General features: G+C 40.9%; 3 protein-coding genes and 1 long non-coding RNA gene across 5 annotated transcripts; 1 reads left to right on the forward strand and 3 right to left on the reverse strand.

The window, feature by feature from the left end:
• Window positions 1-4867: 4867 nt before the first annotated feature.
• On the reverse strand, window positions 4868-9120 carry LOC146700234 (uncharacterized). Its single transcript, XM_085471452.1, has 2 exons — window positions 7522-9120; window positions 4868-5314 (listed from the first exon to the last, which is right to left on the reverse strand). The coding sequence occupies exons 1-2, from the start codon at window positions 9118-9120 to the stop codon at window positions 4868-4870; spliced, it is 2046 nt and encodes a 681-aa protein (XP_085327578.1).
• A 3456-nt stretch (window positions 9121-12576) lies between these two features.
• Window positions 12577-14227, forward strand: LOC146700235 (uncharacterized). Its single transcript, XR_014922528.1, has 2 exons — window positions 12577-13556; window positions 13637-14227. It is a non-coding gene; the product is annotated as an uncharacterized LOC146700235 (long non-coding RNA).
• Window positions 14228-15805: 1578 nt separating this feature from the next.
• On the reverse strand, window positions 15806-25789 carry trim47 (tripartite motif containing 47). 2 transcript variants are annotated; one of them, XM_085470374.1, is made up of 8 exons: window positions 25534-25789; window positions 24950-25161; window positions 21642-21687; window positions 21348-21443; window positions 19179-19403; window positions 18220-18242; window positions 18020-18141; window positions 15806-17565 (listed from the first exon to the last, which is right to left on the reverse strand). In XM_085470374.1, exons 1-8 carry the CDS (start codon window positions 25714-25716, stop codon window positions 17036-17038), a joined length of 1437 nt encoding a protein of 478 aa, XP_085326500.1. In that variant the 5' UTR covers window positions 25717-25789; the 3' UTR covers window positions 15806-17035. The 2 variants fall into 2 exon arrangements, with proteins under 2 accessions (XP_085326500.1, XP_085326501.1); XM_085470375.1 differs by lacking the exon at window positions 25534-25789 and adding an exon at window positions 25248-25302.
• A 2051-nt stretch (window positions 25790-27840) lies between these two features.
• frem2a (FRAS1 related extracellular matrix 2a) lies at window positions 27841-107219 on the reverse strand. Its single transcript, XM_085470373.1, has 24 exons — window positions 102091-107219; window positions 99299-99388; window positions 79037-79183; window positions 57047-57277; window positions 51176-51301; window positions 48867-49118; window positions 43497-43646; window positions 43173-43382; window positions 42477-42674; window positions 41933-42097; window positions 40292-40474; window positions 39131-39261; window positions 38538-38696; window positions 37431-37734; window positions 35837-35968; window positions 35128-35459; window positions 32664-32856; window positions 32410-32535; window positions 32191-32315; window positions 31934-32068; window positions 31634-31760; window positions 31104-31291; window positions 30857-31003; window positions 27841-30464 (listed from the first exon to the last, which is right to left on the reverse strand). The coding sequence occupies exons 1-24, from the start codon at window positions 107072-107074 to the stop codon at window positions 29916-29918; spliced, it is 9384 nt and encodes a 3127-aa protein (XP_085326499.1). The 5' UTR covers window positions 107075-107219; the 3' UTR covers window positions 27841-29915.
• Window positions 107220-116234: the final 9015 nt, after the last annotated feature.

Raw genomic sequence — 116234 nt, forward strand, 5'->3', positions numbered from 1 at the left:
CATCGTGACAGTCTGGTTGCATATTCAAAAATTCATTAAAAATCATTATTAAAAGTTGATGCCAAGCTTTCAACACAATCCTCTTCTCGGACACCTACTTTACCTCTGGGCCAGTTTTTACCCAGATTTACTGTAATATTACTCAGAAATCACAGTAAACTCATATTCAGTGCAATACAGTCAATGCACTACAATTATGTTTATTTCAAAAATTCATTAAAAGTCATCCTGAATAGTTGAGGTCCAACTTTCAACACATCCCTCCTCTGGGACACCTACTGTACCTGTGTGCCAATTTTCATCCAGATTTACTGTAGAATTCCTCAGAAATTAAAGGGTACTTGTATTCAATGCAATACAGTCAATACAATAGAATTATGTCAATTTTCAGAAATTCATTAAAAATCATCCTGAGTAGTTGATGTCCAACTTTCAACACATCCCCCCTCTGGGACACCTACTGTACCTGTGTGCCAAGTTTCATCCAGATTTACTGTAGAATTCCTCAGAAATTAATGGAAACATTTATTCAATCTAATACAGCCAATACACTACAATTGTGTCAATTTTCAAAAATTCATTAAAAATCATCCTGAGTAGTTGATGTACAACTTTCAACACATCCCTCCTCTAGGACACCTACTGTACCTGTGTGCCAAGTTTCATCCAGATTTACTGTAGAATTCCTCAGAAATTAAAGGGTACTTGTATCCAATGCAGTCAGCCAATACAATTTAATTATGTCAATTTTCAAAAATTCATGAAAAATCATCCTGAGTAGTTGATGTCCAACTTTCAACACATCCCCCCTCTGGGACACCTACTGTACCTGTGTGCCAAGTTTCATCCAGATTTACTGTAGAATTCCTCAGAAATTAATGGAAACATTTATTCAATCTAATACAGTCAGTACAATAGAATTATGTCAATTTTCAAAAATTCATTAAAAATCATCCTGAGTAGTTGATGTCCAACTTTCAACACATCCCTCCTCTAGGACACCTACTGTACCTGTGTGCCAAGTTTCATCCAGATTTACTGTAGAATTCCTCAGAAATTAATGGAAATATTTATTCAATCTAATACAGCCAATGCACTACAAATGTGTCAATTTTCAAAAATTCATTAAAAATCATCCTGAGTAGTTGATGTCCAACTTTCAACAGATTCCTTCTCTGGGACACCTACTGTACCTGTGTGCCAGGTTTCATCCAGATTTACTGTAGAATTCCTCAGAAATTAATGGAAACATTTATTCAATCTAATACAGCCAATGCACTACAAATGTGTCAATTTTCAAAAATTCATTAAAAATCATCCTGAGTAGTTGATGTCCAACTTTCAACACATCCCTTCTCTGGGACACCTACTGTACCTGTGTGCCAAGTTTCATCCAGATTTACTGTAGAATTCCTCAGAAATTAAAGGAAACTTATATTCAATTCAATACAGTCAATACAATAGAATTATGTCAATTTTCAAAAATTCATTAAAAATCATCCTGAGTAGTTGATGTCCAACTTTCAACACATCCCTTCTCTAGGACACCTACTGTACCTGTGTGCCAGGTTTCATCCAGATTTACTGTAGAATTCCTCAGAAATTAATGGAAACATTTATTCAATCTAATACAGCCAATGCACTACAATTGTGTCAATTTTCAAAAATTCATTAAAAATCATCCTGAGTAGTTGATGTCCAACTTTCAACACATCCCTCCTCTGGGACACCTACTGTACCTGTGTGCCAAGTTTCATCCAGATTTACTGTAGAATTCCTCAGAAATTAAAGGAAACTTATATTCAATTCAATACAGTCAATACAATAGAATTATGTCAATTTTCAAAAATTCCTTAAAAATCATCCTGAGTAGTTGATGTCCAACTTTCAACACATCCCTCCTCTGGGACACCTACTGTACCTGTGTGCCAGGTTTCATCCAGATTCACTGTAAAATTCCTCAGAAATTAAAGGACATTTATATGCAATTCAATACAGCCAATACACTACAATTATGGAAATTTCAAAAATTCATTAAAAATCATCCATAATAGTTGAGGTCCAACTTTCAACACTTTCTTACTCTGGGCGTCCTACTGTACCTGTGGGCCAAGTTACATCTCAATTCACTGTAATCTTTATCAAAAATTGAAAGAACAATTATATGTCAATGCTGGATGTGTGTCCTTTCAAAGTGACACTAAATAACAGAACTCAGGCACATCAGGGAATAATCCAAAAGGCGGATTTATTAAACAAAAACAACATACAAAATATCTCTAACCCATACTACATAAGCTAAAAAGAAACAAAGGGACACTTAGAAGCACAAGGAAACAATACTGAAAGGGCAAGAGACACAGTCCAAACATAATCCACAACTAAAATGCCAAAAGAACAAGTCATCCCACATAGCAGACGGGTCTTGCCTGGATCTGGTGTCAAGCCGGCACTGCTGGCTGACTTCTGGCATGGTAAGATGGCACTGTTTATGTGATGGCATGCCACATTTGGCCTGATTGGGTGAATGTGACATGTTGTATAGAGCACTTTGAGTAATATGGGTGAGTAAAAAAGTGCTGTATAAGAATCAGTCCATTCACTGTCTGAACAGAGTTTCGTCATGTTACTTTTGCACTATTATGTTCCAGCACATGTTGTTATTACATGGCTTACATGGCTAAGGTACACATTAGGCTGACATCTGGGGCCAGAGCTGAAACTGTTCTGGGCCAGCACAGGGCCAGCAGTGTGTCTGCAACTGGCCTTGTGCTGGCTCATCAGAATCAGAATCAGAATCAGAATCAGAATGGGGTTTATTGCCAAATGTTGAGCAGGTTTACAACATTAGGAAATTGCTGCGGTGCTTCAGTGCAAACATGGTGTCATAAATAACACTTAAATAGACATGGAAAAAATAAAAGTAGGGATAAGAATTAAAAGTGCTACGTGGAAAGATATGTGCATGCGATATACATGAGATATATACATGAGAGTAAGAATTAAGAGTGCTACGTTGAAAGATATATACATGAGTGCAGGTGGTGATCAGTGCCAAACATGGAATGATACAGTGAACACAGCGTAGGGTCATGTGTTAGTGGCGGGTACAGTCATATGGTTATTGTTCATGTGTCCAACAGCAGAGGGGGAGAAACTGTTCTTATGGCGAGAGGTTCTGGTGCGAATGGACCGGAGCCTCCTGCCTGAGGGGAGCAGGTCAAACAGACTGTGTCCAGGGTGAGAAGGGTCAGCTGAGATCCGAGCTGCACGCCGCAATGTCCTGGAGGTGTACAGGTCCTGCAAAGATGGGAGTCTGCAGCCAATCACCTTCTCAGCAGAGCGCACAACACGCTGCAGTCTCTGTTTGTCCCTGATAGTGGCTCCAGCGTACCACACGGTGATGGAGGAGGTGAGGATGGACTCAATGATTGCAGTGTAGAACTGCATCATCGTCCGTGTTGGCAGGTTGAATTTCTTCAGCTGCCTCAGGAAGTACATCCTCTGCTGGGCTTTCTTGATGACGGAGGTGATGGTGGGCTCCCACTTCAGGTCCTGGGTGATGGTGGTACCCAGGAAGCGGAATGAGTCCACAGAGGTGATGGGGGTGTCAGTCAGGATGATGGGGGGGAGTGGGGGCTGTGTGCTTCCTGAAGTCCACAATAATCTCCACTGTCTTCTGGGCATTCAGCACCAGGTTGTTGTGGCTGCACCAGGACACCAGACGTTCAACCTCCCTCCTGTAGGCAGACTCGTCACCGTCCGAGATGAGTCCAATAACGGTGGTGTCATCTGCAAACTTGATTAGCTTGACAGACTGGTGGGTGGAGGTGCAGCAGTTGGTGTACAGGGAGAAGAGCAGAGGAGAGAGAACACAGCCCTGAGGGGAGCCGGTGCTGATGGTCCGGGAGTCCGAGACATTCTTTCCCAGCCTCACATGCTGCTTCCTGTCCGTCAGGAAGTCAGTGATCCACCGGCAGATGGGATCAGGCACATTCATCTGGGAAAGCTTGTCTCGGAGATGGTCTGGAAGGATGGTGTTGAAGGCAGAGCTGAAGTCCACAAACAGGATCCTGGCGTAGGTTCCTGGGGAGTCCAGATGCTGCAGGATGAAGTGTAGGGCCATGTTGATGGCGTCGTCTACAGACCTGTTGGCTCGATATGCAAACTGCAGGGGGTCCAGGAGGGGGGCCGTGAGGGTCCTGAGGTGGGAGAGAACTAGGCGCTCAAAGGACTTCATGACCACAGATGTCAGAGCCACGGGTCTGTAGTCATTTAGTCCAGTGATCCTAGGTTTCTTGGGGACAGGGATTATGGTGGAGGACTTGAAGCAGGCAGGCACATGACATGCCTGCAGTGAGGAGTTGAAAATGCCAGAAAACACTGGGGCTCATGTGTGGGCCACCTCTGGTAAACCAGATCTGGGCCACCATAGGGCCGTCATTCTTTGCGGTACGCAGGCCATGTGTAAGCACATTGTGTGGGACAGATCCAGGCCATACCAATTTTGCTATGTGGGAGGAATTATGTAAAAATAGAAACATCATAAAAATGAAAATGAACATAAAGTAAAATGTACTGAAAAGAACATCAGTATGGCCATCATTATTTGCTTGGAAAGTCTAAAGTTCTATGGCTTTGAACAGCCAGAGAACGCAATGCCCAGCTTAGAATGACTAAAAGTAACTTCTTTTAACATTCTGTCATTCTGCTTCTATATCAAAAATCCACTAAAAATAGTCATTTGAAAAAAAATATTCGCCACTTTTCATCAGTTTGGGTTCCTCTGTTTATAGCAATTTTTAGAAAAGAACCCAATACCTTTGTCACTATACAGTTGTACAGTGAGATACAGAGCATCTCCTACTCATTGCAAACATGCTGGGAGGGTGGCTCTATCCGCCTTAGTGCAGCTGCTGTACCATACTGTGATGCAGTAAGTTAGTAGGCTCTCAATGGGCGAGTGGTGGAAGGGTGAGCTGTAGTCCACAAAGAGCATTCTGGCGTAGCTCTGCCGCTGTTCTAGGTGACTCAGCACCGAGTGGAGGGTGATGGCATCTTCTGTGAATCTGTTTGCACGGTATGCAAACTGGTGGGTGTCGAATTCTGGGGGGAGGTAATCCTTGGTGTGCTGAAGGACTAGTCTCTCAAAGCATTTCATGATTACCGGTGTGAGGGCCACAGGGCAATAATAGTTCAGGCTGGTGATGGGAGACTTCTTTGGTACTGGGATGATTGTGGCTGATTTTAGACAGGATGGGATGGCTGCTTCATCCAGTGAGAGGTTGAAGATTCTGGTGGATATGAGGGTGAGCTGGTGGGCACATGGTCTTAGCACTTTACCACGTATTCCGTCTGGACGCCTTCCTGGGGTTCACTGCTAGGAACACTCATCTGACATCGTGCTCCGTTACAGTGAATGGAGCGGTGCAGGAACCAGGTGAGGATGAGGATGGGAGCAGGGCTGAGGCAGATGAATGCTGCTGTTGTGGTGTTTCAAAGCGGGCAAAGAAGCTGTTTATGTCCTCTGCTAGCTGCACACTCAGGTTTTCTGTTTTCACAGTTCTGCCTCTGTGGTTTATGATGTCTATTATTCCATGCCATGTGTTGTTGCTGGACAGGTGGGACCCCTTTTCAGGTCAGCTCGAGCAGACCTGTACAGAGCTCTGTCAACAGACCTACAGGGAGTGCAGAATTATTAGGCAAGTTGTATTTTTGAGGAATAATTTTATTATTGAACAACAACCATGTTCTCAATGAACCCAAAAAACTCATTAATATCAAAGCTGAATGTTTTTGGAAGTAGTTTTTAGTTTGTTTTTAGTTTTAGTTATTTTAGGGGGATATCTGTGTGTGCAGGTGACTATTACTGTGCATAATTATTAGGCAACTTAACAAAAAACAAATATATACCCATTTCAATTATTTATTTTTACCAGTGAAACCAATATAACATATCCACATTCACAAATATACATCTCAGAATCAGAATCAGAATCAGAATCGTGTTTATTGGCCAAGTATATGTGCAGACACATACAGGGAATTTGGTTCTGGTAGATGGTGGCTCTCAAGCACAGCAATGTAAATCACACACACACACACACACACACACACACACACACACACACACACACACACACACACACACACACACACACACACAAGTGTCTATATATACACATTACACATACATACACAAAGCTATGTAAACCAACTATAAATAACGAATCTAAACTTATATACATAAAATACAGAAATGAATGAGGTGGAATGAATACTACAAAATGTACATAAGGTGCAGTTGCAGTCTGGCAGTGGGAGCAGTGTGACAGGTCAACTGTTAAGAAGGGAGATGGCGAGGGGAAAGAAACTGTTCCTGTGTCGGGTGGTCCTGGTCTGCAGGCTTCTGTACCGTCTGCCAGAGGGCAGCAGATCAAAAAGTCTGTGTGCAGGGTGTGAGGGGTCTGCGATGATTTTCCCTGCCCGTTTCCTGGTTCTTGAGAGGTACAGATCCTGGATGGAGGGCAGGGGGGCGCTGATGATCCTTTCTGCTGCCCGTACAGTCCGCTGCAGTCTGCTCCTGTCCTGTTTAGTGGCTGCTCCATACCAGACTGTGATGGAGGAGCACAGGACAGACTCAATGACCGCAGTGTAGAACTGGATCAGCAGCTCCTGTGGAAGACTGTACTTCCCCAGTTGTCTCAGGAAGTACATCCTCTGCTGGGTCTTTTTGAGGATGGAGTTGATGTTGGTCTCCCACTTCAGGTCCTGGGAGATGGTTGTACCCAGGAACTTGAAGATCTTCACAGTCGACACAGGGCTGTCTGATATGGTGAGGGGGAGCAGAGTTGAGGGATGTCTCCTGAAGTCCACTGTCATCTCTACAGTCTTAAGAGTGTTCAGCTCCAGATTGTGCTGACTGCACCAGAGTACCAGCCGCTCAACTTCCTGCCGGTATGCAGACTCATCACCATCTTGAATGAGGCCAATGACAGTGGTGTCATCTGCAAACTTTAGGAGTTTGACAGCAGAGTTATTGGAGGTGCAGTCGTTAGTGTAGAGGGAGAACAGTAGTGGTGAGAGGACACATCCTTGAGGGGCACCAATACTGAGGGACCGGGTTTCAGAGGTGATCTCCCCCAGCCTCACTTGTTGCTTTCTGTCTGTCAGGAAGCTGGTGATCCACTGACAGGTAGCTGGTGACACGCTGAGCTGGGAGAGTTTGGAGGAAAGAAGTTCAGGCACAATGGTGTTAAAAGCCGAACTAAAGTCCACAAACAGGACCCTGGCATAAGTTCCCGGGCGGTCAAGGTGTTGCAGGATGTAATGCAGCCCCATGTTCACTGCATCATCCACTGACCTGTTTGCCCGGTAGGCAAACTGCAGAGGGTCCAGCTGGTGGCCTGTAATGTCTTTCAGATGGGCTAACACCAGTCGTTCGAAGGATTTCATGACCACAGACGTCAAGGCGACAGGTCTGTAGTCATCCAGTCCTGTGATGGTGGGTTTCTTGGGAACAGGGATGATGGTGGAGCGTTTGAAGCAGGAGGGAACTTCACACAGCTCCAGGGATCTGTTGAAGATGCGAGTAAAGATGGGAGCCAGCTGTTCAGCACAGCTTTTGAGGCAGGAGGGTGAGACGCCATCTGGTCCGGGGGCTGTCCTGGGCTTCTGTTTCTGGAATAGTCGGCTCACATCCTGAGTGTGTATTCTTAGTTTCAGGGAGGAGGAAAGGGGGGTGAGAGGTGTGGTGGAGGTCGTTGAGTCTGGGATGGAGAGGGTGGTGGTGGTCGTTGAGTCTGGATTGGGGAGGGTGGGGGTGGTCGTTGAGTCTTGATTGGGGAGGGGCAGGGTGAAGGGGGGAGAGGTGGAAGGTGTGTTGGGGGTCAATGTCTGAAGCAATGTCCCTGGGAAGGGGAGGGTGGGGCGTGGGAGTCTGTCCGTCTCAAACCTGCAGTAGAAAGTGTTTAACTCGTTGGCCAGGTCTTTGTTTGCTTCAATAGTGGGTGGGGGGCGTCTGTAGCTGGTGATTTCCTGCAGGCCCCTCCACACTGACGCAGGGTCGTTGGCTGAGAGCCGTTCTTCCAGCTTCTGGGAGTAGATCCTTTTAGCTGCTTTGATCTCCTTGGTCAGTGTGTTCCTGGCTTGCTTGTACAGGACCCTGTCACCACTTCTGTAGGCGTCCTCCTTGGCCTTGCGAAGATGTTGGAGTTTAGGAGTGAACCATGGTTTATTGTTGTTGTATGTGCAAAAGGTCTTTGTTGGCACACACACGTCTTCACAGAAACTGATGTATGATGTCACAGTGTCCGTGAGCTCATCTAGGTTCTCAGATGCAGCTTCAAAAACAGTCCAATCAGTGCAGTCGAAACAGTCCTGCAGTTCCTGCTTTGCTGTGTTAGTCCACTTCTTCACAGTTTTGACTACAGGCTTGGCACGTTTGAGTTTTTGCCTATAAACTGGAATAAGATGGACCATGCAGTGATCAGAATGTCCCAAAGCTGCCCGGGGCACAGAGCGATAGGCATCTTTTAGAGTGGTGTAGCAGTGATCCAGTATGATGTTGTCCCTGGTGGGGCAGACTATATGCTGTCTGTATTTAGGGAGTTCGTGGTTTAGGTTTGCTCTGTTAAAATCCCCAAGAATAATTGTAAAGGAATCCGGGAATTTCCTCTCCAGGGTAGTAATCTGGTCAGCCAGCTCGCACAGTGCGTTGTTCGCGTTGGCCTGTGGAGGGATGTAAACTCCGACCAGCATGAAGGAAGAAAACTCCCGCGGTGAATAAAAAGGTTTACAGTTGATGAGAAAACTTTCCAAGTGTGGGCTGCAGTGTTTCTGTAACACTGTGACATCAGTACACCAACCTTCATTAATGTAGAAGCAGACTCCACCACCCTTTGTTTTCCCTGAGAGCTCTGTTTCGCGGTCCGCCCGGTGAAGTTGGAAGCCTGGCAGATTTAAGACAGCGTCTGGGACTCGCTCACTGAGCCAGGTTTCAGTGAAGCAGAGGGCAGCAGAGCGTGCAAAGTCCTTGTTAGTCCGGTTTAAGAGCAGTAATTCGTCGACTTTGTTTGGAAGAGAGCGGAGATTCGCGAGGTGAATGGAGGGGAGTGCCATGCGGAATCCTCGCCGACATTCAAAAAAAAAACAACAACAAATCAGCGACCAATATAGCCACCTTTCTTTGCAAGGACACTCAAAAGCCTGCCATCCATGGATTCTGTCAGTGTTTTGATCTGTTCACCATCAACATTGCGAGCAGCAGCAACCACAGCCTCCCAGACACTGTTCAGAGAGGTGTACTGTTTTCCCTCCTTGTAAATCTCACATTTGATGATGGACCACAGGTTCTCAATGGGGTTCAGATCAGGTGAACAAGGTGGCCATGTCATTAGTTTTTCTTCTTTTATACCCTTTCTTGCCAGCCACGCTGTGGAGTACTTGGACGCGTGTGATGGAGCATTGTCCTGCATGAAAATCATGTTTTTCTTGAAGGATGCAGACTTCTTCCTGTACCACTGCTTGAAGAAGGTGTCTTCCAGAAACTGGCAGTAGGACTGGGAGTTGAGCTTGACTCCATCCTCAACCCGAAAAGGCCCCACAAGCTCATCTTTAATGATACCAGCCCAAACCAGTACTCCACCTCCACCTTGCTGGCGTCTGAGTCAGACTGGAGCTATCTGCCCTTTACCAATCCAGCCACGGGCCCATCCATCTGGCCCATCAAGACTCACTCTCATTTCATCAGTCCATAAAACCTTAGAAAAACCAGTCTTGAGATATTTCTTGGCCCAGTCTTGACGTTTCAGCTTGTGTGTCTTGTTCAGTGGTGGTCGTCTTTCAGCCTTTCTTGCACTGAACATAAGTTCCCTGCAATTTCTGAAGAATATTACAGTAAATCTGGCTGAAACTTGGCCCAGACGTACAGCAGGTTTCCCGGAGGAGGGATGTGTTGAAAGTTGGACCTCAACTACTCAGGATGATTTTTAATGAATTTCTGAAATTTCCATAATTGTAGTGTATTGGCTGTATTGAATTGCATATAAATGTCCATTAATTTCTGAGTAATTTTACAGTGAATCTGGCTGAAACTTGGCACACAGGTACAGTAGGTGTCCCAGAGGGGGGATGTGTTGAAAGTTGGACATCAACTACTCAGGATGATTTTTAATGAATTTTTGAAAATTGACACAATTGTAGTGTATTGGCTGTATTAGATTGAATAAATGTTTCCATTAATTTCTGAGGAAATCTACAGTAAATCTGGATGAAACTTGGCACACAGGTACAGTAGGTGTCCTAGAGGAGGGATGTGTTGAAAGTTGGACATCAACTACTCAGGATGATTTTTAATGAATTTTTGAAAATTGACACAATTGTAGTGCATTGGCTGTATTGCATTGAATACAAGTACCCTTTAATTTCTGAGGAATTCTACAGTAAATCTGGGTGAAACCTGGCACACAGGTACAGTAGGTGTCCCAGAGGGGGGATGTGTTGAAAGTTGGACCTCAACTACTCAGGATGATTTTTAATGAATTTCTGACATTTCCATAATTGTATTGACTGTATCGGGCAGCTACATTGTAATTTGTGCGCGCGCGGGTATAGTCTTTCAATCGGCACATAAAGCGAAAAGGCGCTACCGTAAAGACTGGTGTAAAAGCGCAAGGAAATTTATGCGGCGGATAGGAGGCGGCTGGCTTGACCGCGGCTCACAAATGACGGCTCACTTTACCGCGGTTCATTTCCAAACAAGTTCAAGTGTGTATCATTCTGTAATGAAAGATACGCAACAGGAAAACATTCAAGACAAGTTTTCAGAAAACAAAGCCTACCACATTTGGACACCTGGGCCCTATTTCAGGAAGCCGGTTTAGAAAACTCAGAGTGAAAAACGATACTCAGGGTTGAGTAACCCCGAACTGTCCAACTCGGAATATTCGGTTTCAGAAAGGCTGATAACAATTAGTTCAGTCAACGCGGAGTTGCTTTAACCCCAAGTTAAACGCGCACACGAGGATACATAAAGCCCTGATTAGTGGAGCACAGATTAAGCGAGTCACCATGGAGACGGAGGGAAAGAAGGCGCGGTCAATGTATTTTACAGCGCTTGAGGCCGAAATTCTGATGGCAGCATATGCCGATAACATGCAAATTCCGCGGAAAAAAAGTAACACAGCCACAGCTGCAAAAGAAGGGAGCATGCATGGCAAAACATAGCCGACAGAGTCAATGCCTGAGTGTTAATTTAAACATTGATCTAGGGATTTCCACCCATTTAACACGTTATTTTATTACATTTTATTTTATTTTTTATTTCATACATTTTATTTTGTGATGTGATGTGAGCGCAGGTGCAACCCAACAGGCCCCAAACGTTCCTGGCAGCAAGTAAAAATGAAATATAAAAATATAGTCCAAACAGGTAAGGTGTAATTGTATTATGAGCCATAGTGCTTGGTCTGTTTGTAAACCAAATGCAGTTAGAGGCTACATTAATTTCCCCTCTGTAAGCACTTATTGAAATTATCTGAGCACATTACAAGTACATATTTGCTTACTCTGTGTGCTCAAATGTGACCCGTTATAGCCACTAGAAAAAAAAGCGGAGGCCCGAAAAACAGGTGGAGGTCGTCCACCACCACCACTCACAGAGGCTGAGCAGTTGGCTTCCACATTTGTGATAATGTTGGCAGCATCACATATGATCTTCACAGTGCAGAGAACACAAATTAGCATCCATTACTATAATGAAATAATTTGTTAGTTTGAAATGCTACAGGGAACTATGTACCTGCACATTAATGCTGTGGAAAGACTTCCTGTTCACATAGTCTCCTTCATTTACTGAAGGAGCAATGATTGGAATGTGAGTGCCATCTATACAGCCAATCACGCCTGGGAACCGTGAGAATAAATGTAAAATTTAAGTAGTAGTTCAAATATCACCACATCATGAATTAAGTTTTGTTCATCCTGATACCTGCAATTTTGTGGAATCCCTCTTTGATAAATCTTGTGGGTCTATGACCGGGGAACACCACAAACGAGTACAGGAGACGTTTCAGTGCAACTGTAACATTCCTGACTGCCCGACAGACGGTAGCCTTGGAAACGTGCTCAGCGTCACCAATATTATACAGAAAGCTCCCGTTTGCAAAAAACCGAAGTGCAATACAAATAATATGTACAGAACTGAGAGAATGTCCGCGATGTGTCACATGAGCAATATTAGGCCTGAGGATGTTATTCAAATAAATTATAGATTGTGCTGAAAAACGGTAACGTTCACACAGGAAATCATCAGGAAATGATAAAATGTCCGAACGCGCTCTAATCACTCTCTCCCGGCGGAGAGCTCTGCGGAGAATTTGGGCTTCAACATCTACTGGCTCTTCAAGGAAGGAGCACGCCATGTCTGACACTTCCTACAGTCAGGTTTCCGACAAAGAGGCGGAGAAAGTCAGGGTTAGTTGAAGTAAACCTGCTAGGGGGCAGGTTAGCTTCACGGAGTGTGTCGTATAGTAACTCACTCAGGATTAATCTAAACTCGCTTTGTGAAACCGAAAACTCTGGGTTTTCGGTTTCACAAAGCGAGTTCAGATGAAGCCTCAGTGAGTCACTATGACGACACACGCCGTGAAGCTAACCTGCCCCCTAGCAGGTTTACTACAACTAACCCTGACTGTCTCCGCCCCTTTGTCGGAAACCTGACAGTAGGAAGTGTCAGACATGGCGTGCCCCGTCCTTGAAGAGCCAGTAGATCGTGAAGCCCAAATTCTCCGCAGAGCTCTCCGCCGGGAGAGAGTGATCAGAGCGCGTTTGGACATTTTATCATTTCCTGATGATTTTCTGTGCGAACGTTACCGTTTCACAGCACAATCTATAAGTTATTTGGATAACATCCTCAGGCCATATATTACGCATGTGACACATCGCGGACATTCTCTCAGTTCTGTACATATTATTTGTATTGCACTTCGTTTTTTGCAAACGGGAGCTTTCTGCATAATATTGGTGACGCTGAGCACGTTTCCAAGGCTACCGTCTGTCGGGCAGTCAGGAATGTTACAGTTGCACTGAAACGTCTCCTGTACTCGTCTGTGGTGTTCCCCGGTCATAGACCCACAAGATTTATCAAAGAGGGATGCCACAAAATTGCAGGTAGCAGGATGACCAAAACTTAATTCATGATGTGGTGATACTTGAACTACTACTTCAATTTTACATTTATTTCCAGGGTTCCCAGGCGTGATTGGCTGTATAGATGGTACTCACATTCCAATCATTGCTCCTTCAGTAAATGGAGGAGACTATGTGAACAGGAAGTCTTTCCACAGCATTAATGTACAGGTACATAGTTTGAAATGCTACAGGGAACTAACAAATTATTTCATTATAGTAATGGATGCTAATTTGTGTTCTCTGCACTGTGAAGATCATATGTGATGCTGCCAACATTATCACAAATGTGGAAGCCAAGTGGCCAGGCTCTGTCCATGACTCACAAATATTCCGTGAATGTACACTGAGCACAAAATTTGGACATGGTGAGTTGAGAATACTTTAAAATATATAAAGACCAATTGCTTCAGGGACATTTGAACTGAAGTGTATCCTTCTGTCTTAGGAGAGTTCACTGGCTACTTGCTTGGTGATAGGGGGTATCCATGTTTACCCTATTTGCTTACCCCTTACCCTGACCCTGACCCGGGCCCACAGCAGCGATATAATCTGGCTAATTGCAGGACAAGAGCCAGAATTGAAATGACTATCGGAATGCTTAAGGCCCGGTTCCAGTGCCTGCAAAGACTCAGGGTCACCCCAGAAAGGGCATGTGACATTATTGTGGCATGTGTGATTCTTCACAACATTGCCACAATTAGAGGAGAACACTGTCCTTCTGAACCAAACATCAGCAGTGATCCAAACCATGAACATCCTGACCCTCCCACGGACATACAAGATGGAAGCGCAGTCAGAGACACCATATGTCACAATCATTTCTTTTGACCCATCACCTCAACATGTTGAAAGACGAATAAACAGATTTTTTGTTCAACTGGCTTTATTGGTCACCTGTATTTCCTGTACACAAAGTATTAAAAGATGTAAACCTCATAAAGTGTCTCTGTTGCTTCCTCCTCTGTAACAGCTGTCAATGTTTCTCCATTATTTTCCTGTAGTAAAGAAATAAACAACATTGCTGTTCTACTGTGAACTCATATAATCTGTGGCGTATTACTCACAACTGCATGTTGGTCTGGCTCAACAGGAGGCTGCACCAGATGCAGTACACCACCACCATCAACTGATAGAATATGAGGTTTATACAGGACACTTATAACTTACAAGGGACCAAATGGCAATTAACAAACATACCAATCACCTTACACTTCATTGTCATTATGCTCTCAAAGACAACCAAGACTGAGGGAAGGCAAAATCAGTAGGAAAATAACTTCACTACAAAATAATCCATTATGGTAAAGAGTTTATCAAATGAATGAGTAGCACTGCAAAGGTGACTGTGAAGAAAGGATGTATGCACATCATGTATTATTTTGAATTTACCCCCTATGTAGGCACTTGTGTCTTGCGGGGTTATTGACTCAGAGGATGTCCCCGCAGAGATGCCTTCGGCCACAGGGCGCCCACTGTTTTGGCTGAGGGCCAACTGCTCAGCCTCTGTGAGTGGTGGTGGTGGTGGAGGACCCCCACCTGTTTTTTGGGCCTCCGCTTTTTTTCTGTTGGCTATAACGGGGTCACATTTGAGCATACAGAGTAAGCAAATATGTACTTGTAATGTGCTCAGATAATTTCAATAAGTGCTTACAGAAAGAATATTAATGTAGCCTCTAACTGCAATTGATTTACATCGGACAAACAGACCAAGCACTATGGCTCATACTACAATTACACCTTACCTGTTTGGACTATATTTTTATATTTCATTTTTACTTGCTGCCAGGCACGTTTGGGGCCTGTTGGGTTGCACCTGCGCTCACATCACATCACAACATAAAATGTATACAATAACAAATAAAATAACATATGATAAAATAACGTGTTAAATGGGTGGTAATCCCTAGATCAATGTTTATATTAACACTCACGCATTGACTCTGTCGGCTATGTTTTGCCATGCATGCTCCCTTTCTTTTGCAGCTGAGGCTGTGTTACTTTTTTTCCGCAAAATTTGCATGTTATCGGCATATGCTGCCATCAGAATTTCGGCCTCAAGCGCTGTAAAATACATTGACCGCGCCTTCTTTCCCTCCGTCTCCATGGTGACTCGCTTACTCTGTGCTCCGCTTATCAGGGCTTTATGTATCCTCGTCCGCGCGCTTCACTTGGGGTTAAAGCAACTCCGCATTGATTGAACTACTTGTTATCAGCCTTTCTGAAACCGAATATTCCGAGTTGGACAGTTCGGGGTTACTCAACCCTGAGTATCGTTTTTCACTCTGAGTTTTCTAAACCGGCCTCCTGAAATAGGGCCCTGGAACTAAAATATAACCCAAATATCCCAAAGTACTCTAGAGTTCAACGTAAGGCCATCTCTGTCTGACAGCTAAAGCATGGCAAAAACTGAGGCATGTAACAAGACAACGATCCCAAGTGCAGCAGGAAATACTAAATTGCAGAGACTTGTCGTGTTTTTGATCTTTAGTAACCTTATAGCAAAGATAAAGTTCAGTTTAAAGGAAATTGTGGAAGAAGTTGCAATACTATTCTAATTTTACTGCATTGTCTAAATACAAAGTGTTTTAAATGGATGACAGACTTACAAGTCAAATACACTTTGCATCTTTTAATCCTAATGTGAGAAACACCAATCACATTAATAGAACCCCCCCCAAGGGGAAAAAAAAAAAATAATAAAAAATCCAACAATACATTTCAGCAATAAAAAGTATGTATTGAATAAGATACACCATCTGAGACAACATTTACCAGCAAATACTCAAAGTTAAAGAGTAGAGTTTCAGTCCCAACATGTGATGGCAGACCTCCGTTTTAAATGAGGCCGTTTAAGATTACAAAAAAAAAAAAAAAAAAAAAAAAAAAAAACCCCACACACAAAAAAAACTACCAAAAAACACATTTAAAAAAGGTTAAATGGGGACAAAAAGACTTAAAATACAATGGTGATGATTTGAAAACAAAATTCTGTTTATGGGGAAAAAAAAAAAAAAAAAAAAAAAAAAAAAAGAGTGCAACAACTAATGCTTGCTGAGCTGCAGTTAGAATACTGCGGTAGTTTTTCCTTCTATCCAGATCAATACCAACACTGGCTGAAACTGATTTGCTTTCAACACTGCGGGGGGGGGGGGGGGGGGGGGGAAGGAAAAAAATGCAGCATCAAAAATAAGCTGCAAGAAAGATGCAACGCCGCAATATACAGAGGGAAAAGTCCAAAAATGCCAAGCGTGCAACTTTAAGTTTTTATCATCTTATATAAAATTAAGTGTTTAAAAGGTTTGTGATAAAATGATTTGTACTGATGGATGTTGCCACTTCCATTCATTCCTGGAAGTCTAATTGTAAAATCAGTACAATATGGACAAAATTGAGTGTTCAGTCTCATATTGATGAGGGAATGTAGCATGATAACAACAGACAGTCAAACTATACCAGACAATGCTTCACCACTGACCCTTCTAAGAGTGAGCTTTTATAGTAGTAGAAGTATGGCATAGTTGTTGCTAACAAGAGCAACAAGAGCATCCGAGGCATCTGCAACCCAGCAGACACAGTGATGAATAGCAAAGCACTTCTCCAAACCCCCAGCCAAAGGAGGTGGTATGAGCCTACAGTGTGTGTCCAAGTTGAAAACTACCAAATTTGTGTACACCTGGTACTTTTTATTCAATGTAAAATGTACTTTCTAAAAACCAGTAAGACAACTCAAAAGCATACATGACTTCAAGGGTCAACATCAGCCTATCACTCCAGCCTGATCTATGAGATAAAGCCTTGCCAACAGGCAGAAATGAACACGCAGGCGTTAAACTTGTTTAAACTCTCAGTAATAGTGGCATATTTGCAGTCTGCTGCCTGGGTCATTTTTCCCTGGGCTGAAGAAAGGGTAGACAGGCTCCTCAAAGCAGGTGTCAAACATGTACAGCCTCTTCATTGTTACAGCATCATAGAAGCTAAGACGCCCGTTGTCATAGTCCAGGTACACACCCACGCGAGGAGAATTCCAGTAGTCGGCAACTGGAATGCGTCCGTCCTCCCCATTGGCGTACAGCCGGTCCTGCAGGCACAGGCTCCAGTATCCTGCGGAGGGTGTGAGGCTGACGAAGCCCTTCCTGTTGCTGCACTCTGTGGTCACTCCCAGGTACCACACACCTTTGTCCCTCACATCCACCTCCCAGTAGTGCTGGCCACTAGCATACTGGGCTGTGGAGAGGACGCCACAGAACCGATTGAAGCGGGCAGGCAGGTCTGGCTCCTGGCTGCGGACACGGCCCTCCTCCACTTTGGTGTCAAAGTCCGAGATAAGCAGGTTCGGGTGAGCGGTGTCTGGGTCCAAGGTGAGGTTCTGGGGCACTATGGAGACGCCATGACAGATTAAATCACATTAGTCTTAAGCTGACCTGATACTACATTTTTAAAAGAGCAGACTTGGTAGACAAACTGCCTGCTGAAATTGATATTTTTTTATATTGTCATTTGTGCTTAGAAATATAATCATTTGTATGCTGATAAAAATCATATCCTTATTAGGACTGATAAAAGTCTGTGTGCAGAAAAAAAAAAAAGGTAGATTAGTTGACTATCAAAAAGAATCATTAATTGCAGCCCTATTAGACAGTAACCCGTTTCAAAAAGAAAGCATGCAGAAAAGTTAACCTGCATTACTGCAGTTTCTTTAGAGACTTTAATATATTCACCATCCAGCAAGCTTTAGGCTGAAAATGCCCAACCTCATGCCTAAAAATCTGTCTTACAGTTCAAATATAGCATCTCTTAAGCACTAACAGTACATGATTCTTCAACTTACTGGTGTGCAGCACGTGCATCATCTTTTTCCACATGATGAGCTGAAAGGGCCCTGAGAAGTCTGTAAATTCTGTCGGACAGTTAACCGGCTCCAAAGAGGTGAAAGGCTTGCACTGTACAACTCTGCAGAAGAAACATGGAAATTAACATGCTGGGTTTTTGTAAAGCATTTTTGTAATAAATGAACAAAAAGCTACTTACTCATTAAATGTCTCAGCAAGGCTCTGTTGCAGGGGGGGGGGAAGAAAAGAAAGAATATACTTAATTTGTGGTTTAATGTATAATTCAAACCCTAACAAACAAGTTTCATAACATTTCTGTTGCTTTGAGCAGCCCCATGTGCCCATATGCCATTTTAAGGACGCTTTGATCCTTAATCCTTAGTGCACAGTGGTAAACTGTCATCAGGGTGTCTGCAGTTTATCACAAATTAATATTTAAAGTCCTTTTATAAGAATATGAAATCAGACCAGTTTCATGACCGTTTGGCTTTGCATGATGAATGGCCACGCAGTATGCTCACATCCCCAGCAACTCTGCTTTTAATGGTAATTTGGAGAAGCTTGTCAAAATAAAGAATGTTGGATGATGGCGGCTATTTGCTGGTGGGGTTTTACTTCACGTTTGACTTCCCATGTGATATTTAAATACAACAATTTGGGCTCCTGAGTATCTACAGTAAACAGTATTTAAGGCTACTCTGGTTGACTAGGGGCGTGTTCCTAGGTCTAATTTTATAACTACAACTCTGTGCACCAAATTTTCCCATCGCATTGTTAACCTAAAGACAATGGCTGTGCTTTTATTTCAGCTTTAAAATGTATGATTATCACCCAGTTATAAACAAGCATTTTCACTTTTGCGTACAGTTTAAAAAAAATTAAAATAAAAGGGGGCACATGTTTGTCATAGGCAGCATGATTGCATTAACACAAAAAGGTAAAGGCAATAGTGCAGCTTTTAACAGAAGAAGCCTGATAAAAAGGAATGTTACAGGCCTGCCAAAGCTGTATTTAAGACAGTCTCATTCTTAAGAATACTGCTTTATCCTTTTTGAAGCAAAAGGGTTTGGGATGGGGAACTCAGCAATAACGTTATCCAACTCTTATGTCATAGCCATGGTCTGACAATTTACAAGTTAAACTTTGAAGTCAACTGACCTCAAAGTTAGTTTTTCCATTGATCTGGCTGTGGATAGCTGCTATAGCTTTGTCCACAGCTGCTGCTTCCGTTTCCACAGTCTTCAAGTTATCATCTATAACAGCCATGGTGGCCACTTCCTCAGCGTCCAGGCTCTCAAGCAGCGAGTCCCTCTCGTCCAGCAAAAACTGGACCAAGGCACCGACGTCTGCTTCAATCTTTTCCTTGAGTCTCTGCTTTTTCAACTAGAGCAAAAGAAAAGTATAAGATAAATGTGTCGCATTCAGTGTTGGGTAAGTTACAATATTAAGTAATTACTTAAAGTATTTAAAATACTTAATTACTGTGTCGGGAAAGTTACTTAATTACTCAATAAGTAATTAAACTAAATACTTCTGTGAAGATTATGAGTAAAACATGTTATTTTATGACCATAGTCAATGTAGTTGAATTATGTTAACAGTTGTAGGACATGTATTATCCTTTAGTTTAGATGGTGTGCTGTGTATGTAGTCTAGTTCTCATTATACTCCTGAGTTAACAGAACATATTCACATATTAGTTTATTAGATAAATTTGCATCACTCTGTATCCTTGATCTGCTGTGAATGTCTCACACTGTGTTCTTGACATGTTTTATTGCTGAATCATGAAGAGAAAGGAGACTCTGAGTCTAGGGCAGAAGAGATAAACCACATTCTATACCCCCACCTTTGCAGGAAGACAGGGAGGCAAGGTCAGGAGCCAGTCTCGCTAAGAAGTAGAAAAACATGTGAAGATGTAGCTTTTATGACTAGGTGGGGGCTGTCAGAAGCTATAAAAGTCTGTGAAAATCGCCACCATTTTGAGAGACATGTGCCTAACCCTCTGGCCGCATCTCTCCCGTCTGGACGTCTTAATGCTCTGTGTGTTGAATTGTATGGAAATAAATGATTGTTGATTGAGCATTTATACACCGAGTATTGTCCTTCCTTCAGCCCAAAGATTAAAAGAACTGGGAGATTACAACACTTCTTAAAAACCCTATAAACCTTGAGTGGACAAACAATAGAAATTAAACTCTTTAAATAATAACTTTATTTTATTTATTTATTTTATTTTTTTAAAGACTGAGACTACAGTACGCAGCGGTAGCATCTCTTCCACAATGTAGCCTGCAATCATTTTTTAAGCTCACCTTCAGATGCTTTCTGTGCTGCTGAAGTAAAATCTAATTTTGCCTGCTTAGCAGGAGTTGCCGCGGTGTTATCCATGGATGATGAACAAGGATCAGTCAGAAGTGTTCGTCTCTGCTCTCGTGTCAGGCGCTTCAGTAGATCACTCCTGGTATTAACAGCGGCTGATTTTTTATTTTTTTCCCCCTCCCCAGGACATAGCTTACACCTTACTGTAATGTTCTTGTCTGCTTGTTTCAGACGAGTGAAGAGACAGGAATATGTCCATTTCATAAAACAGCCACTCGCTTCAGCCTAGTCCGACATCTTCCGCTTTAGAATACGACTACGCAGCAAACTGGCACGAAATGACGTGCACCTGGACTACAGCGATGTTAAAGCGGCAGAGTTTACTTCTACGTTTAGAAGATAAATTATTGAAATTAAATTATATTCAGCGAGTTTTAATTTTACAATGTAATGCAAGTACATTGTAAGTAACTAATTAAAATACCTAAAAATAAACAGTAATCAGTTACTCTACTTTTTCAGTGGTAAAGTAATTTAATTACAGTAACGCATTATACCCAATGCTGGTCACATTGCAGTTCTAGTGATGCCTACCACAAACAACGACACTGTTGGTTTAAAGTATAAATGACACACGATCTGTGGTTTAAGTCAACTTTTAAATGTGACCATGCATTTCCAAATAATATGGCAGAGTCATTTGTGCAAACAAGCACGTCAGCCTGAGCAAAGCGTTATAAACAGAACTGAGAATCTGCTAGAGTCATCCTGACAAGGCTCTTACCCCCCAACAAAAAACAAAAAACAAAAAAAAAACCAAAATAATATTGACTGACCAGAACTATAATGTTAACATAACTTCAAGACGAATGCTCAAGAAATGCATGTTCAGCAGTCCACTAAAATTTCACCGTGCACAACTGAATGTTTGCATGCAATATGCAAAAAATGGCCACTTGAACACCAAGTTCACAAACAGAGCAAGTAAGAACGGTCATTCCATACCCTCAGTTCACTTTTAGTGAGCTCATCAGCCGTAACAACTTTTACACATTGAGACTTCTGCCAGTTGAGCTCCAATAGCCTCAGTTTCAGTTCCATCTGTAACAAATGTACAGGAAGACATGTAGTCAGGAAAGCAGGGCAACAGTGCAAATATTAGAGATGCAGTAAATAAGAGTCTAGGTTACCAATACATAATAGGAGACTACTTAAAAAAAAAAAAAAAAAAATATATATATATAATAATAATAATAATAATAATAATAATAATAATAATAATAAGAACACTACTGCTACCTTCATGTCAGTCACAACTTCTGGCACTGGTGCCACATCATGGTGTCTGAAACGAAACACTCAGCATGTTACAGAACAATTTGTTTTAATCAAAAATAAATAAACATTGGACTCACTGTGTCATCTAGAACTTCCTTTCAGACAGATGTTTAGATTGTGTTTCTTACAAATCCCAATGGATTAACTTTCCACAATATAATTATCCAACAGAGCAAATGTTATTTTACACAATTCCTCATCTGAGGATAAAAAAGGAACAAATAAACACAAATCATATGATTGTTTTGCACAGTGTGTCGTTTATAAAGAGTTTCTTGTTGTTTGAATTAACTGGGAAACTGCTATGACAGAAAAATAGCAGTTTTAGAACCTCTCATAGTGAATTAGAATGGTTGAAAGTTTTCAGCGAGTCCTTTTTTAGTTATATGAATAATGTTTAAAAAGTGACTCGTAAATACCTAAGACAGGAACTAGCCACAATCAGTTTTAGGTTTCAGTCATCTTTCACTTTAATCAATGAACATTATTCGTGTCACATCAGGTCTCCGACAGATTACAAAAGTGAAGGCTATGACATCAATATGGAGACAAATTTGCCTCAAGAGGGTTGTAAAAGTGTATGATATGATCCACAAGCATAAACTAAGCTTTACAAATGTGTGCAATGTTGTGTGTAACTTATTGACTCATGAGCATGTGCTTCAATAAATAAAATATAAATACTGATCAGTTATACACAGTCAAGTTGAGCTCACAAATCCAATAAGTTTTCGAAAGGTAAAATTTTCTGTGTACAAATTATTCATCCTGAGGGAAATTGAGGGAAATTGGTGTAGGGTCTGGTGTAATTGAGCGTGGGTCTGTGTCAGTGCACATTTGTGTTCAGCCGAGAGAGAGTGTCCCTTCACCCAGTTAGGCAAAAGTCAACAGTCTTTAGTCGATGCGGGTGGCCTTGGGGTGGGGGAGAGAGTCAGTCTTGTTATCCAAGGAGAATTTTGTTATTCAGCTTTTGCCTTGAGCATCCAGCTGGCGCCAGGAGGGCCGCATGAGATGAAGATGGTAGTTGTTTTGTTTAGTGCGAACAAACTGCTTCCAATTTTGAGACCATCCTCTGCATTAAGTATATGCTCCATATTATGAATACAGATATAGTCGAGGTAAAGTGGAATAAATCCTTTGTTAATCTGAGCATTCTCTAATGAAATCAGGCCAACATTGATATTAGCGTAATTAATTATCCTTAACATTTCAGAATGTGGCAGGCTACTCTGTAGGGTCTGTAATTGTAAATCTGTATTTTCTTGTAAAAGGGATTACCAGCTGTTCTGTTTATTTAGAAAAAAAAAACAAAAAACCCATATGCATGCAATGGAAGGCCAGATGTCCCAGTTTTACACTGGGATTTGAACATAGCTTATATTTGTGGATCTTGTGGAGCAGGGAAATTATTTTACTGCTATTGGTAAATAATCATTACTATTGCATTAATAATATAATTTACAGCATTGATATTGTATTCAGAGGTTTAAACAGTGTGTGTGTCTTTCAGAAAGACTAAGTTGCAGGAGTTGACAGGAAGTTGCAGAGAGTTTGCAGAAGTGAAAGCAGAGTAAGTTATTTTGAGGAGCAGGTTAGACGAGGCTATTTGAATTATTAGGTTATTCAAATTGTCTGTTATACTTTTATATTCTTTTAGTAGAAGTTCCACCCACACACACCCCCACACACCCACCCACACAGAGAGAGAGAGAATCATTTATAGGTGGAAGTTTAAACAAAAACCATAGTACACATTTGTAAAGCTTATCATGTGGCTCATATCATGTGCATTTGGTCAGCTAAAGGCGTGTCCACATAAGCACCAATGCACTCATCCTCGAGTTGTTTATAATAACTTTATTAATAAAACTCTTTTAAACAAAGTTCTGAACAGTTATTTGAAGATAAAGATACTTTTTAAGTTGCTTTTTTGCAGACACTTTGTAGTTGACTAGTAGACTTTCCAGGCTCTGGTTGCCTAGGTACCACCACATGCTCATTGACAAGTTAGCTTATTTTGGATAATCAGCATTTCCTCTACTTAAATGTAGTTAAAGAAATTTGTTTCGCCTACAGTATGACCTGAATTGAGCAACCAAACCCAGAAATGCAGGAGAAAATGATTAACAGTTGTGGCAGAGGGAAGTTTTCCCTATAGAGCTCTAAAAGATGGGAAGTCTTTTAGAACCATAACCAACATGCCCCAGTGCATATTTAAATAAAATGTTTAAAGCACTTTTGCATTGGCTTCACTTTTCAGAGGTACATCCTCTATATAATCTATGTGTGAGCCCCACCCACTTTGTCTGCCCTTGCTATAAGTCGCTTAATGCAGCGGTCCCCAACCCCCGGGCCTCGGACCAGTACCGGTCCGTGAGTCGTTTGGTACCGGGCCGCGAGAGTTGAGGCTCAGGTGTGAAATGTATAGTTTTCAGGGTTTTTAATCTGTTTTCAGCGTTAATTTGTTATCCTGTGTCTTTTCACGTGTTTTATGAATAAATTCTCTTTTTCTGTACCGGTACTAGTTTTATTTTGTTGTATTTATCCACGACACCTTAAAGGCCAGTCCATGAAAATATTGTCGGGCATAAACTGGTCCGTGGCACAAAAAAGGTTGGGGACCGCTGGCTTAATGTCTTGCTGAGGTCATTGCACACTGTGTGGCTGCCCCTCCTCAATACTGGTCTCAAACTAAAGTTAATTCACAGATGGACACTCGTACACTAGGCATTCACAATGATGCTTCCAAATTTCATTGCCTTGTACCTGTGATGTGTGCAATGACCATAAAGTTGAATTCTATTCCAAATGAGTCTTGGGTACATTAGTGCCAAAAAACCTCATTCTACAACCCTCCTGGGATCTTACTATGAAATGCAGATATACTGCAGTGCTTCCCAAGCTTGGTGTGGGGTCATAAGCAGCTGCCAGTCATGCTATGGGTCCCAATTTCCAATGATACTGGTTACATTAGTAAATGCTTGAAAGTTATTTAGGCGATACAGGATTGAAAAAACAAAAACAACAAAAACCCCACAAAGCCACAAACTAAAAGTAAAAATGTGAAATTATTCTGCTAATATTAAGGTAATACCATTAAGCATGGCAGACAAAACATAAGATGAAAATGGTGCTTTTTACATGGCCCCCTTATTATTCCTAAAAATCTGGTTCATACTGTCCAGTGTACTAATATCTGTCATTAATAAAATCTTTTCAGGGCACAGAGCTGTGGTGTGATATTTGTAAAGTCAATCATAAAACCCAACCTGTGTGATCTAGATTCCCTGCAGACAACACAGATAGGCCTCTTATCGGTCTGGCAGTAGAGTTTCAGCTCTTCACCATGATGCTCACACTTTTCACCAAATTTCACAGGCTTGGAGGGGGCAGGACAAGCACCCAGGCACTCCAGATCGTCCAGTTTGGCCACCAAGTTCTGCACCAGATAGTTTTTAGTGAAAGTCCTCTTGTTGAACACCTGACGGAATAAAGAAAGAAGCTAAGGACGACTAACCAAGCACAAGGTTGCGTACATCATATCATTTTTGGAGCTAAGCTTTTAACCTGCCAGCTCATGTGTTGACAGGTTGACTATCGTTAGCTAAGGGAAGGAGGAAAAAAAAACCCCAACAACAACAACCAGCTATCCTAGCAACTGCAAAATGCACTGCGTAGGTATCCGTTATTTTAAAAGCAGTAGCCAAACACGCGGTGTTATTTCTCGTAGATATTTATAAAAGAAAAAAAAAAGACATTGGAAGAAACACTGGCACCGCCGTGTTATTGTATTTGCCTTCAGACGAGGTTCAAAAAAGAAAAACAAAAAGGCGTATATAATGTATTAACTTACCGTTCGGCACTGAGGACACTGATACCCATAGTCTCCGCCATTTTCATCCCAGTGCATACAGATGCAAAAGCGGCAGAAATTATGGCCGCATTTCAGAATAACGGGGTCCTTGAAGAAGTCCAAACAAATAGCACATGTCAGTTCCTTCCTCAGGTCATCTCCAGATGCACCAGCAGTCGCCATGTTTACAAACCAACCAGCAGCGGAGAACTGCCACTGCAGGAAGTGAAGGAAGAGGATGGAGGGAGGGAAGTGGGCACATTTGTGCAGTGTCGCTTTCGCTCTCAGCCAATCAGTTTTCACTCTCTCTCTATTCAATTGTATTTCAATTATATACCCTTTATTGGCGCAGCAGTCAAATGAACCATAGTCTTCAATCTAAGAAATCACAAATTGCACTTTTATTTTACTGCTTCCCAGAGGAGCATTTAAAACATTTTTCCCTACAGACATTGTGGAGCCTAACTCATTTCACTGACAGTCATAATTGTGCCATTTTTTCCCTTCTTAATCGTTCCTACTTTGCCTAGGAAGGTGAATTAACAATGTGTGTGCTTACAGGTCAGCTGCTAACTGAGCTACTTTAACTTATTACTCACCAGTCCAAATAAGCTCTTAAGTCTGTGATAGCAAATGGAAAATTACTAGTACAGTGGGGGAAATAGTCCCTAATTTTTGTGGTAGTTTCACTTTAATGGTGAGACAGAATATCAACTAGAAATCTAGAACCAAAACACATTATATAAAAATTGATTTTCATGCCACTGAGTGAAATAAGTATTTGATCCCCAACAACCCAGCCAGAATACTGGCTCCCACCAATTGGTTGTGTGCCCACGTGGCACATAGATTACAGTTAATCAATTAATCAGTCAATTAAATAGAGATAGTACTGATCTCAACTCATTATGTGTATAAATCACCCCTATTCACAGCATAAATATCTTCCAACCTCTCCCCCCATCATGGGTAAGACCAAAGGACTTCGGGACCAGACTGTAGAGCAGCAAAAGACTGGGATAGACCAGAAGACCATCATCAAGAAGCTTGGTGAGATGGTGACTGTTGGTGTGATTCTTTGTAAATGAAAAAAGTATAAAATGGCTATCAGCCGCCCTCAGTCTGGCGATCCAATGCAAGCCCTTGCCTCATGGGGTGAGGATGATTATGAGAAATGTGACGAATCAGCCCAAACTACAAGCGAGCAGCTTAATGATCTCAAGGCAGTTGGGACCACAGCCACCAAGAATACCACTGGTAACATGTTTTCCTGTATAACATGAATAACTGGATTGAAATGTTGAAGCGTCCGCAGGGTCCCCCATTTAAGAAGGCGCATGTACAGGCCCAACTCAAGTTTGTCAGTGAACACCTAAACGATTCAGAGAATTGTTGTGGGAAAGTACTATGGTCAGATTAAACCAAAATCGAGCTCTACTCGATCAGCTTGCAATCAACTTGACACATCATGTTTGATGGAAGAGAACTGCTGAGTGTGACTCAAAGAACACCATCCCCTCAGTCAAGTCCACAGAAGTGGAATCATTATGCTTTGGGGTTGATTTTCTGGTCAAGTTATACGTCGACCGCATTGAGGGACTAGTGACGGGGGAATGTAGTGTAAAATCTTGGACGAGAACCTCCTACTCTCAGCCGGAACACTGAAGATGGGTTAGTGATGGATGTTTTTTTTCAGCAACAAAGAAGTGGCCTAAAGAAGAAGCGCATTAGGGTCTCCAGACCTGGAGCTTCAAGTTGCCAAGTGGCTGCCAAGAAACCTGAAGGATTAAGGGAGTATCAGTAAAGAGGAGTGAGCCAAAATCCCTCCTGAGATATGTGCAAACTTGATGACCAACTACAAGACACATCTTACTGCTGTGCTTGCCAACAATGGTTTTTGCACCAAGCTTTAAGTCATGTTTTGCTTGGAGATAAAATACTTTTTTTGCTCAAAGACATGCAAATAAATTACCAACTTATATGTAATGTGTGTTTTTTTTTAGTTTTAATTGATATTCTATCAACTACTATAAAAACGAGAGAGAGAGTTCATTTCCTTATAAGTAAGCAAAGTTACAAATTCAGCAGGGCATCAAATAATTACTTCCTCCACTATATGTTTTTGTTTCTATGAACATAAACCAGTAAAACAGATGATTTTAACATGACAGAGACAAATTTGGGGAAAGCATTCTCAGTCTCAAAGCAGTGAAGTCAAATCGAGTATCAAAGCCGCTAAAGTTCATATGATCCACCCCACCTCTAAACCTAAATGTACTGATTAAATCAATGAAAATAACAAAAGGCACCGGTAAACAGTATTTATTCTTAAATACATATACATAAAAACCCATTCATAAAAAGACACAAAGTAAATATCAAGTCTGATTGTGCTAAATTTGTCATATTATGGGAATAACTGGCTGTGGGGTATACATTACATTGCATAGCTAGTAGTGGCGTGTGAGGGAGGCGATGCAGAAAAGTGCATTTGATACCAAATATGGTGTTATTTCCAAGTTCATCAGGGTAGAATTAAAAAAGGAAACGAAAAATAGAAAAATACAAACACATACGCAGCTGGCAATCAGATGTATAAATCCTGACATACCTCGAGGATTCACACCTCAGCTGCTTTCCGGCTCATGTCCAGCACATCAACTAACCCTGATGAATAGTAGAAATAATTATACAAGGATGACTAACAACACCATAAGAAGACAAATATTCAGGAACACTTACATCAGCATGTCGTATATTCATAGCAGAGTAAGACATAGTTTTAACAATACATATAAACAAGAACCTTCACCAGTGACATCGACAAAATTATGAGATTATATCAAAAGTCTCAAATGTGATATTTTCCATAGTGACATACTGATCTGTGAGCAGCTATTTTCTTTGCATCATTTGTTTGGGAAAAACAAAATGAGTCAGAACACTGAAATCCCACACAACACTAGTGACAAGTAATATGAACATAATGTGGGAAGAGCAGGGGATTAAGTCATTGGATATGGATACAGTATTTGAATGTTCACAGCACCACACTTATTAGCAGTGTAACACACACGTTGAAAGTGGCTCTTGAGAGCTCTCCAGTCAGCAGTAGTAAATTGTGTTATAACACACAGTCCATTCTTTGTAAAAGAAATAACTCCTGAGATGAGTGTCTCGTTACAAATGTACCTCAATCAGTGTTAAATAAAGAAACAAACAAACAAAAAACCCTCAAAATGACAGAAAGTATTAGAAAAACACAGAGCAACAACACTGTGAGGATAGCAGTGACAGCAGTGAACATTGTGCTATCAGACGCAGCGATGAGCTGAAAACTAAAGTGTCAAAACTGTACTAGTAATATTTAAAAAACTAAAATAAAAAGGAGCAACAGAGATGCCAAATACATGCAGGAAAACACTCTTCGGTATATGGTAAACATGATGAGGAACAGTAGATATGGTGGAGGAATAAAAAAAAAGTTTAGCTGGTGATTAAACATTAAATTATATCAGTAGTTGTTTTCAATTCCTGGAGTTTGATAATAAGAGTTTTGCAAGGTTTAATTCACAGATAAAACACAAGTGGTGCCATCTTGTCTTTATGACTGCCCCAACAAATATCTTAAGACTAAACTGTAGGCTTAAAGGCACAGTTCACCCCAGATTTAACATGAATGTGCTCATACAGCAAAAGTTTTGCAGCCAAACACTTAGTTCACAGAAGTCCAGTATTTACCTTTTGTTTTCTATTATCTCCCACCAGTGGATGGAGTTTCTAACAACCTCAGCTGCACAGCATGTGTACATTAACCTATTTTATCCTCAGCATACTGCAGAAATGATGGGATAGTTTATCATTCATATTTTTTAAGGAAACATCAGAGCGTTCTTTGTGAGATGAAATATTCTTTCCTCTGATGCACATATCGTTAATATCTAGCCTCCTTTCCCGGAGGTACACCCGCGGCGCTAAAGCTCTCGACTTGTCCTGTGTGACGCTTTATCGTAAATGTTCACTGGGTGACTGGGACTGTCCTGAAGGGATGTATTTGCTTCAGGCACTTTAACACCACAAAGCCACTCAGCGAGCACAGCAGTATTACGCTACTTGCAGGACAAGTCTGAGTATTAAATAATTTTTTTTTAAAAATGTTGTTGTTTTGCTGTTGCAGTGATAAGTATATATTCTGTACTGTAGAGCACACCCCCATTTACAGGCACACTTAATACCATACGTGATGACTCTTGAGTTTTGGTGTTATGAAAGCAATTTAATGCCATTTTTTAAATATATTTTTTAAGATATTCCAAAGAAAAACTTATAAAAGCTCCCATATATTTCCTACATGTCCATCTGTCTGTCCGTGCATTCATTGCTCAGACTTCTGAGCTGTTGCGGCAGTCTTGCATCCTCACCACCAACATGGGCTCTGTACTGACAGACCCTTTCACCACTTCCTGCACGCCCTCCCTCCATCCTTCCTTCCCATCCTTCTGTCTGGATCTGAGCACCAGCACGATGGAGACAATAATGAGGACAATTAGCAGGAGGCCGATCAGCGCCCCTACCACAGTTACCAGACCCTCCTCTTCGTCATCTGCATGCAGCTCCCTGGGTTCCAGGCCATCAGCAAAGAGTTCATTTGGCCCCACTGGCCTACGCTTGGTGCGATCCAGAGCTATGTGCATGATGTTAGTACCACGGTTCTTATCCACTCCAATATCTTCAGCGATTTCAGGAACTTTATTGGCAGCTGACCTCCTCCAGCGGTGGCCTTTTGAACTGGATGGGGTCAAGGCCACATCATTGCTTGTGGAAGTCACAGAGTGGTACTCTAAGCTGCGTTTTCCAATCCCTCTGTTAGCATTCTCCTTGGAGCGAACTGTGTAGATGGTGTGAATGTACCATTCACGACCTGCAGCAACCTAAGAAGCAGTAAAAATGATGGATATTTTTAGAATTATAGTCACCTTAATTTGATGCAAAAGACACAAAGACTAAAACCAGACACCTAATAAAATAGAAACTGTAATCCTTAATTGTTCAAACTTAACTAGTGCAATGAAAATCTGGTATCTATAGCCAATTTATAGTCAGTTTTCTACTGGCCCTAATTTAAGTAATTTCTTAAAGATTGAGATTTTTTACATCCCTCCAAGTAAAAGTATCACAAATGCATAATCAGGATTATGTTATTCTCCTCATATCCTGCAAAGTTGCAGGGCCTCACAACTTTGTCATTCAGGTTATTTCTGTAGCTTTTGATTCATACAAAAAATGAACTGTTGGCTTCAGGAAACATTAACATATAGGATACCTGAAACATGGCTGCAGAGTCCAGTCTAAAGCCATCAGACCCTGGTTGCCTGATGAGTGACATGGCCAATGGATCGTCCGCTGCCAATACAGCATTAAAACTGACATCGCCGAATGCCCGTGCCCGAGTCTCCGGCTGAGCCTTGTCCTGGTGGAGTATTTTAGATTGAAAATCAAAAAGGGATGGAAGATTGTTAAATGTTATTTTGCATAATGAAATGTTATCATTAGAAAACAAGAATACTCACAAGAATCTTGAATCTATACAGCAATGAAGGGGAGTCTGCCAGGCATCCAAATTCAAACTTGGTCGGGTTATATTTGGGTACATATCCATCGGCGCCTGTGCAGAGGAACACCTTCTCGATGCTACAGAAGAAAGAATTTCCCAGGTTCTGCACAGGGTCCACCATGACACGGCCGTATACTGTATCACCTGAGGAAAGACAAACGTAAAATCTAAATCGTACCTTTTTTTAAAATTGTATTGTCATTTTTGTCCAAAAAAGAAACCATAGATGCATAATCTGCTGCCACTGCTTTAAGAATTATTCTCAATCAAACCAAACCAAAACTCTAAATTAAATGCTTTTATTAAAATCTCATACGATATTTTCTTTTAATAATATAAAGCAAATCATTTACTTGAAGCAACCCTATGTCTGCATGTAAGGTAAACATTTCCTTTACAAAACTGACAGAAGCAATGTGAAATATTTTAGACTAGTATAGTTCTACTAGTATAATTCTGTAAATCTTGGGACCTAATAGGCCTTACCCTCAGAAAAGGCAACATCACTCTCCTGTCCAAAACCCATGGATCCATCAGAAAGCCATAGGCTTCTTTTGGACAGCAAGAGCATCTGAGTGTTGAGACTGAATTCTACTGCAACTGGATCACTCACCTAAAAATGTATGCACATATTTAGAAAGTGATAGCATCATAAAAGAAGACAGATTGCCAGTTACAGCTGGAGACAGAGAATGGAATAAATAAATGAATACAAATGAATAAATCCTTCCTACAACGAGGAAACATGCCACTCTTGAATCTTAATCTTAGCTGATGCTGACTTACTTGCTGGAATCTGATGTCCAGATCAAAGGTGACGGGTTCTCTGGGACTGCATACAGGTGGAACGGTGTATTCCATATTTTGGGATGTTGTACAGGGAATCAGCTTCACTGTGTAGGTACCAGAGTAGTCTCTCACCTATATGCAGCAGCGGGGAGATATATAAAAACATCAGTCTGCATCTGCCCTTGTAGCTGCTTTGAAACAGACTACATGTCTCAGATTACATCGTGGCATTTAAACGTTTCATGCAGTCTTACTGCAAAATCAGAGGTGAAGGTCCACTGCTGGACTGGTTGGTTGTAGGTGGGCTCACTTCTCACTAAGGTCAGATTAAATGTCAGGCCAGTGTGGTCCACACTCATCACCATGGATGACATTGAGACTGCAGGGTAATTTTGAGAGCAAATTTTATACTTTATACTAAAATAATGGTCCCAGAATACAATTCTGATACGATGACAACATTTCAGTCTCACCAGATCGTTTTATTCTCCCAGAAGAATGAGACCTCACAAACAGACCCCTAAAGTGAGCCTTGGTATGGAAGTTTACCACCAAACGTCCCTGCTCATTGATGCGCATGCTCATAGGATACAAAGCACCTTGAAAAACACACACACATAATATACACATTCTGAATTTTGCAAGAGCTGGTCTTGTTGATGTGGAGAGTATCCTGTGCAAGAACAAAAACACAAGCTATAATATTCTTTCTGTCTTGGTGACATACCGTGTAGCTCTGCCTGTGGGGGGCTGCCGATGCCATCCTTCCAGAGGATGGCCGTGTCATACACAAAGGTGAGGCGCAGCTCGGACTGTAAATCAAAGTGCTGCCAGCCACCAGCAGCCAGAGGGGAGTGGAACACATACGATACATAAAGAGGCACACGCAGGGTCACATAGGACTGCACCAGGTTCAGCACCTGTAAAGATGTTTCAATGAAGAACTGGTCATTTGATTTTTTTAAAATGAAACAAGCTTATTGAATTGAAGGGTGAAAAGACACTACAGAAATCCTCAACATTGATGAAAAGAGGTAAAATCTTTTCAGATTAAAGGGCGATTGTAGGTCGGTAAGCTATAATAAGTGCAGAGAAGATGTAACAGATGAACACACTGTTCTCCTCCACAAGGTGTTTAATGTTTGAACTCTTTCACTCCCACTCAGTGTTTCTACAGAGATGCAGAAAACTCCTGTGTTGTACACCAAGAACCACAGTGGGCATTGGTGTGGGATTGCATTGTTTTTTAAAGGTTTTCCAAACACTTCAAAGCTTATAATTCATGTTGATCATTGATGAAATAAAGATGTGAAGGATGTTTCCAAGTATTTAAAAGTGATTTAATTACATTTGGCTTTTTCTGCTGCTACAAGATACATGCAATGTCCAGTGTTCCCTGGTAACAACAAAACAAAATCACCACTAGGTGTCTCTGTTCACCAATTTTGTTTTAGCAATGTTGTCTGACTTCACAGCTTTTGAACTATTTTATGTTCCTTAAAAAAACACAAAATAGTTCAGTTTGACAGAAGCTGAAACTGTAGTCAATTATCATTGTTTGGCTTGAAGGGAAAATTACTCGATTTGCATAGTCAATAACAGAAGTGGATTCAGAGGGGAGATTAAACGATGCGAGAAACTACGAGAAGCAAAAAATGATTCCGTAACAAAAAAATTTTGTTCTGTCTTTTCTTTTTCTGATCAACTTTTGCTTGTCAGTTGAGGACAGATGATTTAAAATCCAGTCGTATTTCTAAAACAGCATTTACATGCAAAGCACTGAACCAGTGTTGAAAAAGGAAATCAAAAGCTGGCTGATTGAGAAACAAACTCGCTCTGTCCACAATTTCACTACAACGGCTTCCTAAAATTAGCCATTCTTTCCTTACTTTCTTGAAAAATCATTTTCTTGCACTTTTCTTGGGCATTCAAAGTTCCACTTTTTCAAATACACGCACTCCACAAAGAACAAAATAACCTAGCAGTTACACAGAAAAGCAAAGCTGTTATTGAAAAAAAGCAAGAATAAATCACAGCTCATGATTTTTTCACCCAAAACTCAGGCAAAAGTTTGATTTCTGAGTTATTACATTTTTTTTCTGTGCTCTTTGATATGAGCAGCTGCATGGTAGCGCCTGTCTTTTTGTCTTTCCACAGTCCTTGAGGAACCTTACAAATGACATGGACTAGACACTAGTGGAAGGCTTGCATCATGTGCAGCTAATTGATGTTTGCTGCATGCTATGACTAGGGACAAGTACATTCATGTTTCCATCTATAATTCCCTTTCTCTCTCTCTCTATCTCTCTCTCTCCCTCTCCATCGCTGTTTCTCACACACACACACACACACACACACACACACACACACACACACACACACACACACACACACACACACACACACACACACACACACACACACACTTAGCAGTCTGATCAACAGCAAGAAGCTCCCAGATAAAAAGCCAGTGGAACACTAACGAACAGCAGGACATGAGCAAGGGAGCAAGGGTCTGTCTCCACAATAACAGGAAGCAAGAGGATAGTCCTTATAACATCACAACATTTGCAACATCTGCTGCAATGATGCAACAACAGAAAACAGCAACTGGAAGCTTGTTAGCACATAAATGACAGATTGCCACATTGCCAAAATTGAATGTAGTGCTTGACTTGGTAGTGAGTCCAACAGAAAGCCAGTAAAAGTACCAAAAAAAGCTTTAGAAAAGCTTTCAGGTAACTAAGAATTGGGGATATTGGTGTAGATGCCCAGGACTCAGAGATTTCATGCGGATGTAAGCTTTAGTGCTCTGTGTTGAGAATAGTATTGAGTATTTATGAGTGACGGACTGGCAGGTTGGCAATTCTTTGTATAAGTGTGTGTGTTTTATGTGTGTGTGTGTTTACCTTCACACTAAAAGCTGTCAATCAAATGCTTGTGTATAAAACTGGCAAACACACACACACAAACAGCAAATGAGACATAAAATGCAGGCAAACAGCTCTGGTGCCATTGAGTCTGGGTGTCCTCCTCATTCACAAGGCTGCAAATAAACTGAACATACAGGCAAGCACGCATACAGGTGAGCACAAACACTCACAAAGGAGAACAGTCAAACAGATGTACACGCAAAGCCCAGATTGGAATTTATGCATTGTGGAGAAAGGTACACAAGCAAACAGACTCACCTGTCCATCAGTCCCTATGGTGCCTCCACAGTCAGTAAGCAGCTCAGACATGTGGTAGTAGCTGGTGAACTCCCAGAGACAGGCTTCCAGGTTGAGGTTCCTGTAGAAGCGCAGTGTGCTGTTCCCCCGCAGAGAGCTGCTGAACTGATATGGCGCAGGGTCCCCCATGCTCTCAGGGCTGCCCGTCGATGCAGTGATGAAGCCGTGAGCTGTGGTGACCTCGGTGTAGTCAAGCAAGTTAGAGCAGCGGTGGTTTCCGACCCGGGTTCCATCGGGACTGAGAGTCAGTTCAAAGTTCGTGAGGCGGCGAGTTGAGATCACTGGAAGCATTCCTGCCAGACAAGGACATTTTTGATTTTGAGCGTGCCCAACTACCTTTGATATTTGAACTGAGAGAAACGATTATTGAAAAAAAAAAAGTAATGCAGAGGAAAGAAAGAGTATATAGACAGTTAAAACTGATGGGGGGTGAGGGGTGGGCATAAAAAAGGAGAAGTAAAAAGATGAAGCAGAAGGAAACTGATTAAAAATCAAGAAAGGATTGTTAAGTAGCAGGTGTGCTGGAGGGTTTCTACAGGTTCGGTACAACCCGGCGAGATCTATATTCTGGCTGTCACGCTCCTGAGGAGCCCCAGACGTGAATATTACACACACTACATTACACCTCACTTCATCTGTGGTACGAGCTCTGCCTTCAGCTCCTACATACCATCTATGTGAGGCATGGTGACAGTCACTTTGATGAGGTTAGGGTGTTTTGGGTCGTCTGCTCCAGTGTAGCGTAGCTTGGCAGAGAAAGGCTCGGCACCAACAGTGCCCATCTTGCGTGGTTGACACATACCTTTTAATGACAGAAGAGCAGAGAAGAGATATTCTAAACACAGGAATAGACACAAGACAGTTACAAAACATTAGAGAAAGCAAGATATAGTAACTGGCAATGGCTTACAGCTAATTACATGTGATAAATCCTTATGTAGTTATTCTTTTTTTTTTTTTACACATTACAAATGCTATATCCTCTTAAATCCCTTTCTGTTCATAACCTGCCCGAACTACTACTGAGTCATATAGTGATTTCCATATTTCTAAGAATACCCTGTGACCACCCTGAGAGAGTGAGTCTGAACTTGTTCCATTTGGGATGTGTAGGTGGAATGAGTGCGGCATAAGTGATAGCATAGCAACAGCAAAAATTATTATTATTTTCTTTCCCATTTGAGAAACGAGTGAGAGCTCTGACCCATCCTCATTGCACATAGCTTGTAGCTGCATTGGATTATGATTCATTAGGGCTATTGTAACCAATGAAAATGGTCTGTGGGTGTGTGTCTGTGTGTGTGTGTGTGTGTGTGTGTGTGTGTGTGTGTGTGTGTGTGTGTGTGTGTGTGTGTGTGTGTGTCTGTATGCCACTTGATTAATCTTTTAAAATAGGACAAAGTTGCAAATTAAACAATGTGTAAAATTGGTTCAGATCTTACCAGCTACAATAAAATTCCACTACATCAATTACCCAATAAATTATTCTTTAAAACTACAACATATGTAGAGGACACGGACCGTTTTCTCAATTAGGCGCTTTTTGTTTTATAATTAAGTACAGCAATAAGACTTACTTAATTTGATCAAGTACCATTGTGATTACAACCTTTATTTTTTTAGTTTCCTTGCTGGCATTAATATTTTTACTTAAAGATCTGAATACTTGTCAAATAATTTAAATCATAATTCAGAGATAAAAATACTGAACTTCAGGCAGTTTAATCACCTTATATCAGTACCGACCCAAGTCAGCGGATTGCTCAGCTGTGGATCCAGCTTGCAAATCTTATATGGGGATCCCTATTTAGACTGCCACAGCCTGCGTACAGTTGCTGCTTCCCGCTTGCATGCAAGCCGCTTTGCAACCCACCTTTGTCTCCAGCTCATCATTTTCATCTGTGTTGTCAATGATGGTACTTAAAGAACATGTTTTTCTACCCATGTTGAGTACTCAAAGAGTTTTGTTAATAAAAGCCTCATTCAAACATTTATGTGGGTCAATGAGGCAAAGGAGTTTTAATATAGCACTCACATTTGCTCTGATGCATTAATTGGAGTGTGAGTACGAGTGCGGGGATGACTGGGGATTCAGCATCTTGTCCAAGTATTGAATACCAATCCTTTTTTATCAAACGTTGCCCCGACTGAACAAAGCTGTAATGTATAGTAGGTTGTTTTTGCGATTCTTGTAGAATAATTCTCCAAAAAACACCTGGAAACATCAGGCCCAGATAAGATTTAATTCATTTTTCAGTCCTCACCTTCCACCCGGCTGATTGTGACAACGGGGCTGCTGAGCTCTAAGCCCTCATCCCCGTTCGAATTAACAGCTCTAGCAGCACACTGGACCCTGGAGCCTGCTTGGAAGTAGACTGAATCCAATGTGATCATCTTGGAGGATGTAAAGAATGTGTCAAAGTCCACCTCCCTCATGGGACTGGTGACGCCATCAGGGCCAGCTGGGGCACTGATGAGCCAGCGGTAGCGGGTCAAGGTGTTGTTGATGTGCTCGCTGACACAGATAGAGCCCGTCCTGTCATAATCTGAGTATTTTGTATTGCAAGCCTGGAGGATGGATAAGGAATTTAGCAGGAGTGGGTGGGTAAGCAAGGACAGCAGAGAGATGGAGAAAGATACAGTACATGCCAGAGGAAAGAAGGAGACAGATAATACAAACGAGTAAGTGATGGTTGGCAAGGAAATCCAGATGTTTCAGTGGTTTATATTCTCACATTTGTGGTCTTGGAAATATTTTTTTTATATTTAGAAAGCTACAAATATTGGATCGAGGGTTAAACCTCAAATAGATTCTGTAGATTTCCTTTGTAAACCTGTTGACACTGAGCTTCCTGCCACAGCACTCAACACTTCAATTTCGACAAGACTTCTTCATTTTGCCTCTCCAGGGAACCTCCTACGCAGCTGACCACACTGCACGAAAATAAACACACACGTGCACTCTCTCTGTCTCTCTCTCGCACATGCAAACACATACACAGTTCTAGCCACATTCAGCAGTCACCTGAGGAGCAAATGACTTAACACATCACGACAATCCATTTAAGTTTCTCACTGAACACGTTTTCAAGAGTGGCAGAGATTCTCCTGTGTATGAGAGCATGGCGACTGTGGCCTACCAAGCTGTGTAATGTTTATTTTAAGAACAGAATAGCTGATTCCTGGTGGACAGTTTGATCCTGAGGAAAAAAAATGCTACTTTCGTTACTGGAGAAAACGTAATAAATGTAACTGTTTTCTGTTAAGCTGATCTCTCCCAGGTGTTTCTAGAAGGCATGTTGTCGTAGAGTGAGCAAGACTATTCCTCCAGGGCCACTTGTGTCCCTAAATACCATTTAAGCGTGACTCACTGTGACACAGATGAGTGGATAGCCGGCTGGTGGGTGGAGGCTGTCTTGTGTCCTGGCGACATCATCGTAATGGAGCAACGACGCCACATGAGGAAGGGAGGGAAAGGTGACATCAGCCATGCTGTTGATCTCCTCGATGTAAACGATCACTTTAGTCACCTGGTTCAGAAAAAGAGCTTTAAGGAGTACTGATACAGAGGTGTTTCTGAGTAACGAGTTATCAGTGAATGTGTTTAAATTCTTGGACATTTCTCTCTTCAGACTTTGTTTCCCCTTTTATTTCTCTTTCTACTCCTTACTTCTCCTCACTTCTTCTGTCTTTTTTTTTTTAACATAATCTATTATTCATTGCAAAATGTTTTCATTGCCCTCTTGGTTGCAACTACAGTAAAGTGCTGCCGGTGTCTGGGCCAGGACACCCTTGTAAAAAAGATCCCTGATCTCACTGGGACTGACCTGGATAAATATGGGTCAAATCAGAAAAAAAAAAGCTTTTAATCTTTTACGTTTTCATTAAGCTTTAAATTCCTGAGCCGTCAGTTTGGATTTTGTGTGATCGCTCTGTGGCGGTTAAGCACGCGCACACTTCTGACCTGAGTTTCAGCCACCATGTTTTCATCAGGCTTCAGATGGAGCGTAAACGCTTCCCTCATTTCTCGGACTCCGTCAAAAAGCACCTGCACCTCCACCACATTTTGCTTATTCCCCTGCTTGAACTCAAGGACTGGGCACACACAAATATAGAAGAACACAATCATCAGGGAAACAGTTTAAAATGTACATGATATAGCACAAATAGATCGTTATTAGGGAAAGTGTACTGCACCGATCGATATCTTTTCCTGAGATAAAAGTAATCGACTTGCAAGGCCAGATTTCCACCTCTTTTTTGCCAAATTTACATTTTTACAGGAAATAAAAAGGCCTCGCAGATTAGCCCAATGCACATTTTATTGCTTCAGAAGAATATATCACTTAGCTAAAAAGCATTGCAGGTTTCTATTTGCATAGTGCCAAAGGTGGTCCATCTCCTTGCACGGTAAGTAATAGAGCTTTGCATTAGAAATGTGCTGCGGCGAGAAAATATTGTGCAATATGAGAAATTCACGGCTGTATGATTCAAAACTGTGGGGAAATTTTAACGGTGGGTAGGCAGGTATAATTTGAATTGACTGAATGTATTCTATAAATATTTCAAGCCTTGATTAAGCTTAGAAAAGTTCACTTTGGGCTAAAAGCTGAACAGATAGAACAAAAGACCTCATCCTGCTGACATGAAGACTGCTGAAATTTTATTAAAAATTACATAACCTCCCACTGGACTATAGCAGAAATCACCTTTCTCCATTTGAGATAAAATTATAAATTAATGACCCTTGCCCAAATAAAACCCTATGCCCACTTTCATTAATCTAACATTCCTATAGGGACCCTTGTTTCACCTCTCTGGCTGCCGCAAATGCATAATAGAAATCAATCAGGAGGATATGTGTAGGTCATTAAGTGCAAATTTGGTGTATCTCGTGATTACTAATGGTGCTGTAGAGGTTTGTATTTATTAGTGAGTTACTGAACGTTCTGCTTCACATGTTTCAACGCCACTAACGTGCTGAGAAAAGGGAATGAGGAGAGGAAGACGGCTTTTGGTCTTTAATAGCAGTTCAAAAAAAGAACTGTGCACTGCATTGAAGCTCTTTTATGCATCTGGAGCTTTTAATCATATCACACCATAAGAGGATATATGTGGGATTTACCTTGAGATACAGGATAATAGTCTTCTCCTGAGACAGCTGACCCATCTTTAGTGTGAACGCGAACCACCGACACTTTTGATGTGTCACCCACTCGTACCACAGGGATCTTCACAGTGGCTACAGCGCTGGCTTCCTTTGGTTCATTAACACTGAACCTGGTGTCCAGAAAACGGATGATGGGTTCTAAGGTGGACAGAATTAAAATGTAAAGCAAACTCATTGAAATGTATGCAACAACTTTTACAACATCAGTTCCAAGTCGATCAGAAAACTGTGTAAAATGTGAATAAAATACAGAATGCAATAATTTGCAGTAATTCATGCTTTATTCAGAGTAGAACATAAAAAACATATCAGATGTTTCGACTGAGATATTTTACTATTACATGAAAAATATTGGCTTATTTTGAATTTGATGGCAACGTGTCTTCAAAAAGTTGAGACAGTGGTAAAAAAAAAAGGCTGGAAAAGTAAGTAGTGCTAAAAAAGAAACAGCTGGAGGAACATTTTGCAACAGGTCAGAAACACGATACGAGAGTTTCTCCAAAGAACAGGTGGGTAGAGGTTCTTCAATGTGCAATCCCCCCCCCCCCCCCCCAAATAATAGTAGAACAATTTCAGAATATTGTTCATCAACGTAAAATTGTGTAGATGTAAAATATATATTATCATCTACAGTGCATAATATCATGAAAAGATTCAGAGAATCTGGATGCAAGTAGTTTTCAGGCCTCCGAGTGGACGGCATTAAACACAGGCACGATTCTATCATGCAAATCACTGCATGGGCTCAGAAACACTTCCAGAAATCATCGTCTTTAAACACAGTTCATTGTGCCGTCCACAAATGATGGTTAAAGAACATTTAACCAGTTCAAAATGGATTTTAAATAAAAAATGTATTTAAAATGTGGTAAATCATTGAAAGTGGTAAACCTCGTCCTCTGGAAGAGGAGAAATACCATCCAGCTTGTGTCAGCACTCAATTCAAAATCCTGCATCTATTGCACCGGCAGCTTGCACATTTAGAAAGACATCAGTGCTGAAAGTTATATACATTTATTTATAAGTCTTAGAGGAACATAAGCTTCCATCTAGACAATGTCTTTTTCAGGGAATACGTTGCATATGTCTGCAGCTATTACTGTCTAACAGCATTTATAGTAGTATGGGTGTTGACCTGACCTGCCTGGAGTGCCAACCTTTCACCAACTAAAACATTAGGTGTATCATGAAATTAAAAATAGGAAGAGCTGCTGATCAGCTAGAAGCCTATATCAGATAAGAATGGGACAACATTCCTCTCCTTAAAATCCAGCAGCCGGTTTCCTCAGTTCCCAGATGTTTATTAGATGTCTATTAAAAGAAGTTTAAACATTTGATATGCTTTCCATGCTCAGTTGTGAATAAAATAGGGGTTTTGAGATTTGCAAATCACTGTGTTGTGTTTTTACATATATTCTACAATATTCTACAAAAATTTGATTGTAATTACTACATGGTCATCAAGAATGATGATGTATTGGTGTACTTATTTTCTCTGCGAGTTATATTCAAAGCCAGTGCTCTTCATCGGCTTCTATTTTTTAAAGCAGTTAATTTCTGACCTTTTTCAACCTCTGCCTTCTTTCTTCCACTTACTGTCTGCCGTATCCTTGATTTTCACAAGCGTCTCGTTTAGAGCTCCAACTGATGCGCCAAAATGTGAATTGCTCTTCGGGTTTCCTAAAACCAGCCGGAGCTCCTCTCCATCCTCATACAGCGTGTCATCAACCAGAGACAGAACACACGGCTTCTCCACCTCGCCTAAAATGTACAGCAAAACGTGTCACAAGATGTGACATGTCAAAGAAATTGAAATGGAAGAAAAAAGGCTTCTACTCTTCTTTTATCTGTAGAGGATATAAAATCTTATTTATACAATTATTCTTCCCTTTATTCAGTCCCTCAATGGTTTAAGGAAGCTGTTTGCATGCTGAGTATGTTTGAAAAAAAAAAATTAAAGAGAACAAAAACAAGAAAAAAAGGGAACCGTTAAAGCAGTATTGGAGTATGTGGATTTCTTTCTTTTTACATTTCTGCGAAACTTGTTTATTCACCTGAAAAGGTGTCAGCTTTCAGAACGCAGGGAACAAAAGAATTTAAGGAAAGCATGCATGATGTAACAGTGCAGTTACTGAAGAACCTGGTAAGAAACTGATGACAGAGGCATCTGTGTTTGGCCGCTCATCAAAGTCTGAGGCGACCTGCGCAGAGGCCTGACGGGTGTAACAGCGGACAGAAGATTTATGTCTGATGTCACCACTGCGGTACACTGTTGCTGTGATCTGGCCGTCGCTCTCCTCTCCAGTGTACACCGACTCACGAAACTGGACCTTTGGCACTGTAGTCAAACAGGATAGTTCAGTCATTTCATAAGATTGACGCAGAGATAATTTCTCCCTTGCTGGAATTGGAATAAGCCGCAAATGAAAGACCAAATCAAATAACATAGCTGTCACATCAAGCTAACAGTGGTAATGATTGCAGTGGAACTATGAACACACAGTGACAAATTAATTATAACTTTGCGTTTACTAAAGCAGCCAAATTAAAATCTGAAGAAGTTTGACAAACTTTCTAAGGCTTATTTATATATTTCTATACACATATATTAACAAATATCATTATTTTTATTATATTATTATCAGTAATATAAAGAACAGAAAAAACAGGCTGGATAGTGATGCTCTAGCTCAATGCTAATATCATTTTCCTACAGTAATGTGTTCCCAGTGCATTTCCAACACTTTGACCGTGTGAGTTAATCACATTAAACATAAAGTTAAGATGCCTTTATGAATGTATTTATGAAAATTCTCAGCAATATAGAGTGACTCACAGTCAGACACTGAGTCATTTATGAAGACTGTAGCCTTTCCAGGTTCTCCCAGGATGCCATTCACTGGCATGCGTAAGACCAGCTCAAAGCTCTCAATCCCCTCCAGCTCTGGCTGTCCCAGGTCATCCAGGATGATTACCCTGAACGTCTGCGTGCTGACGCCTGGAGCAAAGTCAAGGTTGTGACTGATGCCCACATAGTCAATACCGGCTGTAAATAAAATATACAGACAAACAGAATGCAGGTAAATGACAAATAATGCTATTGGTCAATTCAATTATTCTTATCTGTCAGAAGCAATACTTTAACTGTATGGGAGCTCACCTTCTGCAGAAACGAGCTCTGCCTTGCGAGAGCTGACAGTAACGGCTGCAGATTTGGACAAATCCGTTCCCGTCCTCCACACTTTGATCTCCACGTACCCATCGCTCTCATCCACATGATACTCTACCTCCCCAAAGTAAAACACAGGAACTGGGGAGAAAAGACAATAAATAAATAAATGGCTGTAATTAATGGTTCTTGATTCCAGACTACAGCTTCATAATATCCGTTTAGTTTCAATGATTTCTGTCTTTAACCTCCTAGGACCTGGCGTCCACATATGTGGATATCACATTTTGGGTTATTTAGACTAAAATAAATTATTAAAAAAAAATTGCTCTACATGGGCCTGATATCCACTTACGAGGACATTATACTGCTACTGTTCTATCAAAATTTTAAACAAATATCCTCATATGTGGCTCTTATTGTTCTTAAAAACAAAAATAAGGTAAAGAAAAAATCTGGTAATTCTTTGTTTTTACATTCATTTGGCCCCAATATGCCCAAGTATCAAAGAGAAATTAAAAATGCATGCCGTGGAAGAGTTTGGATCTGAGGAGGTTAAATGTATTAGTTGACTCATTATTTTCTTTAAATATTAACACTCTGAGATATTCAGTATTTGGGGACTTTTAAGGTCAGCACACATTTTTTCTTCATACTTTAACTTGACAGCTGACGTAGCATATATGAGCTAAATCAGCAGTGGTACTAATCTATAGATCTGTATAGATCTCCAGCAGCCACTTGCAGCCTGGCATGATTCATTTGTATAGCCAGTAGCTGGACAGAACGGTCAAAAAGCGGCAGGCCATTAGTCTGAAGCTAAACTGCAGGGGAGTGTGACCTTTCAACATCTATCGGCCTTAAATCCACACATTTCTTTATTTTAATTGTTTCTCCTGACAGAGTAATTAAGTACTTTTAACAAATATGGATGCTGTTAACACTGAAACAAAGCCTGTGTGTGTATGTGTGAGTCTGTTCCCCTGACTGTAAAGTAGTGAGATGGAGAGACAAAGAGAATGCGGCCCCCCAGACTGCTCAAAGGCTTGTTTGAACTAGGATTGTTTCCTGAGGCAGCAAAGTGGAGGCAGTCCAGTGTGTATTTGACAGTTTCATCTCTCACAAGCCGCCCCCCACCCCTTTCCCTCGCACCCGCGTTGAGTCATAAAAAGTGACAGAATAAAAGTTCTTCTGTCTCCATTTTAAACTGGCCTGTTTCTTATATTCCGGCATATAATCCAAAAATAGCACGTGTGTTATTGTGTTTTCGTGTCTCGATCAAATACTTAACAAGCCAGAGATTTTTTTTTTATTCTGAATATTACTCTACTGATATATGAACTTTCATATTTTATTTATATACTTTAACTAGGCCACATAACAAAAGCTAAGTGGAGTACTTAACAAAGGGACCGAGAAAAAAAAAAATCTGCAGTTGCATGTTGACTGCCAGCTTCACATAACAAGTGACAGCTCAGGGTAATAACATCCAGCGAGTATTGCACATCAAGTGCAGCCTGTGCCCTCTCTCGCCCCATCCAAAGACTTCTTTCCTCAATGCATCTGTCTTTCTCATTTACCTTTTCTTCCTACACACTCACTGTTATCTAACAGATGCATCACTGCAAACAGAATGTGTGTATTTGCACAAAGGCAGAGTAAAAGCAAAGTAACAGACTGCGTAGGTAGGAAAAACACATGGATAAAAACGTCTGACCGTAAACACTGATAAACAAGGGGCTTGTAAGAGTGTGGACGTGTAGCTTATCTTTAAACACTAAATGCAAGCAATCTGGCTCCAGTTCCTTCTGTGCTCAGCGAGGACACTTCTGCTAAGATGCTAATAAACATGTCTGTATTCACACATGTCTTGACTGCGCTCCCCTCTGCGTGACACCACAAGAGGGAGGTGAGTGATGACTGATGAATGAGAAATGAATTCTCTCTCCCCTCTGGGACAACGCCTGTGGTTTAGCACTCTGAAGTGTGTGGGGAAGGTGTAAAGCCAAATTATGATAATTACCAGTGTGTGGGTGTCTGTAGCCATTTGTGTGTCACTGCACCTTTAAATGCAGTTTATAGTACATTCTCAGCTGTCCTGTAAAGAATGGGCCCTTTTTTGCAGGAGGCTCGCTAATACAAACTGTCTGTATGCAGTATTTCACTTGGTATGGAGGCTTTTAGGTAATAAACGTCATATCGAATCGTGGAATGATTAAGAAGGTAGGTCATATCTAACTATAATAAACAAACCTTTGTCTTTTTGTTGGCATTTAGCTTTTATCAGCTAGAATAGTGGAACGGGCTTAAAACAGGGTATCGTGACACACAGGGAACAGGCTGGCTCACATTTGAACCCATGCCCGTTCAGCAGCCTTCACCTACTCCTCCAGGTTTTCTACAGTGGCACCTGTGAAATCTGTTGGTTTTTGTTGTTCTTTTTTCTCCTCCTAGACCATCAAAACTTGGACCAAACCCCATCACACACAGACTGCTCGAAGAAATTAAAGGAACACTTATTAATCAGAATATAGCATCAAGTCAATTAAACTTTTGGGATATTGATTAAAACAGTGCTGTAAGCTAAACAGCAGAGGAGGTTAATCAGCTTTAGCAGCTGTACTAGAGGGGCAACAATGAGACAACCCCCAAAACAGGAGTGGTTTTACAGGTGGAAGTCACTGATATTTTTTCCCCCTTCTCATCTATTTTGAATGTTTTTTTTTTCATTAGTTTTGCATTTGGCTGGGTCACTTCTGTTGGCATAAGATGACACCTGGACCCTACAGAGGTTGCACAGGTAGTCCAATTCATCCAGGATGGCACATCAATACGTGCTGTTGCCAGATGGCCATGGAGGAGAGTCCAGTGGATGAACAGTTATTGTGGGATAGCTGGACGGACCAATAGAAGGTTGTTAGCCCAACTGCAGGACCAGTATCTGCTCCTTTGTGCATGTTGGCACATTTCAGTAAACATGCAAACTGAATTTCAGTGGTCATATTTCATATAAAAAAAATTAAGAAATAATGGGTAGTTGAAGACTTATACTGTAGAAAAATAGTATTGCTGATAGCAGCACAAACAAAAACTCTCTAAGTTCTAAGTTCTGTTCTAAGTTCACCTTCTGAAATGCAAAGTAACCCGACTGTTTCACCCCAGTCAGGGCGTACAAAATAGCCAGAGGTATTCTGCAGCTTTGGTGTGACCAACACTCAGGCTGCCCTAATATTGAAATGAAGGCCTGGGTTTCCAAGAGATACTCAGAGCTAATCTACAATTCTACAAACTCAGCTGTGGCCATATGCACCCATCCGAAAAGTCTGCGCGTTCGTCTCTCCTTGGCAGGGTACAAGGAGATGACAACACTCACTTTGTGAGCATCCATGCAGAGCGCAACACTCAGGGCGACAGGTACTGTAGAGTTTAATCTGATAAAGTACTAAATCAAGCAGATATCTCTGGGACTTTTTTTCTCAGATGAAGTGAGAAAACCCTGTGTGTGTGTGTGTGTGTGTGTGTGTGTGTGAGAGAGAGAGAGAGAGAGAGGTATAGTGGATAAATAGATGGAAGGAGAGCAGCCAGGTGAACTTGACTCTAACCTGAGGGAAGGAAAAATGGGGCTAGAGAGAGGACTACCAGTCACACTTAAGTGTTCTTTAAGTGCTTTTCTCACCATTTACCTTACCTTACCTTCACACATAAACATCCATGCAGATGCAAGGAACCATGTGACACAAGTAAACACATGCTGCAAACTCTTGTTTCACTATTTTCCTGGCCAATTGGAGGTTGCACTAAAGAAAATGAGGCTGCAGTTTGACTGCCTGGGTGCAGGTATTAGAACACTGTCAGACAGCGTATTATCCTCTGGGAGGCTAAAAATGACACATAATCTCTCACTGGAGTTGGGCTCTCACAAACACATTTCCATTCCTTTGAACTCAGCACCAAGTCTGAAGTCTTCTGACAATTTAATACCAATCAGACCATGTGTCATGTTTCTTGTTAACTAGCCCCCAGATGCCTCCCTGCACATATGCACAGTCAGTCAATTTGGCACAATTGTTTGTATCCCTAAATGAGTTCTCAGTTGTAAGTCGTCATTGTTTTATTTATCCCAGGCTGCTGTTTGGCAGTAGCATGATGAGGCCTCTGTGATACAAACAGCTCATGACAAAATGAAAGACTAAAAGGAAAGCAAGATTATAAAATGTCTGTAAAATAAGACTTCATTTTTCTACATTTTAATCTTAAACCCAATAAAGAGCCTTGCCACAAATTACAGAAAATGAGTAAGGATGTGTTCTCAGCTTGATTATATATCTTACAAATTTTTTTGATTTGACTTTTTCCTTTGTCCTAAAACGTTGGCTCTTACTCTGCTGCTTTAAATCTGCCAGCCTGTATTTGTCCAGATAGATGACAAATGGGTGTCTGAACAACAAGCGTGTAAGCTGAGAACCACGTTGTGCATAAAGGGAATGAAGACTGTCTTTATGGCCTTTGTTACATCACTGGTATTTGACCCAAATTCATTATAGACATTACAGCCTTATCTCCAAAAGAGATACAAAAATTGTGACTTTTACCGACTTTCACTTTTTAATCGATTTGGTGGCATTTAGCAAAAAAATCCAGAGCACAGACATCATTCTGTCACCGTGAAGTCTCTAAAGTAAATCAATGCAGAATAGTGAGATGGTGGAGAATGCATAAAGATTGCAATAGGTATTTCCCAGCAGGCATGTCAGTCCCCAGATAAATCATCTACACATTTCTCTTGCTTTCGGAATATTTAATCTACTTTGGTCCATGTGATTCTGTAACTGGATGAAAGCAGACAAGGGACGCGTGTGATAATGCAGTCCCACCGGACTTGTGCTCGCTTCTCGACTGTAATTAAAAATTGTCAGAATAGCAGCGTGACAGGAGTTTGATTCCATCTGTCTGCTGTGAGTGCAGGGTCTATTTCAGCACTCTAATCCTGCATGCCTTAACACCCGCTAAGTCTGTGAAACAAGCATAATTAAGAGAAATTCTGTGATATGAGGGCTCTGAAGAAAATTCAAAACAACAGAAATCCATGCACTTGTTTGAAAGAGTGCATATAAGCACGTGTGCTTTAACATTAAAGCCAAGCTGAAATAAATCAAATCTTCTAAATCTCTGGAGTGAGACAAGAACCTTTTGCAAAGTTCGCCACAGCCGCTGTGATTCAGGTTACGGTACATCACATCTGGCAGCAAAATGGTTTGACCACAAATAGATTTTGAAGTTTTCTCTATGAAGCTCTTAGAACTTCTAGAAATGATCACCTGAAAAAGATAAAGTTAGAAAGCTATTATTAGAATGCATTACCATCATCCGTATCTTCCAAGATGTTAACTTTGGTGGTGGGGTAGTGCATTCCCAGACGTCCTCCCACAGGCAGTGACAGAGTAACGTTGAAGCTCTCCTCTCCCTCGTACAGGGAGTCGTCTATGATCACCACGCGGCACAGCTTCTCCCTGTCACCTTTGTTGAAGCGAAGGAGGCTGCTGTGTTCCTCAGGACGGGAGATGTAGTCCGAGTAAGAGAGGACAGTGGTGGGAATGGTTCCTGAGGCCGAACCTTTAGAAAGACCAGCAACAAGAATGGTGAGTACGATGCACAAAAGCATAAAAAGAATAAAATATGATTGAAAAGACCTAATGAAAAGACCATAAATGGTATCCTCTGTACAAAGAAGATGTGTTATTGATACAAATCTTTTAATACAGTGTTCACAAAAAAAATTAAAGGAACAGTTTGAAAACGCAACAGATCTCTGTGGGAAAAAATCATGCTAAATAATAATATGGATATGGACTGGGTAATGTGTAAGAAATGAATGGATTGTCTAACGGAAATGAAATGTATTAACCTACAGAGGATTCAATCAAAGTGAAAAAATGATGCAACAGGCTTTTCCATTTTGCCGAAATTCCATTGCAGCAACTTAAGACACTCCGTAGTTTGTATGGCCCCCACGTTCTTGTATTCTTGACTGACAATGTCGGTGAATGCTCCTAATTAGATGACGCCAGGTGTCCTGGAGGGTCTCATCCCAGATCTGGACCAAGGCATCCTGGACAGTCTGAGGTGCAACATAACAGCATCACAAGGACTTAAAATGATGTCCTAGAGGTGTTTTACTGGATTTATGTCAGCTGAGGGTGGGGGCCACTCACTGCACCAGCGTAGGGTCTAACAATGGTTTCACGGTTTGTTCGTCTCTCCATTGGTGAACGATGTTACAAGCAGCATAATGTTCTCTGCGTCTTCTCCAGAGCCTTTCACATCTGTCACATGTGCTTAGGGTGAACCTGCCCTCATCCATGAAAACCACAGTGGTGGTCCTACCAATTTTGGGGTTCTTTGGCAAATACCAATCACCTTCAAGGTGTCAGGCAGCGAGCACAGGGCCCACTAAAAGATGTCGAGCCTTCAGGCCATCCTCATGAAGTCTATTTCTGATGAGAGACATTCACACCAGTGGCCTGCTGGAGGTCATTAGTGTGACCTAACGGGAACAGGATGGCAGTGCTCTTCCTGTTTGTCCTTGTACAGAGGAGCAGATACTGGTCCTGCTGATGGGTTAAGGACCTTCTACAACCGTGTCCAGCTCTCCTATAGTAACTGCTTGTCTCCTGTAATCTCCTCCATGCTCTTGAGCCTGTGCAAACCTTCTGATAAACCCTCACCCTGGATGAGTTGGACACTGCACCTACTGTTCATGTCATTAACACCAAAGTAGCTGAAACTAATTAACAACTGTCTGTGCTACTTAACTGACCAGATGATATTCTCTGATTAAAAATAGTTCCTTTAATTTTTTTGAGGTGTGTATAAGAACTTGGATTAAGAGCATAAAAATAAATATGAAAATAATGAAATGAAGAAAATATGAATATGTTGTGTATCTCAGTGCTACAAATCTGTATTTGAATTTCATAAGATTCAGATTTTCAGCATAGCTAAACTTTGACTTTTAATTGCAGCAAGTCCATTAGGTCTGTCGGTGTATGGCAAGGAGCACAGAAGTAAATTTCCATCAAGTTCTGGCAAATTTGTTAGAAATCTTTCATTTTTCATTAACCGTGAAAAGCAAAAAAATAGTATGGCTGAATTATTAAAGGGGAAGCGGATGTTGTGGAGCATGTAAGGAATCAAGAATTCTTGCAAAACTTAACAGCTAAGTGTGATCCTGCTGTGCTTAGGCTGCTAACATGTGATTTGTGAAAATGCAAATGGCGTGTAAACAGCTTCTTTTCCAGAGAGCTGACTTGACTTTAAACAGATTTAACGGGTACTGTCAAACTGCATAGGTGAGGAAAAAAGCTGCACCCGACACTCCACCTACACATCAATATAACAAAGACATCGCCTGTCATCCAGACGCATATATCACAAGACTGAAACATGCCTCACTTTTTAGGTTTAAACAATTACATGATCTATTTGTTTTGTAATTTGAAGTAAGGACATCTGAGACTTCATTATACAGGTGAATATAACGAATGTAAATCAGACCCAGCTTTTTATACCGTTAACCAAGTGGTGCGATCACTGTCTGCAAATATGGCAGGATTGCAACGTATACAGGGGGGGAAATGGGTTAGATGAGGTGAAAAAAGGCCAGCCTGTACCCTGCTGTGTGTAGCAGACCACCATGAGCTCCTCGCTGATGTCTCCACTGCGGTGCACTGGGATGAAAAGCTCTCCAACATCTTCCTCTACTGAGCGGATCTGTTCAGGGAAAAATACAGTCGACTCTGTTTGGAAGGGGAAAAGAGAAAACGAGACAGTCAGGGAAAAAAAGAAAAGGGTAATGATATGTATAACAATCTGCAAAAATCCACAGTGCATTAGGCCATCAAGGACTAATACAGGCTTTTGTTCTGGTTCTGCATTAGCGAGCTGCAGCTGACATTTTCCTTTCATTTTTTTTTATTCCATTGAAGTGGTGGTCCTGCAGTGTGCTTATTCATATTCGAGAATAACTCTCCATCGGTCTTTTGGTTTGGTGTAACCAGACGGGCTCTTCAAAGAGACCGCTTTGGAAGTTTTTCTTCTTGTCTCACGTATCGCGGACAATTACACAGGCAAGAATCTGAATTTATACCACAGAGTCAATCAGCTGGGAGTTTCACCCATCTACAGCTCCATACTCAGAGGGGTCAATCATCTCTCTCATATTTTCTTCCCCGCCTTTCTCTCCGTCTCTGACTGGAGTTTGTGATTGAGGGAGAAACTTTGAGCTAGTGAAAGCATCATCTATCAAAGCACAGAACTTACTGGCATTATAGAAACAATAAATTTTGGAGGCTATTTTCCACAGACGCACTGGGACCAATAAAAATGCTAACAGAGTGGCCGAAGCTTCAGCTCGTCCCAGTTCTTCGCGTGCCTTTGTTTCGTGCGCTCTCTGAAAGAATCGATGACTGAATGATGGGAGGTGAAAAACACTGACGAAAACTTCAATTAAAAAGGCGAGGACTGGCGCGTGAAACAGATTTATATCTGACTCAATGCCCGGCGTAAAGAGAGATCAGCAACCTGAGCTGGCTGTTTGGGATGAAGTCATCAACATAAGACAATCTTACACACAGCGGGGGGAGGAGGTCGAACATTTCTTTTATCTTACGATAAGTCGCTAAATTGTTCTCACAGTCTTCTTCCACCTCTCCGACTTTTTTTCATTCTGTTCCTGTCCACAATCTGTCACTCCCCGGGGACTCATACAAGGAGACTGAGGTCCACCGCTTACCTATTCCACACACACGAGTAACGTTACAACCTGATTTTCTTCCCTCTTTCCACACACGTACTGTACACTTAGTCTCCTCCTCGCACTCTTCTATTGCCTCTAAATCCACCTACGGTTTGGAAAAGCACATTTTCAGCCAAGTGGGTCAAGTTCACCTCCTGGAGGAAAACCCACAGTCTTTTTTTAAATCATTCATGGGGATTGGAACATAAACACAGGCTTTTATGCTGGGTGTTAAAACAGCGAATACTTGCACCTGATTTTGCTATTGTTTCACCAAATAAAATAAAAACTGCTTTTGTTTTCTTTTACTCCAGCTTTTCTTTTCTTCCTATGCCTTGAACCTCTCCATTATTGATAATTTCATAAATATTCTATGGATGCTGGGATAATTTACTTGTTGCTGCTGTTTGACTGCGTTGTGATAAATGTGCACTTTACTCTTTACCACCTTGCAATGCTGGTCATGGACAAAATGGAGATGCACATGTATAACAAATGAGCCCCTAAAAACCTGCAGTTAATAGCACAATATAAGCAAAACACAATCCAGCATAAGAAGATGTAGCTCCTTGCTTGAAAGCTCTGTGTTTACGACTAGAGACAAGTGTCCATGATGACACACAAAAACACAAGTGCGTTCTTGTTTGTTTAGCAGAATGACACTGGTGCAAACGCAGTAAAAGTTGTCCTGATGTATTGTGTTCTTAATGAGAACACAAGAACTACACGACCACCTGTAGCAATGTGGCTGCTGCTTAGAGTATGCAGTCCAACAACAGGCGTTTCCCTTCATCTTTAGTCATCATTGCGTATGCATTACATATATAAAGAATAAAATCGTAGCAATCACATGGGCAGACAGCAGGTAAAAAGTAGAAGCACACTCACACATCTCTATAAAGTATGTGTTCTTGCTTAAAACACCAGAGAAAAACTCCAAGCATCGACACAGACAAGTGCAGTTTGTTCGCAAACTCCACTCCTTAATTTTGGAGCACTTTTACTTAACGATCCTCTCTCCTCCTCTAAAGCTGATATTAGCCAAGCTGACATGTTCTCCGGGGAGTGACTCTCTGGGATAACCAGACGACTAGACAAAGCCCGTTTTCATCATTAGAGAAAGAAGCTGGAGTACAGCTAACACCACAGGCATAGCTAAAGCTTCACTAACCCATTAGAGTACAGAGTGGCACATCTCTGCCACATTAGACAGTCCCCCGAGAAGACGGAAAACAAACCAGCCCCTGCCCTCCACACACTTCGTAATTAACCCACTGGGGAGGATAGATTGAGGAGGGAAAATGTGGCATGGGGAGTGATACTGAGAAACAAAGGACAAGAAAACAAATGAGAGAGGGGTGAGAGCAACTGCAGTATGTCACTATAATGGACGCTTCAGCGTTTCCATCTTTGGTGCTCAACTGTAATTACTTGGAAGTTGCACTGAGGAGGGGGGTAATGCATGCAAAAAAATGAAAGTAAAAGCAGAAGAAGAGTAAATCTCGTCTGGATGGAGCAGAGGAGTCAGTTTGTCGCACCACTCAATATTCCATTAACATTTCAATTTGCAGGAAAAGACACAAAGAACTATGAGAGTGAAAATGGCAGATTATAACCTATTTAAGAAAGAAAGCGAAAGACATTGTGTGTGCGTAGATGTGTGTGTGAGTGTGTCAGGGTGTGATTATTCTTCTTTTTTTATGCCTTATTGGATTTTAAGAAGCACAGATTGTGCTCAGTATTTCCATTGGGTATAAAAAACACTACTACCATTAAGAGATGAGTATTATCCTTATAGTTATTTTTCACTGGCTATCATGACAAATATGTATTTCTGCTCCTTTCCTCAGGGCAGACCTGACAAGGCCTTATATTAGAAAATACTTATATTGACAGTTCTTGATTCTGCGTGTCAGGCATATGTATTTTTCAGCCTTCTGTAAAGAAATACTTGAGTGGCAGAGGAGAATTTCTGTGCTATGCTTTATGCATTGCAGAAACCTCAGTGAATATTCAGCCTTATTCTTCGATCTGGGTTAACAAAGGAATTATTTCCACTATGCACAGTGGTTTTAATTGATTTTAATTTGTAATGCTGGGTACATCCTTCTGAATAAAATAACATTTTAGATAACCAGTAATGACAAACAATGTTGTCTCAGTTCTTTCTACTGCAGCTCAATGTATAGAAGTAAATAAATCATTTTCAGCTTTCATGTTGTGTTGTCTGTTGAGAAAACAAAGGACACACATCAGATTAGCAGGAAGAGCAAATTGGATCTAGAATGAAATACTGTCATGACCCTGTGCCTTCTCGGCTGACTCTGTATGGCTACAAGTGTTTTTGTTGTGCTGCATCTCCCTCTCTCCCCTTCCGCGCACTGCGCTCCACCGGGGCGGAGTCATGACGGCTCCAGCCCCTGGCTCGGACACCTGCAAACAATCCTCTCACTCACTTCTTAAGGCGGCTGCTGAGAGTGCTTCCTCGCTGGATTATTGTGTAACACTCGTCAGTGTCATCACCTATCTGAGCCCTTTTCCGAGTTTCTGTCGTGCCACTACTTACCTGCTTTTCCTCTCTGTGCCAGATTTCTCGCCAGCCTGAGGACCGCCGTTCGGTGACCTAAGACCGGAGCCCGAGCTGCCTGGGCTTCAGTAGATTGTGTATATAGCCGTTCCCTTCCCGTGCCTGTGTTCCCCGGAGACCCTCTTCCTGTGCCCCCTCACTTGTATATACCCGCACCTGGTGTCTACGTGTAAATAAAATTGTGAACCTTAGTGACGGTCTGCCTCCGAGTCTCTCCTGAGCCTGACAAATAAAATGACTGTAGATGCATGCCTCTGCCCCTCTTCCTTTTCTGTCCAAACACATATAATAAATACAGGTAACAGATTAAAGGAAAAACTGCAGTAATCTGTAGTAAGGGTGTCCGGTGGCTATGCTGCTGTAGCCATTTTGCCAGACGTCCTTGGTGCCATTTCATGTAGTTTCAACCTTTATAGTAATGTGCAAAATTCTTGCGCTACCCCTTTTCATTAAGAGTGCCGTCTTGACAACCACCCTCACACTGAGCCCATTTCTGATGAGGCTCAGTCAGCAATATATTTTTTCCCTATTTCTTAAAAAGATGACTTTCAGATACTGTAGACCTGCACTAGGCCTGCCACTTGTTGTTTTGTCTTCCACATGTCTAGTTTACTCTGATTTTTTGAAGGACACACTGTACAACATGTCAAGATTTCACGTTTTGGGCTAATAGTTCTTTGGGAATCACCTTGTTGAGGAGAAAACATTTTCTGCCTGTCAAGCTCTGTTATTGTTGGCAGATGGGAACAAATTATGTTTTACGACCGCTTGCCAGTAAAGTGCCTAAGGATATAATTTAAAATAGTTTCTTAATTAATTGCATATCATGTGTAAACATAAAAGTGATTAATCCCACGCGTTGAGTTCATTTTTATGATTCATAAGTTCATGTTAAGTGGCTTAACAAACAAATATAAAAACATACCTGGGAAAATGGTCAGGTAAAAATCTGAGCTCTTTGGAAGCCAAAAAATGAAAGAAAAAATGAAGACACAAGGGGCTACTACTACTGGCTAGATAGTTTAGCACAGTAATATAATTTATCACATGCCTGTATATGTAGGGAAGACTTAACTAAATGAAAGGTATCATGTGCATTATTGTTTGACCAATAAAACAGAACATAAAGTTGCTGATCAGGCTGCAGGGAGGTAAATATGTACATACATTTTCAAACCAGCAGCACAAATCAACACATTTCAAAGGTGGGCACCAAAGTGTCACTAAGTCAGTGCTCAAGCAGTTGTAACGAACTGTCACAAATGTGACAAATGGCAAAAATGATGATGCTGTAGTGAAGGAGGCCTTTGACTTTTAGGATATTAAGCACTTAGTATTGTTAGATTAAAGTATAGATTTTTCAGTTCTGGTCAAAAATGTGTTTTGCAAAGTCAACATGTGATTCTAATTAGTCCCTCATTTAATGCTTTGGCCAAATTTGGCAATATCCTTAATTACAGCTCTTAGAACATTAATAAAAGCTGCAACAATTTACTTTGTAAAACCATATCCTGTTATTTGTTCATGATTTGTTCTCTTCCATTTCACAGTCAGGAGCTAGCTTACCTGAAGTAACTCTGGCCATTATCATGCTTTTCCTGGTAATGTCACTAAGTTCATCTGCCTACTTCTCACACATCCAACACGCTTTTCTCTTTTTTTCTAGTACACTAGAGGCCATGTGCTCTTCTTATGAGATAATCCTCCACCTGCATCATTTGTGAATAGTTAATATTTGGCCTCCTCTGGACATTAGTTCATTAGAATTCATAGGAATTACCTAGGTTGGAAGCATTAAAGGGGCCTTGTTGTAACATCTTGAAACGGTGTGAGCAAGGATAATATATGTGCAATATTACATCATAATTCAGTAGGTGATTCTATAATGTGTCTGCAAATTATCAAGTCACTAAAGCTCTCAGAAAAATCGAGTTATGAGAGCAATAACTGCCTTACTTAAGTAAATGTATTTTACCACTCATCACCGCTGATAATTGTCACATAAAACATGTGTGTGTGTGTGTGTGTGTGTGTGTGTGTGTGTGTGTGTGTGTGTGTGTGTGTGTGTGTGTGTGCGTGAGTGAGTGAGTGTGTGTGTGTGTTTGTGTTTGTGTGTGCGTGTTGAAGGCAGGGTAAAAGGTGCATATGGGAAGGACTGACCATCACTGGGATCCAAGATCTCAACTGTTGCCATGATGGGGAACTCTATCACTCCCATCACCGGCTCCGATAATAAAATTTGAAAGGTTTCTGCCTGCTCGTACTTCCCATCATTCAGTATCCGAACACGCCACGTGGCTCTGGTCTGTCCCGGGTTGAACTGAATTTGCCGCTGGGACCTGCCCTTGAAGTCCTCCTCCTTCTTTGCGCTGCCGTCCTGGGTGCCAATCCCTGAGAGGTGAAGGCGGTGATGGGCATGAAAGAAGGAATAGACAAGAAAAGCAAAAAAGATGAGTTAAAAAAAAAACCAAAGGAGCGGAGACAAAGAAAATGACAATGAAAGGATGACAGGCGGGAGAGAGAAACAGATGACAAACAGATTAGATATTCACACCCTTTAATGTTGTTCAGAGAGGTGAGAAAAAGAGTGCTTTGCTTCTATTTTTTTTCTCCACTGATCACTACAGTGCCTCAATGTGTGAAATGAATTTGTGACTGAAGGATTTAAATAAGCATATTTTAGCTTACTGAGATGGATTAGCTACCATAGTTGTTAGGTACGCATACATGAATGGGTATATGTGTGTGTGTGCGTCACGACCCTTTCCCTTCAAATGCCGCTCACTTCGTCTATCGAACGTCTTTCATGTGAATCCACTTTGCAGCAATCCATCAGACATTCATGCTTGTTGATACATTTCATAAAATGAGGAAAGCTTGCTGGTACCAATGGGGTTACACATTAAACAAAAAGGAATCCAGGTGGCACAGGCCATAAAATAAAGCCTTACATTTGGAAATATGCTGCTCAGATTCCTTCCTCTATATTCATAGAGGAAGGAATCTGAGAACAAGGTGTGCATAGCCAGGCTGATGCATGTGTTTGTACATAAAAGGATTTGTTTTCTTTTTCAGATACCCCCCCCCCCCCTCCCCACCACACACACACACACACACACACACACACACACACACACACACACACACACAAAAAGAGACAAACGTATGCAGATGGGCCTGAATCCATTCAATCATACGCACAACGAGATCGGAGAGGCGAGTATTGTATGCAAAATCTGAGCTGAAAATAAACACACATGCCGGAATGAAAAGTTGCACAGTCACAGTCTTTACCATGCCTGCGAGGACCTTCAGACATTATAATTATTTGCAAAAGCTCTAATATTGCTGTACATGATTTTGGAGTTTCTTCTATATTTTTTTCTCAGTCCACCAAATGCTTCTCTTTGGGCAAAGTGCTTTGGATGATGTTCAACAATAACAAAATCAAGTGAAGCACACTCACGGTCAAACCCTGCCGAACTGTAGCCGGCAACGCATTTAGGGTAACATCTGCTGTTGCTGCGTTTTTGTCAACAGCCCCACAAGTATCACTCGGCCTTTACGTTTCCTGTTTTTTTTCTCTCTTTTTCTGTTTTTTTCTCAACAGGAAAAGCCAAAGATGCTTCTATTGCTCGGTGCAGCTAAACTATCGCAACATAGAAAATCAATTTCTCTGGGGGTGTTGAAAGCCTTTCCGGAAAATCTAAGACATGCCTAGCGGAAGTGCTGTCAGGAGAAGTCTTGGATCCCTTTTTCTTACTTGCAGTGCTATCATCTTAAGCTGGGTGTGTGTCTAAGTGAGAGCTGGCTGGTGCAAACCGGAATCCAAATGTGAATTCAAATATCATTATTGTTACAAAACTACTGCTAAATAACGGCATTGTTGGATAGACTATCAAAGCTGGTTTCATTTGCTATCAAGCTTAATGTCCTGTTCCAGTTTCTTCACTTGAGTTTAAAGTTAAATAAAGCACAAATGCTCGGTTGATTGATTTCCTTAAAGCACAGTGGAAATCCCATCAGCTTTTACAATCTTAAACAAGACATGACGTCTGTCAGCATGGTGACCTTTCCCATAATGAGTGCTAGTAGTCATTAATCTATTATTTTGTGATTACCACTGGCGATAGATCCACCTCGTGATTCTGTCTAGCAATCTGTGTGTGTGTCGTCACGGCAAAATGTGGTCCTGGAGACATCAACTGAAGTGTGAACTACTACAAAGACAGTCTGAGTAGTTTGACAAGTGCTTTTGTCTGACTGTCACTATGGTGAGCAGCTTTACTGAAAACACCAGGCTCAAAATGTAACGTTCAAAATTCAGTCATGAAGCTCCGCAGGTGTCTAGTAGTTGGGATCAAAATCAAGGCCGAGTCTGAAGATGAGTGTGATCTGAGCGCTCGCTGAAGACTCGCAGGGCTGAAACATCAACATGCTAATGACTGTCCGTCCTGGTATTTTGCCACTGCAAGATGGTCACTATTATTCATCATTACGCAGAACTTATGGGTCAGACCATATCTGACATGCTGAAACACAGACTTACACACCCACGCAGAAACACAAAGTGAAAACAATACTCTTGCAGTTGGTAATGAATGCAGCGATGGCAGTCTTTGCATTATTAAAAGCAAGAGTAGGACTGAAATCGGTTTTGCAGGTACTTTTATGTGCTGTTTAATGTTCTGCAACCAAGCAGCTAATTAGCTATCAAGCTTTCAAAATGAAGTTACCCAAGCACTAGTTAATGTTTATAAGGTTGTTGTTCAGAGTCTGTGGGTCTTGTGTTATGCAGCAGGGTGATTATTTTCTCACTTTGACTGTCTCTGCTGCATAGAAAGTTGATAATGGTGTTCTGTCAAGTGAAATCAAAATAATAGTGGGCAGAGTCATTAAAGTAAAAAGAATAAGTTTCTTTCTTGCGTTTGAATGGGATTACAGGGCAATTAATTTAGAGGAAATGGGCAATGATGAAGCAACACATTGAACTAGACCCTAATGTATAAAATTATTGTCCATTAGTACTATTTAAGTAAAAAGAAATGTGCATTTTCCATTTGTAGTTGAGTTGTATTTGTATTTGGGAGCATGGCTCTGTTCTGGGACTTTCTCATCTTTCCATGTGCAGACATGGAAAGCCTGAAGCAGATCAGGGGAGGTCTGAAACAGCACAAAAACAAAGAAAGGGTGAGTTGTAAAGTGTCTTGTTGGGGGACGCAACGGCAGTAGACCAGCTGAAACAACCTAAATAATATGGACAGTGTCAAATGTATAAACTAAATGCAAAGAATAGTATCAGGTGAGCCATCAGCTAATTTGGGACTTAACTTTGTGGTGACAATGTCTCTCAGCAGTAGTATTATGTCAACTGTGGAGCAGGGAAATTATTTTACTGCTATTGTTAAATAATTGTCATCATTACCATTGCATTAATAATAAAATCTGGAGTTTATATTGCATTCAGGGGTTAAACAGTGTCTCTTTCAGAAAGACTGAGTTGCAGGCTGACAGGAAGTTGTATGCAGAAGTGAAAGCAGATAGTTATTTTGAGCCGCAGGCTAAGACGAGGCTTTAACAATGTAACAGATAGCTTTAAGAAGGCCTTAAGCAGCTATGACTATTTTATACACAATGCATATCTGTGCTTATTAAAGAGTTGGAGCTCGGTCAATTAATTGGGGGTCGGAAGCTTTGTTCGGCGCGATGTTCGGACAATCTATTGTGCAAGTGACTTGGAGCCATAGAAGGAATTGCAATACATGCTTACAAAACACTTATATATCAGATCATTTTATATTAAGGTTTTAGTAGAGGTTCTTGATTAAAACATTTATTTAGTAGAAGACATACACATAGTCTCAGTGAGCCTCTGGTCTGGTAAAAGGTCAGAAGTGCGAGAGGTGACATCGAGGCTGAGTGAGGTCGTGACACACACACTTTAAATTAGATTTATTTAGAGGATGTTTGGCTGTAACTGCAAAATTGTCTTGGTAAAAGAGGAACCGTTCCTTGTTGTCTCGGCAAGAAAGAGGAACAAGACAAGAACTGAAAGGTAGACAGGAAGGGCTAGCCATGACAATAGAAGATGATTTTCTGGGTGAAAAGTCATGATGATGTTGATCTGATCTATGTATAAAATGTACCGGTGACGCATGAAGGGGCGTCAGTAAACAAACCCTGATGCTATAAAATATCTGTTCATGCTTTGATTAAGTCGAGGACTACTGGCTGTCTGCGTACAGAGTGTCTTCCCACACGTGTGTTCATTAAAATCATTGTTTGACCAAGACCTTCTGGACCATGGGTGGTGTGTACTCTCCTTCCTCAATTTTGAACCTTAACATTTGGGGGCTTCGTCCGGTGGTTGAGGAGGGAGGATTGGAGGTTTAGATGGAGAAATTTGGTGGTCTCTGAGGTGGTCTGACGGGCAGACATGAATTCCAGTGGTCGAAGTGAGTGGGCATAAGCCGGCTTATCCAAAAGGTAAGGCACTACCTGTTGAATTATTTCCAAAGTGTGCCAAATTGGAAATGATAAAATTTAAGTCTACTCACTGAAGTTACTGGTGGATGTCTGTTTTGATTTTGATGAGAATCTCATGACAGTACTGAGGATTTAAAGCAGTTGGACTGCTGGAAAGGATTTAATGCGGTTGGACCGCGGGAAGCAGTTGGACTGCTGGAAATGATTTTAGTAGGTTAGGGAATTTGGTTATTTTTTGGTTATAAGGTTGGACCTGCTTCAGTCTTACACTTTGTTGGGTGTTTTACTGTTGTTCCAAAGTATTATAAATTACTCAAGAACGCCAGTTGGACTGGTAGGAAGCGCAGAGCCCGGAGGTTACGCTCCCTCCTTGTCGTGGACGCGCGACATTGACCTCTCGGCGAAGAGGGATAGTTCAGTGTGGCTTAACTGTGGGGTACAGGGCAGCCTGGAATTAAACTAGGAGTTAGAGTCTCCTTACCGTTTGGAACGGTACCTGCGCTTTTTTGGGCAGCAAAGGTTGGACCTTGGGTGTTGGACACTTTTAAATTGAGTTAGGGATTTTAGAGATGAGGCCAGAAACTGTTGGACAGATACTGGTTAATTGATTACAAAAAAGTTGGACTTTATCGGTTAGACCGTTAACTGAAATTTGTCAAAATTGGTTAGGCGCTAAAGCTGACAGATCTGACAGTAGTTGTAAATATAAGACGTCTTTGTAATATAAAGAGATCTCTGTGTGAAAGGAGTCTGAGGCAATGCTGGAGCTATTTTTAGACGGTGTGTGTGTGAGTGAAAATGCAAATTAGTAAGCAGTGAACTGTTTAAGCCACAGTTGGTTTTACAAATACTGCTGCAAACATTGTTGAGTGTGTGTTTAAAATGCCATTTATGTTTATTAGAGGACTATAAATAAAGTTTTGAGTTGCCGTAGTGGATGTATAGTAATTGACTGAAGTTGGATGTAGATATATAAATATATTGAGTGCACTGTGTATACTTAAGACTAACACATCACTTTCAGTAGTAACTTTTCTCCAGCATTAGTTGCTGGTGTGTTTTATTTTTTCAATTTCTTGTGTGAATGCGGTGACTAGAAGGTTTTGAATGATGAATAAAGGTGTGAGAGGTATTTCTTTGGTGATGTAAAGTAGGATGTTTTAAAGTTTGAAAGTGTTTTTAATTTAAGAGATGCATGAGTGATGTTATAAGAGTTTAGTTTATTTAAAAGGTGTGTGTGAGAGGATTATGAAATCATTGTGTGAATGATGCTACATTTTAGATCAAAAGTTAGTAGAATTACAGAGGGTTTGTAGATTGTAAATACAAAATAAGTTTGATTAGCCTGGAGGAACAGCAGAGCAGCTGCGTGCTGTGTGTGTGTAACAGGAAATGGTGTGGGTGACAGGAAGTTTGCATGCCCATATAAGGTGACGAGTGAGCACCCAGAGAGAGAAACAGATGAGTTAAACTCTAGGCAGATAAAGCGAATGGAGGTTTTGAGAAAAGAAATGAAAAGGATATTAATTGTATGTTTTAGTGTGTTAACACAGATTACAGATAAATAAAGGTGGACTTCTCTCAACCTGGAATTTTGAGTACGGCGCCAAAACCACTAGAGTAGCATAATTGGGAGAAAACAGGCCAGATTTTGGCTTAAAATTTTACAGCTTGACCTCGCACTTGTCCCCATCCTGAGAAGAAGCTCAAAGGACAGTTAATCTCCTGATGAAGACCGACAGAACATCGTGGACTTGAGAAGAATTAATAGCAGGCAAAAGACAGTGCAACGGAAACCACACTGACGACACCAGCAGCAGCATGTAAGGAACCACGAGGTGGAAACATGTACTGTAAATTACAGGCTGGGCAGTTGAACAGTGGGATAATGAACGGTGGTAAAGCACTGGACATTGATTGTCAGATTTGCCATGCTTGGAGTAATCTTGAAAGAGATGACTGAGAGGATCAACAGAAAAGAAGAAACCACGTGATGAACCATGCACGGTGGACAGCAGGCTGGTAAGAACAGTGTGACATGACTGTTTAAAGGCACTGAATGTGGTATTTTGCCAGGCTGGGACTTGATCCAAAAGGAAAATACTGAAGAGAAACAGAGAAGAAACAGACTGTGTTTGCTGGAATTCAAGACAACGAAAGGACACTGAGAGAAGAGGACAGTGACCGGTGAGAGGTGAAGCCGGACGAGTTCGACTGTGAGAATACAGGGTGTAATTGGACTGAAAGTGAAGCTTGAACTCATGATGGTTTAGAGATGTCCACCGTCACAAACAAAGAGGTAAACAAGAATAGAAAACACACATAGACAAAGTGTTACATGTGAAATTATTTCTGGAAAGGATCAGAAGTGAGATAGTTTTGAATTAAGAAATCAGAGAAAAGATGCATGAATTAAACTTGACTATAACATATAGAGGCAATGAAGAAAGCAGCTTACACTCACTGAACATTAACAAAATACATAGGAAAAGCAATGAAGACCTGCTTACACGTATATACATGACATAAGTTGGGATTTCTGACCAGAGAAAGGGAAACGGGTAGTTTAAGTACATATGATAATAATGAAAATGTCTCAGTTGTGTTTCTATAGGGGCGAAACAGATCTGGATCAATTTTCCACGTGCAGCGGTCGGAAGAGACCTGTAGGTTAACTTGACTGGACATGCTAAGGCAAGTTTCTGGTTGAATTGTTTACAGCGCCATGTCTCCATAAACCTGACAAGTGGGCCCTAACTTCTGGCTGAGGAGCAGGAATAAGGTGGGAACTTAAAATTTGGGTTAGCAAATTTGGGAAAGAAACTGACGGCTTAAGTGGAGAATTGTGCAGGAGTCTGACACACTGCAAAAGCAACATATGCAAATTCACATACACAAACAGAAAATGCATTAACCTTATAAAGACAAGACAAGCTCATGGAGATTAATGCATAGATACAGATTAAACCTGGTTAAGAACACAAACATATGCAATGAAGAACAGCTTGCTATTTTGTATGAATGATACAATGGTGTGAATGTTTAATAAAATACATTTGTGTTTGTAATTGAGGAATAGAAGAAGCCATATGACAAAGGGGGTTATGTTTTATGCTGAATTGAAGTATGTTACAGAGCATAAGGGGGTGATTTTTGTGTGCAAATTGTGTGGTTTTAATGAGACTTTTGGTGTATTGAGGAGGTGAAATTATGTGGTGGCAAGACTTGTGTGTTTAAGGTTGTTGTGGTGATGGGTTGATTCTGTCAGGTAGGTTGTTGTTGTTGTTTTTGTTTTTAATAGAGGGAGTTTTAGGAAACATGGACATGTCTAAAAATTGGGCCCATTATTTTGTGACAGTGCACTTAAAGAAAACCTGTCAGGTGATTTTGTTTTGTTTTTATGAGCTAACAATCAGCTCTATTTTTCATTTCTGTTTTAAGCAGGCCTGCAACAGTGAATAACGGCGCTGAAAATTATCGGGAAGAGCAAATACAAGGGGGGCTTTCCAGATTACAATTGGCTGAGGAGAGCTACCTGTGGGGACTGATCAAGGTCGTAAGTCCCTGTAAAAAGGATTTTATGCGAGTCAATCCAGTCCAAAAGCATAAAGAAATATTTTCCTATGGAAAATAAAAAATGACTGAGCTCATTTTGCTGAGGGTGGAGTATCTGATCGTGCGGGAAGCTCCACTATCAGCAAATACATGGTGTGACTGCATGTGAGTGAATGTGTGACTGAATGTGAGTGAGGATGAATTAATGTGGACAAACAATTTGTTTTTACCAGAGAAAATTTCTGTTTTGTTTTGTTGACTGGGGTTAGATTATGGGATTATAGTATATTGTTGGGAGAATGCCAAATGCTAAAGGGGAAATATTTTTTGATGTAACTCAGTTATCATTAATTGAAGAAACACATGACTGATAACTGTTCTGTTTTAAGTTTATATTATGACATACATTGGATCATGAGTGGGGAAACTGAGCATTTTAAGTTTTGTATAGTATCTTGACACATGAAATGTATCAAGATAAAGGGGGGTTTAGGGTTTAATAATTTAATTGTTTAATAATTTAGGATCATTTTAGGACCTTTTGGGTTTTTGATCATTTGGATATGGTAAAACTGAAACTGTTATTTTTAAGTTAAGGTTAAAGGATTAAAAGTGAACTTGTCACGGTTTGCGAGGCAAGCCGTGTGGAGTTGTAGAAAAGGACCCAAAAGGCGGCAGCTCTGGTGCAGGTGAATATTTATTTACAACGGTGGAAAAACAAGAAACCGGAAACCTAAACTGGGTAAGCTAATAACACAAACCAGAAACGAGGATGCAGGGAGGTCCGGGGAAATACACAAGAGACGCAGGGAGACCGAGGGGAGAACACAGACATAACAGGCTGGGGGAAACATGGAATAAACACAAAGAGAGACGAGAGCTCATAAATAGACAGAGGGGCACAAGGGGGTAAGAGTCACAAAGGGAAAAAACACTTAGGGAACACTAAACAGGACACCTGAGAAAACCTGGCCTAAATAAGGAGCGAAAATACAAGGAACCAAGAATACTGGGCCAACATGGCCCAGGACCAAGACAGAACTGAATCCTGTTTAGAAGATGCAATGCCGGTTTTTCAAAGCTGTGAATAATTCTTAGAGGGAAAATTAGTGAGGGTTGAAGGAGTAGAACAGGTTTGATTTCTTTTTGATTTCTAGAAGTAGTGGTTATAATGTAGGCTTACACATACAGATATTACATAGGAGGTATTTTTAGGATAAAGGGGGAGCTTATAAATAGAAATGATTTTTATACATATTGCATTTTTTGATATGAGTTATTGAAGTTATTGAAGGATTGCACACGCTTACAGACACAGAGTTAAGAAACACACATGACAGTATTGACTCCAGGCAAAAGGCCTCAAATTCATTTAGCTTTTTGACTGAACTTAAAAGAAGGACCAAAGAGGAAGGAAAGCATATATTTTGGTTAAGTCTGATAAACTAGAATTAGGAGGTATTGTTACAGTAAAGGAGCAAAATGAAATAAAAAGCCTATACCAAAAACGGGTTATAACATAGGAAATGTGAGGTTTTAAAATGAAGTTAGTGTTAACACATAGGAGTTGTTTCAAGGCAGCATTTAGCTATGATGAAATGTATACAGGAGTAATTGCTAATATTCTTAAACTTAATTGATTAAAGTGGTTGTTTTCTTTTGGAGTAGAGGAACTTGCAGCAGCGACAATTTGTGCACAGGATGTTGATGATCAGATAAGGGAAAATAGAGCGAGCAACCGGACGTGAAACCAGCGCTTAAAGAATTTTAAAGTGATGAGTAACGTTGAAGAATATACATAAATACAAGTCAATAAGTTAAGAACATAATTAGGATCAGGCTTTTGATTAAAGAGTCCCAGATAGGATAAGTTAGGGAGATGCAGGAAAAGGTGTTTTGTTTCCTTTGCAGAAGATCTCGGCGACCACAGGAGGGGCGAGGATCCTGGAGATCTCGAGGCCTGCTGAACCACAATGTATTGCGACCTCTGGTGTTCCAGAGGTCGTGAGAGGGAGTGTGGAGCAGGGAAATTATTTTACTGCTATTGTTAAATAATTGTCATCATTACCATTGCATTAATAATAAAATCTGGAGTTTATATTGCATTCAGGGGTTAAACAGTGTCTCTTTCAGAAAGACTGAGTTGCAGGCTGACAGGAAGTTGTATGCAGAAGTGAAAGCAGATAGTTATTTTGAGCCGCAGGCTAAGACGAGGCTTTAACAATGTAACAGATAGCTTTAAGAAGGCCTTAAGCAGCTATGACTATTTTATACACAATGCATATCTGTGCTTATTAAAGAGTTGGAGCTCGGTCAATTAATTGGGGGTCGGAAGCTTTGTTCGGCGCGATGTTCGGACAATCTATTGTGCAAGTGACTTGGAGCCATAGAAGGAATTGCAATACATGCTTACAAAACACTTATATATCAGATCATTTTATATTAAGGTTTTAGTAGAGGTTCTTGATTAAAACATTTATTTAGTAGAAGACATACACATAGTCTCAGTGAGCCTCTGGTCTGGTAAAAGGTCAGAAGTGCGAGAGGTGACATCGAGGCTGAGTGAGGTCGTGACACACACTTTAAATTAGATTTATTTAGAGGATGTTTGGCTGTAACTGCAAAATTGTCTTGGTAAAAGAGGAACCGTTCCTTGTTGTCTCGGCAAGAAAGAGGAACAAGACAAGAACTGAAAGGTAGACAGGAAGGGCTAGCCATGACAATAGAAGATGATTTTCTGGGTGAAAAGTCATGATGATGTTGATCTGATCTATGTATAAAATGTACCGGTGACGCATGAAGGGGCGTCAGTAAACAAACCCTGATGCTATAAAATATCTGTTCATGCTTTGATTAAGTCGAGGACTACTGGCTGTCTGCGTACAGAGTGTCTTCCCACACGTGTGTTCATTAAAATCATTGTTTGACCAAGACCTTCTGGACCATGGGTGGTGTGTACTCTCCTTCCTCAATTTTGAACCTTAACACAACCAAACTGGGGATTAGTTTCAAGAAAGCTCGTTCACAAATCTTTCATTTATGCTCTACCATATTCATTATGCAAAAAACTTTGTTTTGAATGTTTGAAATGGCTACAAACAAGTTCAAAAACAAGAACCCGTCTGCATTAACCTTACTGAAATATTCAGACAGTCTTTACTGTCTATTTACAGTAAAATAATTTCCATTGCTCCCAGAAACTTCAGCTAAAAGCCAAACAAGGGTTATTACTGGTCAGAAGAAATGGGGTCACTTTGTAATGATTAAAAGAGAAAAGAAAATAATAACATACATCAGGGAAGACATGTTGGTGGGAAAAGAAACGTGAGGTGGGAAAGGTGTTGATGGGAATTTGTGACCAAATGCTGAGGGAGAACTAAAGCCTTCAAGCCCTCCCACTCCTGTGCAGTGTGAGTGATTAGACCATACACTGGGTTGACATGTTTTTGTAATGTTGTTGCAAATGTAGAGAGAGAGAGAGAGAGAGAGCGAGAGAGAGAGAGAGAGAGAGAGAGAGAGAGAGAGTGTGTGTTATGATTATGTATGCTTTATGCGAGTTCTTTAGAGTTACATTCTAAAAATCTCATTTGGAGGCCAAGAAACATGTTAGCAATACAGACTACATGAAGAATTTTTTAAAAGTTGCTTCAGCATTGATTCATGCGCGTTGTAAATTTAAAATAAATCTGCGAGACTCTTAAAGGTCTGTAGACGATTCAGAGCAGCAGCCTCGCTCTAGGCAGCTTCTCTGTCAAGAATGCAACACATGTATCTGTTCCGAGCACAGAACAAATGATGGTGCATTTTGATAAAGAGGAGATGACAGTCAGTGCTGTTGTCTGATATGGAAATACTGTATCAGGACTTGTTGTCATTTGCATTGAGACGAACGTATGCAAAGAATCCTAAACGAGACAGCAAACGTCATCAATAACAAGGAAAACTATCGCGCAATGCAAACACACTGAATGGCCATCATTTCAAGAAACACAAGATTAGAACTTTAAAGAAGGGAAGTATGTTTGCTCATAGCTGAGTATTTCTATCTGATCTTCCTATTCTGATGATTTGTAGATCCACATCACATAAAACATCTGTACACCATGGCGTGCCTACTGGAGAGAGGAAGGGCTGTCCTTAAAAGGGTGGTGTCTCACTACACCACCCTCGATGGACTCCCTGGAGGGAAGAGGCACACAATTCCCGAGGTTGCGCTGGGGTTTCTTCTCCACTGGAGGATACATATCCTCTCGAGTGTTTTTGATCTCCATCGCACTGTTGCTTAGAGCCAGAGCGCCTTGTGTTTGTGTCTCCACAACAAGTACAGACTCGCAGATCCAAAGAGTTGCTTGCAAACACAAACACATCTTCTTTTTCTAGCTGCAAACTTTCCTTGTGTTTATTCACTGTTGTAGTTTCTTTAGCTTCTGAGTAACCTCAGCATGGCTCATTGAAACATGCACAATTCAAAAAAAAAAAAAAAAGCATGATGATTGCATGTTCATTATACTAGACTCATTTCACACTGAGGCAGCAAAGGTGGAGACTTGCACAAAAAAGATGGAGGGGTCCAACAGATTCTTTTCTCTCCTGGTGAAATGCAATTATCTCTTCATCCCTTCTGCTTGGCAACAAAAATGAGGTTGGAATATGTCCCACAGGAGATCTTAACCTGGCAAAAGTACACCTCGTTAACAATTCATCTCTCAGGGCAAGGACAGACCAGTGAAGGACAGTGCTGAAATAAAAAAAAAGTCTTCAAAGGATGAGCTTTGACTTATGCAATAAGTAAAAAAAAAGAAGAATGAGAATTCAATTCCATCTTGTGTCCCTATGGGGTCCCTCATATTGCTCATACAGCAAGGAAGACAGGAAGCGAGAAGGAAATGGAAAAAGTCGAGGAAAAGAGAAGGCAAAGAAAGGAAATGAAAGGAAGGGAAGGAAAGATGTACAGGAGATGTGGATCTGAGAATGGAAGGTTATGTGGAGGGAAAGTGCGACAAGGTGCAAAAGCAAGTGGAGAAACAGAGCTGAACCAGCATATGCACCGAAATGTGTAACAACCAAACAAAGGATACAACAGAAGAGGAAGGCAGAGTGGGAATAAGCAGCCAATGAGCACAGCATTGGACAGATATACGACTCATATTTCCACCCAATATACTGTCCAAAATTTGGAGTGAGACTGAAGGGGAAAAAGGTAGGTATAACACAAATAAGGGAACTTATAGAAAAGAAACAGTTGATGTCAAACACCGAAGGCTAGACTATTAGTCAGTAACGGCGCAAGAAAAGGAGAGATGGTGCCTTTGATGAGTAAAAGGAGGTTAGAAGCAAAAGGACGTCTCTACCGTAAAATGAGGTGAGGAGAGATTACGGATAAAAGGGAAAGAATGTGAGACGAGCTAAGTGGCCCGACGTCACTGGGACGGACGCTTTGGCAGAAGGAAAACAGCGACGGGACTTAATTAGCGGGATTTAGGCTGCACGTTTATATGTTTGGTCGAGAGTGGAATTTTATTGTTTTCATAAGAAATGAGAAAGCAAGGTGAAAGCTTAAAAAGTAAAAGAAGAGGATATGAGGATAGAATTCGGTCTAATCCGCATGGCCTTGTCCAGCCCTGTTCTGCCTGAGCTGTGCTTTGCGGGAGCATCTTTGAACCCTGATCTTATCTCTGTGTTCCTCCTTCACTGATCCTCTCTACCTGAACATCCTGTTGTGATGGACCATGTGTAACAACTCTCCTCCACTGTTGCCTGGCACCACACCAGCTTTCATCAGCTAACCCTTGCAACAGCAGCAGCAAGCTTCTGGCAGCATCATCGGGCAGCTTTCTCTCTGCCTTTCAATCCTTGACACAATCCTCATCAAATCCAATGCAATTTTTCCAACTATTTCCACATACGTTATTTACTTTTAACATTTCTTTTTAGAGCTGTAACAGTTTCATGATGGGATCCATGAGTCTGTCAGTAGAATTAATAAAAATATTATTTTCAGATGTAAATGTTTTGCTGCATTTTCTTTCTGTTTTATAATAACACTATAGTAGCTATTAAAGTCATGCACCTCACCTCAGTCCAGCTCGTGTTTCCCAAGGCCGGACCAAAACCGCAGAAAAAGCAAGAAATGAAAAAATAGCTGTTCTCCTTGTATTTGTGTAAAAGACTTTAGACACTGGCTGCCACTTATTACGAGTCTACTGAAAGGTAGCAAAACTTTAATGCCAGCTGCCATACGTGTCTTTCATTTCATCATCAAGGTTTCCCTCTTCTGCTGGATCTGAGCTTTGTCCATCAAAACGGGTCTCGTAACGAGCCCTCCTGAATTTCACTCAGAATTCTGTCCATTTATTTCTTTTATAACTGCAAATGCAACAACACTCATGTGTTAATATTTTGCAATGAAAATAAAAAGCGAAAAAGCTCATAAGTTTGTACCATTCTAACAAACCTGAAAGTCAATATTCGCTATGATCGCCTTTATTCTTCAACGCCACCTGCACTCTCTTAGGCAAACTTTGTTGTAATTTCTTTAAGTAATCTTCAGGGACAGTTTTCCAGGTTTCTTAAAGGACATTCAAGGTTCTTCTTTGAATGTTGGTGAGGTCAGGCCATGACTGATGAGTGTTTCATTGTGGTTTTCTTCTTGGTCCAGGTATGCTTTTACTGCTCTCCCCGTGTGTTTGGGATCAATGTCAGGCTGAAAATTGAAGCCACTGCCAATCACATGCTTTCCTTCAGAAGTCTGATGCTACTTTTCTGTTCATAATTCTATCAGTTTAGACAAGAACCCCAACACCACTGGCTGAAATGGATGCAGCAAACCATGGCAGAGCCTCCATGGTGTTTTACAGAACGCTGCAGACTATCATTGTTGTCTCTCTCCTGACCTCCTCAGTACATACTGACAAAGACTTGAAACAGAAATTTTAAATTTGGGATCATCACTCCATCAGAGCTGTTAGCACTGATTTTTAGTCTAGTTCTTGTGTAATATCTGTTTTAATTCTTTAAGAATGGCTTCTTGACAGCCACTCTTCCACTGAGACCATTTCTACTGAGACTTCAGCAAAAAGCACCTGGATCACGTCGAGGGTAGGATACATCTCACATGTACTGTGTCGGGTTTTGCTGGATTTTTTTTCCATCTGTCTTAAGGACATGACTTTCAGATACTGATGATCTGCTATAGATATTTTTTAGGCTTGCCCTTTTTCTTTGTTCTCCATTTGTTTGGTTTCTTCCAATTTTGAAATATGAAAAGGTCTCAGCTAATAGCTCTTTACCTGCCAAACTGTGTTATCTTTGGCATTTTTCATAAATAACCTAAAGACAGGAACAAATGATTTGCTTTGCCAACAGGCTGCTAGTAAAGAAAGTGCCGAAAGATACAATTTGAATTGGTTGCTTGCTAAGTTGACAGTTATGTGCAGGCACGACACTGGCCCTTGTGACTGTTTTATATATCTCACTGCAGTTTTTACATTTTTGCAATAGAAATTAATTCGTTTTAAATACTAAACATAACTATAAATAAATACATGTCTGTGTATAGCAACAACAACAAAGCAACATCCCTTAGTTGACAGTTACCAATAACAAGGGGAAAATGAAGAAACCTATGAAGAAAAACATGTTGGTTATTTTTTTTACATTGATCACTGTTGCTCTAGACTTCACCATATTTTATTATTAGTGCCTAAACAGTGCCACAAAGGCCACATTAAAACAAATAGACTGAAATTTGAACACTCCATGTGTATTTGCACTTAGAGTGATTTAGGTTGGTGCTGTGGAGGAACGGTGCACTTATTCTCTTAAGACTAACGGCACTTTCAGCTGCCATCTTATTCCTCAAGGGATCACCAGAGCAGATGGATCTGCATCTTCTGATTTGGCTCAGATTTTATACACAGGATGCCCTTTCTGATGCAAGATGCTCATTTATCCAGGCTTGGGAACAGCAGTTGAAATTTGCTTGTTAATGGCCCCCAGAGGCAGGGTTTATGTCACTCTCAAATCACTATTGGTTAACATGTTCACACATAAGGTGAACATGTTACCCACTACACTGGGGTACAACTCCGATGCTCTTAAGACTACAATAAACATTTCTTTCTTCTTGATGTTGCCTTCCTCTAAAATGTACTAACCATGTAAGTGCACATGAATAACACATTCATGCATAGCGGCACGTCAGCATGCCATGTTAGACATTCCTTTTAAAATGCTGGCTTGAAAGTCGATGTGTGCGTGTGTGTGTGTGTGTGTGTGTGTGTGTGTGTGTACTATGTGAGTGTGGTCAGAGATAACCAGGTGCTCACACACCAACTGTGCAAAGAGATGAGAGTCTGAACGCAAGCTTTCATGTGTGCCCAAGAGATACACTTAAAACCTTCCCAAGAGGAATCAAATATACACACCAGCACACACACACACACACACACACACACACACACACACACACACACACACACACACACACACACAGGTAGATGAGTCTTAAAGCTAACATTAACTGCTACACTGTGATGCTAACACCTGACCCCGCGATTAACAGAATAATGATGAGAGGTGAGAGAGTAAAAGCTGCTTACAGCTGCTACTTCTCGCAGGGCAAACGAGCTGAAGCATAACAAAGTACTAAAAGGGCCGTTCAGGGACAACATCATCACCATCCTTTTAAACTTTAAACCTCCACAAACAGTCAGACATAAGCACAAAAACATGCTGGGCTGTTCTTTCCAACACAAAATCACCTCCGTCTGTTGGTCATAAGGCTTATTAAGAACTCAGGCAGTGATGTTTGTGCGACTGGCTGGATTTAAGATTTGACTGACACACACCAGCATGTTCTCCGCCCACACTGTGTTATGTACATGGATGAGTGTCACAGGCAGCATGATGCCTCCTTTATTTCAAATCCGATGATTCACTTACAGTGGGGCAAAAAAGTATTTAGTCAGCCACCGATTGTGCAAGTTCCCCGACTTAAAATGATGACAGAGGTCAGTAATTTGCACCAGAGGTACACTTCAACTGTGAGAGACAGAATGTGAAAAAAAAAAAATCCATGAATTCACATGGTAGGATTTGTAAAGAATTTATTCGTAAATCAGGGTGGAAAATAAGTATTTGGTCACCTCAAACAAGGAAAATCTCTGGCTCTCACAGACCTGTAACGTCTTCTGTAAGAAGCTTTTCTGTCCCCCACTCGTTACCTGTAAAAATAAGTATTTGGTCAATAACAAAAATACAACTCAATACTTTGTAACATAACCTTTGTTGGCAATAACAGAGGTCAAACGTTTACTATGGGTCTTTACCAGGTTTGCACACACAGTAGCTGGTATTTTGGCCCATTCCTCCATGCAGATCTTCTCGAGAGCAGTGATGTTTTGGGGCTGTCGCCGAGCAACACGGATTTTCAACTCCCGCCACAGATTTGCTATGGGGTTGAGGTCTGGAGACTGGCTAGGCCACTCCAGGACTTTCAAATGCTTCTTACGGAGCCACTCCTTTGTTGCCCGGGCGGTGTGTTTTGGATCATTGTCATGTTGGAAGACCCAGCCTCGTTTCATCTTCAAAGTTCTCACTGATGGAAGGAGGTTTTGGCTCAAAATCTCACGATACATGGCCCCATTCATTCTGTCCTTAACACGGATCAGTCGTCCTGTCCCCTTGGCAGAAAAACAGCCCCATAGCATGATGTTTCCACCCCCATGCTTCACAGTAGGTATGGTGTTCTTGGGATGCAACTCAGTATTCTTCTTCCTCCAAACACGACGAGTTGAGTTTATACCAAAAAGTTCTAATTTGGTTTCACCTGACCACATGACATTCTCCCAATCCTCTGCTGTATCATCCATGTGCTCTCTGGCAAACTTCAGACGGGCCTGGACATGCACTGGCTTCAGCAGCGGAACACGTCTGGCACTGCGGGATTTGATTCCCTGCCGTTGTAGTGTGTTACTGATGGTGACCTTTGTTACTTTGGTCCCAGCTCTCTGCAGGTCATTCACCAGGTCCCCCCGTGTGGTTCTGGGATCTTTGCTCACCGTTCTCGTGATCATTTTGACCCCACGGGATGAGATCTTGCGTGGAGCCCCAGATCGAGGGAGATTATCAGTGGTCTTGTATGTCTTCCATTTTCTGATGATTGCTCCCACAGTTGATTTTTTCACACCAAGCTGCTTGCCTATTGTAGATTCACTCTTCCCAGTCTGGTGCAGGTCTACAATACTTTTCCTGGTGTCCTTCGAAAGCTCTTTGGTCTTGGCCATGACGGAGTTTGGAGTCTGACTGTTTGAGGCTGTGGACAGGTGTCTTTTATACAGATGATGAGTTCAAACAGGTGCCATTCATACAGGTAACGAGTGGGGGACAGAAAAGCTTCTTACAGAAGACGTTACAGGTCTGTGAGAGCCAGAGATTTTCCTTGTTTGAGGTGACCAAATACTTATTTTCCACCCTGATTTACGAATAAATTCTTTACAAATCCTACCATGTGGATTCATGGATTTTTTTTTCACATTCTGTCTCTCACAGTTGAAGTGTACCTCTGGTGCAAATTACTGACCTCTGTCATCATTTTAAGTGGGGGAACTTGCACAATCGGTGGCTGACTAAATACTTTTTTGCCCCACTGTATTGTCAACATTCAAAAGAGGGGACAAAATGCGACTTTGTCACTGCTGCCATTGTTTTCAGTTCCGCCTGTTTGTTTGTCTCTTAGCAGGATTACATAAATACGACCAGGCTGATTTTCCTGAAAGTTGGGGGAAAGTCAGAGCACGGGTAAAAGAGGATTACAATAAAATTCTGGTGTCTGTGGCCTACACACACCATAGCACCACCAATGAGTGGGGTACCTTTATAAATACAGATTGTAAACCAGGAGAACAATTTTCACGTCAGTGTTGGATTTCATGGCTCAAACCAGAATCAGAAGACATCATTTTCCATATTGGATTTTATCTGTATTAGAAATTATGAAAGAAAAAAAAATTTGTGCAATTCTCAAAAAATGTATCTTTAGCTCAAAGCTTGCAAATATTACCTTATAGATTTTTCAAAAGTATTTCTCTCTTACAGCCCATTGATAAAGCTGGCAATCAAATAATTAAAATCATGTATTATATAGACAGGGTGTAGGCTCTGGGTCAAAAAATTGATGCCAATGGAATGACTTACACATGATCTTTTCTTTGTGAAAGTAGGGCGTAACTTTGGCTGGAAAAAGAAGTACATTGTATAAAAATCTGTGTGTACTCCTATCACTTGTCCTCAGTCTGGATGAATGGTGAGAGTTGTAACATCTATGTTTCTATGATCTGTAGCGTGAGTAGAGAGCAGGTCGAGGAGAGCCTGGAGAGGTGGAGATGTGAACTGGAGAAAAGAGGAATGACAGTAAAAGAAAAGGAACACAGGTGTAGCAGTAAATCTGCAAGGAGCAGAGTGTAAATACCTGGGATCATCCATACAAAACAAAGGGCAATGACAAGAGAGGAGAAGAAGAGAGTGCAGAGAGGGTGGAGATGAGTGTCAGCGGTGATTTGTGACAGATGGATTGCAGCAGGAGTGAAAGGGAAAATTTACAAGATGATAGTGAGACCTGCTATGATGTATGATAAGACAGCAGGTGGCAGAGCTGAAGATGTTAAGATTTTCCTTGGGAGCGACCAAGATTGAAAAGATCAGAAATGAGCACATCAGAAGAACAACTGAGGTGAGCAGTTTGGGGACAAAGTTGGACAGGCAAGGTTGAAATGATTTGGACATGTGCAGAGGAGGGATAGCGGATATACTGGACAAAGGATGTCGAATATGGAGCTGCCAGGGGGGCGGAACAAAGACAAAACACCACAGGGGCGATTTATGGATGTATTGAAAGGGAATATGCACAGGGTTGGTGTTATAGAGGAGGATGCTCAGAACAGGGTGAGATGGAGGCAGACGATCTGCTGTGGCGACCCCTAAAGGGAACGGCATCGACCGGAAGGCTTGCTTAATTTATGACCTCAGTAAAGATATTCCCAGTGACTTTATGGTCTTAATTGCTTGACTCAAGTCAAAATATCATTTTGTGAATTACTGTCCCATAAAGAATAAAGGCTTCAAACCAGGATTTTACAAAGCAATAAGCCAGGTCACAGTGCTTTGTTTTATATTCAGGTATTCGGGCACCTGCAACCGAGCACCATCAACAAGCAAAAATGCACTTTTTTCAAATAACTGAGTGTTTTTGACTCCAATAAATATTCCAAATCATTTTTCTTTTGCATCGACTTAATGTCGTCTTAATCAATTCCCTGCTCTTTCCTTTATTTTGCAGCTCAGAGTGCTGACTCATCAAACCTGCCAGCAGCTTGACAGTGATCGACTGAAGCATATAGGCCTGCTTTCCACTTCCTCTACTGTTTTCAGTTGCGCTATGCACTACAAAACCCCCCCCAGAAGAAAACAACACAAGTGGTCTATAATAGAGTGCAACTAGCATGCCATGAGTGATACCCAACTCTGCTTTTGGATGATTGCGGGAGATGGGGATCAGGGGCATGGGGAGCAACCACCTGCACGCAGATGCATCTTTATTTGGAGCGCAGAGTGTCAGAGTGGTGCTGTGGTTAGCAAGGCAGAAAACTTGCTCAGGCAATGGGAGACATGCAAACTACACACAGAAAGGTCCCCGCTGATTAGAAAGCTGTTTATATGAGGCACTGCTAACCAATGCACCACTGTCTATTCAAAACAACATTCTGATAAAATAAAATGACAGTTTATTGATGTGAATAAATAAAATAACATGTTTATTTTTATTGTATACATATAATGTTATTAATAATTTGCTTCTTCAGTTAGCTAGATAAGTGATTAAGACATAACAAAATAAATAATAAACTCATTCAAAAGACTGAAGTCCACAAGCCGAGCAAACAGACATTTGTCAAATAGCTAACAATGACCGTGGCATTAAAACTGCAGGGGACGGTCGGCCATAGTCGCCAGACAGAGTGAAGTCCAAAAGTCAGAAGAGAAAAACATATAAATATTCATTCACATCTACAGCTTTGTATTACTTAGAGACAAGGTGATAATGGGGTGAGATTTCTCTTGATATGAATGATAATGACCTAAGTATGTAACAGGAACTTAATGTACAACCTCAGTAAAAGCCATAAAACTGTCAGTGTTTTCTTTGCAAATGTTGCCATAGCCATCTGGTCAGTGCATTTTTTATTGCCTTTTGACATGCACGTGTTTTAATATTTATTTCATGTCCTTTCTTAACCGTCTGGGACAAATACAGCAAATGAAAAATTATGGGTTGCATTACACCGGTTTCCTGTATGCGCCATTAAAGACAAAAAAAAAAGAAAAAAGAAAAGAGTTACATCTCTGTACATAGCAAAGCACTGACCTTGCAACCATCTCAGCTTCCTAAATCTAATAAAACCTTTTTTTTGCAAACTAAATTGGCTTGAAGCCAGAAAATATTACTCTGACTTTGAGGACAAATCTGGTCAAAATGTGCGTTAAAAGGAAATTCTGCAATAGATTTTTAGCTTCAATAGCATTTTCATTTTGCGTGAATGTGTGAGCTTTTGTTAAAAAATTTTTTGTTGCAGAAACAGGAATGTGTAGCTATGAAAAGCCTGGCATTTCAAAAGACACTGTAAAGCACTGAAATTTTAATTGAATTCTACGGAAAAAAGACAGTAAGAGAATATGAATTTGACATCAAAACTAACAGGCCATGCTGGAAGTACTGTAAAGTTGTACTCTTTGCTTTTACTAAATGGTTGCCAGCATGCAAGCATGTGCTGTGGAATGCAAAGCCAGAGCACCACCAAATTATTACAGATCATCTCTATGGGGGATGATCTGAAAGGTTTTCAACAGTTGTTTAGAATTTGCTTGCATGCTAAAGTCTCAACCTCTGCATTTGACGAGAGATCAAGGACTTTGATAAGTTGGCTATGAATATAATATAAAAAATTGAAGCAATCCACCGGACATTATTGTTCAATGCCATCCCTTGAAGACAAAATGCTAGACGATAGAACATATGTCCTCTGATCAGAAAGGGAGACTAAACAGACTCACCAACGAAAGACGTCTCCCCCAGGTATCCTCTTCGTCTGAGCACCACGTCCAGAAATTTCTCCTCCTCATCCACCACATAGTACTCTTTCTCCAAAGAAATCCAGGCCCAATCCAGACAAAACTGCTGTCCTTTCAACTTGTTCCCACCTGAAAAAAACCCCAAAAACATAAAAACACTCCTGACTGTAAACTGTAATATTTTATTAATAGTTTCTCACTTATTAGAAGTTTAGCCATTGATTGAATTCTGTCCCTTCAACAACTCGTACAGTTTTTCTAAATATGGGAGTATTACGGTATTGTGTATGTGCTGAGGTGGATCTGGACCTGTTTATTTCTCTGACATAAAGACTACATGCTGCATTCATTTTCATTTTGCAAAAACTAGAAACTAGAAAACTATGATTGGAAATTCTGCCACCCGTGGGGGTAATTACCGTAAAACTGAACGAAGACTAAGGGTTTTAATTATTTTTCAACGCACAGTCCGAATGTTCACAACACATCTGCTGCAGATTTATGAAAAAGAATCGGCACAATTTTATACCAGGCAATCTTCTTCTTTTTTTTAATGTGCCCTATAATTATATTTCAGCTTTCCTTTGGTGAACTGCTTTTTTCTCTATCTTCTCTATCATCTTGATGATTCAAGCACACCAGCTAACCAGTGTTATGAAAGAAAAGTTTGTTGAACAAATGGATGGCAGCTATTGAGTGCTCTATTAACCTAGCACTAATAGCTAGGTTAATAGAGCACTCAATAGCTGCCACTTCAACAAGTAGGCCAGGAGGATGATGCTTTGTGGAGCTGATTTGCCCATCTACTGCTTGCAAAAGTGGATTGGAAAAGGTAGAGGAGGGTCGATTTTCTTTTTTTTACTTTTGTGTAGAAATGAACAATACCTAACTCTGCATGCCATTCCTGGAAATTATGCCTGAGTGGGTGTTATAGTGGTAGAAGATAATGTAGAAGTGAAGAACTGTTTATGGAACCGTTATTTGTAGACCGTCAGAAAGGAAATCTCATTTAGCTCCTCTGACGACAATTTGCACAGCTGTTTGTTCTTCCAAGTCATTTATGCAGCTTACATTCAGAAGCAGAATTGCTGTTGAAAGCACACAAATCATAGCAATTTACCTCCATCATCACAGAGGCATCCCAGTGCCTCTGGGGGAAAAAAAAGAAAAGTCAGTTGACTCTTTAAAACTGTAAAGTATATTTACTTAAGAGTATAATCAAGACTGGAAAAGATATCGAAAATTTGTACTTCTACTGTGAATTCAGGTTCTGCTCATGATCAGCAGAGGTGAAAAGTTAAGTACTTTCCAGCATGGCACAGACACATACGCACAACATGCTGAGGTGAGGAGACAGCTAATCAGAGTTCATGCATCCTCAAAAAAGCCTGTAGGCCAAGTTCAAGCTTCATTTAGCAGGTGCAAATCCAAAATTGCACACATGCGCATCTCTTCGATTTTAACTCCACTGCAGCCTGCAACCTTGACTTTCATCCCGGCTCTCTGTTAGTAAATGCAGCATAAGCCTTCTGAAGTCGTAGTTGTGTGTGTGTGTGTGTGTGTGTGTGTGTATGTCTGTATGTGTGCGCATGTTTGTGCATGTGTGACCTCTCACACTGGGAGAATATCTGTGGACAGACAATAGCGATCTGAGTCAGTGGGCTTCAGACTGTCTCATTCCTCCAGCCTTTTGGAGGGATAAAAGACCTCTCACATATGCTGACCGTACAAAAAAAAAGCAGCTTTGAAATCATCCTCAATAGAGCTAAATTCGCTTTGCAGCGTCTTTCAAAGGCTTTCCAAACAGAAACTAAGCAGAAGCTTTTTTTTCTTCACCAATTAGGGCTTCTAGTTCCAGAGCAATAAATTTTGAGGATCAAGTTGCTCTGAGAAATCTGAAGATAAAACTTTGATACTTACAGTTCTGATGCTGCATTGTGATGTAGGATCTATTTCATGGCACAATCACTGACTGCCTTACTGCTGTGTGTTTCCTCCTTTCCACTCTATTTTCTAAGATTTGTTATCCAGTTTACCAGCACACTGCTACACATGATGTGAACTACTGTATCTCATTTGGGTCCTTGTAGCTTGACTCAACTTGGATAACTTAGATAATGTTGCATAATTAAAGCGCCACCTATACTTCTATATATTATTACTGAATCAAGTTACTACACATAATCTGAAAGGGTTGTTTGAAGCGTCGAGCTGTGGAACTTACTGCCAACTCTGCCTCTGCAGGGTCTTAAAAGGGCTATTCAGTGTTTTGGTTTTATGCCCTGAAAAAACTGTTTGGTTCAGTCTCAATGCTTTCATTAACCCCACTGTCAGGTGGAACAAACAGCCCTCTTTAGAAAAAGAAACACAAAAAAACAAACTCCAGTATACCCACTGCATGCTACTCGAAAAGCACTAAAAAGGAAAAATGCCAAGGAGTTACAACTTACAGAGTTCTAACAGAGCAACCTGATTAAATTACTGTGTAATTGCAACTGTAAGCTGCTATAGTTGCAAAGAAAAAAATGCATAAATACATAAATTAGGTACATAAATTGTTAAACAGAAAAGCAAATCTACACTAACATTCCCAGTACTGACTGGAGACAGATAAAAAATAAACTGGCTGTTGGACAGAGTTGAGAAATGAAATAATAAATATTGGAATACATTTGGCTAATGCAGGTAATATCATGTCAAAACAGTAAAAGTGCCTTTTTAAAAAATAGTCTTTTCAAAGCATGCATAAATCTCATAGTAACCAAAATCTCAGTTTTTCCCCTTCAATGTTCTCCTTTTAATGACATTTAGATCTTTACCACCAGAGGAAACCCTATTTGAAGCTAAGGCATCAAAACAACTGTACCTTCACACAGGCCTGAGTATCAGCTTTGTTCTTGAATATACTTCAGGGACCAGCCTAAATTCTCACACTTTGGGCTTAGGGAGGTTTTCATGTCACAAAACTTGAGGCTATGCAAAGTCAAGAGATGTTAGCGTTAAAGTCAAAGTGGAGTTTAAAGCAGTTTTTGATTTTGTAAAGCTGAATCTCATTAACTCCTGAATCTGACTGAGCCAAAGCTCTCAGATTCAGCTAGTGAGCTATCTGAAGTGAGAGTAAAGCGAAAGGAATATATCAGCAATACTGCAATAAAAGTAGATTAGGTTTTAGAAAATGCTGCTAAGGCAAAGGGTTTCTTTTTTAAATTTATTGATAATAAATGACTATTAATATTGATAATAGTCACTAACCCCCACTATAACAACTTTATTGACATATTCAAAGTCTTCCTCCTATTTTACACAGTGTGTTGCTATGCTGGGTATGATGGAAAAACACATTTACAGTATTTTTAAATTTTCTAGAATTTTTACAGTTTATTGTATTTTCTTTTTGCAACCCTCCATCTTTTTTTTTTACAGCAATGAAACATCTTTCAGCTATAAACAGACATAAACAGACTACCTTGTTAGCTGGTGGCACTCAATGTGTTATTCAATGGTGTAAAGGCGTAAATTTAGCAAATATCAGTGTTACAAATTATTAATTGTTTTAAAATCTCAAGTGAGTCATGGTATTTGCTGCATCATCCTACTGACTGGGGTCCGTGCAGACCCCAGAAGTATATTTTTGTAATATCTCATAGATATATAAATATATCGAGAGATTTTTTTATCATTCCATTTTTGTATGACTTTGTGAATCATTTTGTTCCTAACGATGCCACATCATTCCTTTTTATTTTTCTTTGATTTGTGCTTTTTAAAAATCCAAATGTTCTATGAAGTTTTAATAAAGGGAATGATTTGCTCAGTTAGTGCTTACAGTGAGTCTTAAATTAAAGTGTCACACAATATCCGGGCAGTAGGGACACTCTGACACTCATTTAAGGAAGAAAAACTCAGATGCTATCACTTCATTCATCACCTGGTTATCATAATATTGGAGACATCCACAGATCTACCTGAGCGAGATAGAGGTCCCGATCATGCAACACATAGCTACACTTAAAGCCATATTTTGAGAAGCAATGATCCTCCAATGTACCTTTGTTCGCGATTTGCAGGCAGGAAGGTAGCACTATTGGTTCCTACTCTAAGATGTTATCATGGCCTTAGCAAAGCATTAGGCAAATTGTATGCTATAACTGCCTTTAGTGTGTGTTTAGCCTTAGTTTCCAATGTTTGTACAACAGTAGTGAGAGTCTGGCAGTAAAGAGCCAGACTGGTTGCTGGGTGTGGGTCTCCGCCAGGACTGCTGCTTCTGACCGATTCTGTTCTCATCTCTGGTTTTCACAGATGATGTGGTTCTGTTGGCTTCATCAAGCCATGATCTCCAGCTTGTTCTGGGGCTATTTGCAGCCAAGTGTGAAGAGGCTGGGATGAGAATCAGCACCTCCAAGTTTGAGGCCATGGCTCTCAGCTGGAAAGGAGTGGAGTGTACACACTGGATTCAGAATGAGTCGCTGCCCCGAGTGGAGAAGTTTAAGCATATGGGTGTTTGTTCAAAAGTGAAGGGAGAGGGCAGCATCAGATTGACAGAGTAGTGGTGTGGAAGCTGTACTGATCTGCTGTAGTGAAGAAAACACTGAGCATGAAGGTAAATCTGTTGATTTACTGGCAGATCTGCGTTCCTACCCTCGCCTTTGGTCAGGAGCTATCTATAGTGACTGTAAGAATAAGATCACAGGTGCAAGTGCCAGAAACAAGTTTCCTCAGAAGAGTGTGCTCAGCCTTAGAGATCGAGTAAGGAACTCAGTCATTTGGGAGGAGTTCAGACTAAAATTGCTACTTCTCCAGATGAAAACGAGCCAGCTGAGGTAGTTTGGGCATCTGGCCAGGATGCCTCCTGGGCACCTCCTAGTGAAGTGTTTTGGGCATGTAATGGAGGCTCCGGGGAAGACCCAGAACATGCTGCAGAGATTACATCTCTGGACAGCTGGTTGTGTGTATAATTTTATAGTGGGGTTAAAGTGACCACAAATGATGTGTACTTGAAATGAATGAAAACTAAGTCATAACAGATCTAAAGATGCTGAAAAAGCTCTAAAATAATTTTGTGAACTGCATTTGGAATAATAGCTCAAAGTTGCATTCAATAAAACTATAGATTTTCATTTTACAAAATATGCAAATTAACAGTAACTTTTGTTTCTTTTGATGGAATTAATTGTGTAACTGACAAAGCTTTGAGATTGCTACTAGTATTATTATTATTGCTATTTGTCTATGCAATAAATTATTCCCCATTCAATGTTCAATGTCAGTAGTATGAGGGTTAATTTTGGGTTATTAATTTTTTAAATATTTTTTAAATACAACATACTGATTTATTTATATTTAAATGTATTTAAATTGTGTAATTATTGGCTGTTGCTTCTAAGCTGTGGCAATATGTTAGAAATATGCAAAATTAAAACAGCTCTGGTTTATTGTCTTACTATAATACTATTTGCCTGCAAACTCTTCTTACATGATCAGGAATTTAACCACCAACATTTGCACACAGCTACAACTGCAGGTTCTAATCTACCTAGCAACCACATAATAATTTATTACATTATATTATATTATAACAATTTGCCCATTTGAAGCATTTATGATATTAAAATGATCAAAAGCAGATTATCATTTTATTTCAGTCAACTCATTTAAGTGCAGAAAACTTGAACTAGGCATGATATATCATGATGTCACCATGTTGCCTAGCAACCACTACCAACAGGTTAAAGTCACAAACAATAAGTATAAAATGCAGATGCACTAGTACACTACTACCACTTTAACAATAATAATGGATTGCATTTATATAGCGCTTTTCGGGGCCCTCAAAGCCACTATTCATTCACTCTCACATTCACACACTGGTGGAGGCGAGCTGCAGTTGTATCCACAGCTGCCCTGGGGCAGACTGACAGAAGCAAGGCTGCCATATCGCGCCATCGGCACCTCTGGCCATCACCAGTAGGTGAAGTGTCTTGCCCAAGAACACAACGACTGAGACTGTCCTAGCCGGGGCTCGAACCGGCAACCTTCGGTTACAAGACGAACTGCCAACTTTTTGAGCCACGATCGCCCAACACACAGCGGTATAGATAATGCATGTTCAGTCACATGGTTTAGGGTGTGTGTGCATGTGTGTGATTATTTGTGCTTTTAATGAAAGTGGCTACTGTAACAACCACCAAATAAATGTCTATGTTTTGGGTTTTTTTATTTTTAGAATTCAACACCAAAGTTTGTTTTTTAGCATCTTTCCTAAAAATCAGGGCTGCCTTCAGTTGTGTATATTTGTGTGTGTGTGTATGTGTGTGTGTGTGTGCTTGAGATTTCACACTCAAAATCAAAGGAAATTTTTCACAGCAAGATTGTGCGACACACTACTTCTCTTCTGCTGCTGGCGGTGTGGCCTTTCTCTCACTGTTATGTCTCCATCTGCCTTCTGTACTCCTTTGTATTTCAACCCCCAACTCCCTCTGCAACTGGCAAACAGAGCTATATGCAACCAACAAACTGAATGATCTCTCACCGTGGAAAACTTTTGAGAAACATTGGACTACGAAGGAAAAACTAAATCTAAAATTCTATTCGTTCAGTTGCCATAATGTTCCTCTTTTACAAACCACATTGCATGTTTAAGTGCTGGGACAAAAATAGACTACCAATAACATTTCAGTAGTAACAGAAGCCCACGCATCATCCACCTGAAAGGAGTGCCACACTACATAAATTTTGATGGTTGACAAAATAGAGATATCTCACACCCCCCAGGATGTTTCAGTAGCTTTTAGTTTATCCTGACAGATATGTGGCAGTCATTCTACTGAGAGGCTTGGCATGCGTGCAACTAGTGGCAAAGAGGATCAGAAAGACTGTGATGGGTTTTGCACTCAGCTGTTCCTTTCTTCTAAGAGGAACAGCTGAGTGCTGTCTGTGTGTGAGAGTGTGTGCGTGTGTGTGCATGTGTGTGTGTGGGGCTAGGCTTATAGCAGACAGAAAGCAAGTTATTTTGCAAGTCTTTTAGCAGCACTATAATGCAGTGTGTCTGTGCATAAACTGTACATGTGTATTCTGCTACATTTACACTTCACTCAAGGCAATCAGCATGATAGCGGATATCTCCAGAGGTGTAGGGAGTTATCAGTAATCTGACCAGGAATTCACAGCCCTGGGCAATTTCAAGCATTTAAAATGCTGCTCGACTCAAAGGCAAATATAAGCCAACATGTGTGAAGTATTTTTGTTGTTAATTTGCAAGGATCAAGTACATTTTGACAATCTTTGTATGTGTGTAGGTAATTAATTCTCCTAGTCATCGTGTTTGATCACAGGAGTTCAAACTAAACCAAACGTAAAGCTGAATCTTATGCTGCTGTTTGTGCATCAGAGAGCACTGTGTGTGCCTGTGGGCTACAAAGGAAATGAGTGCACATACATTACTTCCCACCTACCCACTCGTAAGAGATAAAAGTTGAGTGTGACAGAATAATGCATTGTTTCCTGCCTACCTTCAATAGCCATTAGGCATGAGAGTACCGCAGAAACACCTTAAGCGACCTTGCACATGAAACCATTTGAAATTGACATTTGGGGCAAAGAATACTCAAACCTTTGAAGTTCTTGCAATACAGTTAATAAATGTGAGGTTTTTCACTGATGTCTACAAAGACAGCCTTATACAACCTGCGGCATAGCTTCAAGGGTAAAGACCTGGGGACAAAGACAAGGTGGAGTGTAATATTTAATTAGGTTAACTTAAGCTTCCTTGCATTCTCTCTCTCTCCTGGCTTCCCAGAAGTCACTTCTTCTCAGCTATTCTGAGTTTCTTCCCTTACATACACTTTGAGCAAACAAGAATGGAGAGAGAAAGTTTCTGGAGGAGGATACAGATAGGAAATGTTCTATGTAGAAGTCTTTTATCAAGTGGTGTACATAAAAATGTCTCACCAGCACGTGTTCTAAGTTACTACTGGCATAGCTTACGACTGTCACTACAGAAATCAAGAATTACTCATTTTACAGCTTCGGGTGCTAGCATTTCTTCCTCCTCCATCAGTGCTAATAATCTTGACATGGTGCTTTACTGGCAGTGCATAGATGAGATTTTAGGACCTCTGTTTAAATGTTGGAGCTATCTACTGCCACTTGGGAGCAGTGTCAAAAATATGTGGCATAATTTGTTTTAAGAAAACAAATGATAAATTCATCTGTTTGTCAACAAAAATAACTATGACAAAAAATCTTGTATTGTGCACAGGAGGCCGGACCAGAAGTAGGTTTCTCAGGTGTGTTTATATTTGTCTGTATTTAAAGTCATGTGAAAAATAAAGTGGACCCTCTTTTCATTTGTGTATGAGGGCATAAAACCAAATCATTCAGTCCTTAGCAGGTCTATAAATTAAATAAATACGACCTCAGATGAATAACAACATATTACATCATATTATTTATTTAACAAAAGCTATGGGAAAATAAAAATGCCCAAATGGGTGAAAAAAGCACACACGTAATCTTTCCACAGAAATTAAAAGAATAATTAGCAGCCAGGTGGTTTTAATCACAGCATAGTTTTTAGCAGTTCTCAGGTTTGGTTCAGGAGTGCGTTAGCAAACTGACAAGGAGAAAAGACATTCACAACGATCTTAGAGAAGCAACTGTTACTGCCCATCTAATCTGGGAAAGGTTATAAGATTATTCACAAACATTGAGGACAGTTCCTTCCCATTAGTGAATGTTCCAGCACATTCACCCCAAGGTTAGACTGTACGAGAGAGAAACTGCAAAAAACAAAACAAACCCAAGAGTTACATTTAAGACTCTACAGCAGGGGTGGGCAATTCCAGGCCTCGAGTCCTGCAGGTTTTAGATCTCACCTTGGGTCAACACACCTGAATCACATGATTAGTTTGTTACCAAGCCTCTGGAGAACTTCAGGGCATGTTTAGGAGCTATTTAGCCATTTAAATCAGCTGTGTTGGTTCAAGGAGGCATCTAAAACCTGCAGGGACACCGGCCCTCGAGGCCTGGAGTTGCCCACCCCTGCTCTACAGGCTTCAGTTAGCATAAGAGTACAATTAGAAAAAGACAAGAGTTTTGACTAGTTTTGAAGGTTTGCCAGGTCTCTAAAAACAACGAGGCAGCACAGATTAGGTTTGCAATGTTGCATCAGAGCAAACCAAAATAGTTCTGGAACAATGTCCTTTGGACAGATAAGGCTAGTGTAAAGATGTCTGGCCATACTGCCCAGTGCAATGTCCAGTGAAAACTAAACAAAGTATATGAACACAAACATCTCATCCTCACTGTCCATCACAGCCGTAGAGGACTGATAATCTGGGCTGGGCTGTTTTGTTTGCAATCATTGAGTCGACCATGACCTCCCCTGTATACCAAAGTATTCTAGAGACAAATGTGAGACCATCTGTTTGACAGTTAAAGGTTGACAAGACTGTGTCGTGGCACAGGAAAATGATCCCGAGCACAGCAGCAACTCGACAACAGAATGGCTGAAAAAGAAAAGGATAAAGATGTTGCAGTGACCCAGTCAAAGTCCAGACCTCAACATGATCGAAATGCAGTGGCAGGAGAGCCGTGCATACATAAATGCCTGCAAACCTCAACAAACTGAAGCAATGCTGTAAAGAAGAATGGGTCAAAATTATACTCTGCAATGATGTGAGACACTGGTAAAGTCTCGAATCATCACTTCTTGTTTTTCAAGCTTTTGAATCGTGGGTTATATTGACTTTTTCCAGACACTGCTTCTGCTTTTTGGCTTATTTTTTGTTAAATAAATAATGACACTGTATAATATTTTATGTAGTGTCTACAACCTAGAAAGGAACAATTGATTTTTCATTCTGTCCTGATACATAGAACTTTAGATTTGAAAAATGGTGTAGCTTCTTTTTCACTTGATTGTATGTGTAAGTGACTGCAGTGTATGTATACATTCCGGGCTTTTATTTTTTATTTTTATTTTTTTTTTATGAATGATGACATTTAAAAGCATTCATTCTCCTGCAGGATCTTTTAGTGCTCATCACAAAAAAGGAACTCTAGCATGCATATCAATCCAGCTTCAGCATACATCTCCCCATTCCTCCAATGTAATATTTAACAGAAAGATGAGTTTAATGTATCGCAGGACAGTTACTGGCACTCCTGAGAGCAAACTGTGCCTCAGCAGAGATGATAAACTAGCTACTGAAAGCTCTGGTTTCTTCTTTTTTTTTTTTTTGTTCTGCTCTCATTTCCTTCCATCATCTCCTCAGCGTCCTTCAAACAAAATTTTATTCTGTCAGTAAATCCTCATTTGTATTTCAGCCAATACAATGATTATGAATAATGTTTAATTTTAGATGTAAGGAAGTAAAATTGTATTTGTATAGCACCTTTCAAGATAAACATCACAAGATGCCTCACATTAAAAAGCTGGATTTATTTAATTTTTTGAATCTGAGCGATTTAATAAATAATGAATAAGGGATCAGAAAAGCTCTCATTTTCACATTAAGATGAGACGCTTATTAATTTTAACAACAAATTAAAGCTTCATTAAGATGCATTAAAAGATAGAAAACAGTTTGGTGAGCTGGAATGGTAATTTTCTTCTAATTGTACTTTGTACAGTGTGAATCACACCCTTATATGACAGAAGAAGGACAGGGTGAAAATTGGAGAAACTGCGAAGAAACAAAAGAGTGAAATGTGTTTAAAAAAGGCAACTAAGTCACTAAAAATGAATAAGATCCAGTGCTGATAACTGGAAGCAAAATAATGTATTCATATAAATGGAAATGTTTACATGACAAGAAAAAAAAAAGTTTACTCCAGAGATTCGAGGATGTTTAGCCGCGTTTCAGTGTTTGAATTACATGTCAAGCATCAGCTGTCAGCATGGACAAACACAGAATCAAAGATGATGAATATGCTGAAAACCCCCTACACATCTCTCAAAATCGAATGCTCTCGTTTCAAGGTTCTAATGAGATGCAGATCATCACAAGCGACGCTGCGCAATGTGCCGTAATCCTACAACAGAAAGAGCCATCAGCACGTTGACATCCACACAGCAGGCGGGGACAGACGGCGGCAAAAAACAGCGAGGGTTAGACAGTAAAACCGAATCCTGATGCCTAGGACAGCCTCGACGCTCATCACAATAAACCGCAACACCTTTTTAAAATTTCACTCGACGAGACAGGGAGGTAAGCTCGTACCTCGGGAGGAAAGAAGGACAATGATGGGGAGACAGTCAAAAATAACACTACAGAACAAAATATATAATGAACACAGATGCCGAGCTGTGTAAAAGAATTGAAAATGAATGAAACACATTGAGCACAGATCTAATAGTGACAGTGTGAGAAGAGGAGATGAAGAGGATAAAGATAGGAGAGCCGGGCCCTGGGAGAAGAGTGACAGTAAATTCTTGAATGCAGACAGATGAGGAGAATCCTCTACTAAAGCCAGGGGATGCTTTAGTGTGTGTGCTAGTGTGTGCATGTCTGTGGAGCGTGCTGATATATCACCTTGCCATTCTGCCCTGATCAGTACACATTGCTTTAACAACAACAGAAAAAAAGGCAAACAACAGAGAAAAGGTCAAAGGATTAAGCTGGTCCATTTGTGTCCATGGTGACAGCCGGTTCAACCCTGTAATTGTTTTCCAGGTGCCTTCAAGTCAATCTGAACTTTCAAAGCTCACAGAAGAGCGGGAAAATACAGTACGAATACTACATGAGTTTATTATGCAAACAAATGCAAACGCTCCCTGTGCTCATAGATGACTACAGATTTCTGAGCCATTATGAGTCATTATTCCACCGGTAAAAGTTATTAAAGATGTTATTTAAAAATGGACTCTTTTTCAATAACAATTTCTTTCATCCATTGGAAAGAAAATCTGTATGTACATAAATAATTTGCAATGCTTATCATTCAGTAGCGAAGAGGACAAACCAAGGAGGTCCTTTCATCTTAAAAGTTGGCACTCCTTTTATGAAAAAAGGCCTTTTGAAGAGATTAGAAAAAAAACCTCAAAGTGGGCCCACAGAGCCACAACTAATCATACATCACGCGCAAACAAAAACTGATGATAAAGAAATGTGACCTTGCAGTATATATGGTGATAATTAGTCTTCTAACGCTAGGAAAGGAAAAGTTGCACGCAAAGTATTTTGCCATGAATAAGACGAATGCTTGAGGACTCAGAACTACATTTAATGCGGACTGTGCGCCGTGAAATGTGACTAAAATAGGACTATCAAAGCAGCAGGGAGCGCTTTAAGTGGATATATTGTAGCAACTTTAGATAAAGCAGCCGTGTGTCTGAGCTCCTCATGTGCAGGTGGGGGGTAGAGGGGTGAAAGGGGCCTATCGTAACATTCAGTCTCATTTACATTAGGGTGGAGAAACAAGTAGAGAAAAGCCAGGATCACGGGCAGTTTTTCTTCCTTTGTTTTTAGGTTTTTTAACCTGAGATTTTGAGACATCCACTGGTGCTGCTGCTACCCGCTGCAGCTGAATCAAATTTTAGTTCTAGTGTTAAGAGATTTAAAAATTTAACAGTACCATCTTTTTAGGTACAACGTTTTAGCAACTGTGAATACTCTGAAGACCACAAAGACCTCAAATAACAACTATGCCAGCATAGTTTCAGTGTTATACCTTTAATTAAAACCATCAACTGCACTATTGCTCATGAAAAAATAATATTACATGCTGATATTCATTTTGTATGTTTGTTTTGGTGCACCCAAAACTCAATTTTATTCACCTACATTGTGTCTTACAAGGGGACCACATATTACAGACGTATCTTTAATCACGCATGCTACTAGAGTGAAATCTAAGAAACGTAGTGCTTTCAGTTAGCTTTTAAAAGTAAAAAAAATAGGAAACTAATAATATCCACATCAACAACTGCTATGATCATCACAGGATCTTTTTAAGCAAAGTCCCCCTAAATGTTTGATCTCTAGCTTCTGTAATATGTATTTCTGCCTTTGTTTTTTAAATAATATTTTATACCTCTATGATGAATTATTTAATTGATAATTGAAGCCATTGTTACCTTCTGTACTGTATTTCAGATTTGCATGACTAGTAATCTCTGTTGTTTTCTGCTGCTCTATTATTAACTTGCTGCAAAGAGAAGCCTGGGAAACAAGTTGTGTTCCAGCCCATTGCAGTTAAGTGCAGCTGTCCTAGCTTGTCTTAATCTGTGACACAAGGTTCTTCCTGCCACTCTTCTCCTCTAGATGAGCCTGTAACGGGGCCACACAATTACCAGTGCTTGCCTTGGAGCTCTGCCCCGCTCAGACGCCCAAGGCTCTCATTACCCGCAATGTTGCCTGAGCTCTTAAATATCAAACACCTCTTTGTGCTGGAGGCCTGGACGCCCCTTTGCCTACGGCTACCCCTCTGTTCTCTGCTCTGCGTCATTGTCTGCATGAGCGTGTACATGTACCAGTACACGACTGGAAGAGTGTCTTAACATACCTTTATAACATAAGGAAAGATTTGCTTACACGTGCATTTACATAATAAGAACGTAATGCTAAAATATTTTAAACTTGTTACCTTTAGGCTTTTAAATATATTTGTCCTTACTTCTTAAATTCTATATCTGGAATCAGTTTGCAATAACACCAACACTCCAGGGGAGGAAGGAAGACCAAGTGGCTCCACAAACTTATGGACCAATGATGATATGCAGTCATGTACTTCAAGTAGTGTTTCTTTTAAAAGCCTAAAGCCTTTTTAGTTAAACAAGAATGTAGTCGAGAGCAGAGGCAAAGAAAAAAAAAGCTCTAAGAACAGGAGCATGGACAATCAATTAGTCAATGTTTTTGCTTTTATGTGCATAAAGGAACTGTTACTCTTTTACGCATTAGCACTTTCTTTAAAGTGCATTAGAACCAGAGTATGAAAAAGACTGAAAAATGGGGCCTGAATGGAATTCCCAAAACCAATAGTTCATGTAGTTAGTCCAAAAATGTACGATGCAGGAATTCGTTCTTGAGTTGTTTTGCAGATTGTATGAACAGGACTGTTATAATTTATTCAACCAAAGAATATATGTTTGGCCAAATGTGATATATTTAAAAAAGACATTATATAGTACTGTGCAAATGACTTAAGCCATCCCTTATTTCTTTATACTTTGCTTCCAGCGCTTCCTGTAATTTTAGTCTCCTTTCTGAAGGTTTTTCTTTGGATATATGCTGCTTTCATTTTTAGTCCACTCCAGGAGTGTTTTTCTTTTTGTTAACACTGATCTGTGAATCAATCAAGCACAAAAAAGGTACATAAGACAAGGGCTGAACCAATGTTGTGTCTACACATAACAGACAACTTTGCAAACAAACAATTTGAAAATGTGTCTTTAAGCACTTTGTTACTAGCAGCCTTTCACAAAAACACATAATTTGTTCCCATTTCCTTTTCTTGCAAAGATAACACCATTTGACAGGAATAAAATTGTATTTTTCACCAACAAGGTGATTCCCAAAGAGCCATTAGGTGCAAACGGCATATCTCAGCATGGTGTAGGGTCTGTCCATAAAAGATTGAGAAAACTAAAAGCTGGACAAAAGAAGTGGCAGATCAAAAATAAAAATAAAATCATCTATTGCAGATGAACAGTATGTGAAAGCCATGTCCTTAACAGGAAATAAAATGTGACAAAACAGGATCTGAGAGATGCATCAGATCCTTTGATTGATTGGTCTACTGTTCAGTGAAGGCTCTTCAGAAATCTGTGGTCTTAGTGAAAGGTTGGTTGTCAAGAAGTCATTCTTAAATGTTCATCAGTGTGTTTAGAAGAGGACAGAAGAGAGGTACAGCAGTGAGTGTCTGCATACGACACAGTGGAATCTCTGTCATGATCGAGGGTTGCATTTTAACCAGGGGTGTTTAGTCAAAATTGATATGTAGTGTGAAAAAGTGTTTGCCCCCTTCCTGATTTCCCATTTTTATACATGTTTGTCACACTTCAATGTTTTGGATCATCAAACAAAATTAAAATTTAGAAAAAGATAACACAAGTAAACACAAAACGTCAATTAACTGTGGTGTATCACATCTTTGAAAAGCTGAAATCAATTTCTCTAGACACACCTATGTCTGATTATTGCCACACCTGTTCTTAACCAAGAAATCCCTTAAATGGGACCTGCCTGGCAGAGAGGAAAAGACCGAAAGACCCTCAAAAGCCAGACATCATGCCGCGATCCAAGGAAAAGGCTATAAAACCATTTCTAAAGCTTTGGGACTCCAGCGAACCACAGTGAGAGTCAGCTCAACCTTCAGGTTGAGGTCATGACTTGGGTTCTGCAGCAGGACAATGATCCAAAACAAATCCACCTCTGAATGTCCTAAGAAAAACAAAATTACTCTATAGCACAGCGATGGCTCATCTAAGAGGTCACAAAAGACCCATCCGCTTTGGTCACTTGCCTCAGTTAAGGTCAGTGTTCATGACCCCACCATAAGAAAAAGAGTGGGCAAAAGCGGCCTGCATGGCAGAGTTCCAATGGTGACCAAAAGGAACATAAAGGCTCGCCTCAGTTTCTAGCAAAACTGAGGCGTGACCTCAAGGTGAAGAGCACTTGGATTCTGCATCAAGACAATAATCCAAAACACACCAGCAAGAATTGCCAAAGAAAGATGAAGACTTTGGAGTGGCCTAATCAGGAGGATTGACCTGAATCCAATTGAGATGCTGTGGCAGGACTTTAAAAAGGCAGTTCAGGCTCGAAAATGCTCCAGTGTGGCTGAAATACAACAATTCTGCAAAGATGAGTGAGTCAAAATTCCTCCACAGGGCTTTAAAGTCTCATTGCCAGTGATCACAAACGCTTGATTTCAGTTAAGTTCTTATGTTAAGTTCTTATGTTCTTATGTTTCAGGTACATGGGCCTACCTGTTATTAGGTTTGGGGGGGGGGGGGGGGGGGAGGTATTTATTCACACAGGGCCATGTAGGTTTGGATTTGTTTCCCCTTGATAATAAACACCTTCATTTAGAAACTGCATTTTGTGTTTACTTGTGTAATCTCTGTCTAATATTTAAATTTGTTTGATCTGAAACATTTAAGTGTCACAAACACACAAAAAATAGGAAATCAGGAAGGGGGCAAACACTTTTTCACACCACTGTATTTATGATAACCTTTTGAAATATGATTGGCAACAGCCTAATTTTTCAACATGTTTCCAGACATGCTGTCAATGCAGTAAAAGCTCTGGCAGTGTGTTGGGGTTTATAAGTAATGGCCTCCTCAGAGCTTGGCCCACCCAAAGAAGAGCTCTGAATGTCCTTCACGAAGCCTGCAGAGCTATTCCTGAAGACTAAAAGAAAGTAAAGAAAGCTGATCTAAGAGAGTTCAGGCTGTACTGAAGAATAAAGCTTGTCATATTAAATATTGACTTTAAAGTTCATTAGAGATGTGCTCTAGTTTTGTATTATATACTGTTTTTTCATGTACGGCATGTTTTCACATGCTTAAATTGCTGCACCTGGTTTCCAATTTTTCTAGTAAAATATGAAGAAATGAAGGAGGTTTAAGATTTTTGCACAGTACTGTATTAACTCAGTCCTCAATGATACATACTCTTGTACATAATCTTGTAATTCACAGAGAAGCTGTGTTGGTAATCTTTAAAGACGCTACATGAGTGAGTAGTCTTTAATGTATTGTGTTGTATTGTCGTGCCTGATCATAGAGGAGGAAAATGAACAGATGGACTGAGCGGTGGTGTCAGCTGCACCTTGTTTCAAATGTGTTAATATAAAACAGATACACCTGTGTGTGTGTGTGTGTGTGTGTGTGTGTGTGTGTGTGTGTGTGTGTGTGTGTGTGTGTGTGTGTACTGTACATTAAAGGGGCACCACAGGGGACTGTCCTCTCCCCCTTCCTCTTCACCCTCTACACCACAGACTTCAGCCACTGCACAGAGACCTGCCATCTTCAGAAGTTTTCTGATGACTCTGTGGTGGTTGGATGCATCAGCAGGGATGATGAGACAGAGTACCGGGCTGTGGTCGACTCCTTTGTCACGTGGTGTGAGCAGAATCATCTGCAGCTCAACGTGGCAAAGACCAAGGAACTGATCGTGGACTTCAGGAAGACCAGGAAACACTTGACCCCTGTTTCAATCCAGGGGGTCAGTGTTGACATTGTGGAGGACTATAAATACCTTGGAGTACACATTGACAATAAACTGGACTGGGCTAAAAACACCACAGCACTTTACAGGGAGGGCCAGAGTCGTCTCTATTTTTTGAGGCGACTGAGGTCCTTCAACATCTGCCAGAAAATGCTGAGGATTTTCTATGAGTCTGTGGTGGCCAGTGCGATCCTCTATGCTGTTGCATGCTGGGGGAGCAGGCTGAGGGTCGCAGATGCCAACAGACTTAATAAACTGATCCGTAAGGCCAGCAATGTTGTGGGGATGGAGCTGGACTCCCTCAAGGTGGTGTCGGAGAGGCGGATGCTGTCCAAGATAAAGACAATGTTGGATAACACCTCCCACCCACTCCATGACATGTTGGTCAGTCACAGGAGCTCGTTCAGTGAGAGACTGAGATTACCGAAAAGCACCACTGAACGACACAGGAAATCATTCCTGCCTGTGGCCATCTCCCTGTACAACGCATCCACTTAACACACTGTTTGCTGCTACAACTACACATGTTTCTTTTCCAAATATTTATTTATAAGTGACTTATGTATGTATGTATGTATATATATGTATATATTGTACTATTCTTAGTTAGCGTATTGTCTGTCTTGTCTTAATGTTGGTTTAAAATGGAGCACTGTAACAAAAAATAATTTCCCCCAGGGATCAATAAAGTATTCTGATTCTGATTCTGATTCTGAAAAGCAGGGCGTTGTGTTGATTTATTCTGGATGGATGAGTTCTGCTCCAGGAAAACTTTTTAACTTTTTATAAGCTCAGCGTAAAACTAGTGTTTTAAAAAATCTGTAGATTTGTAATAAAATGAAATGAAATGGCCACTGCAACAGAAACTACATCACTTACACAAAATTGGTGCTGTATTTGTAATACTGTACGTTAACCTCAATTATGTGTCTCGGTACAAGACAAGGTGATCAGTGCATTGCATTATTTAAAGAAGACAGATGTAAAGAAACAAAGCCAACAATGACTAAACTTGTAGTCCAGTTATCTGACTGTTTTAAAACAGCTTAAACCACACTATGATCACATCGTGAAGACAGCTGCTGAAGAAAGTTTGCATTATATTTTATGATAGGACTCCACCATCCCATGTTCTTATTTATTTATTAACATACTGCTTTGCTTTACAGACCCCTTTATTTTGGTTGTAGTGATACGTAACTTTGAACTTTAGGGCTCACCAGAGCAGCTCCTCTGCCTCCATCTCACCCTATCATAAGAATCCTCCTTTGACACACAACCTTCTGCATATCCTGCTTCTCTACATCCTTCTCTGTGATTTTTCTCTTTTCCTCCTGCCGGGTAGCTCCATCTTTAGCATCCTTTGTCCAGTAAGCCCACTATCCCTCCTTTCCATATGTCCAAACAATCCCAGCCTTACCTCTCTAACTTTGTCTCCAAAGCAGCCAACCTGAGCTATCCACTCATTTCTGATCCTGTCCATTCTGGTCACCCCCAATGAAAACCTCAGCATCTTAAACTCGCCCATCTCTAGCTGAGCCTCCTGTCTTTTTGTCACCACCACCGTTTCCAAACCATACATCATAGCAGGTCTTGCTACCATCTTGTAAACCTTCCCTTTCACTCTTGCTGCTATCTTTCTGTAACAAATCAGCCCTGACACTCGTTTCCACTCACTCCACCCCTCCTGCACTCTCTTCTTCACCCCTCATGTGCATTGTCTGTTGCTTTGTCTGGCTGACCCAAGATATTTAAACTCTTCCACATGCATTACCTGTACTCCTTGCAGCTGTGCTGTTAAACCTCACTCTCTTTCATTCACACACATGTATATTGTATTTGAAGACATAAAAAAAGAAGAAGAAAATGCTTCAAACAAGACGGGGACTGCAAATCTTTTGCATAAATTTTAGTATTTTCAATATATCCCACTTAGAGGGATTGTTTGGAATGATTCTACTCGTGTATGTTTCTGCAGCAGTTTTTTCATGCAGAGCACATTTTCAAATATTTTTTCCTGTGCAAATTTTTATTCAATAATGAGCATATATACTCAGTATTATGAGGTTTCTTCTTAGATTTAGTCTTAAATAAATTCAACTGCATCTTAAGCTCTTCCTCCCTCACTGAGATTTTTGGCATCTGCTGATTACTTAATTAGCAGCTGCCTTCATAAAAGGATGCTAAATGAATGCACATTGGAGAGATGCATATAGCATAAGATATGGTGAATTGTACGTGTTAATTTCATGTGCAAATTGGGCCCCAATTGGCAGTTATTATGCATGTAATGTTGGTTTGAACCAAAATAGAAAGGAGGTAATATTTGCCAATGTCGTCACATGTAAAATAAAAGCAAGCAGTTATTTCTTCAAACTAAAATGTTCATCGCTTTATAAAAACTGTACATAAACGGAGACTCTGCATGAAACCACCTTATGTCAGTGTTTATTTTAAATACACATTGTTAATCTTCTGTTCTGTCAAAAAACTCATGAGAAATTTTCTTGCATTCAAGATAAAATATGCACTAATACTTGGCATATCCTGTCATATTTACAAATTACACAGTCAGTCTCATTAACTCGATGAACTGTAAAAATGATCTTCACACCACAAAGAGTTTTCTATCTCCAGTGACCCTGGACATCTAATCAGTTCCCTGGTAAGTTAATAGAATGCAGCAGTACACAGTTACAGGCTGAACACCTCTGCTGGCCTATGCAGATTTGTCAGAATTGATATTCTACGAGGCCGCTCTGAATGGCAGATTATTTTATGGGCAAATCCTGAATCAAATGCAATCAGAGCAAAAATAAACTTCACTGATCTGTTTATAAAATCTGCTGGGAACAATTTGCAAAATTATATAACTGATCTCAGTCTGGGTTAGAATAAAAATGCTTGACAGGTGACTTGTAGATCTCAATTCTGAAATACTGAATGGTTAAGTAGTTTTTTTTTTGTTTGTTTTTTTTAGCCGGACAGCTATTGTAGAAACTCAGAGCAAAGAGGAGTAATACTGACAGACAAATAAATGCAAATATAAAAGAAGGTGAACTCTTACCATTATCCTCAACAGAGAAATGGAAGACATCAGACGTAGCGTTTTCTCCACTCCGCAACACATAGCAGACGCTCAGGCCATCGATATCGGCTGCAACAGAAAAGTAACTTTAGTTTTTTTAAAAATATATATTTTCTTTTTATGAATTTTTCTTTCGTGAAACTTTGAAGTGTCAAATCAGGTGTGAAAATTAGATCTGGAAATAAAAGCACAGTGAACTGAAAGTTTGTGCAAACAGAATAAAACTCAGTCACCTGAAATCCAACAAAGGGCAAAAAACAAAAATCAAGATGATAAGCAAACAGAATTTTTTTAAAAAAATATAAGTAATTATAGAATGCAAATGAGTGCCACTGTAGCCTGCTTTCCATTTTAAAGTCATGTCTTGCGCTGTGAAGTGAATGTGAGACGATGCACGATAAACAATATCAGTTTGCTCCAACTTAAAGCAAGGTGATGGCCAAAAGTACTAATTTCATCATGCAGAGATCTGTCCTTGTCAAGATTTTTTTTTTAAAATACATATTTAGTAAATAAAATTTGCATTTTAAGAGTGTAAAAAAAGGCCCTTCATGTTGTGTTTCATGCTGACTACAGAAATAGCCTCAAACACACTTTGAAGTTGCATTATGGCTTGTTCAAACACTCTCTCTGTCAAATAATTGCTCAAAGATGGAAGCTGTCCCGCTCCAGTACTATATCAGCTACAGTAACAGCAGGTCTCTAGTATCACACTGATTCAGTTCCTTATCAGTACTCAGCATGAACAATTTTCCACCAGAGAAAGCATTCTGAAAGTCATGCATCCGTAATCCAGGACGATAAGGCCGCAACCTCAAATCCAAAAGAGCTCAAGCTAAAGCAACAGAATACATTTAAACCCAGAAACGGCCAACTCGGTGTTTCATCAGCGCTGAAAACCAGGTGACAGTGGATCTTTTTTAATGACAGACAAGGCAAGAATGTTAAAACCAGGAGTTTCAGCAGGCACACAGACACACCTGTTTTTCCAACTTTTCTGAATTACAGGGCTCTGCCTACATTTCTTTTTCCCACCAGTCTCTGCAAACACCCATTACAGTACAGAAAAATCATCAAGACTGTGAAAGGGCTTTGCCCCTTCAAACCACCTCCTTTAATAATAGATGTCAGAGGAAGGAGGTTCATAAAAGTATAAACCCCCGACTCCTGCCTGGGACGAAGCTTAAGTCTGCTTCTCTTGTGCCGAACATGAAAGGTGACAAAAAATATACCTTTCATGTGATGCAAAGACTTTGTTCGCTTCCAGATTGCTGCTCATGTTTTTCAGATTATTGAGTGTCGAATCTAATCGAACGGGAGGTGCAGCCTGAGAAGGATCCTCTCTGTGGCACATACTTGAACCTGAGGGCCTTACAAATACAAAGTCAACACTGTGAACTAGGGGCACATTGTTCATTAAATATTTAAAAAGAAAGCCTCACGGGATGTGCCCTGGAAATAGGATGAGTAAATAAAGAGCGAGGGATTGTCTCTTTCACCTGACTGATTCTTCTGACGAGCCTGTTTGCTCTCTCTCTCTCTCTCACTCAACCTCTCACACCCCTTCCCTCATTCGTTATTTCTCTCATGTCACCCACACATCCCCCACCCCTCCTCTTCTCTTGCCTCTTTTGCACTCTCCTCCACTTTACTTGCTCTCTCTTGCCCCTCTACTGCCCTTTGTTTCTCATCCCCACTGCACTCTTGTCTCATCTATGCCCTTTATTTTTTTCCAACGACTGCAATCCTCACAGTGGTTGTCAGAAGTGTCCATCTCCTGCAGGCTCAAGTGCTGCTTTTTTTTTTGGCACTGTGTTCTCACACCACGTATGAGCTTAAGCCAAGCTGTGTCATAAGCAGGTGGATTTCCTTACTTGTTGCTCTAATTGCCTCAGCGTGATATGAAATACGGCATTGATTGCATCGCTTTGAACCTCAATCAACGGCATTGTTGTCTTGAATCCCCGCCTGTAATATCAGTCACCGAATGTGCACAAATGCAAAAGAAATGTGTTCAAACATTTAAAGCGGCACAGTGTGCTCTGCGTGTTGGTGTAAAAATGCATTTTGGTGAGAGCTCTCTGCGTTTCAACAAATTCTTTCAAATTGACTTGACCCTGGTCAAACTATCAGAATGTGCTGCAACTCAAATGCCATCCTGTCACTCGAAGCTCCGCGCTGACCTTTTCACACGATCCCCCTACTTCTGTCCTGCTTCATTTAACAGACCACTGTAGAGAACATCAGATGTGAACATTTCCCCAGAGATGCAGAAATAATAAATTATTCATCCCTAACTGTCTACAAGACATTTGTGCGAAACATCAGCCTCTAACTTTGCTCTGCTAATTATGATTTGATGAGCAAGGCACATCTAAATCAGGCGCACAAATTAACTATTGAAATTCCCAGGCCTGTACTTGTCACACGTTTGAATAATTATTACTCCATAAATTAAAGTCTTTGGTGGGCTGGAAAAATTAATCAAAACTTACACATTTGCAAGGAATTTTGATGTCTAACACTTTGCTTCTCAGGACGATCTTGTATTTAAACATATATGATTACATTTTCAAGGACAGGCATGCAGAGGTAATTTTTCTTGCAAAAAATAATAACTGATAGACTTTTCTCATAGAGTGGAATGAGCATTCTGGTTATTAGATCTGACTGATTACTAAACAAAATCAGTGCTGTTTGATTATTTCCTCCACATTCAATATTCATGCTGACACATTATAGAGCTGGTAGGTGTTTTGTTCAAAGCTTACCTTGACTGAAGGTGTTGATGGAGTTGTTGCCGTGCCCGAGATGAATGATGTAACCATGTTTTGGCTGGGTGGTGATGTGGAACAGCAGCGAGGCCGGACTGCTGTCTCTGTCCTCTGCCTTCAGCGCCTTGGAGCTGATGGGGAACCCCAGGTGACCCGTGGCCAAAATCTTCAAAGTGGGCGCACCTTTGTTTACAACAATTTGGGGGATGCCATTGTCGACTCCCACGATAGTAATCTTGAGAGTTTGAGGGCGCCTAGTCTCAAAAACAGTGTCGGGGAAAACATAAAAGTCAGTGTGTGTGCCATCGGTGACAGTAAAGGAGAGCGAGTCCTCTGATGATTCAGTTCCGTCGTGCTTGTAGCTGATGAGGTTTTCATTGAGGTCTTGTTTTGTGAAGCTGCTGATAGGTGTGGACTCGTTGTAGCGCAATTTGCCATGAACAGGAAGCTGGATGATCGTAAATTTGATCAGCTTCTCGGCTGTATCCTGGTCTTCAGCCGTGAGCTCAAAAGGTGTTATCAGCTTAAGCTGCCCTTCTGTGACAACTAGATCATTTACAGTCACAACAGGTTTTTTGTTATCGATGTCCACAATCGAGATTCTGAATGTTCTGAAAACGGGATTGTAGCCATCAGTGACTTCAAACTCAAAACTGTCCATTTTCACCTCATCGTCTGAGGTATGAATGTAGTAAATCTTACTGCCAGCCAGTTGGAGCTGGGTAAAAGACACAATGGGAATCCCAGGAGTGTCTGTGCACTCTAAGTGGCCTCTAACAGGGGCCCTTGTGACAGTGAAAGCCAAGTTCTCATCAGGACTGTTGAGGTCAGTGGTACTTAGGAGATCAGTGGTCAGAGTCACCCTGCCACCTTCTCTCAGAGAAACACCTTTACTGACCACATCAGGGAAGACCATGTCAATGCTGTCCACTGTGATGTAGAAATAACGATCAATTAGTGGGTTTAACCCGTCAGTGACATCAAATTTGACCATGTCTCGAACGCCCTCCTGTCCACTGTGCGTGTAAACTACGAGCCCTGCATCAATTTCAACTTGCGTGAAATTCATGCCCAGCGTGATGTTTTCCAGAGACCCCGATGGGGTTTTTCTCTGCAGCAGACCCTGACCAGGCCCAAACCGGATAATATATGTAAGTGTACTGTCATCTGAATCTAAATCTGTCGCTTTGAGCACTTTGTTGCTGATTTCTTTGGTCTCCCCAATTTCCACCTCTAGACCATTATTAATGAGCATTCTGGGGGTTTCATCATCAACAGCGATGATCATAACCATGGCTGTTTTTTGAGCCAAGTACTTCCCATCAGTCAGAATGACATCAAAGCTGTCCTCTATTGTCTCTGAGTCATCGTGCTCATAAATAATACTTGACGCCTCTCTAATCTGCTCTAAAGTGAAATTAGTCACCAAAATGGGGCCTGTGGCTAGCTGGTTTAAAATTGCACCATGTTTGGGAGGTTTGGAAATCATAAACACCAGCTCCTCAGATGGGATATCGGCATCAGCTCCATTCAGAATTTGTGAGTCGATGGCGATGTTCATCCCCTCCATCAAAACTATCTCTCTCAAGTAAATCTCAGGTTTTTCATCATTCGCTGGGATGATAACAATTGGGAAGAAATGGTTCTCTGAGAAATTTATACCATCAGAGCACCTAAATATGAATCTATCATCTACTGGCTCGACTCCCTTGTGAATGCTCTGCACGTAGTAGATATTTCCCTCCCTGATGTCTCTGATGGTAAAAGCACTGATAGCTGTTCCTGACCTGGACTTCTCTGAGCCTGGAACGGGGGATATATTCTCCACATAGCCGGCAGTGGGCTGCACAATGATAGTGCAAAGGATATCATCAGTTGGAGTGTCGTTATCATCAGCGTTCAAGTGCTGAGGGCCAATGGCATACTTTTCTCCTTCAATGACACTGAACTGAATACCAACTCTGACCTCAGGGGCTTGACTGTCAACAGGAAGGATGGTGACCTGAACATGGACTCCGGTGACCTTATTGCCACCTACTGCCCAATCATCAGACATGTCACTAAGAGTCAAATTGAAGCCATCCTGTTGAGAGGTGAGACCTATCTCACCACCAGTGTGTGCATAGACAACTGCACCGTTAATTATGTCAGCCTGAGTAAACTTTGTGGTTGGGACTCCTTTAACTAATATTTCACCCATAAGGGGAGGATCTTCCACAATAAAAGTCAGCCGAAGGTCATCTGTGTCATCATCACGACCTTGAATCACATTAGTTGTTATTTCTGTGGCTCCATTTTCCAGCACCTCCATATGAGACCCGATTGTTCCTGCAGGCAAGCTGATGGTTGGAGATTCATCATCGACAGGCTTTACATTAACTTTGACCGTCACGGTCACAATATGAATTCCATCACTGACATCCAGCTGAAATTCATCGTTTACTGTCTCTTCTCCACTTTGAATATACAATAACTTTCCCTCTGAGATATCCTCAAGTCTAAAAACTCCCTTTTTTTCCAGGTCAATGAATGCAACCTGGATCTGACCATGCTTAGGAGGCTGACTCAGAGTAAAGGTTATTTGCTCACTCTCAGTGTCGGGGTCTGTAGCATCTAGTTCAGCGATTGTGATGATATGTATGCCCCGTTCAAGCACAGTAAAGCCGGTGTTTGTGATCTGAGGAGGTTTGTTGTTAACAGACTGGAGATAGATGGTGAAAGCCCCTTCTACACTGTTTCCAGCTGTGTCTTCAACAGTATAACGAAACTGCACAACGTGGGCTGTGATTCCAAGCTCAACATCTGGGGGCTCGTAGGAGACCTTATGGTGGTTAATTTGAGCTTGTGTGAACTCTGTTACTTCAGTGGCGGAGTGGTCTGTCAGAACCAAAGAACCGAACACAACAGGGTTATTTTCATCTGTATCTGTGGGGGACTGGATGACTGTATACTTGAGGTCACGGTCCTCAGAGTCCAAATCAGTATAGTGCAGAACTTCTTTGCTAAAGTGAGTAGGTTTGTACTCCTGAACAATCATTTGCAGGGTGGTGCCAGGGACCAGCTCGGGGGGTACGTCATCGACAGGTAAAACTCGGATTATAAACACACTCTCTTCTGACAAATTAGGGGGGTCGTTGTCATCCTGGACTGTGAATGCAAACTGATCCGTGATTGCATCTGTGTTGTGAGGGCCTGTGTGCTTGTAAAACAACCTCCCATCAGTGATATCTTTCTGAAGCCACTCTGTCACCTCTTTCTCATATACTTCATCCTCAGCATTAAATTTCCAAGAGGAAGGGTCCTCAGGGGCGTCTGACTGCCTTAGGAGCAGCGTGCCAATAGAAGAAAAAGGAGGCACAATGATGAATTTAATAGTTGAGTCCTCAGAATCAATATCAGCAGCGCTGAGCATGAGGGGAGATATGGGCATCATTTGATTTTTGAACAGCACCAAACCGGTGTTGGCATTTATAATCGGTGGCTCGTCATCAGTGGGAACAATTGTAATGGGAAAGAGAAATTCAACTTCATTTTGCCCATCTGTCATTTTGAAGACAATGTTGTCGCTGTATGTGTCAGTCCCGTCGTGCTGGTACACAACAACTCCTGTTGCGAGGTCTGCGGGTGTGAAGAATTTCCTGTGAGAGCCCAGCACTGTGAGGTCCCCGTGGCGCAGCCCATCCACCACTGTGACTCTGACAGAGTCGAGGTTGTCCTCATCACTGATCTCCAAGTTGTGAGCGCTGAAGAGAGGCCGAGACTGCCCCTCATACAGCAGCTGACCTGTGTTGCGTGTCACGACAGGGGCCAGAGTGTTCATGGGCTTTACAACAATCATAAAAGCAAATGGGTCCGAGATGGCCCCGTCTGTGTCCACCACCTCAAATTCAAGCTGGAAAATCCTCTCAGTGTCTGAATCCAGGGAGGGGGGCTTATAAGCTATTTTAAGATCGCGCAAGTCTCTCTGGTAGAAGGAGGTGATGGGGAGGTTTCTGTCATCAGTGCTGACTATATAGCCTTCCTCATAAGATAAGGGGGAAGTAATATTGAAAATAAGCTTGTCTGGGTCTGACTCGGCATCTTCAGCGGCAAGCATATCAGGGGTGAGGGCGGTCATGACAAACTGGCTGACCTCCATCATCATCATGGACACAAAGCTGGGTTTGGGGGGAGTGTTCTCCTCTCCCCCTTTGATGCGAATCATAAGATGAAAATACTCCTGTTTCACTAGGTTGCCTTCCTTATCCTGCAGCTCCACAACCATGGGGACATAATCCCTGTTGGGGGATTTGCGCTGAAAAGTGTGCTCATAGCGGATATCAGCTCGCGTGAATTCATCACAGTCCATCATTGCAGAAAGTTTACCGCCATGGATGAGTTTCCCGTATCTAGGCAGCGAGTTGCTGCCGCTGCTGCTGGACTGGGATGTCACCTCGCATTTGTGAGATTCTCTGTCATAAGTGAACTCTAAAATCCTCTTATCAATAGGGTTACTGATCCCTTTGAGGTTATCAACAGTCAGAGGCATGTTTTTGGTGATTAACTCGAGCTGCGTGAACATTACTTCAACCTCCATCATAAACGGAATAATGACCGTTTCGGTTTGCGCGTCATACCTGAGCTGCATCCTCACTCTGTCTTTAGCCGGACTTCTCGATCCGTGGTGGGAGTAAGTCACATCATTTGGACCAAAATCGCAGGGAAACTTTTTGGGAGACAGATGACCCGGTCTCTGCGAGAGTGGATCATTATCGAGCACGTTGATGCTGCACCGGTCGCCGGGCTGTGTCTGAATGACCAAATCATTGATTGGATCGATAAAAACCGACCTCCCGAAAGGCACGCGTATTCCGTTGTTGGCCACCAAGATAGCGTCCTCAGACAGTTCTGATCTCAGTGCATAAAATAATCCAGAGCTGTCGGACTGCGCGAAGACAATACCTGTTATGGAAAAACACAGGAGAAGTCCACAGGACAACATGTTCACCAGTTATGTGAGCTCTGCCAAGGTGCTGCTGTAACAAAGAAAATGTTTTTCCAAAATGTCTGTTTTACTTAACAAAATAAAAAAAATCCCAAAACAATAGGGAGTCAGCGGGGTGCCCACGCAGTGACTCCCGTACATCTATCCGTGCGGACCCTCGACATACTCCGAGAGAATAGCGCTCAGGAGTTTTAACTTCAGCCGCTTGAGAGCCCAGCGTAAAGCGCCACCGCCCATCTCTGCACATATTGGATGATTTTGAAGGCTTGTTAGCTCAGCCCTATCGCTAATGGGCAGTACGGCTGACAGTCACGGAGAGGTGGAGACTGGAAGATAAACTGAAGTAGACGGATTGATTATAGCTTAATTACCAAGCGTGTCCTCTTGGTAGAACTACTCCCCCCGAACGATCATAATGGAAAGACGAGTTTAAATAAAATCCTCTTTTTAAGCACTCTGCCTAACACAGATAATATTATCATGTAATCTTTGGACATGCAGACACTGATGAAATTAAGAGAAACGGCAAGTTTATAATTGTTTATTTTCCACGGTGTGCCAGAAAAGGTCATTTCAACTCCACCAACGTTGTCATTCTTCTGGTTTTTAACTTGAGAAAGCTGTAAAAGTACGCATCATACGAGCATGTAAAATTATAGTCCTTAAACTAGTTATCTTACTAAGTGAACATTTGCTGGGACATATGCAGGCTACAGATAATTTATGTGTTCCTATACGGCAACCTATTTTTCTTTTATAAGAAATTACAGACAACCCCTTAATTCCATTGATCACTGTTGTATGCCATCTGCCCCCAATATTAATAATACATTTTAAGATTTGAGCTGTATCCCCTACTTAATGGGATATCTCCATTAGTCATTTGGTAGCTGGGCGTATTAATCCCCTGTTGTGTTTCCCCTCACTTGCTCTGCAGTAACTCCTCGCTTTCTGCAAAAAGTTAAAGTACGAAGAAGGTGAGGACGAATTTTTTTGCCCATTTCTTATTCATGTATGCCTTCATCCATTTATTTATTTAGCTTTATATTTTGAAGGGAATACGCAGCTCAGTGTGGACCTCAGAAAGATGACGACCTTCCCTTAAGCAAGAAAAAGCAACAATAAAACCCCACCCACTGCCCATTGATTAGAACGAATGACCCTGTCCTTGTCAGTCCAGAATAGACCGTAATACGATAAACAAAATTCCAACTATAAGCAGGAGCGCGGGGACGTGAAATACGCATTCAGCTGCGGTGGCATGGAGCAAGAAATATTGCAATTGTTGCTTAGAACTGGAGGGAATCTAGTGCTAGACCTTGGCGAACCTGTGAGGGGGGGTTGTTTGAAAATCTGTCAAGGCTAATTCATGAGAGAATACACCCACTTCCCCCAGTTGCTTAGCAGACTGTTTTTATGTGATCAGATTTCTAAGATTTTAACATTTATGCATTTATTTTATTGATTTTCTTTTTTTGGAACGATATTTGACGTCGCACTGGCAAATGTCCTGGTCAACGAAAAAATATATGTTTGACATTAATAAAAGATGAGCATGCCAGGAGTTCTGTTTTGGCACGAACGAGTACACTTAACGAAAAACAAGGTCAGCGAACAAGGGGACAATCTTCATCAGCCCCATTCATAATTTATCTAATGTCACTATGAGGCAAGATCTCACAGTTGCTGTAAACCAGTTGAAGTTTTTGTGATTGTTCTGATACTGGTTATAAGTTTTGAACATGAATATTTAAAAAGTTCCACACTTGCAAATCTGACAGCTTTGAGTCGTTAAAATCATTATACCTAAAGCTGATCCGTCGAAGAACTGCTTGTGACTGCATTTTGTTCTCGACTCTACCCAGGTTGAAGATGCCAGGTGATTAGAGGGTTTCTTCTGCTTTGTTTCTTTCAAAGTACAAGGCACCTCCAGCTTTTCCAGCTGTCACACTCGCTGCATGCTCAAAAACACTCATCTTGTGACTTCACACGTGCATGTTAGATTCACCGCTATGGAAACTGAAATTGTACTGAATATTAAAACCCGATACTTCCGAGACACAAACTGTGACAAAGATTAAAGTGAATGCAAAGATCTTAATTAGGGAGGCAAAATAATAAGCAATAGAAAAAAAAATACACCTGGAAATTTAAGGTAATGAAAAACAACAAGAAAAAGTCCAACAATGATGGGACAGAGTTTATATCTACAGGGAGTGCAGAATTATTAGGCAAGTTGTATTTTTGAGGAATAACTTTATTATTGAACAACAACCATGTTCTCAATGAACCCAAAAAACTCATTAATATCAAAGCTGAATGTTTTTGGAAGTAGTTTTTAGTTTGTTTTTAGTTTTAGCTATTTTAGGGGGATATCTGTGTGTGCAGGTGACTATTACTGTGCATAATTATTAGGCAACTTAACAAAAAACAAATATATACCCATTTCAATTATTTATTTTTACCAGTGAAACCAATATAACATCTCCACATTCACAAATATACGTTTCTGACATTCAAAAACAAAACAAAAACAAATCAGCGACCAATATAGCCACCTTTCTTTGCAAGGACACTCAAAAGCCTGCCATCCATGGATTCTGTCAGTGTTTTGATCTGTTCACCATCAACATTGCGTGCAGCAGCAACCACAGCCTCCCAGACACTGTTCAGAGAGGTGTACTGTTTTCCCTCCTTGTAAATCTCACATTTGATGATGGACCACAGGTTTTCAATGGGGTTCAGATCAGGTGAACAAGGTGGCCATGTCATTAGTTTTTCTTCTTTTATACCCTTTCTTGCCAGCCACGCTGTGGAGTACTTGGACGCGTGTGATGGAGCATTGTCCTGCATGAAAATCATGTTTTTCTTGAAGGATGCAGACTTCTTCTTGTACCACTGCTTGAAGAAGGTGTCTTCCAGAAACTGGCAGTAGGACTGGGAGTTGAGCTTGACTCCATCCTCAACCCGAAAAGGCCCCACAAGCTCATCTTTGATGATACCAGCCCAAACCAGTACTCCACCTCCACCTTGCTGGCGTCTGAGTCGGACTGGAGCTCTCTGCCCTTTACCAATCCAGCCACGGGCCCATTCATCTGGCCCATCAAGACTCACTCTCATTTCATCAGTCCATAAAACCTTAGAAAAACCAGTCGTGAGATATTTCTTGGCCCAGTCTTGACGTTTCAGCTTGTGTGTCTTGTTCAGTGGTGGTCATCTTTCAGCCTTTCTTACCTTGGCCATGTCTCTGAGTATTGCACACCTTGTGCTTTTGGGCACTCCAGTGATGTTGCAGCTCTGAAATATGGCCAAACTGGTGGCAAGTGGCATCTTGGCAGCTGCACGCTTGACTTTTCTCAGTTCATGGGCAGTTATTTTGCGCCTTGGTTTTTCCACACGCTTCTTGCGACCCTGTTGACTATTTTGAATGAAACGCTTGATTGTTGGATGATCACGCTTCAGAAGCTTTGCAATTTTGAGACTGCTGCATCCCTCTGCAAGATATCTCACTATTTTTGACTTTTCTGAGCCTGTCAAGTCCTTCTTTTGACCCATTTTGCCAAAGGAAAGGACGTTGCCTAATAATTATGCACACCTGATATAGGGTGTTGATGTCATTAGACCACACCCCTTCTCATTACAGAGATGCACATCACCTAATATGCTTAATTGGTAGTAGGCTTTCGAGCCTATACAGCTTGGAGTAAGACAACATGCATGAAGAGGATGATGTGGACAAAATACTCATTTGCCTAATAATTCTGCACTCCCTGTATATATGATTCTGTTCCCATCTGACTAATTAATACAGAGAGTCCTACTCATCCCTGCAGCCCATCTCTATCACCTGCTAAGCAAAACAGAATTTTTGGGGGAAAGTTGAGGCTAATATTCATGACATTTTCACACTGTACAGGTTGTGGGGTTCCTTGTGCACAGCAGCCGTTCTGCTATTATAAGGCCACATGTGGAGATTTTTTCTTCTTCTTTCAATTGGTACCTATATTCAGGACTTTCAGGTAATTGGGTATGCCAGTATGAGTGTTAGGTATACATCAGATTTTTACATTTGCATAAAATTATCTGTACAAGTGCGGCTGAAAGCAAGGGAAATGCTCAGCATTGCAGTGTAATCACTGAGCCGGGAGCACACCAAGTACATTCATCTAAATCAGTTCTACATATTTGTGTCAGTCAGTATGAAAATGGATCGAAATTAGAGTCTGTAATACTTGGTCATAGGTTGTTTTTTTGTCTGGTTACCAGGCACCAATATAAATTTAAAAATTCCTGAAACATCTAAATGATAAATTCTCACTGCAAGGTGGAGTCCTTGAATTCTGACTGCACAGCACAGAGACAGTTTTGTTTGTTTACAGACACACACCACCCACATGCCACCGTCCCAGCAGAATCAAGAGGTAGGAGTTTTAATCTGTGATGCTGTGACAAAGCATGTGACAGTGAAAGTAAACAGAGTGCTTTTTAAGAAGAACAAAATGGAGATATTTTACGCTCATCATTTATCTCTTACTTCACAATATGCATTTGCTGATGCTCACTAGGGTTTGAGGCAAATCACAACACTGGCTCACTGTCTATGGAGGAGCTCCAGATTCTGCATCTTATTTAGAATATGCTGGCTGATTGCTTTGGGAGAAACATGCACTGATCTGAATCTGAAGTCCCTTTGTAACCTAAAGACCATATATTATTAGAAGACTTCACTCCCTGAGTGCAGTCATAATTGCGATTCCTAGAGTTTTCAAAAATATTATGGGAGCGGGGCATTTTGCCATCAGCCTTCTCTCGGGGTAAGTCCCTGAACCATCTCTTAGTTATGCTGCTATAGGCTCACACAGCTGAGTGACTTTCCATGATCCACTGAGGAGTTCTCCTACACCTTTTTCACTTCCCGTGTGTTTATATGCAATAAGCCTTGGTTGCTGCTGGTTTTCCATGATGCACTGACTGTTTCTTTTCTTCCACAGTGGGTCTTTTGTCCTGTCTTCCTCTCATCGTTGACCAGCAGGTTAAGGTAGATGGCTGCACCTCCCTGGACCTGGTTGTGCCGAAGGTTTTTTCTCTTAAAAAGGAATTTTTCTCTCCACACTAATACCAAGAGCTTGCTCATAGGGGGTGTCTGACTGTTGGGGTTTTCTCTGTATTATTGCACGGTCTTTATGTTATAGCATAAAGCACCTTGAGGCAACTGTTTGTGTGATCTATACAAATAAAACTGAACTGAACTGACTTTGTATACACTGCATGTCATTAAGTTTTTATCTACTCTCTTCCATAGTTACCCTACCCTGCTTGTTTTTTTTTCTTGTTAGCTCCTCATCTTTAATGAGCATAACCATCAAGACACATGGTCGCTCCAAATTTTAGACTGGTTGTGCTGGTGGTCATTTCCTGTTAAAGGGCTGTTCTTCCTCCCCACTGTTCCCCCACACGTTCTTACTCTTTAAAGTTTATCACATACTAAGAGATTTCCATCCATTACGGTAGGATCTTTACCATACAATACAAAGCTCCACGAGGAGATTGTTTTAGTGTTATGGTGCTGTATAAATAAACCTGAATGCAATTGAAGCTTTTGCATTCAAATGCATCAAATAAACGAGTCATAAGAAAACTAATGTATAATCAATGCACAAATTCAGTCTTGTTATTCTTTGCCACTTTATACTTATACTTCACATTGAATAGCTTTTTTTCATATCAGTAATTTAAACATAAACTTTTGTGGTACATAAATTGTTTAATGGCGTCTCCACTCGCCTGGCAACACCATCACACAGCTGTTACGTTTGTGCTTTCAACGCCCGGCATCTACGAAAGGCAGCGGGCCTCTTATCACTCTCTGTTCTGTCGCCACTATCTCCATAACCACAGAGAACATGTTTCTTCTTGAGGAAGCACACGCATAAAAGCAACAGCTCAACGTGCAAAATCACTGGTTATATGTTACTGCAGAAGATGAAACAGCTTCTCTGTCTGGGTCAGCTGAATGTGTAATAGAACCCCCCACTTGCTTCCAATTTGCACATAAGCATTCTCACAACTGCGTACATAATCACATCTGGGCTTTCTTTGTTCATATGTTACAGTCAGAAAATGTAGGTTTTCAGACGACACACCAGGAACTCTTCTCCAAACACAATCGTTAGCTCCGCTGCTGCTCTGTAATCATCAGCACAAGGACTGTGTGAGTTTACATTTACACAAAGTGCCATTCTGGTTCGAGTTTGCTGTCTCGGGAAACCGCGGGTTTGTTCCTCCATCTCACACGCTCATTTCCATTACAGATGACAATGCTCTTGCCATTCAGTTAGGGGAACAGTTAGCATTATAAATTAGAGGGGAATTGGGTAAATATCTGTGTTTCTGTGAATTCTAGATTGATTGCCAGGCAAATTGTAAGAAATAAAGGCTTTAAATTAAATAATTAAACTAGTTTCTGTTAGTTTTAGTTCTAGGTAGTGTACTTACAAACAAAAAGAAAAAAAGAGAAGAAAGAGGAAAATCTGTCACTCAGGTTGACATTTACTGCTGAGACTTTTATCTTAAATACAGAACAGACAGTAAACAAAACTGGCTCTAATGATTTGTTTACATCTTGTACGTGAGACTTCTTCCAGTTGGTTGGCTTTGTGACATGCCCTCTATAGAGCACATTCTCTCTATTTCATGTGATTTTACAGAGGTGATGAGTCTAATAAGGGACAAACCTGCCACACTCCATCACACATCAGACAAAGCACTCAGCTCTGAGCCCTCCAGGCAGTGTCAATTTCTGCTGGTTGTTGTCGGCTCTCGTGGCCTGTTGGAGGTGAACATTTGTTACAGTACTTCCGCAGCATTTTCTTTTTTTTCTCCGGTGAATTACTTTATTGCAAGAGAAGAGCAGTGATTCATCCCTTTTACCGTGCTTTCAGCGCTTCCCCTTTAATTGTTTTCTATTTAATAGAATCCTTTTGGAGCAAAAGTACAGATAAGAATAGAAGGCCCACAGAGAAGAACAAATTAAAGTTGTTTATATTCCAGATATTCCTGTGTTGCACGAGCACTATCTTGCATATTTTTTGGCCACCTAATAGTATAAGCAAGTTTATCTAGGATAAAAGAAGAAAAACAACAACAACAACACACACGCACACACATTCTTCTAAATCAGTAAACGGCTTAAATGCAGTCATGACTTTCATCTAAATAAGACAAAGAAAATACTTTTTTAATAGGCTACTGCCCTCTAGTGGTAAAACGTGGTAGGGCAGTTCAGCAATCAGCTCCTAAGTCAAGTGCTGTTACCAGATTGAGAGATTAATCAGAAAAATCAAAATAATTCTCCGACAGGTTCCGATTCAAAACTGAATCCTTTCTGTGCTCATTGTTTTTACCTATTAATAATGGCAGCTTGTGTTACAGAGAACTATTTAGACTGACGTTTGCATTACTGTTGCCTGAAAGTGGTAAACAAAATCAGTTGGTAACTACCTTAGACCACACACCGTACACAAAACATCTACTTGCAAGTTAATGTCAGGCCAGATTTTTAAACCTGCACTTACCAATACAGACATCTATGTAATCACTGTGTTTAACCTGCAGTGAAGAGATCCACGCTTTATGGGAACTGTGCGAAAGGACTATGTTAAGTGCAGGCATATGTATGAGAGAGACAGAGAGAGAAAGAGATGGTCTGAGTGCCTAATTATAAGATTTGAACCCTCCTAAGTGTACTAAAAGTCAGAACACGAGGTGAAGTGGGTTTGAAGGTTAACAGTCCTCCTGCTTTTCCCTGTCCACCAACACACGCTGTGGACAGAAATACACACTATGCAAATGCTTTCTGGCATTTAACATCAGTGCAACGGTGAGATCCCTGTTACTAAAGGAAGGCTGCTCACTGCAGGGACATTAATGCTTTTTATTGCGTCAACAGTCCCTTTAGTTTGTGGCAATGCTGCACAACATGTAGACTTTCCCACAGGGAAGACGTCCAACCCTGTTTCCAGAAAAGTTTGAATGTTGCCTTAAATATACATGGGAACAGAACATGATACATACAATGTTAAAATTTAGATTTAAAAAATATGAATATGATCATTTCGAATTTGGTAAATGGCCTGTATTTGTATAGCTCTTTTTTTTTTTTTTTTTTTTGCCTGTCCCGTTTGGCTCTTTTGCCATCAGAATTATTGTCTAAAGGCAAAGAAAGATGCCCAACGGATTTACTTTACCAAATTGACCATCCCAGCCTTGCCATAATGGTCCATTTGATTCACCTTTTATTGTTTATTTTATTTTCACTTACTGAACATGGGACAGACTTGACTGGGGGAAAGAAGGGGAGAAAGAAAGAGGGAAAGAGAAACAGCTGAGAAGAGGGACGGGGGAGAAGGGCAAAAGACAAAAACCAACAGAATGAGCAGAAAAAGAAAAAAAAATGCATATATCAATCACCTGGGTCACCTGCTGAGAAAGAAAAAAGAAAACAAGCAGAAGAGAACAAGAGTAATAGAATAAACAACATCACAATGATATATGGGAATATGACAGTAAATACTAAATGTTAAACATTATTGTGCAGCACATAAGATCAACAGAACACAGTGTGCTTTGAGGTAGGAGCCAAAAAGGGTGTAGTTTGTGGGTGTGATCACCCGTGTGTACACCTGTGAGCATGGACGCGCTTGTTTTTTGTTTTTTAAAAGGTTCCTTCATGTAATGATTTGCAAGAGGGTGTGGGGGGGCCACAGCCCCGTCCTCCAGGGCGTGAAGCAGGTATGGAGGAGATCAAAACTCCAGACATCCAGAGGCCCCCAGAACACAAGAGACCAAGGAAGACCAACAGAGGGGCAGCCGCGCCACTGTCCCAGAAAGAGCTGAGGAGAGCCCCAGATGAGGGCTCACCCAGCAGCCGCAGAGCAGAAGCCAGGGGGAGTTGCAGTGACGCGCCCGTGAGCTCCGCCGGCAGCCAGCCGTGCCTGAGTGACCGAGCCCCAGGCCGAGAGGCCGGGGGCACCCCACCTCCGAAGTGGCCCGAGCAAGCCCCAGGCTCCAGGCCCCGATAAGCGGCCGCCAAGGAGTGAGCCGGTGTGTACCTGGACGCCCATCCCCGGACACAAAGAACCACCAACGCACCGACGTC

This window comes from Copadichromis virginalis, linkage group LG10, assembly GCF_057382275.1.
Source record: "Copadichromis virginalis isolate Kocher_CV1m ecotype Utaka linkage group LG10, C_Virginalis_male_GT1.1, whole genome shotgun sequence".
Taxonomy (NCBI): domain Eukaryota; kingdom Metazoa; phylum Chordata; class Actinopteri; order Cichliformes; family Cichlidae; genus Copadichromis; species Copadichromis virginalis.

Bases quoted from the DNA above. Each gene is read 5' to 3' on its own strand.
- frem2a (XM_085470373.1), bottom strand. From the start codon at position 107,074: ATGTTGTCCTGTGGACTTCTCCTGTGTTTTTCCATAACAGGTATTGTC. The intron at 99,389-102,090 runs GTAAGCTTTGAA...TTTCTGTTGCAG, and splicing joins CATCAACACCTTCAGTCAAG to CCGATATCGATGGCCTGAGC. The intron at 32,536-32,663 runs GTATGTCACCAA...GTGTTTTTCAAG, and splicing joins CCCACAGGCAGAGCTACACG to GTGCTTTGTATCCTATGAGC.
- LOC146700234 (XM_085471452.1), bottom strand. From the start codon at position 9,120: ATGGCACTCCCCTCCATTCACCTCGCGAATCTCCGCTCTCTTCCAAAC. The intron at 5,315-7,521 runs GTTCCCAAGAAA...TGTGCCCACCAG, and splicing joins AACGCTCCACCATCATCCCT to CTCACCCTCATATCCACCAG.
- trim47 (XM_085470374.1), bottom strand. From the start codon at position 25,716: ATGGCGACTGCTGGTGCATCTGGAGATGACCTGAGGAAGGAACTGACA. The intron at 21,688-24,949 runs GTTGGGTTTTAT...GTTTCGTTTCAG, and splicing joins AGGGAATCTAGATCACACAG to ACACCATGATGTGGCACCAG. The intron at 17,566-18,019 runs GTAAGTTGAAGA...GCGTCTCCATAG, and splicing joins GATGCACGTGCTGCACACCA to TGCCCCAGAACCTCACCTTG.